We start from the raw sequence: 144,179 nt of genomic DNA, 5'->3' as shown, positions 1-144,179 counted from the left end.
TGAAAAAGGACTAACTAGAAATTAAACATACACTGACTGAAATGAAAAATATTATACAGAGACCCAACAGTAAAAAACACTCTCAACTGGAAAAGAAAAAAGAAAAAAGAATCCAAAAATTTGAAGATAGTGTAAGAAGCCTCTGGGACAACTTCAAGCTTACCAACATCTTCTCTGCCAGAAGAAGAGAGCAAGATACTAAAAATCTATTTGAATAAATAATGAGAGAAAACTTCCCCAACCTGGTAAAATAAATAGACTTACAAGTCCAGGAAGCACACAAAACCCCAAACAAAAGGAATCCAAAGACGACCACACCAAGACACATCATAATTAAAATGCCAAGAGCAAAATACAAAGAGAGAATATTAAAAGCATCAAGAGAAAAACAGTTAATTACCTACAAGGGAGCACCTATATGATTGTCAGATTATTTCTCAACAGAAACTATGCAGGCCAGACAAGAATGGCAAGAAATATTCAAAGTGATGAATAGCAAGAATCTACAACCAAGAATACTCTACCCAGCAAAGTTATCATTCAGAATTGAAGGTCAGATAAAGAGCTTCACAGATAAGAAAAAGCTAAAGGAATTCATCACCACCAAATCAGTATTATATGCAATGCTGGAAGGTATTCTTTAAGAAGAGGAAGAAGAAAAAAGTAAAGATAAAAATTATGAACAACAAATACATATGCATCAACAAGTGAATCTAAAAATCAAGTGAATTAAAAACCTTAGAAACAGAATAAATTGATGAATATAATAGAATCAGGGCCATAGAAAGAGAGTGGATTGACAATTCTCAGGGGGAAAGGAGTGTGGGGGGGTGCGGGAAGAAACTGAACAAAAATCGTACACTTATAGATGAGGACAGTGGAGGTGAGGTAAGGGCAGAGAGTGGGGTAGGAACTGGGTGGAGGGTAGCTAATGGGGGGAAGAGGAACAATTATAATAATCTGAACAATAAAGATTTATTAAATTGGAAAAAAAAAAAACCTTCCCATGTCTCATCAGATAAAAAAGAATAATTCCAGGAGCCTTACAGAGGTAAACATTAATGAAATAAATTACTTTAGGAAAAAACAGGAAGTTATTTTTGTAATTTTGGCATGGTGAAAGACTTCCTTGGCAAGACAAAACCTAGAAGGGATAAAGGAAGCAATGGACAGATTCTTAAAAACTTACAATTTTTGTGTGGAAAAAAATTCCATAACTCAAGTTAAAAAATAAGTTACAGACTGAGAAGAAATATTTGCTACAAATGTATCAGTCAAAGGATTTGTACTAACAATATATCAAGAGTTCCTATAAATCAATAAGAAAATAATAACTCGACTAAAAGAAGCATCTAAGCCATCTCTGTCCTACAGAAATATCATGTGAGCTATCTACATAATTTAAATAATTTCATATTAAAATTATTTAAAACAGCATGTCTATAATATTATTATTTGAACATGTAATCAATATGAAAATGTTAATGAGATGTTTCACTCCTTTTTCTTAGACTAAGTCTTTGAAATTGATTGTTTTGTGCTAACATTATCTCAATTCAGGGTAGCCACATTTCAAATGTCCCATAGCTACATTTGGTTAATGAGTGTCATATTTGACAGCAGAGATCTATCTAAGCAATTCACAAAAGCAATATCAATGGCCAATAGATTAAAATATGCTCTACATAATTAATATTAAGGAATACAAATAAGAGAAGCAGGAAGATATTACATTTCACCCATCACATTGACAAACATTGGAAAAAATTACTAAAAACTAATCTTAGATACAGAGAAGTTTATTATAGGATTATTTGTATAGGAAAAGGGAATGAAGGAAAGGAAGAAAAAAGGAGGGGAGAAGAAATAGCTCTGGTAGCTGACTGGTTCCGGTTAGAGTACATTCATGGAATAGAAGCTATGTAGTGATTAAAAAGAATTATTTGAACTATATTGCTAACCTGGAAAGTGCTCTAAGAATAATAAAAAAGAAATAAATTTGTGGAAAATATGATGTGATGTGATATATATATATATATATATATATATATATATATATTTCCCCCCCCCCCATCTAATAAAAGAGTAACATGCAAATTAATCATCACTCTGCACCCCCAAGCCAGGCCCACCAGCCAATCAGGAGTGAGTATGCAAATTACCCAACCAAGATGGCTGTGGCCACAGAGAGAGTAGGAGGCTTGGGTTTTCCCGGCAATGGAGGAAGCCAAGCTTTCCACACACCCTGGTGGGCCCAGGCCTCCACTCAAGGCTACAAAGTTTCAATTATAGAAGATAAATAAATTCCAGATACCAGGGCCTCTGTTTGGGTCTCTGGGGGGCATGGCCGGCCTACAAACCACCACAGGCCCCTCGCCCACGCCACTGCACTCCCCAAGAAACGCCCCCACCCTGATCTGGAACATCCTTCAGTGCAAACCAGCTGGCCCCCACCCGTGCACCAGGCCTCTATCCTATATAATAAAAGAGTAATATGCAAATTGACCATCAATCCAACACAAGAGATGACTCCCCCCATGTAGTCAAAGATGCTGCCCCTATGTAGACACAAGATGGCTGCCACAAGATGGCCAGCAGGAGAGGGCAGTTGAGAAGGACCAAGCCTACAAGGGAGGGCAGTTTTGGGCTATCAGGCCAGCAGAGGAGGGCAGTGGGAGGGACCAGGCCTGCAGGGGAAGGCAGTTAGGGACAAACAGGCTGGCAGGGGAGCAGTTAGGCATCAATCAGGCTGGCAGGGGAATGGTTAGGGGGTGATCAGTCTGGCAGGCAGAAGCGGTTAGGTGCAATCAGGAAGGCAGGCAGGTGAGCAGTTGGGAGCCAGCAATCCTGGATTTTGAGAGGGATGTCTGACTGCCTGTTTAGGCCTAATCCTATCAGGCCTCTATTCTTTCTAATTCCTACCAGGATCTGGCCTAAACAAGCAGTCTGACATCCCTCGAGGGGTCCCAGATTAGAGAGGGTACAGGCTGGGCTAAGGGACACCCTTCCTCTCCTGTGCACGAATTTCATATTTCATGTATATATATATAAAATATTATATATATAAAACATTAATCATATTCTGGGTTTGTTTGTATGAATACATATGTTTCTAAATGCATTGAAAATTACCTGAAAGGATAAAACTGAAGGACTCTCTGTTCTCTGGTAGAAGTGTGGTGGAGAGACTTGTTGATAGCAGGCAGTGAGAGCTTCATTGTAAACGTGTAAACTTCTGCCTTCAGCAAGTTAGATTTTTAAAAAATATATATTTTTATTATTTATTTCAAAGAGGAAGGAAGAGGGAGAGAGAGATAAAAACATCAATGATGAGAGAGAATCATTGATTGGTTGCCTTCTGTATACCCACTACAGGGAATCAAGCCAATAACCTGGGCATGTGCCCATAACCAGAATAGAACTGGGACCCTTCAGTCCGCAGGCTGATGCTCTATCCACTGAGCCAAACCAGCTACGGCAGCATGTTAGATTTGAAATTGGGAATTGGTTTCTTTTTCCGCCTGGAGACTCAATTAAGAAGTCAAAGTTATCCGGCACCCACATTCCATGGATCTAGTTCTCTCAATTGTTGTAGTCCTTACAAATGTGCTGAGGTCATTCCAGGGAGAGATAGCTTAGGATGTATATTTTTATAGTGCTGCAAATATTGGGGGGTCAGTAGTTATTTTTGATAATTCCAATCAGAACATCTCAACATTGAACATATTTCACTCCAACCACATGTTCTGTCATTCAATGATCACTTCTGAATGTGGATGCAGTGCAAGTCCCCATGGCAGGCATTGGAAGAATACCAATAAAAGGATTCAGAGTCCTGATTTAAGAGGTTTCATCCAACTCTGAGTATCATAATATGGAACATGGAAGTTAACTACTTTTGTTTTCCTAACAGCAGAGTGGTGTTAGAATCATTTTTCAACAGCATGAACTGTTTAAAAAGGTCAGGTTTAGTTGGCATGGACTTTTTGCCCTTCATCCTTCCCCGTTTTATTGAGCCAGGAATAAAGATATGTGACCGCCAAGTAGAGGACAGAAGCCACAGCTAAGGACAGCATTGAAACTCCCCAATTGCCCTGATGACCTTTAATGAACAAATGCTCAGTTCACGGGACTCATGCAGGAGCAACACCACCTTGGCAGGTATTAGCCCTGATTCTTGATAAATAAGCTGTTGTTTAAAGGGAGCCATTTGCTCGGGTGAGCAGACAGGTGCTTCAGCTACACTGTGTGCAGAAATCTCCGGAAGCAGCTGATTCCAGTGTCCCCCTAGGCAAAGTTTTCTAGAACCAACAGCTAAGTCAAGCTTAGTTAGGCACCTCCACACTCAGTGTTGGTTCTCAAATTCTCTGTTTTTTTTAACAAACAGTTAACTGTGTTGTCCCAGTTCTTAGCCCTAATAGCTACACTGTGGATGTAGAACAAGCATGTCAAACTCAAAGGCTAACACGGGCCAAATAAACAAGATAAAGTTTATGTGGGCTGCAAAAAAACCAAAGCTTCAATTTTCATAGAAATGTAGGTTTATTTCTATAGAGACCTGTGAATACAAAGTACTGAAATAAATGAGTAATCATTAACATAAAATAATAGAACATTTAAATAAAAAATTAATACTTTTTCTTGAACATTAACTTATCAGACACTGAATAACTGCACAAATTAATAAGTGTAACACAAATAAATCTATTTTTCTTATTCTCCTAAAGTGAAATATTTCCTGTTGTGCACACCAAACAAGTCAATATAAGACTATGATGTGGCAATTGGCTGCTAAAATATTAGTGGAGAAAAATGATGTGCCTGTACTTAAGACATATAAGGGAAATGAATGCAACACAATTATAGTAATCAGTCATTAGCAAATTTTGTGGTTCATTATTAATAATCCTATATAATAAAGAGCTAATATGCAAATGATCATCACGACCTCATGCCATAATGGTTCAGACACTCAACACTGGGGAGAGAGGATTGGAGACCAGCCAGGCACAAATGAGCTCACGAGAGAGGAATGAGGACCAGTCAGGATGCAGCCCAAGAGAGGGACAAGCTACCCGCCCCAGGGTCCCAGGCGCCAGAGGCTGCGCCTGCACCTAAGCCTTGGAGAGAGACAAGCCACCCGCCCTGTTGTCCTGGGTGCCAGTGCCTGCTCCTGCACCTGCGGCCCCGCCTGGGAGAGCGACAAGCTGCCCACCCTGAAGTCCCAGGTGCCAGCAGCTGTGCCTGCGCCTGTGGCCTGGGAGAGGGACAAGCTGCCCGCCCATGGTCCTCTGAGGCTTTGGCCGGCCCGAGCAAAGCTGGGCCTGATCCTGGGTGCCTATGCTGGCCACAGGTAGAAAAGTCCAGGTGCCTGCAACTGGTCGGAGGAGGGAATCCTGGGTCCCGAGTGCGGGGTGAGGCAGAGGCTGTTAGGGGTGATCAGGCTAACAGAGAGCAGTTAGGGGTGATCAGGCAGGCAGGCAGAGGTGGTTAGGCACAATCAGGCAGGCAGACAGAGGGGTTGGGGCAATCAGGCAGGCATGCAGTTGAGCGATTAGGAGCCAGTGGTTCTGGATTGTGAGAGGTAGTCAGACATCCCCTTGCATGAATTTTGTGCACCAGGCCTCTAGTTATATATATAACAGGATATTGTAAAAATTAAAATACAAAATTTTAATTAAAACGTTTCTTACATGCCGTTATATTGGTTGGGCTGCAAAAATATTCATTGTGGACCTCATGTGGCCCATGGACCTCAAGTTTGACATGCTTCATGTGGTTAAAGTTCCAGTGGTGAGTGGCAGTCTAGAAAAACCTGGCTCTATTAAAGCCTGACAGCTCAGCAAGTTCTGTACTGCCCACTTGCAGATTTTTGTGATGAGGGAAACAATTCATTAAAACCAATGTAATTAGGTGTGTGTTACAGGCAGCAAATTAAATTTCTAATCAATATATCTTGAGGAGGAATAATTGTCATGTGTTAAGGTGGACCAAACTCTTAATGGATTTTTTGAAAAGAGAAGTAAACATAGGCCAAGGATGAAGGGTCTTCTAGGCCATGTTAAGAAGATTGGGTTTTATCTGGGGGGGAAGGGGAGAATTTATCAAAAAATGACATGACCAGAAGTGTGTTTTAGAAAACTCTGGTAGCGTTGTGTAGAATAGATTAGAGCAACAAGCCTGACTACTTAGTCAGGGGCACTGATCTCTTTCCCTTAGATTGTCAAATAGAAAAATGAGGACAGGCAACACAACAATAGCTGTTCGATGTGAATGGATCAAAATCATGCCTATTTTTAATTAGATCGGCCAAAAATACAATATATATTTTGCTGCACCACAGAATTTTAGTGACTAGTTTATGTGTGCCATGAGGTGAAAAAGGTTAAAAATTGCTGGATTAGAGAGAAACAAACTTGGAGTCAAAGAGGCTGATGCCACAACCTAAAACAAATGCTAAGGTTCTGAGCTATGGTGATGGATGGAAAGATTGATTCATTCTCTCCTCCATTCCATAAGTATAGGTTGAATGCCTATTGTTTTCCAGGCACTGTGCTAAGCATTGGAAATTCAGTGGTAAGTAGCCAAAGCAGTCCCTGTAGGCTTAGGATCTAAGAAGTAGCTAGGTCCTACTATATGCCAGATGTTTTTGTTTTTCTTTTTTTCAAAAACAACTTTATTCGTGACACATATTAAAAAAATAAACTCCCACCCCCTGGAAATAAGCTAAAAAAAATACACCTTCCACCTCCCTATGCCCACTTCCTCCCATACCCTCCAAATAAAAGGGAAAAAAGGCAAAGGAAATCACAAAACAAAAAACTCTCCCCAAATTCCCCCAAAACAAGGTAGAAATTGTTTTGGGGAAATTCTCCAAATCGTATAGCAGAAAGATCTCTGTTCTGCTCCCAGCAGCTCCCATGTAAATTCCGGGGGGAAGAGGAATTTACATGGGAGCTGCTGGGAGCAGAACGGGACCTTCCAGCTACAGAAATCTACACAGACACTCAAAACAGAAGAAGAAATCAAAAGGAAATAAAGTAGAGGAGGAGCAGGGAGCCAGCAAATAGGGGTGGAGTGGGTGGGTGGTGGACCTGGCTGGCCAGGAGCAGGCAGGAGGGTACTGAGAAACTGAGGGAGAGGGGTAGGAATGAACAGTTTGGTGTCCTCCCAGAGCCCTGGATAAAATTAATGAATTAATAAAACAAACAAACAAACAAACAAACCCTCCTACCGATAATGCCCACAAAGGGGTGAGGTGCGGGGAGACTGGGGAAGCAGTGTGCACAGCTGAGTGAGTGCTTGGGAATCCCCAGGGTGAGTGAGGAGCCTCCTGCCCCACACCCTGGGCCTTTCCCTACTCCCCTAAGCAGGACCCCCCTCAGCAGTTATGGGAATCTCCCAGCTTCCAAGGTGTGTATATATATTTACCTTCCCCCATGAATGTTACCTTCTGTTTTTCTTTTTAAATTCATTTCCCCCTTCTGTTCTCTCCCTCTCTCTCTCTCTCCTCTCTCTCTCTCTCTCTCTCTCTCTCTCTCTCTCTCTCTCTCTCTCTCTCTCTCTCTCTCTCTCTCCCTCTCTCTTTTTTTCTTCCTTTCTCTCCTAATACACACTTTTTAAAGTAAGGGGACTACCATGAAGTTATTCTAGTCAGGGACCCTGCAGACCTGACCAGGGACTGCTGTTAAATTCACTGTAGAACAGCCCTAGCTGGTTTGGCTCAGCGGGCAGAGTGTTGGCCTGCGGACTGAAGGGTCCCGGCTGTCAAGGGCATGTACCTCGGTTCCCGGCCCTGGTCGGGGTGCATACAGGAGGCAACCAATCCCTGTGTCTCTCTCCACCTATGTTTCTCTCTGTCTTTCCATCTCCTTTCCACTCTCTCTAAATACCAATGAAAAAATATATATCCTCAGGTGAGGATTAACAACAATGACAAAAATAACTGTAGCATGGAGATGGAACTGTTTTAGTTAATGGTTCTAGCACCGAGGCAGGCATGTGGGAAACCCTGGCCTGTGGTGCTGATGCCTGGACTGTTGGGGATCACCCCAAAGATTTGTCTTCCTCTAAATAGGGACTCATCTAGCCGAAACTGGTTTGGCTCAATGGATAAAGCATTGGCTTGGGGACTGAAAGGTCCCTGGTTTGATTCCGGTCAAGGGCATGTACCTTGGTTGCGGGCACATCCCCAGTGGGGGGTGTGCAGGAGGCAGCTGATTGATGACTCTCTCTCATCGATGTTTCTAACTCTCTATCTCTCTCCCTTCCTCTCTGTACAAAATCACTAAAATATATTTTAAAAATTAAAAAATAAATAAATAAATAGGGACTCATCTAAGGCCAAGTCCTCACTGACTGTCTGAGAGCAAAAGAGCAAACCCTTTGGGATGACCACAAAATTTGCCACAGAGTATGGTAACTCAGGGCCTGAACCACAGCCATGAACCTGTGCGTCCAGCTCGTCTGCTCTTGCAGCACAGCCCACATTGCCAACACGGATGGTTGCCTGGAGGTGGGCTTATGCACATCTGCTTCTCCCCTTGTTCTGTAGCTCCTTTAGTTTCTCATCTTCTTCCATCTCACTGACTCATGTTTTGATCGCTTCCAGCTCAGGTCCTCAGTGACACTGTGCCCCCCCACACACACACACCCCTAATCTTTGACCAATCCTGGCTCCTCTCTCCTCCTCCTTCCTCCTGATCCTTTCTCCTCCTTTCTCTTCCTCTTCCTCCCCATCCCTTTCCTTCCTCCTCCTCCCTTCTCCTCCTGGTTGCCTGGGCTCCGAAGCCTGGTCCAGCCCTGGGCTAAGGGGAAGAGAATGGGTAAGGGGCTTTAAGGGGCTTGGGCTCTACTTCCTCAGACTGCAGGCCATTCCATAGACCCCTCGGCCGCTGGGACTCCCTCCCCGCCCTTCCCAATGCCTGCCACCAGGCTCAGCCTTCCCAAATGCTTTATATTCATTATCTCAATTACTCTTCACAAAAACTCTGTGTGTGTGTGTGTGTGTGTGTGTGTGTGTGTGTGTGTGTGTGTGTGAGAGAGAGAGAGAGAGAGAGAGAGAGAGAGAGAGAGAGAGAGGGAGAGGGAGGTGGGTGCTATTATCTTTCTTCACATATGAAAAACCCAGGACATTAAAGAAGTGTATGAATGAGGTTAACCAATTTCATTTCTTCTAACATAAATGGTTGCTGATATATGCTAGAGAGCTTAACTCAGTACACTTTCAACTAATGGTTTCTACAGCATTTCCCCTGTTGGGCAATCAGCAAACACTGACCAGCTTCATTTCCAAACCCAGCCCCAAGCCAATTACACTGCAGCCTTTGTCCCCAAACAAGCAGTTGTTTATGAAGTGAATTAATATGTGATGCTTTGGGGATGAATATCCAGGGAAACTTAATTTTTTTTAATATGTCTACAGTTTCTATATACTCCAGGTAAGGTGTACCAGAAGAATGGCTTATCCCATTTCTACTTACCATAGTTCTTCAAATATACATTCTTTTTTATTTTATTTTATTTTTTTATTGATTTTTTACAGAGAGGAAGGGAGAGCTATAGAGAGCTAGAAACGTCGATGAGAGAGAAACACCAACCAGCTGCCTCTTGCACACCCCCTACCGGGGATGTGCCTGCAACCAATGTACATGCCCCTGACCGGAATCGAACCTGGGACCTTTCAGTCCGCAGACCTATGCTCTACCACGGAGCCAAACCAGTTTCAGCCAAATATACATTCTTTTTCTTTACCCTGGACCTGTTCATTCTCTTACTCAACTGAGGCAACTCAACTTTATTTTAACTGCATAATTAGGAAATCACCAGCAACCATTTCACATCTCAGCAATAAGAAGAGATCAGCCTCTGTCCTTGGCCTGCCCACTGGCATTGTGACAGAGCTCTGCCCGCAGTCTTCCTCTTTTCTTTTGGACACTCCTTAAGTAACAGAGTGCACATTGCCCACTCCTTCCCTTCTTCCCTGGCATGCCTGGCAGTGTGGATCTTAAAAAAAAATGCCTCTTGGAATCCTCATCTTACTACCAAGATTTCTAAAGCTCACCTCTTGGGAGCTCATTAGAAACAACAAATTGTCCTTTGAATAGTCCCATGGTTTGTCCCATTTTTCTTTCTTCTTCTTTTTTTTTAACACCTGTTGAATAATAGAAGCAACCAACACCAGACCTGTGCTATTTCCTCTAACCTCTTCTACACCCTGTTAATGCACTTTCTGCCCCGTTCGTTTCTGCATCATTTCCTCTCTGCCTGGCCCCTTTCCCAGCACTGTTCCGCCCCATTGCATGCCTGTGCCTGCTTTCCCACACTTCACACACTGCTGCCCTCCCCAACCTTCCAGATCTTTCTCCACTAGCCTCCCAATTCCCTTATCGCATGCCCCCCTCTCATTCTTAGTCCTCTCAGAAAACTTTCCTTTCTCAATAGGAAGCAAATTTTACTTTTGTGAAAGTAAAATATAAAAGAATGTGGTCACTATGATTATCACATGATTTCACATTACCTTTTACATAAACCCTTTAAATCATTCTTGCTATTATTTATGAGCCTACAGAATCTAACATAAGAAAATACTTAGAGACATATTTCATATTAGGATAGAGTACAGATAAATACATATAGATCAGGAGATTGTTTTATTATAAGAATTGTTTTTCATAATATAGAAGCCAAGAATTCCCTCCACTTGCTCTGTGAGCTGGAGAACCAGGAAAGTCAGGAACATAATTCAGTCTGAGAACCAGGGAACACCAATGTCCAAGGGCAGATGATGAGTGCCAACTCCAACAGGGAGCAAAGTTGCCTTCTTTTTGTTCCCTTCAGGCCAGCAACAGAGTGGATGATGCCAGCACACACTGGAAAGGGCATCTGCTTTACTCAGTTCACCAACTTAGGTATTGCTCTCTTCCAGAAACTCCCTCGCAGATACACACAGAAATAATGCTTCACCAGCTATCCCAGCACCCTCTAGCCCACTCAAGTTACATGACATGAACCGTCACACCATCAAAGGCAATAATATGTAGGGTTGTATACACACCTGGGCAAAGAGCTACTCAGAGACTGCCATGGAAAAGAGGGAGAACTGCCCTGACTGGTTTGACTCAGTGGACAGAGCCTCGGCCTGCGGACTGAAGAGTCCCAGGTTCAATTTTGGTTAAGGGCATGTACCTTGGTTGCAGGCACATCCCCAGTAGGGAGTGTGCAAGAGGCAGCTGAATCGATGTTTCTAACTCTCTATCCCTCTCCTTTCCTCTCTGTAAAGAATCAATAAGATATATTTAAAAAAAAAAAAAAAAAAAAAGAAAGAAAGAAAAAAAAAGAGGGAGAACTTCCCACTTGGGACAGAATTCCCTACGGGCTAAAGAAGGAGCTGTCCCAGTAAGAGTGCACTGCAACACAATTCATAAAATATTCCAAAAGAAGAATAAAGTAAAACGTGCTGTCTTTTTTTTTAATGTGCTCTTTATTACTGATATCATTGAATCATTAAAGAAAATGAACAATTAGCCAACTTAATGATTATAATTAAGAAAACTTTTTACTTGTTAATTTGAGAGAGAAAGAAACACTGTATTATTCCACATATTTGCACACTCATTGGCTGCTTCTTGTATGTGCCCTGATGAGAGACTGAAATTGAACCCTTGGCATATTGAGGTAATGCCCTCACCAACTGAGCTATCTGGCTAGGCCAAGAATACTTTATAATATAGATATTGCTATAATGACCTATTATACCAGTTATTTTTAAAAACTATAAAAAGATAAAACTAATAAAGAAACCAAAGAGGTAAAATAAAACCTATAATTATGAAGCTATCCTTAATCTTAGCTTTGATTTTTTTAAATAGTACTAAAATCTTTACAAGACAAAAATTCTTTTTTAAAAAATTGTATTTTATTGATTTTTTACAGAGAGGAAGGGAGAGAGATAGAGAGTTAGAAACATCGATGAGAGAGAGTCATCGATCAGCTGCCTCTTGCACACCCCCTATTGGGGATATGCCCGCAACCAAGGTACATGCCCTTGACCGGAATCGAACCCGGGACCTTTCAGTCCCCAAGCCGGTGCTCTATCCATTGAGCCAAACCGGCATCGGCAAGACAAAAATTCTTAAATATTCTTTTTTATAAATATGATAACAGTCTTGGCCAGTGTGGCATGCAGGAGACAGCCATTGATGTTCTGCTCTCACATTGTTTCTCTCTCTCCTTCTCCTTTCCTCTCTCTAGAAATCAATGGAAATATTAAAAAATATATAACAGTGCAATTTTAAAAAATTATAATGTAAAAGGACAGTGTGGAGCTATTAAAAGAGGTTTTAAATATTTTTTGTTGCTACCACATAAACCAGACTCGCTTCATAGGTTGTTTCAACAATAGGTTGTGGGACAGGAAATCCAGACCTTTCTCCCACCCACTAACTACTATAGGGGAGAAAAACTATGGACAAAATAAAGAAATTAAGTAAGGAAGAAAAAAGATAAGGGAGGAGTTGGAGGAGGAAGAAATTAAACAGGGTGAGAAAAATAGAGGAGAAAAAAGTTGGATGTAGGAGAAAAGAGTGATGATAAAATGTAAGAAAGAAACTAAAAAGTAAGCTGCTTATGCAAGTAGGGTTCACATACAATTTGCTTCTCTACAGATGAGAGCATACCATTTACTAGTTTGTTTGTTTTTTAATTTTGCTTTCATTATATCTGGGTTTTTCTTAAAGCTAGGGATTCTTATCATTTTTTTTTCTTTATTTTTCTCCCAGCCTCTTCTCACCCACCCAACAACATTAACCTAGAATTGGGTGGAGCAGAAAAAGGGGAAAGAGAGAAAAACACAGATGGGCATCTGGAAATTTGAAGCTTGTCACTAATGTCCCATACATTCTTACAGAGAGAGAACACTGGGAGAATGTTTGCCTGGAAAAGGTGAGTGGAATGGAATCCCTCTTGTGATATAAGCAGCTGAGAGACCAATGATACAGGTGTGTGGCTTTACTGCACCCCTTGCTTTCTGGGCAGTCATGAGCTCTCTGCTCCTGACAGCGCTTTTCCTTTGAAGAGCCAAACCTTTTGCCAAGTCATCTTTCAGCCAAAAGCCATTTCCCTCTAATTTACAGGAAAAGGAGAAAGACAAAATCCCACCCATCCTTTTCTGAGCTGTTATTTTCCACTTCAAATTAATGAGCTTCTCACAGTGAGGTGAAGTTGCTTTGCTCAGATAATGAAATCATACTTTTGTTCCACATGAGGCAATTCAAACTGATGTGGATCTTAGCTCTTTAGGGACAAAGTCCTTCATATGGCTGAAAAGAAGGACTGCTACTGTTCTATTGAGATAAAATTTATCTCCATATTTCTCTCAGATTTCTTTCCAAATTTCTGTGTCCAACATTGGCAGAAGAATTGACAGTAAAGAGTTTAATGTTCACTTGGGGTATTTCAAATATGAATCTATATTTTAAGAGTCTTCTAGTGGCTGGTAAATGTTTCAGAATATATGCTGAAAACATTAAAAACGTCTAGACCAGGTATCCATCACCATCCCATTTCCACAGAATGCTAATCTCATGGGAAAGCCACACCTCTCTGCGTTACTGTATCCAGGAACACATATAATACTGAGTGGAGAGGTGTGGGCCTGTGCAGCTGGCAGTCATGAGAGACTCACACCTTACAGGGAGTAACTGACAGAAAAAGTAAGTAATGTGACTCTCATTACTAAATTCCTGTTCGAAATCCTACCATCTGGGAGTCCTTAACTTCAGAATTAAAAGTCTAGCTAGAAGTTATTCCTGAGCACAAATAGGAATTACTTTCAGCTAGGAGAATCAGAAAGTGAGATGATTTGTCTACTTGGGTACATATTTAATGAAAGTACACAAACCATAGGTATTAGAATGAGAAGTTTCTTCAAAAAAGAAGGGAGATGGTGAGCTTCTGCATGCTGCCCACCCAAAGAGCTACCCAGCACTGGGCTGGAGGTATGGAGATTATAGTAGAGAGTTCAGAGAAATAGGAATAGGGCCAGCAAAGGAAAATCACATGGGGTTGAGAACAGGGACAAGAATGGCTCTTGCCAAAATATTAACTGAAATTAGAATGAAAACAGAGAGATTCATTTTCAAATGATTAATGTAGAGTGTAAACATTTTTCATTGGTAAGCATGAGTTTGCAATCTCAGAATTTGTAGTTTTGCTGGTGAAGATGAATAATAGGGCAAAAAGTAGAAAATTTACATTCGTCAGTTGTAAACAAAATGCTTCTTTTTATTATATGTTCTAGAAGATGGTGACACCAATACAAAGGGGACCAGAACATATCCTGAAGCAACACTAGTCTCACCTTCACCTCCAAGTAAGGCCAGGTAATAAAATTACACACAAAAGAACCCACAAAATGCCTAAGAATCCTATTGTATAATATTAGAAAACGACATTAATTATTACTAGACCTAATAGAAGACAGGTCTAGCATGAGGAGAAAAGTTTATTCTTTAAATAAGTATTTAACATCTACTATGTGCTTAGACAATGGATGCTGAGGGTGCAGCAGCAAATGAGAAACAATGTACAATGGGCCTTTGTTCCAGTGAGAGAGACAAATAGTAAACAAACAATACGATGTTAATAAGTGAAAAGTTATATAAATAAAATTAAGCTGTGTAAGGGAATAAAGTATGAATAAGGGAAATGAAGTATTATGTAGAATGATCAGTGAAGGAAGGTCTCTCTAATCAGCTGTCCTATATCAGAGGCCTAAATGAAGTAAGGAAGGGAGTCATGTGCATAAAGGAAACAGTGAGTGCAAAGGTCCTAGGGTAGCAGGAATATGCTTGAGACAAGAAGCATATGCAGAATGAAAATACATGTGTTATGTGCAAGAAGGCAAGCAAGCAGGGCTGGAGTAAAGCTAAGGGGAGTTCACTCCTTTGAAGTCTCCCTTTTATAGTAAAGAAATTGAATGGCAAAGAAGTTAATTACCTAATAATTGTAGCTTCTATCCAAAAAGATTACTGGTAACAAACCTGGAGAAGTGAATTGACTTACATGAGTTTGACCCATTGGCCCTTGACAGAACCAGGATACATCTTCTAGGACTGCTGCTAGTTTATTTGGTACCCTTGAGCATATTAGGCAAAGGTGTCTCCAGGCACCTGTACAACACCATACAGTGACCCAGAATCAACAGTTTATTCCCCATACTATAATACCTCCCCACATCTTCAGTTTCATGGTTGAACTCTTAATTTTGATTTTATAGCTCATTTGGCAATAGTTGTGCAGCACATTCCTTTGAATGCCTTGGACTGGGTTGACCAGTGGAAAAGATGAGATAGTTTGACCATAGATGTATCTAATACTTTTGTTGCTCTAACAAATTACCACACCGTAAACTATCTTATGATTCTAGAGGTCAAAAGTCCAAATATCAAGAGTTACCTTCTTCAGTAGCTTCTAGTGAGTAATCTATTTCCTTGCCTTTTCCAGCTTCTGGACACCACCTTCATTCTTGGCTTGTAGCTCCTTCTTCTATTTTCAAAAGTAGCAGCATAGCATCTTCAAATCTCTCTCTCTCTCTCTCTCTCTCTCTCTCTCTCTCTCTCGCTCTCGCTCTCGCTCTCGCTCTCTCTCTCTTCTTCCTTTCCCACTCATCTCTGCTATTGTCACCTTCCTCCTCTGACTGACCCTCCCATCTCCCTCTTACAAGGACCCTCTGATTACAATGGGTGCACCTGGAAATGCCAGGACCATCTCCATCTCATGATCCTAAATTTAACCACATATGCAAAGTCCCTTTGCCATTTTAAATTGAGATGGCAGCTGCTGGGAATTAGGATGAGGACATGTTTAGGAGACATAATTCTTCTATTTACCACAAGGTGTAATAGAAAAGTACACTCACTGAGAAGGCCCCTTGCTCATCACTATTCCTGGCCTTAAATGTCTTTTACAGATTCATTTTTCACTCCTTAAATACTTTTTCATTTTTTTCAGAATTCACTGGTAAAATGTAAATGCTTGCCAAAATGTATAACATGTTAAGCCTATCTGTAGAGATTATAGTGGGAAGATAAATACCCTGGGAAATAATTAAAGAATATAAGGAAAGTGTTTCTCAGTTTTTGCTAAGAGCTAACTTACCTTTTAGAAAGAGCAGGTGATGGGGAATCTCAAATTCTGGTCATTAACTAGTTGTTAACCATAGAAACTGCCTTTAATATCTTTGTGTCTCATTTTCCTCAGCGTGAACTAACAACATTTAAACACCTGTTCCTGGCAGTCCTTTGACAAGTGTAACAAAGTATAGTGCCTAATATTCCTTTAGTGATAAATCTTTGACATGCATCGTCTCCTTTAATGCTCACAATTGCTCTTTGAGGCAGGTGCTATTGTCACCAGAAAGGTGAGACAGGTCTGAGACAGGTCTGCTCTGGCATAGTCTGGAATGAATAGGACTTGACCTTGTGCAGGAAAGATTTCACATTATGAATCAGGTGATTTTGAGAGTATATTTATTAAAGCTGGAGACAGTGAAATGAAGGGTGTAAGATAAAAGAGGCAAGATCATTGCAATAGGAGGGTATAGGCAAAGCTACCTTGGCCCTTTGGAAATGTAAGTAAGAATTGAGTGTAGACAGGGCTGCCTTGGCCCTTTAAAAAAACAGTCACAGAGGCAGAAATGAGCGAGTTGGGCTACATGGACTCAGGAACCGAATTACAGGGGCAAAAGGGGGGCCCTTGGAGAAAGGTTCAAGGGGTTATCCTGGGATGAGCTGCCACAGCCCTTGTGAGGGACTCATAGCTTATGAGAAAGAGAACAAAGATAAGCATCCCAGGAAGGAAGAGAAGGGATGAAGGGAGAAGTCTCAGGCATGGCCAAGAGAGAACATGAATTGGGTCCTTTGTCTTAGGGTTTTTACCTAATTTTTAAAGGTGGGAATTTTCAGGGAGGTCTCAGGAGGATCTCAATAGAATATTTGTCAGCTTTCCAGGTGTGTTCTTTAGTATGCTGATTCATTAAAATGAGTGTATAGAGGAGTCAGAGTCATTCTCTGGTCAGTTTCGCCTAAAGAGAGACTTGGACTGAGGGGATCTGGAATGTGTAAACCATTTGCTCCTAAGTGTTATTGGTGAAAGAAGATAAGACCTGCAATTGTGTAACCCCTTCATTGTCTTTCACCCAGCTCCCCAACCCCTCATCCCTTATAACAACTGTAAAAACAAACAAATATCCTATATAATAAAGAGCTAATATGCAAATGGTAATCACACCCTCACACTGTCATGCCTTAACGGCTCAGACATTCAACACTGGGAAGAGAGGAATGGGAACCAGCCAGGCTGTGGCCCGGGAGAGGGACAAGCTGCATGTACTGCAGTCCCAGGCACCAGGGGCTGGTGCTGCGGCCCAGGAGACGAATAATTACTCCCCTCCTCCACCCCGCCCCCCCATGGTCCTGGATACCAGCAGCTGCACCTGTGCCTGCAGCCCTGGAGAGGGACAAGCCGCCCACCCCGCAGTTTCACACACCAGCGCCTGTGGCTGCACCTGTGCCTATAGCCTAGGAAAGGGACAAGCTGTCCACCCCACAGTCCCAGGTGCCTTTGGCTGGCCCAGGCAAAGCTGGTCTGGGTCCTGGGTGCCTGTGGCCTGGAAGAGGGACAAGCCACGTGCACTGGGTCCCAGGTGCCTGCAACTACCCAGAGGACAGAATCCTGGGTCCCAGGTGCAGGGCAAGGCAGAGGCAGTTAGGGGCAATCAGGCCAGCAGGGAGCAGTTAGGGGCAACCATGCTGGCAGGGGAGCAGTTAGGGTTGATCAGACAGGCAAAGGTAGTTAGGGGCAATTAGGCAGGCGAGCGGTTAGGAGCCAATGGTCCTGGATTGCTACAGGCAGTCGAAATCCCCCAAGGGGTCCCAGATTGGAAAGGGTTCAGGTCGAGCTGAAGGACCCCATGCATGAATTTTGTGCACTGGGACTCTAGTATATATATATTTCTTCCTCCTTCTTTATTTTGTAAATATAGATCTCTTGGCTACTCCCAGTTCCCTTGTCTTATGTAGATGTAACTGTTGCCTCTCCCTCATATTGTATAGAAATAACCGCCCTGGCTTCCTTGTGTTATGGAAATGTGCCTTCTCCCAGTCTGTAGCCCAGTGTTTTTTCATGGACCCCAATTCTAAAAATTCCCTAAGCCTGCCTATATTCCCCTAAAATTCCTGTTTCATATAGACATAGACAGCATTGTGGTGATAGCCAGCAGGAAAGGGTGGGTGGAGGTAAATGGAAATGGGCAAAGTGGGATAAAGGGGGATGGGGAGAGACTTTGCTTTGGGAGATGGGCTCATGATGCTGTGTGCAGATGATGTTTTGTTCAGTTGTACACTTGGAACCCTGTATAGTTTTGTGAACCAATGGCACCCCAATAAATTCAATTTTTAAAAAGACATATCGATCTAGAAATTGATTGGCCATTTAACTATTTGTCTCAGTTTCCTATTCTACATGCCAAGGGATTTTCCTGGCTTCTTACTATCCTGCCTCACTATTATTGCCCCTCACTTAATAAGTGAGAAGACTAAGACTTGGGTCGAAAAACCTGACAAAGGTAATACAGTGAGGAGAAACAAAGCTGGGATGCAAACCCAGAATTCTTAGGCCCAGTGTCTCTGCTTTTTATCACTATAAACTATTCTGTCTGTAAAACATCAATGGGATACTGCAAACCAGCCCAGGGTACAGTATTGGGCATAGCACTTGGTTATAGAAATGAGGTTGAGAAAATAAAACCAGGGTGTTTTTATTTTAAATTATTACAAAGGTAGTAATTTCAGGGTAATTGAGGTTTACAGAGAAAATAATTATAGTTCCAGGGTTGGCTTTCTGAGCCATTTTAAAATCAGGCATCTGGGATGCAAATCAGCAAAGGCTTGCCCTTCCCTCCATCCTCCTCCCTGCCCCAACCCCTACAGTCTGGGGAGACCACAAGCAATGACCAGTTTTAGGAAACCACACAGTTAAATTATTAAGCACTTAACTCAGGACTTTAGAGAAGAAAAATAAATAAATCATGGAGATATCAGAAGGCAGAAAGTAATATGATTTACAAACAAACAAATTAGAAACAGCACATAATTTAAATGAACAAATACATTCAAATGGGACTTCTTTAGTAAGAAAACTTTCCACCAAAATAGACTAATCCTGAAATTTCCGTGAAGCAAAACTCAAAGGAAGAAAAATAATAAGAAAAACCATGGACTAGATTACATGAGACTATTAAAAACAACTTAATATGTTTTCATGTAGACAAATGTAATTTCAAAAAGTTGACAACAGAAGAGATGCAACACTGGAATAGGAATGTATTTCCCTGGCCTGGGTCCCATTAAATCCTCCCATGAACATTCAAGAATGCTCCTCACATCTCTGCAGCCTGAACTCCTACCCCTTGCTTCCTTCTTTCTTTCATCCACCCTGCTTTTCCTGTCCGGATTCCCCTGACACAGCCCTTCCTGTCCCCACTCCTGTCTATCTGCCCCTCCCTAGCCATCTTGTGTCTGGTGGAACTCAGGCTTAGTTCTGAACAAACTTCCCTCCAAGTTAAAGTACTTTTAATTAGCGATTTACTTATTAAATTTTTGTGTTAATCATGAACATAAACAGACCAAAGTCCTTGTTCTCTGATAACTTATATTTTTAGTGGTGGAAGGCTGATTAGTGTTACACCTCCACAGGCGATGAAGGGAATGAAGAAAAATAAAAGGCGTACTGAGACGCCTGGGTGGTGAATGTCTGGTTGCCTGAATTTCCCTCAATAACTGGTAGATGGATTTTTTTTTTTCCTGCCTCCTTCTGTCAATGGGTTCTCTTAAAAGTATCTGAGATACCACATACCTTGGTCTGATTACATAGAATAAAAATAGTCAACATACTGACACAGTAGTGTTTTTAATCCACATTACAAGCTGACCAGGTAAATATTGTCATCATCACATTTCTTACAGATGCAGAAACTGAGATACAGAGGGAATAAGGAACTTTCTTGTCTCACAACTAAGTGGATGAATTGGTATTTGAACCAGAGTGCCTGTCCCAAGAGTCCATGCACTTTAACCTTACAAGTATGTCTATAATTCTGACCAAAGGCATCTTACATGAACTCTTTTCACTGTCCTCCGCCCCACTTCAAAATTTCTATGTACTGCCGAAACCGGTTTGGCTCAATGGATAGAGCGTCGGCTTGGGGACTGAAAGGTCCCGGGTTCGATTCCGGTCAAGGGCATGTACCTTGGTTGCGGGCATATCCCAGTAGGGGGTGTGCAAGAGGCAGCCAATCGATGACTCTCTCTCATAGACGTTTCTAACTCTCTATCTCTCTCTATCTCTCTCCCTTCCTCTCTGTACAAAATCAATAAAATATATTAAAAAAACAAAACAACAACAAAAAAATTTCTATGTACTTATCAGTCCTCTTTTCCAAGCTTTACCCCTGCACCTGCCCCTTTCCCTCCAATTATACACCCTTCTTGTTCCTTTTTTTTTTTTTTTTTTTAAAGGAACAGTGTACTAGTGTGAAATTAACATGCTTTCCTTTTCTCCTGCTCAGTACACAGACCTTTGCCCTAGTTGTTCGGAGGTGACTGTAAACTTGAAAGGAGATTAGGTTTCTTATCACAAGAATGTTAGCAATTCTTAAAAGAGAGGCATAATCATATTTTGACCTGCAATGCTGTAAGAAGGTAGCCTCCTCTAGCAATGCATTTAACCAACTAGCTTCTAGGGATCAGTTCTTTTTTTTTTTTTTTAATATTTTTCATTGATTTCAGGGAGGAAGAGAGAGATAGAAACATCAATGATGAGAGAGAATCATTTATCAGCGACCTCTTGCACATCCCCAACTAGGATGGAGCCCGAAACCCTGGGCCTGTGTTCTGACTGGGAATCAACCATGACCCCCTGGTTCATAGATCCAAGCTCAACCACTGATCCACACCAGCTGGGTGGGATCAGCTCTTAAAGTTCTCTTATTGTGTGTGGAAAACCCTAGTCCACAGAAGTCTACAAGGAAGCAGAGTTAGAGAAGAGGACTGTTAAGAAGAAGGAAGGTTAGAAGAAATAGAGCCAAGCACACCTGTGTCCTAATTGCTCTCTTCTTAGCGTTCCAGCCTGGAGAAGACAATCATGCTAGAGCCATGGTCGGCAAACTGCGGCTCGCGAGCCACATGCGGCTCTTTGGCCCCTTGAGTGTGGCTCTTCCACAAAATACCATGGCCTGGGCATGTCAATTTTGAAGAAGTGGCATTAGAAGAAGTTTAAGTTTAAAAAATTTGGCTCTCAAAAGAAATTTCAATCATTGTACTGTTGATATTTGGTTCTGCTGACTAATGAGTTTGCTGTCCACTGAGCTAGAGGAATGGCTCCTGCCAGCTGCTCATCACGGATCTCAGCCACTTCAAGGAAGATTTGATTTCCATGACAAAACATCATCTTACACTACTTTAGTTCTCCTATGTTTCTTATTTCCTCTTCTATTTTTTCTACCTTTTCTTATACTTTTCCTAGTTTCACTTCTTTCATTCTTGAAATATGAGTGTTTTCCAAAGTTTTGTCCTCAACACTTTTCTTTCCTTATCTCATTTTCCCCCCCTTATCATAGTAACTGTAACCTCTAGGAAGTTTTCCAAATTCACTTATCTGTTCATAACTTCTCTTTTTGAACTTCTATGTTGTATCTCCAAGCCCTTCTAGATATTTCCGCCATTCTTGGTGCCTGTAATTCCAACTCAAAACAATTAAAATCACATCTATTCCTTGCCATTTCCCAAACTGTATTTCTTACTTCTGTATAAATGTTAATGACATGACCATTCTTTGTGAATTTCCCTACTTTCCATTTTGAGCAAAAATCCTCCAAATGTCTCACACATGTTTATAATAGTAAAGTACCTAGCACATTATAATTATATGCCGATGCTAAGGACTTTCCATATGTTAACTCATTTAATCCTCACAACTCTATGAGATTGTTACTACTATTACTACCATTTTATTGTTATGGAAACCTGAAGTACAGAGATTAAAGTCACACAGCTAGTAAATGGCAGATATTGGAAATTGAACCCAGGAAACCTGTTCTAGAGTCTGTATTCTTACCACTACACTATGCCACTTCTCACTAGACAGTGAATGAAAAACTGATACAAAACTGTATGCACAAAATAATCATTAACTATGTGAAATAATCAATCAATGAAACAATCTAAATAATTAGGTATAGAAAAAATCAAAAGAAAATATAATAGTGATTATCCTCGATATAGGAAAGACAGAAAACAAGTTTATTTTCTATCCTCTACTCTTTATTTTCCAAATTTTCTATTATAAGTATAATATTTATAATGAAAAACATAATATACAACATGGAATTAATATATAATACGTTTTATATTTAAATTTTAAATACATTGAATATGGAAAGTACAATGACAACATACTTTCTTCTTCTCAACAACAAAAAAATAACTTAAGCATCTCTTTTACATCTAAATCTACCATTCCATTTCACACCTGTTTCTGGCTATTATTATTTCCCCTGACATTGACTCATATGATTCCTACATGTCAGATTAATCTTTTTAAGAAAACGTTTTTCCTATACCACTTCCCTACTCAATTAAAACTGTTTAGTGTGGCATTAGATTTGTCCTAACCTTCGTTGCAGCCTTTTCTCTCATCCCCTCTCCCCACATATGTTTCCTGTGACCCAATCTGCCTCATTTCATTCCTTTGCCTTACTCTTTCCCAGCTCCATGCAGCTCCCAGGTCCCAAGAGAACCCTGAGAGAAGTGCATTAGTCTTGGCCAGCTTGTGAAGTGGTCTGGGATTGGCTCCTGCTTTCCAGTGTCCAATGTGTGCTGGTCCGGGCAGACCAGGCTCCTGAGCACTGCCCCGCCTGAGACCCTTCAGTGTTGGGGGCCAGGGAGTCTGCAGTGATTTAGCTTTACCAACTCTCCCTCTAGATCAGCTCTTAGCTGAGCATGTGGGCTTGTCCTGCTCTATATTTCTTTCTGTTCCACGTGTTTCCCTGACAGAAACGATGACCTGGTGTTCTGCATAACTCATATTTAAGTTGGATCCTGCCCAGCCCTCCTGACTTCTGCAGAACTAACAGCTAGACTTTCCAGCACAACACTCTGCTCATTGAATTAGACCTTCTTGAATCCCTGGCCCTGCATACGGAGAGAGTATGACTTAATTGTTCACACTGACCCCCATCGTTACTGCCTTCCACCTGCTCATCCAGACCTGCTCCACAGTTACTGCCAGTGCTGCCAAAATGTCACATAAGGGATCTGGGAATCTCTCTGAGGTTGTACAGTTTCTGCCAAAAAATATCCTCCTCAATCTTTTCTGCCCTGTGAGTCTTTGATTACAGTGTTTCTTTAGCTCAGAAACCCTCATGAATGCTTGTAAAATTTCTACCCATATTTTTTGTGTGTATGATAAAATACATATAACATAAAATTTACCATTTTAAGTGTACAATTCAGTGGCATTAGGTACATTATTGGACAACTATAACTAATCCCATTTTCAGAATTTTTCATCATTCCAAACAGAAATGCTATACCCATTAAAAAATAATAACTCTCCATTCTTTCCTCCCAGCCTATAGTGACTATCCTTCCACTTTCTGTCTCTATGAATCTGCCTAGTCTAGATATCTCATATAGTGGAATCATACTTGGCTTGATGCATTGACTATATTGAAGTGAATACAATATCCATTTCAAATGCCACATCCACTACATGTAAGCTTCAGAGAAGGACCATCTTCCTATCCCCATGATAATAAGCACAGTGCCTTTCCCATACTAGGTATCCAGCAAATGTTTAATGTATGAATGCAAGAATGAGAAGTTAATGAGTGAATATAATGATAAACAAATATGCAAGAATCCTTCACTTCTACCTTTTTATTGAAAGTAACTAGATTTCCTTAATAACTTCTACAATTTTATTATTTAAGGAAGCATATGTTTGCTCTCTGTTTATCAGCTTGCCAGAATAATTATCCATTGTAATAATCTGATTATTTAAATATTATGTAACTAGAGGCCTGGTGCATGAAATTCGTGCACAAGGTGTGTGTGTGGGGGCGAGGGGGGGGGGAGTGTCCAGCCTGCACCCTCTCCAATCTGGGATTCCTCGAGAGATGTTAAACTGTCCAGTTTCACCCCGTATGTGCCTGGATCTCCCAGAGTATCACCAAGAACTGGAGTTCAGAGCAAGTGGGTGCTTGTATCTCCCTCCCGGTTTAAAGAGCAGCAAATCCAGGTGCAGCACTTTCTGAGCTTCCACACCTCTTACCAATCTCCATGAGCTTTCTTCACCTCTCTAGTTGTGGAACTTCCATTCAGCCAGCTTTCCTGCAGTTCTGGATTGTAGTTGTTCTGCTGTTTAGTTGTGGTCCTGATGTGGTTGTGAGAGGCAGCAAGTACAGGTGATTATCTATGTACCATCTTGGTTTCTCCTAAGCAAGTAGTACTTTTTGCTGGGAAAAAAAAACTGACCCACAGAAGTGGTTATTTCAAAGTTTTCACTCAAATATGAAATCAGACATCTGATCATTGACTCATTAATCCTTCAGAGAAGCCACACTCTCAGCAAAGTTACTTAATTATGGGAAACTAATTATAAAATATTGTTGCAGAGCTAAATACAATGATTTTTCAGCAATAAAATATTATGGGAAATTAAGAAGCCATATGTTTGCTGCATGGAATTCAAAACCTTGCCTAATGTGAATGTTACCCAACAAAACTTCAGATTTAGCAAAACAAATTCTTCCTCAGTTACACTCAATATACAAGTTAATTTTTTTTTATAGAGCTAATGGTATAGAAGAGGAGAAGAGCAATGCATATTTATTACTAACTAGAAAAGTACATTATTCCAGATATGTCACATAATCTATGACTCAAATTATGTGAACAGTCTTCTGAGCTGAAAATGTAAATGTGAAAAGCAAGCTAAAAAACAGTTCAAAAGCTTTGTACATTGTTAGTGAGAACGTAAATTGGTTCAACCACAAGAGAAAACAATTTGGAGGGGCCTCAAAAAATTAAAACTAAAATTACCATGTGATCCCACAATTCCACTTCTATCTATCTCCTAAAAATCAATCAATCAATCAACCAAAGGATTTGTATGCATGCATATAAGCATAACCAATGGACACAAGACACTGGGGGAGGTGGGGTGAGAGTATGTGCTGGGGCAGGGGGCTAGGGGAGGCCAGGGGAAGATCAATGGGGGGAAAAGGAGACATATGTACTACTATTTGTAATACTTTAAACAATAAAAGAAAGAAAGAAAGAAAGAAAGAAAGAAAGAAAGAAAGAAAGAAAGAAAGAAAGGAAGAAAGAAAGGAAGAAAGAAAGAAATAGAGAAAGAAAACAGCATTTCACAGAGTTACCTGCTCTCTCATGTTCATTGCAGCATTACTCACAATAGCCAAAATATGAAACAACCTAAGTGCCCATTAATGGATGAATGGATAAAGAATATATGATATGCATATATATCATACACACACACACACACACACACACACACACACACACACACACACACATATATATATATATATATATATATATATATATATATATATATATATATAATGAAACATCATTTAGCCATGGGAAAGGGAGCCATCCTGCCATTTTTGACAACCTGATTGGACTTAAGCGAGAGAAGTCAAACAAAGGAAGACAAGTGCTATATGAAATCACATGTCAAATCTAAAAAACAAACAAAGGAACTAAAAAACAGAGAGTAAAATGGTGGTTATCACAGGACAGAGATGGGGAAACAGGTCAGATGTTGTTTAACGGCACAAACTTACAATGAGTAGTAAATACCCCAGAGATCAAATGCACAGTATAGTGAATAAAGACAACACTGGATAATGATCATCAAACTTACTGAGAGACTAGAATTTAATTATTCCAACTACTAAAAAGAAAGTATAATTATGTAACATAATAAGCTTGCTAATTATTGCTACCATGGCAATCATATTATAATACATAAATGTATCTAATTAACATGTACAACCCTGGCCAAGTTTGTTGGAGTATAGTCCCATACACCAGAAGGTTATGGATTCGATTCCCGGTCAGGGCCCGTGCAGGGGCCAACAGATCTCTCTTTCCCTCCCTCCCTCCCTCTCTCTCTCTCTCTCTCTCTCTCTCTCTCTCTCTCTCTCTCTCTCTCTCTTTCTCTCAAAACTCAATAAACATATCTCTGGGTGAGGATTAAAAATATTTGTATTAACATGTACACCTTAAATTTACACAGTGCTATATATTAACTTTATTTCAATAAACGTAAGATTTAAAAAAAAAAAGAGATCTTAAGCAAGTGAAGACAGAGATTGACAGTGCAATATCTACCTCTGCCTTAACTATAATGTCATTACCACACTCCTGGAATTGTTTCATAAACTCCTGCAAAGAGCAAACTTGCCAAGCTGGTATCTTTAACTCCTCTTCTCTGGATCTAGTGGCTGAAACATATCGCACAGAGTATTAGGCTGCCATCTACTGGGAAAGAAACGGTGAAATCCATTGAGCTCTCCCCTACACCCCTCTCTTTTTTTAATAGCTCCCAGATGAGACCATAGTAAACTTAAAGAAGGAAGTGTGGGGCCTTTTATCTTGGTACCTGGCAATATAATTTAGCCTCTGAATTCCAGAAATATTTTTAATACATTTTTATTGGTTTCAGAGGGGAAGGGAGAGGGGGAGAGAGAGATAGAAACATCTATAATGAGAGAATCATTGATCAGCTGCACCCCCAACACTGGGGATCAAGCCCACGACCCAGGCATGAGGCCTGATAGGGAATCAAACCATGACCTCCTGGTTCATAGGTCAATGTTCAACCACTGAATCATGCTGGCCAGGCTCAGAAAAATTCTCCAAGATCAAGAGATTTCAGAAAACAAACAAACTGGGTCTAGTTTCACAGCACTGACATGAAAGTTTCCAGGGAGGGGGGTGTGGGGCTTGGGAAGGATGAGTCAAACCAAAGAAAATTCCTTCACCCTTACTTATATTCAACAGTGTTTTGTCTGCTGCTTTCCTATAACACAGATTCGTGGCAGGGTATAAAGAGATTTTCCAGCTGTAATCTGGAATTTGTCACTGTCAAAAAGGAGTTTTGTGCAGTGAGGGGTCATTGTATGGGATTCGCAGACAGAAGTCAGACCTGCACTGCACAATGCAGTGGCCACCAATCACAGGTGGGTAGTACACATTTGAAATGTAGCCAATATGAATTGAGCGTGGCTGTAATTAGAGAATACTCACTGGATTTCAAAAACTGAAAAATGGAATGTAAAATATCTTGCAAATTATCTATATTGATTATATATTAAAATATTTTCATATATTGAATTAAATAAAATGTTAAAATTGATCTCATATGTTTAATTTTTTAAAGTAATTACTAGAAAATGTTTAAATTACATGTGTGGTGCACATTATTTTGCTTCTCCACAGAGTTTGACAAACAATTGTGGCTAATGGTTATTGAGCACTAAGGGTTACCTGATAGGTATACTGTGATAAGGGTTTTATGCACACTGGTTTTTCACTTAATCCTTATAATAGCACATTAAAATTATATGTTATTATTCTTCCAATTTTACAGGCCACAAAGCTGAGATTCTGACTGACTGAGGAACAAGCCTTTTTAGTTGGTAAGTGGCTGTGTCTGGACTTGAACCCAGATACTTAAAAATTCAAATCCAGGATGATCTCATCCACAATGCACACTCAACTTCCCATCTATTGAGGTGCATTCCTTGTTCCCATTCCCCAACCAGTTCTGTGGCTTTGCCTTCAGCCTTTTCCCCCTCTAAAAGAACACCTTGCTATAAATGCTATCATCAGGTAAAACGGGGTTTCTCCCTTACATATTTTCCATTACAGATTAAAAAACAAATGTGAAAAAAAAATGTGGAGGTGAATGGTATATGTAAGATAGAATTCTTTCTAACTACTCCTAATTTTTGTGCATCTTGGCTTTTGGTGTCTTAAGGAATAAAATTTCTCAAACATCATAAATCCTTGAGAAATTACTCTAAAGATATTTTAGACAAAAACAGATTTTCTAGATTTGCCTGCAGTTTTTTTTCCACTTTTTTTTTCAAAAAAGGAAAATTCTGTTTATAGAAAGAGCCCTAGGCAGAATTTATATAAGCCTCTATTTGTATACATGGAGGACACACACACACACACACACACACACACACACACGCACACGCACGCACGCACATTTGTAATCTTATAAGGAAATTAGGCTTTTGATCTTTTTTACTTTTTATGCAGCAAATCTTAAATTTCTAAAATGAGTAAGAACTGCTATTTCTGGGATAATTTTTCAGGAGTGAATAAATGTAACCTCTCCTCCATGTCCAATCACTGCCTGCTTGGTGTCTAATTCTTTCTGCTTCTCTCCAATTGTGCAGTGCCAGGAAATTGCAGTGTAGAGCAGAGCAAAATCAAAACAAATCCTACATATAACATGGTTTTCTAGTGAAAGCAGAGAAAACAAAGATAGATTTTGGGAGATTTGGCCATCCATCCATCTGTGCACCCACCCATCCATGCCAGACACAAGGATAGAGATTTAATGAAAAACAAAGCAGAACTCAACCCTGACTTCTCAGAGTTTATATTCTTTGAGAAAGGCAGGCAATAAACAAGCAAAGAACCAACTACAAATTGATTTAGTCCTATGAAGAGATAGAGGGCAACCTACTTTAAAACTTTAAAATAAGTGGCCAGGACAGGCTCTAGTTCTCTGAGACTAGTGAAGGGAATGGAGCAGCAGTCCAGGCAGGAGAATTTCAAGAGCTCTTAAGAGCATGCACTCTTGCCCTGGCTGGGTTGCTCAGTTGGTTGGAGCATCATCCCGTACACCAAAAGGTTGTTGATTGGATCTCTGATCAGAGCATGTATGGTAGGCAACCAATTAATATTTCTCTCCTCTCCCCTCCCCTCCCCTCCCCTGCTCTCCCCTCCCCTCTCCTCCCCTTCTCCCTCTCTCTCTCTCTCTCTCTCTCTCTCTCTCTCTCTCTCTCTCTCTCTCTGTCTCTCTCTCTCTCCCCCCCTCCCTCCCTCCTCTTTTTCTCTCTACATAATCAAAAACTTTTTTTCAGGTGTCGGTTTAAAAAAATAAAAGACCATGCAATTTAGAAAGGGATGGTCAATATTGGTGGAATACAGTGAGCAAAGATGAGTGTGTAGGAGGTACATAATGAGAAGCAAGTATGGGAGAGATCCTGCGGGAACTTCAGTTTGAGTTTATTCAAAACTCCAGGGAAAGCTACTGAAAGGTTCAAATCAGTTGGGTAACACATTCGGATTTATGTTTTCTAAATGCTACTCTGGTTGCTGGGTGGGAAGCATATAGAAGAGGCAGGATGTAAAGTTAGAAGTGTTTCCTGACATTGAATAGTATTTCACTTCTTGACATTACTGTTCTCCAGGTTTGCGCTGCTAACAATTGTGTATTCTGCCTAAATTCTCAAATTGCTCATTCTTCTTCTTTAAATTGATTTTAGAAAGATTTTTTGTTCCACTTATGTATGCATTCATTGGTTATTGTTTAATTCTAGTATGTGCTCTGACCCAGGATCAAATCTGCAACCTCGGCATATGGGACAATGCTCTAACCCACATGTGTCAAACACAAGGCCCGCGGGCCAAATCCAGCCCGCCAGGCCTTGCAATGTGGCCCGCACCGCGCTGTCATCACTGCACTCCGCTGTCAGTTTATGACATTGTCAGTTTATGACTGTTCAGTAAACCATTCGGCCCGCGATTTAGGCTGGATTTTAGATTTTGGCCCCTTCTCTGATTGAGTTCGACACCCCTACTCTAACCAACTGAGCTTCCTGGCCAGAGGCTTTGCTTCATTCTTTTTCCAAGTTAAAACCTTTTCATTTTCTATCCTGCTTTTTTTTTTTTTTTTAATTTAGATGAAATTGGCATGTTACATTATATTCTTTTCAGATGTACAACATAATGTTTAAGTATTTTATATATATTGCAAAATGATCACCACAATAAGTGTACTTAACATTGATTACCATACACAATTTTTTGCCTTGTGATGAAAAATTTTAAGAACAACATTATTCAAGAGTAATAACAATAGATAACATTTTTTGAGTAGGTACCATGTAGTAGATGCCAGTCTAAGCACTTTCCATAAAACAACTATTCAATCTTCATAGCACTCACAAGAGATAGGGACTATCTTCATTTTGTAGGTGAGAAAATCTAGACACAGCAAAGTTACATAACTTACCCAGGGTTAGAGAGATAATAAGTGGCAAAAATAAGATGATAATTCCTTCCCTCTGTGCTATCTACAACTTTGTGCTCACTCCTTCCTCTTTTTTAAATTGAGATATACTAGTAATTGACAAAGAACATTATATTAGTTTTAGGTGTACCACATAATGATATATATATATATATATACCAAAGTGATCACCACAATAAGTCTAGTTAACATCCATTGCCACACATAGTTACAATTTTTTTTTCTTGTGATGAGAACTTTTTAAAATTGGTTTTAGAATGAAAGAGAGAGGAAGAGAAATAGAAACATTGATTTTTGTTGTTCCACTTATTTATGCATTCATTGGTTAATTCTTGTATGTGCTCTGACTGGGGATTGAACCACAACCTTGGTATATCTGAACAATGCTCTAATCTAACCAACTGAGTTTCCTAGCCAGGGCCATTGTGATGAGAATTTTTTTTTTTTTTTTTTTTTTTTTATCCTTGGAGTGATGAGAACTTTTAAGATCTCTCTTGGCAACTGTCAAATATACAATACAGTATTACCTAGAGTCATCAGGCCATACATTACATTCCCAGGACTCATTTTGTAGCTGGAAGTTTGTACCTTTTGACCCATTTTACCCATCCTCTATCCCCACCTCTGGCAACCATCAATCTGTTCTTAATATTTATAAGTTACACATTTTTTATTGTTGTTTTTTTAGATTCCACAGTTAAATGAAATCATATAATATTTGTCTTTCTCTGACTTATTTCATTTAACATAATGCCCTCAAGTTCCATCCATGTTGTTGCAAATGGAAAGATTTTATTCTTTTTAGTGACTGGATAATATTTCATTATATATATATTTTCTTCATTCATCCATGATGGATACTTAGGTTGTTTCCATGTCTTGACTATTGTAAATAATGCTGCAATGAACATGGGAGCGCATATATCTTTTTGAGTTAGTATTTTTATTTCTTTTGGAAAAATACTCAGAAGTGGAATTGCTGGATCATATGGTAGTTCTATTTTTAATTTTTGAGGAATTTCCATTCCATTTTCCATAGTAACTGCACCACACTCCTTTCTTTTCTTAATTTCACAAATGGACTCTAACAAATGGGAATATGATTTTTCCAAGATTTGAGGATAGGTTTAATGGTTTTAAATTTCTGAAATCTTTCTTCCTCATAAAAAAAATTACTGTATTAAAAGGCCAATACATTATTTTAGTGACCTGGGGTATTATTTATCAAGGACTGGTCACTTAAACTTCCGTTTGTTTCTGTTTTTTTAACAATGCTTATTGTTTTATTTTATTTATTAGAGGCCTGGTGCATGAAATTTATGCACAGGGTGTGTGTGTGTGTGTGTATATATATATATATATATATATATGTGTGTGTGTGTGTGTGTGTGTGTGTTCCTCAGCCCAGCCTGCACTCTCTCCATTCTGGGATCCCTCTCACAATCCAGGACTGCTGTCTCCCAACCGCTCTCCTGCCTGCCTGATTGACCCTAACTGCCTCTGCCTGCCAGCCTGATCACCCTCTAACCACTCCCCTGCCAGCCTGATCGATGCCTAACTGCTCCCCTGCCATCCTGATTGCCCCCAACTGCTCTCCCCTGCAGGCCTGGTCACTGCTCACCCCCAACTGCCCTCCCCTGCAGGCCTGATCAGACCCAACTGCCCTCCCTTACAGACCTGATTCTCCCAACTGCCCTCCCCTGAAGTTCTGGTTGCCACCAACTGCCCATCCTATTGGCCAGATTGCCTACAACTGCCCTCCCCTGCCGGCCATCTGTAGTGGCCATCTTGTGTCCACATGGGGGCAGCCATCTTCTTTGTTGGGTGATGGTCAATTTGCATATTACCTCTTTATTATATAGGACTTATTCTTACTTTTAAAATCCTCACTTGAGGATATGTTTAGAGAGAGGAAGGGAGAGAGAGAGAAGCACCAATCAGTTGCCTCTCAAACACTCCCTGAACAGGTATATGCTCTGTCCAGACCAAGTTACAATCAACTGAGCCACACTGGCCAGGGTTCATTTGAACTTGCTTAAAGTGTGGCTTTCTGACTTCTATCTTCATCTGCCAGGGCTTCCATTTCTATTAGTGAATTTACCTGCATTCTTCAGGGGAAAGGCCTGAGACAAAATACATCTGATATGTTTCATTCATAGTTTCCTTATTTAACTATATTTATATTTCAGTGTGAGCACACCACTTCATATGTCATATTATTAGCATATCATATTGCTAAAAGTATACACTGACTGGCTTAAGAGATAGCTTAACAAATGTAATATGATCATTGGGATGATGACAATAATGATGATGAATTAGTGAGAAATATTAAATTGCATTAGTTCAGCTTGCCAAGTTTCTTTTCTCTAGCACTCCATCCTCTTGTTTCCTATGATATTTCTAGCAATAAAAATTTTCAAAATATAACTTTTTGTCCTGTGAATTAGTGCCATTCTTTGAATTGCATGGATTATAATTTGTGCAATATATTTTGTACCCTTAATTAAAATAAACTAACATTTACATATATTCTCAACATTTTCTTATACATATTCTATTCTATACATTGAAAATAATTAATGTAGACCATGTTTACTAAACCTACTCCCAAAGAGAAAAGTAGTATCTCTCTGTTGCTTTAATCAAATAGAGCATAAAAAGCATACTGAATTTCTCAGACCTGAAAATTCGAGTATAATAGATTATAGAGAAAAATGATGCATTAAATATACATTGATTTTCTAGTTCATTCTGTCTTTGTGTGCTGGCTTCTTGACTTACTCTGGGTCAGAGACCCTATGACAGAAAATGCCCACTCTCAGCTCTTGAGTTTCTATGGTACAGATATAAGTCACACAAACAGTCTAAACCAATCTCTATTCTCCTTCCTTTTAGCCTCTTCATGTTTCTTCTCTCTCTCTCTCTCTCTCTCTCTCTCTCTCTCTCTCTCTCTTCTCTCTCTTCTCTCTCTTCTCTCTCCCTCTCTTCCCTTCTCTCCATCTCTACCTATCTCTATCTCTTTTTTATATTTATTCTTTATTTATCTCTGTCTCATCCTTCCAATTCAAATTGTCAATAGGAAAAACTCTGACAGGTCCCATTAGATCCAGGTGCCCACTGCATCTAATAATCCATCATGATGCCAGAAGCTCTCCTTGTGAATTGAGGGAGTAGGCAAGTGAGGGGTATTTAATTTGGGGATGGAGCAGACATTCCAGAAACTGTCTGCTATGAGAGCAACGTGACCTAACTAAACTGGATCAAGAAGAGAGCTTTCAAGAGTTTAACTAATAATTATTGCAATGGTCTAATTTCAGGGTCAATGTCTTTTTTGGACAGTTATGCAAAAGGAATACCAAATAATCAACATTTAGTGCAGTTTTACTTATGTCATCATTTGCCACTCATCACACAAGTTGAAACTAAATACTAATACAACAATGAGTTAAATTCCATGTGTTTCCTTAAAAAATACTCAGAATTTTGTATGAACAAAAGTAAGTTTCTTAGTTCTTAGAAAAAAACAATAGCTTCAGAGTTTGTTAGGAAACTTGTAAGATTCTTGGCATTCACATTGCTTTTACAAAGCAATACTGGGATGAATCAAATATAATTGAATGAGGAACATATGGATTAAATTTTCTTAAGTACACATGGGTATAAAAATGAAGGAGAAGAGAACTTGCCAATGTGTTACCAAAACAAAACACTTTCAAAATCAGTTGAGACAGTCTACAGACCCCAAACACAGCTGTGTTCTTTTAGGTCTAAAAATGCCTTTTTCCTCCAAAGTCTTGATATGTTAATTTACGGCCTGTTGAGTGCCACAGCGTATTAGCCACCTCAGAGAGCTCACCACGTCTGATGTAAAGGCTTTCTATTTGGAAACATGGACTCTTATTGAAATGATTAGCATAATTCTCATCCTGGTTTTCCACATTTATTTGAATAACTTTTTTTTTTTAATCTGTGTAGCAATGGACATCATTGTCAGTACTGTTTCTACAATAGATTTTTACAGCCATAACCCAATTATTAGGAGTAAACTTCTTGGAGAAGGCAACCTAGAGAAGCGGTGGATGGCAAGAGAGGCTTACCATGTTAAGAGACAGGTCTCTGGGGAAGAGGATGAGTCAACATCCATTCTTATGGATCCCAAATTTGCTGTGATATTTGTTGCTGTGGCATGGTGATCAGAGTTTAGTTTTTTAGTGTTGCTCTTTACTTTTTGTAATACTAGAGTTTTCTCAGTCCATGTGATTTTGTGAGGGTTAGAATTTCCCCACCATTTCCACATGTCCTTTAACAAAATTAATTACAATTTGGGTCATATCACACGTGAGAACTATCTAGCTCCTCTGTGCCCTACACTGTCGTGATGTGGCCTACCAAGCAGAGATGTGCCTGGTCCAAGCAGCCTTCTGGAAAAGGAGTTTTGTTTACTTGATTTTACTCACTGTGGTCGCCATATTTCTAACCTAAGCCAGTGGATAGGACGTCAATGTCAGGTGGGTTTCAATAGTATCTCAGATGTTCATTAATTCTAGAATTTATAAAGGCAATAAGATAGTTGGCCATAACTGATTCTTACATTAAATTATTTAACAATTGGTGTGATTTTTACTATACAAGAAACAAACTATATCTAGTAGGCAGTGGGACGATGACACACATTTCCAGCTCCCCCTCCTAGGGACCACCAGAAACCCTTAGTATGGCTAAGAGAATAGTTTTTCCTCCAGACAAAAATCCTTTGCCTGCTTTTTCCAATTCCTGCTGATGCTGTGTGCCCATTCCTTGGTGAATCTGTGTGGGGTGTTATTTCTTGGTATCAGAGTCCTTACTAAATGGCCAGGCAGAGACCCAGGACACAGACAGGAATGTTCATGTAGTCACCATGCATCAGGTCCCGCCTACAGCCTTCCAGATCCAGCAACTTATTCTGAGAGTGAAGTCAAACTCAAAACTTGCATAAACCAGAAAAAGAGTTCATTTAGACAGTAGGAGCAAGAGAGGGAAGTAACCAATTCCTTTCTAGAGATAGGAATTCCAGCATCATCTGACTCTTTTTGGATAACTAAATTATCTATAATAATAAAAGCAAAATCTGCAAATTGACTGAACAACCGAACAGCAGAATGACTGTCCGGATGACCATTCTATGAAATGCTGATGACAAATCAGCCAAGGTGAGTGCAATATAATTGGTTGCGGGGCCCTGCCATCACCAAATGATCACCCCAAAGAGGGAGGCCCAGGCCACCCTCTGCACGGCCATCAATCATGGAGCCCCAGCTGGGTGGGCATGGTCTCCCTCTGTGGAGTGATCGATCATGGAGCCCTGCAATCAATCGCCCCCCAGAGGGAGGTCCAGGGCACTGGCCAGCAATGCTGAGGTGGGTGTGCAGGGCCGACCAGGGATCACCCTGCAGAGAGAGGCCAAGGTCAGCCAAGCGATTACATTCCATGCCTGTTACCTGTAGAGGGAGGTGAGTGGTGGTGGGGGAGTGGGGGGAAGCACTGCACAGATGGCAGTTACAGGAGTAGGGCCAGCTGCCTGCAGCCAGGGGAAGGAAAGCTCCAATAGGCCCTGATCATCAGCCAGGCCTTGGGACCCTACCAGAAGTGTCCCTGATCTTGAGAGGGAGCAGGCTAGACTGAGGGACACACCCCTCATGCATGAATTTCATGCACCAGGCCACTAGTTTATTATAAAGTTTATTAGAGCAATAGGAGTAGATTTTATTGTGGGATATTTTATCCAGGACAAGGTGAAGTGAAAGATCTATCCTCATGATGGGTAGCACTTCTAGGCCTGAGCCTTAAACCTCCCACTCCCACAGTGGCTCTTTTTCCTTGTCATCCTGACAGGATGCAGTAATCCTGAGGTGGAACTGTGGTAGGCAGAGCAAGAGGATGGGACAGGTACAGAAGGTCACCAGGTAGAAAGTCCTGGGGCCTAACAAAGGACAGTTATAGGGGGGGCCTTGTCCCCAGGGTAACCTTTCCTCCCCTCACATATTGCTGGTCATGTTGTTTGGACCCCTGACCTTTCCTCCCAGAGATAACATCTACGCCTCAGTTATATTTCAGCTCCAGCCCAGAAAAGCAGCAAAATCAGACAAGCAAACAGGCTGACCTCAAGACCAGCTGCATTGAATAATGATCCTCTACCCTGGTGCCAATCAATTAATCAGTGGAGACCTAGGACCTGAAAGGACACACCAGAAAAGCTGCACAGGGAGCCCTCAGAGCCATGCTCTCTGCCCTTCCTAAGGGGCAGCCGCCCAGCAAACAGAACAAGCCTTCCCGTCAGGCTTCTGAGCCTTTCTCAAGCACCTCTTCATTGCGGATGCTCCACATTCTTTCTCTCCCTGGTCCCCGGCCCCCATTCTTTACTGCCCCCGCTTCTCCGGAGCAGGTGGAAGGCTTCGCACTCACCGCCTAGACATGCTCTGCCATAGGGCAGGGCACCGCGGGCTTGCTTTTGGGTAAAGGTAGGAAGCGTGAAGGCCGCCTGAGCGAGGCCAGCTAGCACTGAATCATGTCAGTCCGGTACCCTGCAGTGCCGCACCCCTCCACTGAGGTGGGACCACCCCTCAACCCCTGCCTCAGGGTATACATGTACAGTCTACTCCTTAAATTTATGATATAACCTAAGTTCATAAATTACAAACCTGAGAAAATTTTAGATTTCAAAAACTAACCCGTAAAACATATATAAAAAAAAGGTCAAGATGGTTTTCCTCCACCTCCACACCTTATCTCCAATCACAGTAATTCAAATTAATCCAATTAAAATGTACATGGCTTCTTTTATCATTTTTATAATTAGTTCAACTGGAATTTTGGCTTTCAAAACAAAAACAAGTAAGAAAAAGCTCACAGGGTCAAAGAAAATAGTTCTAACCATTCATGTTCTTCTTCTGAACAGCCAGCAGAGGGCGAACATGAGAGCAAATAAAACAAATGGAGCATACAAGGCTGGTAAGAGGTGCTGTCCCTACCCTAGTCCAAGTTCACACAGAACCTTAGAAAAAATTATTCCTAGCTCAAGAACTTAGAAAGGGAAAAATATGGTCTTGAAAACTCATTTACTTATTCTTGACATTTCCAAGTTATTTCTATAAAATGATAGTTTGTGATAATTAATTTTTTGCAACCAGGAACCACTCATATCACAACCTCCTAAAGACCAGTTTTAGAAACTGAACTCATAAAATGTACTGAGGATGGTAGAGAATGCTAACATAGTTCTTATTCTAATAATAGGACTTCATATGCTAACTAGAACATAACTTCCCCTGAACATTTTATCTATCTATCTATTTACATTTTATGGTTTTTATAAAGGATTTAAATTTAATCACATACTTTTAAAAAATGAATAAATCCTCTTTCAATTTATTTTTTAAATTTAAATTCTTTATTGTTATAGTATTTACTTTTTAATCCTCACCCGACAACATGCTTAGAGAGAAAAAGGGAGGTAGGAGAGAGAAAAACATTGATCAATTGGTTGCCTTTTATACATCACCCAACTAGGGATTGAGCCCTCTGTCTCTGCTGAATACTAATTAAAATGAAAGGAAACCAGGAGAAGAAATAATTTTTTTCTCATATACACAAGTTCAAAATGAAGGCACATGGAAGCATTTTGATAAAAAAGATAAGAATTTCATAAATCTTGATGTTAGATAAAGATATGTTTTTAAATTTAAAAATATGTAATGCACTAGAGGCCCAGCACATGAAATTTGTGTACTTGGCGGGGGTGGGGGTGGTGGAGGGCTCAGCCAGGCCTGTGCCCCCTCACAGTCCTGGAGCCCTTGGGGAATGTCCAACTGAGCACTGTCATGAAGGCAGGAGAGTCTCCCACCACTGCTGCTGCTCTCGCCAGCTGTAAATCCAGCTTCTAGCTGACTGGTACTCCACCTATGGAAGTGCACTGACCACTCAGGGGGCAGCTCCTTCATTGAGTGTCTGCCTCTGGTGGTCAGTGTGCATCATAGCAACCGGTGGTTTTGTTGTTGGGTTGATTTGCATATTAGCCTTTTATTATGTAGGATGGCCTCTGCCCAGTTTGCTTGCCTTGTGAGTCTTGTAAGCTGAAATCTTCTGCCCATGCACAGTTTGTCTGCAGTGGCTTCAGGAATTCACGGCAGGTTGAGGGGATGCCAGTCTGCCTGCAGCCTGGGGTCCCCTACCTGGTGGTCAGAGCTGGGGTCCAGGATGTGGAGCTCTGAGTTACAAGCTACAAAGCCTGTCTGTCTCCAGGACAAAGTTCAGGTCACTTATGAATTCACAGAAGAGCTTTTAAATTCTCCTTTTCTTAATCTGAAATTCCTTCCTTTTGCTGGCTCTCCTATGTAGATTCAGAAACTATTGCAGCTGAAACTGGTTTGGCTCAGTGGATAGAGCGTCGGCCTGTGGACTAAAACGTCCCAAATTCGATTCTGGTCAAGGGCATGTACATTGGTTGTGGGCACATCCCCAGTAGGAGGCAGCTGGTTGATGTTTCTCTCTCATCAATGTTTCTAGCTCTCTATTCCTCTCCTTTCCTCTCTGTAAAAAAAATCAATAAAATATATATATATATTTTTTAAAAGAAACTATTGCATTTTTTTCAAATGCAGTCTCATCTTGGCCCACTACTTCTAAATCAACGACTTCTGAGAAGTTCACCTCATCTCTGCACACCAGTTTTCTCAAGTTCTGGAGTGACCTACTCTAAATCCATCCTAGGATTTGTCAGCAGCCTATAGAGCAGATGTGTACTTTGACTTCGGTCAGATATGTAATCTGTGATTCCATTTTCTGTAAAATGAGTCAACTTATAGTATCTACAGCATAACAACATGTAAGGCCCTTAGAACAGAGCCTGGTGCACAGAAAGCAGTCAATAATATTTATAATATTACAGTCAATAAATATTACAGTTGTACCTCAGTATTCAAGGAGGATTGGTTCCAGGACCCACCTCAGATACCAAAATCCGTGGATGCTCAAGTACCTTATATAAAATGGCGTACTAAATTGCGTTTAATGTACATATATCCTCCCATATACTTTAAATCATCTCTAGATTACTTATGATGTCTAATACACTGTAAGTAATTGTTATACTGTATTGTATAGGGAATTATGACAGGGAAAAAGTCTGTAGATGTTTAGTACAGACATAATCATCCTAGGCCTGTCTACATAATAGACATCAGCAAAAATGTAACTTTTTTGCTGCATATTTGCAATCTGTGATTGGCCGAATCTGCTGATGTGGAACTCGAAGATATGGAAGGCAGACTGGATTATTATTCTTATTATTAATACTAATACTATTATTATGAACTCCTACATGCAGCCGGATCAGTGAGGTTTGGGTCATACCTCAAACATGCAAAAAATGTAACTTTATTTTTTTCATAAGTTTACTTAGTTTCTATTCTGTGGGCCCATTCCACTGGATTGGAAAAACTTCATTCCCTCTTCATTCATCTCCCTTTCCCCAGGGTTGAGTCTAACTCCTGGGCCTTTGCAGGTGCTAATGATCAGAACGGGCCTCTGTCCCCTGTGTGGTTAAAGTCACCCTAGATGGCCCTCGCCCTACAGCCCCGCCAGTTCCCTGCAGTGGAACTGACTCCCCAGAGAACCCTGTTTAGGTCCAGTTCGTATGCCCTGGGGAGTGTGGTAGCAGAAAACACTTCTAACAAGAAGTCAGCTTTCTTTGTAGGGTGGGAGGGATTACAAGAGGGAGGGGGGATGCGGTAAGGTAAGTGTTTAGAACCCTATACAATGTGTCTTTCATTACTGGTCATTTACTTTTACCCTATGGCCCTTTCCCAAATAGACTGTGAGGCCTCCACTGTACATTCAGGGAAAAATTATTACATCCGAGAAGCAGAGAAAATGCTTTTAGGAGGTTCAAACATCTGGACTTTTCAGTATTAAAAACCAGCCTTGAAAGAGTCAGGGCAATAATTTTATGCCATAACTACTAGATTTGAAAGAATACGATGTGATGATGAAAGTCAGGTTTCCCAAGCCGAAATGAAATGCAGATTCTCTAGGCTGGAGGGGAGGAGAGATGGAAAGGGAGGAGGTATCTTGGACTCTGTGTGGGAGGAGGACCTATAGTTTAATGTGCTGGACGCTGCTGAGAGTGAAAGGGCGCTCTACCACTAATTATGCTGGAAACACAGGCCACACCAGCACTGTCCCAGGCGAACCAGGGATGTATGTTCCCCCTACATGTGGGTCTCACCCCCCACTTGCCACCCTCGGCCAGGATCAGGTGAGGATGAGGATTTAGAATCCGCAGAAATGCCTGGGAAGAGAGGAGAGCTCTGCACCCCTTGCTCAGGAGGAAGCTCCCAGGGCGCCCAGGAGGGGTGAGAGCGGCCCCAAAGTGGGCCGTGCAGAGCGGTGGGCAGGCGGATGCAGATGCCCACACCCCAGCTGGCAGGAGTGCGGCCACATGTGGCTCTGCCCCCGAGAGGTCAGCCAGAGCTGGGAAACAGCCAGGCCTGGCAAGGCCGTGGGGCAGAGGTGGGCACAGCCCCACAGGGGCCAGATGGGAGGGCGGGCACCCCTGCTGGGGCCTAAGGGAGTCAAGGACAGCACGGGAGACCCCGCCTCTGCCCGCCCACTCCCACAGCGCCCCTCTGTATCCCCCACAACCAGCAGCCCGCCCTGGGGGAAGGGGACCCCGAACTAAGCAAGCAACACAGGGACTAGATGGAGAGCCCTCATCTGACTGACTGCGTTTCAGGTGCCGGGAAGATGGGATTGATACAGAAATGAAACGGTTATGAGTCTGATGACATGTTTGCACATCTGCGTTGGTGGCCTGATAACACACTCACTTTACAATGGAACAGAGCGCCCCAAGTTAGAGCTTCAATTTCCAGAGAGAATATTTCTAGGAACTTTTAAACAGAAGTTCCCTCTTTTAAAAATATCGCCTTAGTGTCTAGTCTTCCAGGGCATCCCATCACATATACCTGTGAGTCTACACGCAAAAGGTCTAGACTCTGGGGGAGGAACTTTGAGAGCACCTGCTAAAATGAAAAACAAAAATGCACTTCACCCTCAGCCCGCGTCTTCTCTCTGAGCCTCTGACTTCGAGGAGTGATTGCCCGTAGCCCCCAGTGGGTAAAGACTCCCTTTTCCACTGGAGTGATTCTAACCTTTGCAAATGTTTCACAAGATTCGGCCAATTCCCATCGCTGTTAGAATGGTGCCCAGAAGCAATCCCTGAGATGGTAGAAGTCTGCACCTTGCACATGCGCTCTGGGTATCTCCGGCTGCAGGGACTCGGGGCGCAGGCGCAGTGACGTCGGCTCGGGGCGCGCACGCGCAGTGCTGTGCAGAGGGCTCTGCTGGTTACAATCATTGCAGCTGAGATTTCAAACCGCGGCGCCGCCGGCGATGCTGCGCCCTGAGGCCGCGCACGGCTCCGCGGCCTGAGTGCTGGGCTCCGAGGCGGCGCGCCGAGCTGAGGGGAAGGTGAGGCTCCTCCGGAGCCAGCAGGCGCTCTGCCATGAAGAAGATTTTTGGCTTTGGGAGCAGGAAGGGCGTGTCGCCCTTGGCCGCGGCCTCCAGCCCCGGGAGGAGCCGGGGAGAGAGGCTGACGGGCGGGGGCAGAGGCCCCTCGCAGCCCGGGTACCACGTCCGGGACCGGGACCTGGGCAAGATCCACAGAGCGGCCAGCGCGGGCAGCGTAGCCAAAGTGAAGCAGATTCTGCTGCTCCGGATAAATGGCTTGAATGATAGAGACAAGATGAACAGGTAATAGGGCTACCGGGAGGAGGCGGGCGGACCTGGGCTCAGCAGGGGGGCGCAGCCGGGCTGTCACCCCGCGCTGGGCTGTCTCCCTCCCGCGCCGGGCAGGTTGGTGGTGGACACCTTACCTGGGGTCCAGCGCCCAGGCCGACTTTTCTGAGCAGCAAAAACAAAAACTCAAAGACCCACTCCTCATTCCTCTTACAGAGCACTTACTAACATTTTTAAGTGATTTAGATAGCAATAATAGAAACGAAATAATAAAAATATTAAGTATATTTAGCATTATATATTTGATATCACATTTTTATGTCATAATGCCAAGTGCATAATGAGAGAAGTAATTCCCACAATAGATCAACTTTTGGCCTAAAAACTCCTCAGATATAATCCAGTAACAAATACAAATCAGTGTAAACCTATGTTCTTTATTGAGGGACCTCCAAAGGGATCTTTGAAGTGAAAAAGATAGTTGTGGTCTTGAATAGGAAGATTCATTTTCTCAAAATGTGTGCTCTTTCTATATTTATTAATTTTACATAAACAATAAAATATGGTTTTAAAATTTTGAGTTGCACATGCTGTCTTTATTGTTGTGATGACATTAAGAAAGTTATTGTGTACTTGTAAAGTTTTGCCCTTCTAGATATCAACATGTGCTATAAATTTCCACAAGTTATTTGTCTATCAATAGTTGAAAAGACAGCCAAAACCGGTTTGGCTCAGTGGATAGAGCATCGGCCTGTGGACTGAAAGGTCCCAGGTTCGATTCCCGTTAAGGGCAAGTACATTGGCTGCAGGCACATCCCCAGTAGGAGGTGTGCAAGAGGCAGCTGGTCGATGTTTCTCTCTCTTCTATGTTTCTAGTTCTCTATCTCTCTCCCTTCCTCTCTGTAAAAAATCAATAAAATATATTTTAAAAAATAGTTGAAAAGACAGAAATTATTAGAACAGATTAGAAATGTCTAAACACCCAAATTTATGTAATACTTTAGAACTTCATACTGGTGACATTTCATGTTTGTAGGAAAAGATGAATTACTCATAAATGGTTGAGACATAATTGTTTCGTTTTTGAAGAAAACTAGCTAGATTTTATTTCAGAAAAATAAGTTCCAGATGGAATATAGATTTAAAATTTCAAAAATACAAAATATGAAAATTATCAGAAGAAAACAAATGTCTATATATATATTTTAAGTTGACAGAGACTTTAAAAGCAAGAAAAATAGGATGTTGAGCAATGTAAAAAATTAAAACCCTCTATCAGAAAGTAATATTAAGAAAATGTACTTGCAAAATATTTACTGTGTATGCATATTGGAGAAAAAGTCTGTATTTTACAGAGGAGACTTTGAAATCAACAAGAAAAAACTCTAAATTGAAATCGGACAAAGCATTTTTAGCATATGTACAAGGGAATGATGGACATTGGATAAAATATTTATTGTCACTGGTAAAAAAAGGAGTGAAATACCATTTTTCATCCACAAAGTTTGTGAAGATGACCAGCAATGGTGCTTATACTGCTGCTTAAAGCTTAAGTTGCTTTTGACTTTTCAAATGTACAACTTGTTTATTAGTACCACATTTAAAAATGTATATATTACTTTTGCCCATTAATTATATTTATACTAAAATATCTTTATCAAATAACTAGAGGCCCAATGCATGAAATTCGTGCAAGAGTAGGCCTTTGCAGCCACAGGTGGCTGCCTGGATCCCTCCCTCACAGCCATGGGGGCTGCAGCCCCAGCTTAGTCAGGAAAGACGTCTACTCTAATTAGTGTATTATGTTTTTATTATTATAGATTAGCTAAATTACATAAAATTTGTTTTTCTCAGCACTGCTCATAATAGCAGTGTATTAAGAACTCATATAAATGGATTTTATTTAAAAATTACAGTATATCCGTAGGATGACATAATATATGACCATAGAAGGTGGTATAGATAAGAGGTATATGTTGTCATGCAAAGATGTACTTTGGTAGATCAGAAAGGGAGACAAAAAACAGTTGGATTAGCCATACACACAGACTATGATCTTATATTAGCCAAAAAAGTTTGCAAAATGTGATAAAATTTATTCCTGAACATCTTTATATAATAAAAGGCTAATATGCAAATTGTCTCCTCTACTGGAATTTGACCAGGAGTTCAACTGGGAGTTAGACCAGGGGCGGGGCCTTTGGCCAACTGCCCACAGCCCTTCCACCTGGCTGGCCCCCCCTCCTTCTGATGGGGGGACTGGCCAGCCAGCCAACTGCCTGAGGCCCCTCCCCCTGGTTGGCCTGGCCCGATTGCCCCCAATCGGGGTGGGCTGGCTGGACCCCACCTATGCACAAATTCATGCATCGGGCCTCTAGTTTGTATTATAACTGAACATTTCCAGTTTTAAAAATCTGATTTTTATAATGAACAAGTATAGAAATTATAGTAAAAGTATATTATGATTGAAATAATCCTGGGGGAGAGCAGGGATATGAATCTTACTCAGATAAAAAATCATTCCTCACTTTTTAAAAAAAATGTTTTTGAGGATTGACACCTTCTGACAACTTTTTTTTTTTTATAATATATTTTATTGATTTTTTTACAGAGAGGAAGGGAGAGAGATAGAGAGCTAGAAACGTTGATGAGAGAGAGAAACATCAACCAGCTGCCTCTTGCACACCTCCTACCAGGGATGTGCCCGCAACCAACGTACATGCCCCTGACCGGAATCGAACCTGGGACCCTTCAGTCCGCAGACCGATGCTCTACCACTGAGCCAAACCGGTTTTGGCACCTTCTGACAACTTTTAACCTCTTCAGTAGTAAAAGGAATCTTTTTATCTGTGTTTGTAGAGTATCCTATATAATAAAAGCCTAATATGCTAAGTGTCTGGTCATCTAGTTGGCTATTCAACCAATCAAAGTGTAATATGCTAATGATATGATAAGGCCTCTCAACTGCTCGCTAGGACATGCACTGATCACCAGGAGGCAGACAGTCGACTGGTTGACCAGTTGCTATAGCATGCACTGACCACCAGGGGGCAGATGCTCCAAGCAGTAGGTTAGCTTGCTGCTGGGATCCAGCTGATCGGGACTGAGCAAGACAGACCGGACTCCTCCCGCAGCAACTCCCTTGCTGGCAAACCTCCCACATCCCTCCCTGGCACTAGTCATGCACCAATGGGGTCCCTTAGCCTGGCATGTGCTCTCTTGCAATCCAGGACCCCTTGGAGGATGTCGGAGAGCTGGATTCAGCCTAATGGCAGGATGACTGGTTGCTATAACACACACTGACCACCAGGGCAGATGCTCAATGCAGGAGCTTCCCCCAGTAGTCAATGTGCTCAGCCAGAAGCCAGTCTCATAGCTGGTGAGTGAGCATAAGCCATCATTTGGACATCCCTTGAGGGCTTCCTGACTCTGAGAGGGCACACTCCCAAGTGCATGAATTTCGTGCACTGGGCCTCTAGTATGTATATATCTCATTTTACACATGTTTTTTTTACTTTATTCTAGAGGCCTATTGCACGAAATCGTGCTCCAGTGGGGTCCCTAAGCCTGGCCTGTGAGATGGGGCCGAAACCAGCTCCTTGACATCCCCTGAGGGGTCCCAGATTGTGAGAGGACACAGGCCAGGCTGAGGGACCTTACTTGTACACAATTGGGGTTGGGGAGGGATGTGGGAAGTTGGCCAACCAGGGAGGGACCACGGGAGGGCTCCAGGCTGTGTCCAGCCCAGCTTGCTCACCTCGCTCAGTCCCAATCAGCCAGACCAAAGCTAACCTACCTGTCGGGATGTCTGCTCCCTGGTGGTCAGTGCACATCACAGCAGGTGGTTGAACGGCTTAGCATATCATTAGCATATTTTGCTTTGATTGGTTGAATGGAAGACTGAACATGTAGCATATTAGGCTTTTATTATATAGGATAGCTTTATTACATGCTATAAAAGGGTAATATGCAAATAGACTGAATGGCAGAACAACTGAACAACCAATCAAAACGTAATATGCTAATGATATGCTAAGGCTGCTCAACAGCGTCTATGATATGCACTGCCCACCAGGGCCAGTTATTCCTATCGGTAGGTTAACTTGCTGCTAGGATCCGGCCAATTGGGACTGAGTGAGATGGGCCAGACATGCCCTGGAGCCCTCCTGTGGTCCCTCCCTGGCCTGATCATGCACCAATGGGGTCCCTCAGCATGGCCTGTGCCCTCTCGCAGTCTGGGACCCCTTGGAGAATGTTAGAGAGCCGGTTTCAACCTGATCCTCCAGGCCACTCACTTGGGAGGACGTCAGGTACAGGGCTTATGGCTGGTGAGCACTGCTGTGGCAGTGAGAGTCTTTCCTGTTTAGGACTGATTGGGCACAAGTCTGTGGCAGGCACAGCGGGGCTGGGATGAGCGGGAGTGACAGGTAGGAGCTGCGGGCAGTGTTGAACTGTGGGTTTCAGCCAGATCCCTGCAGGCCACCCAGAGGGACCTCACCTGTGCATGAATTTGTGCACCGGGCCTCTAGTATAATATATAAGTGATTGTCCTATATAATAAAAGCCTAATATGTAAATTGAATGGCGGAATGACCAACAGAATGACTGGTTGCTATGATGCTCACTGATCACCAGGGGGCAGATGCTCAACGCTGGAGTTGCCCACAAGCCCCAGGCCAGCCAAGGGGGGTGCCAGTAGAGGCCCCCAGATTGTCCTGCTGGTCACCCCATGGAGGGAGGTGGCCCACGGTGGGGGAAAGGGTGTGGTAAGCAGGTGGCGCCAGGTCAGCCAAGGCGGGTGTCAGCAGGGGCCCCCCCGATCACCCTTCAGGTTGCCCCACAGATGGAGGTGGTGGGGCAAGGGGGCAGGAGTGACAAGTGGATGGTGCCAGGCTGGCCAAAGTGGGTACCAGTGGGGGACCCCTGATCACCCCGCCAGCCACCCCACAGATCAGCCCTGATTGCTGGCCAAGCCTAGGAACCCTACCTGTGCACAATTTTGTGCACCAGGCCTCTAGTAAATTAATTTAGTTATATTCTTATTACAACAAAAAATAAAACACCAAATACGTTACTAGAAGACCAGTGCATGAAATTTGTTCAAGGGGTAGGGGTGGGGTGTCCCTCAGCCTGGCCTGCACCCTCTCCAATCTGAGACCCCTTGGGGGATGTCCAACTGCCAGTTTACATCCTTCTCACAATCTGGGACCCTGGCTCCTAACTGTTCACCTGCCTGCCTGCCTGATCGCCCTCTAACCGCTTCCCTGCCAACCTGTCTAACTGCTCCCCTGTTGGCCCTCCCCTGCCAGCCTGATTGCCCACAACTGCCCTCCCTTGCTGTGACCTGCCTCTTCTGGGCAAGGTGGCAGAGACAAGGGGACCACCCTCCTCAATGCTGCGTGGAGCCGCGGGACACCCAGGCCTCACCCCTCGGATCAGCTGGCAGGCTTACCTCCGCTGTGCACATGGCCATCTTGTGGCCATCTTGTGATGACATCACATGCAAGGGCCACCTAGGCTTTTATTAGTATAAATTACTATTGCAAAAGTATTGCTTTAGCCGAAACCGGTTTGGCTCAGTGGATAGAGTGTCGGCCTGCGGACTGGGAAGTCCCTGGTTTGATTCCTGTTGAGGGCATGTACCTTGGTTGCGGACACATCCACAGTAGGAGGTGTGCAGGAGGCAGCTGATCGGTGTTTCTCTCTCATTGATGTTTCTAGCTCTCTATCTCTCTCCCTTGCTCTCAGTAAAAAATCAATAAAATATATATTTTTAAAAGTATTGCTTTACTTTTAAAAGTGTTCTTTAAAAATATTGAACTCTCCAACTAAATTTATTCATTCTTTCAATTTATTTATTGATGAAATATAACCTGAATAGCTGTGTAGCAGATATATTCTACTTAGGACCTTTGCAATCTGTCTCACATGAGTCTTAAAAACTGCATGTTGTCCAGTATGATAAAAATGAGAAATTTAAAATGGAAATATTAGGACCTAATCTTAATTGAAGCTTTTTCTTCATCCTTTCAAACCAAAGTATTTCTGAAGGTAGGAAATTCTAAAATATAACCTTTACCTGCTCTTTTTAAAATGTATCATAGTATTAAATACCTATGTTGACCATTGGAAATATCTGATTTTTATAAATCTGTAAATCTAAATATTGATTAAAATGAACCATTCCTGTTCATTTGAATCCTGAGTTTCCTTTGGCTATAAGTTTCTTGAAGACTAAAGCAAAAGTTACTTTTAAAAAATTATTTTCTTGTTTTGATATTTTAGTCCTCTTTTTCTATAATGCTGTTAAGAACTAAAAATGGTTTAAATCCTAACCATTTATCTAGAACTGCAAAAGGTCTGTTGTATTTACCATATTTCACTTAATATAAGACACCATGGATGATAGGATGCCCAATATACCAATAAGAATTAAAAAAAAAATAGTTGCTGCCAATTATAGTTGTAAGACATTCTGAATTATAAATTGCACCCCAAAGTCAGAGATGTTAAAATGTGAAAAAGTAAGCATATTATAATCATTGAAATACAGTGTACTTTTAATTCTTAAAACATCTGTAAAGTAGATATGATTTTACTTAATTGATATGTCTTTGTAAAGTTGTAGCAATAGTAATAATTATAATAATATGATTAACAATTATTGAGATTTTTTTTTCTAGGAACTATAGTAAACATTACTTAGCTTTTTATTTAAGCAAACAATGGTGATCTGTGAGATCACTACTATTTTTTAAAAATTGTTTTTATTCCTTTCAGAGATAAAGGAAGAGAGAGAGAGAGAGAGAGAGAGAGAGAGAGAGAGAGAGAGAGAGAGAGAGAGATTATCAATGATGAGAGAGAATCATTGATTGGCTGACTCCTACATGCCCCACACTGGGGATCAAACCCACAACCAGGGCATATGCCCTGACTGGGAATCAAACCATGACCTGATTCATAGGTCGATGCTCAACTACTGAACCATGCTGGCCGAGTGGATCACTACTGTTTTTATCCCCATGTTGATGAGGAAATTTAGGTTCAGAAAGGCCAAGGGATAGATAGCTAATACATGACAGTTAAAAGAGGATCAGACACAAATTTATCTGAATTCCCAGGTCATCCGCTCCTTCATTAATAAGAACTAATAAATATTGTACTGTTTCCAGAAGAAAATTAAATATTTTAAAGGTATAGAGATAACATGTAATGTCTTCAATTGCGTGAATAATTATGTGTTTTGAGATAGTGCACTCTAAGTTCCTAAGGAGTCCTTTCACTTTCCTAGGACTGCTCTACATTTGGCCTGTGCCAATGGTCATCCAGGAGTGGTGACTCTCCTAGCAGACAGAAAATGCCTGTTGAACCTCTGTGATAATGAAAACAGGACAGCTCTGATTAAGGTATGTAGTAGCCAACTATGTCAACATGAGGTGGATTTGATTCAATTACTTAGGATAAAAACGAATTTATCTCATTTGACTATGTTATTGGTGAAACTTGTGAAATGTTTACTTTAAATTACTAGAATTTATAATCTACTTTTTGGTATAATACTGACAGGCCGTACAATGCCAGGAAGAGGAATGTGCAACTATTCTATTAGACCATGGTGCTGATCCAAACATAATGGACATCCTCGGCAATACTGCTCTCCACTATGCTGTCCTTGGTCAAAATATAGCTATAGTGGAAAAGCTACTTTCATTCAAGGCAAATATTGAAGCGAGAAACAAGGTAACTTTATTTTTAAAATATTTGAAATACATGTTTTTACTTTAGCCAAAAGCATTTTCTTTCTCATATAACATACACTCTCAGACTAACTACTCCAGAGCCCAGTCAAGGAAGGTTGGAGAAAATGTAGTGTCCACGGAAGGAGCAAAGCTCTTTCTCCCTTCCACTCCAGAAGAACTTACTGTAATTCTTGGAGGTGGATGATAGGCTCAGACCCACAAAGGACTGAAGGCCTAGGGGAATGAAGTGGTGGTGGGGGCTGGCTCTTATGCAGTCAGGGGCTTAGGAAATGGGTGCTCTTGGAGATAGGTGGGAGGAGGAGCCCTAGTACTCAGAAGGGGGAGCTGGAGGAGTGCAAGTGGGAAGGGGAGGCAGCAGTCCACAGGCCCTGAACTCTCCAGGACCTCAAGGTCCTAAAGATTGAAGAAAGAGGGTCAGGTCATGTCTTAACATCTGGCAAGGACACCCACTTATGCGTATAGCCACTCTACCAGCCACATGCCACCTTGGGATTTTCCACGTAAACCTCATGTAGCTCCTCAGCAGGGTTGTAGTTGTACATAGAGAGCAGGTGATGGCAAAGCTGTTCACCTGCTTTTTCTTCTGGACATACATTATACACTGAGTGGCCAGATTACTATGATCTCTGAACGTATAATAATCTGGCCACTCAGTGTATAGCCTATATAATAAAAGGCTAATGTGCAAATTGTCCCCTCTACCAGGAGTTTGACCAGCAGGCAGGCCAGCCAACCGCCCATGTACCTTCCCTCTTGCCAGGCTGGCCTGACCCCACCCATGTGCGAATTCATGCACCGGGCCTCTCTCTCTCTCTCTCTCTCTCTCTCTCTCTCTCTCTCTCTATATATATATATATATATATATATATATATATATTAGAGATCATAATAACCTGGCCACTCAGTGTATATCACCACTGGAACCCTGACAGTATGGTCTTGGCTGACACAAATAGGGTCAATTTTACATATTTGGAAGCTCAAGCATTCCCTGCATTGAAATGTTCTGAAATAACTTAATTGTCCAGGATTTCACTTTACATAATGACATTTCTGAAGAAGCAGTAGATATTACAGTTCTCTTTTATGCCCTTATAACAAATTTTCGTGAAAACACAATTTGTCAGAGGCAAAACTCTTTTTAAAAATACTTTTTTTTTCACCTGAGTTTTTTCTAATTAATATGAAACAACACAGGATAGCAAAATTTGCCACAGAAATAGGCTTTATCTTAAGTCTCAAACATAGCAAAGCATTTAAACTGTATTAGAAATTATGCTGCTGAGATGAGACTAAAGTGATGGTACACTGCACTAGTTCTCAGCTAGAATTGTGCTGGTGAATCACAACCACCCGAGGAACTTAAGTTTACAAGCCTCCGCTCTTCCCTGAAGATTTAGATTGAGTAAATCTAATGTATATGTAGAAATATGCATCTAAATGTATATGTAGATATATTTCCTTAAGTTTCTGATACAATTCTTGATTAAGAACTACTGAGTGGATAAGTATAATGTATAAATTCACTGTTCTCACAAACTTAAGAAATCTCTAGAAGAGTTAGAATTTGATAGGTGATACTTCCTTCAACTCTTTCCTTTCCAGGAATATTGGCCTGACTTTCAACTGGTTCTACCTCTTCTCTTGAAAAGTTATAGGGAACATTATTGGTGATATCTAATGAGTTAACACCTTTTTCCTTTCAGCCATCTGTCATTTATTGGCATACTGAGAGTATTTAGAAATTTGCTTATGAGGAGTCTGTTAATAAGTAAAATCTGACCCTTTAAGAATTTTTCATCCTTTCTCATTCAATCCTTAGATCACCAAATGTTTACTGCAAGCAGGATTTTCCGGCAATTTCCTAAGTCCTGTGCCTTCTTTTCAGTTGAAACTGTGTGATAGATTCTCAGTATGTCTGTTAATTTCACAGAATCCTGGCATAATCAGAATGGCGGTTTTAAACATCAAAACATCAAAAAATGCCCTAGCTGGTGTGGCTTAGTTGGTTGTGCATTGTCCCATTCACCAAGAGGTTGCTAGGCTGATGTCCCTATTGGTTGATGCCCCTAGGTTGCCTACTTGATCCTTGTAGGGGGTGTGTTGGAGGCAACTGGCGAATGTTGTGCTCTCACTTTGATATTTCTCTCCTTTTCTCTTTCTCTAAAAATCAATAAATTATTAAGAAGTTGTACATCAAAAACCATGAAATTAGTAACAATAAAAATGAGAATTGCTTTAATAATTTAGTTCCAGCAATTCTATGAGCTAATTATTTATTTGTCCCACATCAACAATCTTGGAGAAATAAATATATGTAATCGATTGTAGTTTAATATGTATTAGCAAGATTTTTTAATAATGGTTATTATCAGTCTAAATAATGATTTTTATTACATGTTGGGGTAAAAAATATTGATAAAACATGATACATATGAAAGGAAAGGTTTTACATACAAATATTTGCTTCATGCATGACCATTTAAAAACATAGCAAATATAAAAACACAAGTGGTCTCCCTATTAAATATGGGCCCTGGATATGTTTACTTTGCCTTCATAAGTTGACTCACCATTAGAATTTCAAGATATTCAAGATCATCTACATTAATTTATAATACATGTCTTATATTAATCTCCAAAAATGAAATTTTTCAAGTTAGAATTTATAGGTTATTATTTTTAAAAACTCTTTTCCTTTATATGTCCTGTAAATAATCATATTCTCATTGGAATTCTATAAGTCTCATGAGGTTAATTATGGTTATAGTTGCATAGGGGATACATATTCTAGACAATAGTATGTCTTTCTCCTCAGCATTGTTCCTCAGAAATGCAAGTGATTTAGTAGTTTTCATTGTGCTAAAAATAATCTATATAGATCAGTGTTCAACTTTTTATTGATGAGCCATTATATTTTTGCTTCTGATTTATATTTTGCCTTAAATATAAAATACTTTTAAGTACAATTAAAATGAAATCAGAATAAAAACAATTTTTAAAAAAAGTATATATTCTACTCTGGCAGGTATGGCTCGGTTGGTTCATCATCCTTCCATACACTGAGGGGTTGCCAGTTTGATTCTCAGTCAGGGCTCATGCCTGGGTTGTGACTTGACCCCTGGTAGGGGCATGCAGGAAGCAGCAGATATGAAAACGAGTTGTTGTGCTCTCACATAGATGTTTCTCTGTCTCCCTCTCCCTTCCTCTCTCTGAAATCAATAAAACATGGGGGGGGGGGGCGGTGGAAGCAAAGCATTTGATTAAGGGGATTTAGTAGTGAACTACTGAGCATAGAAAACAGAGCCCCTTCCTTCTTTTTAAAAAAAAATATATTTTATTGATTTTTTCACAGAGAGGAAGGGAAAGGGATAGAGAGCTAGAAACATCCATGAGAGGGAATCATCGACCAGCTGCCTCCTGCACACCCCCTACCAGGGATGTGCCCGCAACCAAGGTACATGCCCTTGACCGGAATCGAACCTGGGACCCTTCAGTCCGCAGACCGATGCTCTATCCACTTTCGGCGCCCCTTCCTTCTTACCCCTGTGCTGTCACTGGCTGCTCCTTCCCTTTAAAATGCTCTCCACTCCCTTCTTCCAAAGATTCACTGCAACATCCCAAGACTATCAACATAGTTGAGAATTTAGTTTCGTATTGAGCTTTCTAACAGTTAAAATAAAAAGCTATCATGTCATAAAAGAAGAAACCATGGACTACTTAGTAATAAGCAATCAGTTCATTTGAAGCCTGTTAATTTAGTCCATTTTTTTAGGGATCCTTTTGGAGCAGGAGTGACTGATGTTGACATCTGGGTTACTGATAGCATTGGTGGAAGCGTATCAACTGTGTGTAACCTGGAGAAAACCTTCACGTTTGTTGAAAAGTTCTCACAACTGTATACCTGAAACCCTATAATTTTTCAAATGTTAATGTTTGCGACAGAAAACTATTGTCAAATCAGGATTAAGTGAAGTTAAACATTTTTAGTACTAGGCATACAGTGTATAGTTTTATAATATTTCTTAAACACAGATGATCTTTCTGGATCCTTTTTCTATTGGGATAAAGTACTGAACTTCTGGTAAACTATATATTCTTTGAAACATAATTTAAGAAACACTACTCTAGAGCTAATCATTTATGTTATTTATTCAGTAAAAATGCTTAAAGCATTTACTACTATATTTTATAGTTTGGAGACAAAGAGATAAAAAAAATAGGCCCAAGAAGCTCTTGGTTTAGTTGGGGAGCAAGAAAATAACGACACTATAGCACAATAGATACTGTGATAGGAACAAAGATTCTTGGAACCAGTACTGTAAATGTTTGAGGTGAGTTTTAGAGAATGGTGTTGGAGCTAATCTTTTGAAGGAGGGAATGGAGGGCATTTTAAAGGGAAGGAGCAGCCAGTGACAGCACAGGGGTGAGAAGGAGGGAGCTACTTTTTATTTACTTCCTATATTACACTAGAGGTCTGGTGCACGAAATTCATGCACAGGTGTGGTCCCTAGGCCTGGCTGGTGATCAAAGCATGAGTGTCTGGTGTAGAAGGGCAGGTCCCAGCTGACCTCTGAGCCCTGGACAGTACCTGGGACCCCGGGTTCCCACGTGCCTCCTGAGTCACAGTGCCTGAGGCCCCATGCAGAGTGCGGTGAGCTTGGCTGGATGCCATGGGCCAGAGTGTAGCCTAGGCCTGTGGGCTGCCCAGCAGTGCCATTTGGAAGCCATGTGGGCAGCACACATTCTGCTGGCCATCCTCGCAGACTGGTTCCCGTGTGAACCCACAGGAAATCCGACTGGCTCCTGTGGTCCCAGCGGCTGCGGTCCAGCTCTCCCAGAAGAGGCCACAAGAGTGTGGGGTGGGCTCCGCAGGTGCCCAACACCTGAGCATAGGATCTTCTACCAGCACGTGAGCCCTGGCTTCCTGGGAGAGGGTAGTGGGGGAGTGAGAGAGAGCTTGGCGGACACCCCGCATTCTCACCGCACCTCCATCCCCATCACCCCAACTCCCAGGTAGCTGGCAAAAGGTTGTAGCACACTGCTGACGCCCACCATGTTCCGCACCACCCTCTGGTGGTTAGCGCATGTCATAGTGAGTGGTTGAACTCCTGGTCGAATGACTGCCCAAGAGAACAATTTGCATATTAGGCTTTTATTATATAGGATGTTTAAGTCCAGAGGATCTTTTATAAGTTTTAAAATTCAGTTTGGATATATGTAATTTCATAAGTTATAAATTGTTTTTGCTGTTTTACAGGATGACCTCACACCACTTTCTCTTGCTCAAAGTGAAAATAAAGAGCATATGGTGGAATTTTTAGTAAATAGAGGTGCAAGAATACACACAATTGATCAGATGGAAAGGTACAGTTCATTTTTTATAAACCTTAATACTGTTCTAGAGCGGTCACAATCAAGTCAAAAATTAAGTTAATAAGAAATTAACATATCTTTATATAGTGAGAAATACAACACATCAGTTAGGTAGAAAAGCAATTATTCTGACTACTGGGAAACTGGAAAAACAATATTCTGCAGGATTCATATTCATTTATAATATTGACTGATGTCATTTGTAATGTTTTTTTTTGTAATGTATATTTTTTTGTAATGTATATTCTTACATTAAATAGAGGAGTTTCTTATTAATTTTATTATAGGCCCAATGCACAAAATTCATGCAAGAGTAGGCCTTCTTTCCCCTAGCTGCTAGCACCAGCTTCCCTCTGGCTTCCAGTAGGCACCCCGGACCCAGGCTTCCCTTGCAGCCCTGGCTTCATCCTGAAGGATGTCTGGTTTAATTAGCATATTATGCTTTTATTATTATAGATATTACATGGACTCTTAGTTTACTTCATGATAGAACTAGAGGCCCAGTGCATGAAATTTGTACACAGGTAGGATACCTAAGTGGCTGCCAGCTTGGGCTTCCTTCCCTGGTTGCCAGCTGCTGGCCAGAGCCTTCCTTCATTCCATGCCACCTCCTGGTGGTCAGCACATGTCAGATTGAGTGATCGAACTTCCAGTCGGTCGAACTCCTGAGGGAACACTGCATATTAGGCATATAGATAGATAGATAGATAGATAGATAGATAGATAGAGGACTTAGTCTCTCTTGTAGTTTTTTAATTTTTATTTTCACTTTTACTTTGTACATAATTTTCCTTAAAAAATGTGTATTAAGCAAAATAGGAGTTAATTTTGTCTTTTGGAAGACTCTGTTTTAGATTTCTTTCTTTGATGAATACTGATGTTATTAGGTTATCCCTAATGACTATGAATCACTGCTACCAGACACTGTGGGTTCATCAGTTTTTATCCTTTTACATTTCTAGTATATTTTGATTTTTTTAAATTGGTATTTAATTACTTATTATCAAATATGTTCCCTCATATAAAATGGAGAACAGTACTATATTCTTCTAGAGTGATCATGTATAAGGTTATCTAGCATTTAATTTAGTGGCTGGTAGCTGCTTATCAGTGTCATTAACTCTAAGTATGGCTATGATTGTTATAATTATTAACACTAGAGGCCCAATGCACAAAGATTGGTGCAAGAATGGGCCTTCCTTCCCCTGGCTGCTGGTACCACCTTTGCTCTGAGCTGGAGCTGCCTTTCCACCTTTCCACACTTGCCAGAGGCCTGGAGCAGATGGGGTGGTGTGGAACACCCACCCCTGATCGCTCAGAGCACCTGCATATGCAAATTAACCCACCAGCTTTGTTGGGTTAATTTGCATACTCACTCCTAATTGGCTGGTAGGCATCATGAAGGTACAGTCAATTAGCACGTCTCTCTTTTATTAGTGTAGATTATTGTTTTAAGCCTGCCAAATTACTATTCTGACTTCTAGCTCACTTTGAAATATTGTATAATATCAGACTAAGAATGAAGCAGGAAGTTCTATAATACATTTAAATCTTCACCTACTTCAGATTTGTGACCTCAGCATAGTTCCTTATGCGTTTGAGGATTTTAAATTAGCAACTTCTACTATGCAATACCCAAGTAAGACAGGAGGCTTCCTTTTCCTTTATTTTAGCCTTGGAGGTAATTTACAAAGGTGAACACTTCAGCACACAAATGGTCAATTCTAGATAGACAGCAGGGTATTGACTTGGTAAATAATATCAAATTAGCTGTTTAAATAGCATAATTGAAGTTCTTGAGGGTAAAGTGATCTCTGTGTTATATATACAAAACTCATGCTTGCTGTAAATGATGACTCTGGAAATATAGTCAGGCTTCTTTTCCAGCAAGGTACTGATGTCTTTTCTCAAGATAACTGCGGGTGGACTTCAGAAGAATATGCTTTTGTTGTAGTTTTAATTTGTCAATGTTTACATTAAAATGCTAGTAATCACTCAACTGAGGTTTAAAATAACTTCACTGTTACTTTTTCCATAACAGGTGAGATTTCATAGTTTGGTTCAGGCATTTTGGGAATGGCAGTGAGTTAGTTTATGTCATCAGCCAGAAACCTAGCAAAAGGCTTGACTGGTTAGAAGTAGCAATGGGCCAGATTCTTTATCTCAGAACTTTTAGGCATTTATTTTTAGGCATCCTAACATTATTTATTTCGTTCCATGTAGAACTCTTATGCTTGTAGTACAAATAACTGATTTTTCTAACTAGTTATTTGGTGTTTTAAAGTGTTCACTTTAGCAGGAAAAAACCTGTATTTTCTGGGGGCTATCTCCTATATTCTCTCCCTTGAATTTTTCAAGAACCTAAAGAATTACCTAAGTCAAGGAAGACGACCTTCTTTCACAAGTCAGATGGAGAGGTAAAAAAGGAGAGTCTAATCTTTCTGTTGTTCCCATTGATTCTGTAGCTACAGAGTTGCTATTTGAAACTGTTTCTGTAGTCATGATTGACCTTTGCTCCCAGGTTGCCATTGCTGATCCATATTCCTGAGCTTTCATGTTGATTCACACTTGCACTTGAAAATTACAGCTTTTATTAATTTATCTGCAGATGCTTGTATGCTCAGTCACTATTCCAATCACCAGCACCGTGTTCTGGAAGCTGGGCCTCCTAGCTTTAGCCACCCACAGCCTTCCCCCTCCACAAGCCTATGTGGAACTCAATTCTTAGCCCAGACCTTTGTGGACGAGTCACCCTTTGAGTTCCTGTTTGTGTTTTTTTAGGAGCCATTCTAAGTTGTCAGAGAGGTTCAAATAATCCTGCAGGAAAAGAGCAGACTTTCCTTTCTCCCTTGCTACCAGACCTGTACCCCAAGATACTTTATATCCTATAGCATCTTTGTTTAGATAATGGAAGATCCCATAATGCCTTCCCAGAGTAGTAGGTACCAACTTGCCTGAGATTCCATAATTGAGGTTGGCCCCTCAAGTGATCTCTTTGCCATAACAATGAAACTTTCCCAAGTAAATTGAATTTACCTCAGGTTTTAAAATATTTTAAATTGTGCCTCACATGGAAACCAGTCAACAGAAAGTTGTGAATCAAAAGTTATTGATCCTTAGAATTGCTAAGGTCCCATCCATGACTCATCAGTATCTATGTGTAGGATTATATCATCCTAGCCAATTGGGACAGGGAGGTTAAGCATCATTCTCATAAGGATCTGCAGGTTCACAGTTGGAGTACGTAGAAAAGGGATAGTAGTAGTTCAGGCCAAGTCCTGACTTCTATTGGTTTTCTGCATTTGTTACAAAGATAGGATGACCTTTTGTTTTCGGACTTCATGAGGTAATCTATATAAAACCCTAAACAACCGTCACAACCAAATGGACGACCAAACAGGCTGCATGGGACGACCAGGTCGGCAGGCGGGTTAGTGAGGGGCGACCAAACAACCAAGAAGTAGGCTGTGTGGGGCGACCAGGCAGGGGGGCAGTTGGGAGCAACCAGGCCGGTGGGGGTGCAGTTGGGGGAGATCAGGCTGGCAGGTAGAGGCAGTTAAGGGTGATCTGGCTGGCAGGGGGCAGTTGGGGGTGACCAGGTCTGCAGGGGGGCCAGTGAGGGGCTATCAAGCAGGCAGGCAGGTGAGCAGTTAGGAGCCAGTGGTCCAAGATTATGAGAGTGATGTCCGACTGCCAGGATTGGGCCTAAACTAGCAGTCAGACATCCCCCAAGGGGTCCAGGATTAGAGAGGATGCAGGCTGGGCTGAGGGGACCCTCCCCCCCCCCATGTGCATGAATTTTGTGCACAGGGCCTCTAGTATATTTATAAATAAATCTAGTTGCAAGTTATAGAATAGCTGAGATACCCTGAATTATAAACCACAAAGAAAAAATAGCTAATAACTAAAATTAATAATTTCTGAAAACTATAACATTTGAATGTTACAAACTATGAAAAACCAATATTGGGATTTATTTGGGTAGTTTCAACAAATATAGTTCATGAAAAGATTTTTCCTTTGTCTTATTGTTTCTCTGAGCATCACTTTTTGCTATGTTGTCTCATTTAATCATCCTAACAACCTTGTAAAGTAAGATTTTTATCTTGTTGAAGACTTTGAGCCAAAAAAAAGTGACTTGTTTGAGAATAAATAGCTATTCATTGTAGAGCTAGGATGTCTGAGTTCAAGACACTTGCCATTATGTCAAGCTAACATTAATTGAACTATATATACTACCCTCAAATCATGACTGTTTCACGTTACTTTTTAAAAATTATATGCTTAATAAAAAGTTTATAGAATTTAACAAGTTTGAAGTTACTGTATAATTAAAGTTTTAATATTAACATTGATATTACTTGAAATATCCTAAGAATATAATATATTTGGAAAATATTTTTATTTAAGTATTAAGATGTAATATTATTTATCACCTTTTTTTTTATACACAGCAATCAACAAGTAATGTCTGAATATAAAGAAGAAAGGAGAACTAAAAAGTCTTCTGAAAGTAGCAAAAGTTTTGGTAAGACTTCTAATAGTGGATTATTCTTGGTGGTCCCACCATAGATAAAGTAAGAATAAGGAAATTTTGATAATGGAAGAGCACTGAAAAAAAAATGTGTAAATTGCAGGTATTATTTTTTTTCTTAATTTCTTTAAAATAGTTCAATATTCAGAATTATTTAAAAAGTAATTTTAGGTAATTTTAAAAATATGGGGCAATATTGTCTGAAAAGAAATTCATATATATAGTCATTACAGCAGCAGTTCTCAACCTGTGGTCATGACCCACAAGCTGAGAACTGCTAGCAAGGTCACCTAAGATCATCGAAAAACACAGATATTTACGTTACGATTCAAACAGTAGCAAAATTACAGTTATAAAGTAGCAACGAAAATAATTTTATGGTTGGGGGTCACCACAACATGAGGAACTGTATTAAAGGGTCGCAGCATTAGGAAAGTAGAGAACCACTGATCTAAGAGGTTGTTATCATTGCAATTTTTATTATTTGCTATACTTTATTCAGTGCTTACTAGGTGCCAGCACCCAGTAGGAGCTCATAATTATTATTATTGCATAATATGTGCCAGATAGTTTTTTAAAAGTGGGTAGAATTTTCCTTGGACTAGCATCAGTCCATTATGAAGTTGAAATTAAAAAATCAGGAAGCTCAATTTATTTAATTTAAAATGTGGTCTTTTTCTAGGCCTATATGTTATTTATTTGTTTTGCTTTAAAAAATCTATTTATTTAAGAAATAGCAACAATAATTGGTAGTGTTTTGTCCCCCTCCCCCGACCCCACACGCCTCCTCATCTGTTAAGAGCCCATGTTTGACCAGGTCAAAGGAATGGTAAAATAAAGCAGAGACAGAAAATAGGTACAGTTAATATTATTTAGTAATGATTGAATGTAAAAAGTTAATGGGAAAGAGAAATTGATATGATTCATAGGTTTCCAGGTTGTGCACGGCATTTAAATTGGACATGAAGAACAGTACTTTGTCACATGAACAGGGAAGAGCAACAGGTCAACAGGAAAGATCAGCTTTTTTTCCATACATGTTTAGTTTGATGAAATATCCATGGATAACTCATCATATATTTTGGATACAATTTCTTTGACTTATCAACTTGTCTATTATCAATAGCTGCCTTTAATAGGTGAGCTATGTTTTTAGTTTAACAAGAAAATAAGAAAAAATTAGGAACAAATAAAAGACTAATTACTACTATACAATTATACTATATATGGTAATTATTGTTTTTCTGTGGTTATCCCAGTTATTTGATTGATTCACAACTATTATAAAAAGAAATTAAACCCTGCTTAGTTGGAAAAAATTGGCAGTGTGATGTTTTTATTGTATTTTCTTCATAGAAAGTTTCATACCATAGAGTATGTTGCCAACCATTAGAATTCTTTATTCTAATTAAAATAGGATTATTGCTTGTTTCACATTATTTTCTGCCATCATTGTTTCATTTATCCCTTTCATGCCTTTATTCAAATGGATATAGATCTACAAGAATCTCTAAAACAAGTACCAAGAAAAACTAATTTAAGGACAGGTATTCTGTGAAATAACTTTCTGACTGTCATCATGTATCACACATCAGCCTAAATAGTTACTCATCGTTATCACCCAAAGTCCATAGTTTACATTTAGGTTCACTCTTGGTGGTGTACATTGTATGGGTTTTGACAAATGTGTGATGACACATATCCCCCATTACAGGATCATCTCACTGCTCTAAAAATCCTCTGCGCTGTTCTTATTCATCCTTCCCTTCTCCTTGAACCATGGAAACCACTGATCTTTTTACCATTCTCTTAATTTTGCATTTTTCTGAATGTTATATAGTTGGAATCATAGAGAGTATATCTTTTTGAATGTTTAAAAATTTTAAATTTCAAGTTAATTGAACATAGTTATCCAAGATGTTCTTTGATCTTTGGGGTTTGTTGTTGTTATTGTTCATCAGCGTAGGATCTGATGACATATGCCATATAAGCTCAAAAAGCATGATTTCTACAGGCATTTGCCATATAATGGGGAGGTTTGAGAAAAATGACCTCACGCACTACTGCAGAGCACTAACTGTTTGGACCACCCTGCTCTGTGAGGAGGGTCTAGGTAGACTCTAGCAATGGAAGGAGATGATCTCAGGGGGTTATACTTTATACAACTGGAATCAATGTCTTTTATTCGTATCTTGCAATTAGAAATAGGCCCATAAAGAGTCTGTTTTCTATGTTTTGCTGTGCTGTAAATATAGTGCCTGGCAACCAAGCTTTTTTGTGATAGTGTTTCATCCTGAACTGACTAGTCTTCATCGAGGAGCTGGAAAAGTTGTATAGTGCTACAGCAAAATAAGTACATTCTCTTCTAACTGCTCTTAATGGAAGGTGTTGAGGAAAACCATGCTATTTAAGTTTGACAATGTTAGTTTATGATACTGATTCTGCTAATTATACCATTTTCTGTCAATCTGATGGGGTTTGGTTAGGATTATGATCATTGCAAATAGCAGTTTACTTGTAGGTATCAAATTATGATAGATCCCATTCTTTTTTCTTTTGTCTTGCATTTGATATATAAAGGAAAGGAAGTAATATATTAATGGCCTACCAATAGTATTATTAATATTCACTCTAGTATAGTCTTAAGGTGTGATTCTAACAAGGTCTCACAGGGAATCAGTCTGGTACTTTCAAAGTCCTGTGTTTTTCTCTTGTTGTTTTTTAAATGTATTTTATTTTTTTTCTTTAATAGCGGATGAGAGCTCTGAGGAAGACTCTTTAAGGAGGTAGGATTTTTTAAAATTATATATTAGCTAAGGGAATGCAGTGAAAAGCAACTAGCATTTTTGGAGTTTTGTACCCTGGGCTAGACACTATATTATATAATTAACATGTGTTATATAGTCATCACAATAGCTTTGCAAAGTAGCTGTGCTATTGTAGCCTACTTTTTATTAATGAGGCAACTGTGGTTCAGGGAGGTTGATTAATTCCATAATTAGCAAATGACTGACCCATGATTTGACTACCAACCTGCTTGGCTCCCAAATTATTCTATTGTTCCTCAACAAACACTAATAAGTTCCTCTGTAGCACTGGCATCAAGATACAGATGCTAATCAGATAACTCAGAAAGTAAAATCTAATTGTGTGTTAACTCTGATTTAGAGTTTTCCAAGAAGCCCAATTAATCCAAGCATTTGGCTTACTATACTTGACAACTGCAGTGTTAAATAGTACCTCGTTTTACCCATCAAAGATTTTATGGCATATCTAAGTTAGCTAAATGGCCAGAACCAAAGGTTTTACCTACAGAAGCCCTAATCAGGCAAGTGTTTTTAAGTATAATGGTATCTGTTCTTCTTGAAATGAATTATTTTTCTCTAACTGAAGAATGCCTATGTATGGACCATGTTATGTCGATTGTATTTAGCATTAAGAGGATATTTCTAATTTATTTCTCTACTCATTGACTTCCTAGACTGGTTTTCCCTTCAGGCAACTAACTTTGCCTAGTTGTATGAAGTTTTTTCCTAGAGTCCTTTTTTTTTTTTACCCCCCATGACTTTTAAAATTTTCTTCTCTGCTGTTCTTGGTATTTTTCTCGACTTCTGTCAACTATGTGTTCTTCATTTTTCTATAGGCAGAATCAAAAGCATATAGAATTTTAAGAGTTTAAGGAATCTTAGCGATTAATTAATCAAAACACCCTTTAGTATTTTAATCTGTTTTAACATCCTGGCTACCTGGTTGCTTGCATGGAAAATTTGAAACTCAAAGAGATTAAAATGACTTATTTGGATATGGTAAGTGATGGACATGAGATGTAAATTCAGGTTTCTAAGTTTAGTACTCTTTTTTTATCATCCAGTAGGTAATTGTTTTAATACTAGAAAAGTAGGACGTGGGTTTAGTGATTGCAGTGGAAGAAGATAAGAATGAAATTAACAGGTAAATCCAAGTTTCAAGAGGAACAGCAAGTTTCCAGATTTTAGAAAAGAGATGAGAGATCAGATAAGGGAAAAGAGATCAGAATATTGGGGTTTATGACAATTTAAAGATAGGTTACAGCAAGGAAGACCACAGGATGTTAGGAGTTATCTAGGAAGGGAAATTAAAACAAAGGATTCAAAGAACTTACATACTTACACTAGTATACCTAGCCCATGGACATGGGCAATATAATAGTGAAAACCTGGCGACAGGGAAGGGTATGGGTAGAGGTTGGGAGGAGAAGGGTAAAAGGGGAAAAAGGGAGATATCTATAATACTAACAATTAAAGTATATTTACAAATAAAATCAAGGGTTCCAGGGAGTCCTGAAGAAGTTGCTGGTCTTTTATTTCTTTAATTGGAGGAACTAGCAAAAGTCAAGGTTTCTGTAGAAAGATATTAAAATCATTTGAGCCAACTGGAAAGATTCTTCTTATTGTAAATAGGACTGGTATCATCTTCCTGAATTCTGACTTACAGAGTGGGACTTAGGTCCCCTAGAGTCCTAGGGAACTAGAGAGGCTGAACTGCACAGATCTGTGTTCCAAGGCAGGTGTCTTCTCACCTCTGCTTCTTTTCCCATGTGCATGGAGGGTTGGGCAGGAGGACTGGCTATCAAATCAGTAATGGAGTTGGGTAGTTGGTGACACACCTATGTTATGAGCGGATCATTGCAACTCCATGTAGTTTGTTTTCCAGGAGCAGGGGAATAGAGAGCTCCTATTCTTGGTCATTTGAGCCCATCCTTGTTTCAGCAGTCTGTGCCTTCAAGGGCCGAAGATTTAAAGGTTGGAGGCTGCCATGGAGCCTGTGGACGATTAGAAGAGTGATCTGAGAGTGGGAAGGCTAACAAATAAGTTTTTTCTTCAACATTTGGACATTTAACTCCTAAATATTTCAAGGAACTTCCTGTACTGTTTTAGAGTAAAAAGAAGAAATTGAGTTCCCTTATTAGGTGGTTTTCATCCTAAATAACCAAGACTGCCATTTTTGACTGATATAGATTAATCTTTGAACCAAGCACAGGCAATGGAGATGAAACAGTGTATTTTCTACATTGATTTATTAGGTCATCAGATTTTTTTAACTTATGTCAGCCATTATTGGATTTTCAATTCAGACTTCAGGAGAAAACAAGTTAACTTCAGGCTTTGCCAGTATGTTGTTGTCACCCTTTTTTATGGAAACTTAGAGAGTGTGCCTTTATTAAATAGTTCATAGGCTGGAGGAGTGGTGGAGGTAGAAATAGCTAACCAAAAACTATTTAAAAAACAGACCAAAATTTAATTATATCAAGAAACTTCATCTAATACACAGATAGCTGACCTTTCACTCATTTTTTTTGGTTGATCTTTAAAAAAAAATGAACTCACTTATTTTTGATGGTTATTTCCAGCAAACATGACATTGATGATTCATGGCCTACATCAGAGGATGAAGACTTCGATGTTGATACCAAGGTGAAGTGCTCTATCATAAAATTAATTTTCTGCTGCTCTGAATTAAGAATAGTACTTATTCTTAAAATTTAATAGTGGTCTACCTATCATTATTTTATGATTATAATGGAAAATTGGTCAGAGAAAACCATATTTATAGAAATATGATGCACTGCATTTTTTATTTACTTTAGTAAGTATGGAAGGTAGGGGCGGAAAATAATATAGTGATAGAAAATTGATAAAAAAATTATATTTGGGGAAAAGTTTCCCACAATAGAGGAGATATGAAATTTGGTCAAGGATAAGAATTTTTAATGTGACTTTTAAGTCATATCAACATGACTTTTATAATATGCCTAAATGAATTCTTAAATGGATCTAATTTCTTATTGTAATAATCATGAAATCTTTCTGGTGCTTCTCAGTTCCAAACTATCAATATATCATATAATATCTTTTTTTTTTTTCATAGACTATATTTATGTTGGTATCATATAATTCTTAAGAGAGTTATTTTTTTTTTTAACCTGGGTTCCACATTTGAACTGAAATAATATTATAAAATATGTAAACTTACATATTTAAATTCTTTCTTAAAAACTGTATTACAAATGGATTCTACTGTGTTTTAAATCATTCCATTAAGAATCTATTTAACACTATTTATTTAATTGAAAAATACATGTTTTGCCTAAAATAATAACCAGTTCTAGAAGCAGAAGTTCTTTTTAACCATACTAGAGGCCTGATGCATGAACTCATGCACAGGTGGGGGCCTGCCAGCCAGCCCCATCCCCGATCTGGGGTGGAATCTGCCAGAGGGCGGGGCCATGGGTGGTGGGCGGGCTGGCCCCACCCCCAGTCCAAATCCTGGTTGAATTCTTGGACAAACTCTCTGTCAAGGGGACAATTTGCATATTAGCCTTTTATTATATAGGATTAGAGGCCCAATGCATGAAAATTTACACAAGTGTAGACCTTCCTTCCCCCAATTGCTGGCACCAGCTTCCCTCTGGCACCTGGGACCCAGGCTGGCTTCCCTCTGGCCCTGGCTTCATCAGGAAGGACATCCAGAATCATGTCTGGAAGATGTCCGGTCTAATTAGCATATTTACCCTTTTATTATTATAGATGGTAAAATTTCAGATTTCAGTACATGTGTTGTTGGTGTTGATTTTTAAAGTTTTTAATTTCATTTACAATCAACATTCAATATTATATTAGTTTCAGGTATATAGCATGGTGGTTAGATATTCATAGAAATTATGAAGTGATCTCCTGGATAAGGATAGCATCCCTTTGATACCATACAAAGTTATTAAAATATTATTAACTGTATTCACTATGCTGTATTTTACATTTCCATGACTATTTTGTAACTACTAATTTGTGTTTCTTAATCCCTTTACCATTTTACCCAACCTCTGCTTCCATCTGGCTACCATTTGTTCTCTGTGTCTATTATGTCTATTATTTTGTTTCTTTTTTGTTTGTCCCTTTACTTTGTTCTGTATATTTCACATATAAGTAAAATCATATGGTATTTGTCTTCCTCTTTTTGACATGTCACTTAGCACAATGCTCTCTAGGTCCATCCATGTCATCGCAAATGGTAAAATGCCATTCTTTTTTTGGCTAAGTAACATTCCATTGTATGCATGTTTCACATCTTGTTTATCTAATCATCTATCAGTGGACACTATGGTTGCTTACATATCTTGGCTATTTTAAGTGATTCTGCAATGAACATAGGGATGTATATGTCTTTTCGAGTTAGTGTTTTGGCTTTCTTAGCATAAATTCTTAGAAGTTGAGGTTGCTGGATCATATGATAGTTCTATTTTCAATTTTTTTGAGAACCTTCTTATTGTTTTCCATAGTGACTGTAGCAATTTGCAATCCCACCAACAGTATATGAGGATTCCCATTCCTCCACATCCTCACCAGCACTTGTTTGTTGATTTATTGATGATATACATTCTGGCAGGAATGAGGTAATATCTCAAATTGATTTTAATTTTTTATCACTCTGATGATTAGTGGCATTGAGCATCTATAAGCCCTCTTTGGAGAAATGCTTATTCAGGTCTTCTGCCCATATTTTAATTGGATTGTTTGTCTTTTTGGTGCTATGTTTTATGAGTTCCTTATATATTTTGGATATTAACCCCTAGTGGGTGTGTCATTGGCAAAAATCTTCTCCCATTTATTAATTACCTCTTTCTTTCCTTCCTTCCTTCTTTCTTTCTATTTCTTTCTCTCCCTCCCTCCCTCCCTCCTTTCTTTCTTTCCTTCTTTCTTTCCTTCCTTCCTTCTTTCTTTCTATTTCTTTCTCTCCCTCCCTCCCTCCCTCCTTTCTTTCTTTCTTTCTTTCTTTCCTTTCTTCTTGATGGTTTTTTGGTTTTTATGCCAAAACTTTTTAGTTTGATGTCATATGAATGGGTCTTGTTTTCTGATTTATTCAGCAATCCTCTCTTCTTTGATTGGAGTATTCATTTACATTTAAAATAATTATTGATAGTTATGTAGTTATTACTTTTTCATTATTCTTTCTTTTTTAAGAAGTCCCTGTAACATTTACAGTAATACTGGTTTGGTGATGATGAACTCTTCATTTTTTGTGTGTGTGTCTTTATCTCTTCTTTGATTCTAAATGATATCCTTGATGAGGATAGTAATCTTGGTTATAGGTCCTTGCTTTTCATTACTTTGAATGTATAGTATCAATCCCTCTGGCTGGCAAAGTTTCTGTTGAGAGATCACTGACAGTCTTTCATGGGAGCTCCCTTATATACAACTAACTGATTTTTTTTATGCTGCTTTTAAGATGTGGTTCTCTTTGGGTTCATCTTTTTTGGGCTCTCCACGCTTCTTAGACTTGTGTTCTTCTTTGCTTTGCCAGGAAAGAGAGGTTTTAGTTATTATTTTCTCAAATAGGTTTTCAATTCTTTGCTCTCTCATCCTTCTTATACCCATATGATGCTATTGTTCTTATGCTTAATGTCATCCCAGAGGTCCCTTATACTAGCGTCGCCATCCAGTGGTCCGCAGACCACTTGTAGTCCATGAGGTCTGAAAGGTGGCGACCGCTGGTTTAAGGAAACCTTTGGAGTAGCAGTTGCCAAATGATGGTTTGCGAGATCTGAAAGGTTGGTGACCGCTGCCTTAAACTATCCTCATTTTTATTTGATGTTCTTTTTTTCTGTTTTGCCTGGGTATTTTCCTCTACCTTTTCTTTCAAAAAACTGAATTGATCCTCTGCATCATTTAATCACCTGTTGATTTTATATAATGTATTCTTCATTGCAATTATTGTATTCTTCAGTTTTATCTATTTTTTTTATGGTTTCTATGTCTTTTTTTGTGTGTTTACTATCTTTTTTGAAGTTCTCACTAGGTTTATCTGTTCTTCTTTTAAATCAATTGAGCATCTTTATAACCAGTGTTTTAAGCTCTCTATTTAGTAAATTGTTTGCTTCCATTTTGTTTATTTCTTTTTCTGAAATGTTTCTCCTGTTCTTTCATTTGAGGTGTTTCTTTGTCTCCTTATTTTGACTGCCTGTCTGTTGTTGTTTTTTTCCTATGTATTAGGCAGAGTTTCTAAGTCTCCAAGTCTTGACAGGGTAACCTTATGTAGTTGGTGTTCTGTGGGGCCCAGTGGGATAGCATAGTCTCCCTGATCTCCTTTAGGGATGCTTTAGAGGTGTTCCTTATGTGGGTTGTTCCTTATGTGCCTTAATGTTGCACTTGAGCCTTGGTTGCTATTGCCACATCAGTGGGTGAAACTGGACCTCAGGTTGACCTTCTGTGATAACAGGTCCTGACTTATAGTTGATGAGCTGTTGTGTTGGAGGATCTACCTCATGGAGTAAAATTTACTGCTGTGGGCTCTGGTGCCTGTTGAGTCTATACTTTGGGTTTGTGGAGCTAATTGGGTGGTGCTCTAGTGTGGTCTGAAGCTTGTCACTGGATGTATCAGTTCTGGGGCCTCTTGGAAGAGTTCCAGTGCAGTACCTTGTCAGCTCCTGCTTATTGCTTGCTGGGGATCCCTGGTAGGAGCTTCAAAGTGATCTGTGGTTGGAGGCTCCTGGGAGAAGCTATATTGTGATCAAAATCTGGCTGCCACTGTTGGGACTAAGGGCTGGTTTGCAAGAGTTACAGGGCATGCCATGGTCTGGACCTTTGTGAGATTTTAGGGAAATCCACAGCATGGGCCGAGGCCAGCAGCTTGTGAATAAGAGCCACAGAGAGAAATTCTGGTTTGTGCATGAATTGGCTGTGGTGGGTTCTCAGGAAATCACCAGGGTGTGGGGAATTTGATGGAGACTCCAGATTGGGGGTTCACCTACACCTGCCAGTTTTTTTTGTGTGTGGGGAGGTGTAAATAAAAGAACAAAATGGTGGAGAGAGCTTGTCCTCCACTCCTGCCCTGAAATCAGACCATTCAGTTCCTACTCCTATGTCCCTGATGCATTTCAAGCCGCTGTCCAGCTCTGGAGCTCGAAGTGAGTGTGTCAGTGAGTGAGTAAGTGAGTTTGTGTGTGGACCCTAAGAGAAACGCCAGGGACTCTAGCCCCTTCTACCAGCCCTCGGTCTCACAGGATGGAATTCTCATTGATATTCGAAGTCAGATGCTGTGGGGACTCCTCTTCCCAACACTGCTACTCTGGGCTCAATCATTGAGAGACCAATGAAGCTGAGCTCTCTCCCCCAGTTCTTAACTGGCAAACATGGGTGTAGGGCCAGTCCATTTTACATCTTGCCCCTCCTACCAGTCTTACCTTGGATTCTTCTTGATATTCTTAGTTATAAGAATTCTGCTCAGCGAGTCTTCAGGTGGATCTCAAGGGTGGTGGTTTTACAATTTAATTGTTATTTTGATGTAGTTGTGGAGCAGTTGAGCACAACATTATCTACTCTACCATCTTGACCAGGAGACAAGAATATAAAATTGTGTATTATATTTAAAAAAAAAATAGTTACCCAAAGTCTTGTATCACCTTTTAAAAGTTCAAGTTTCAGATTTTTATTATTATAGTTATTTAAATATTCATTTTAAATTCCCTGCATCTCTATAAGGTACTAGGAAATATAATTGTGCATATTCTGGAGCACCTATAAGATCTTTATTTAAGAAGCATTTTTTAAATATTTTTAAATGTATATAAATGAATAGACAAATGGAGATCTGTGTAATGAAATGTTGCAAGTAATATATTAGACATCAAAAATCTTAATTAAATTAATTGAATTTCTAGAAATATGGCTTAACCATAATAGCCCTTTTTAATGTTTAGGATGTATAAGTTCTATTTGAGTTATCCTGAAGAAATATGTTGTAAATAAGGACATGAGAACTTTGTGATATGTAGATACTGGGTTATAGTATTTTTTTGTATCCTTCAATTTATGATTTTAGACTAAAATGTTTTAACCTTTTCTTAGCCCCATCTCATCTTCCATTAAATATGTCTTTTTAAGCCATTCATTTCTCCTTTAAATCAGTTTATTAGGGTTATACTCTGAACAAAAACCTCTATTTTATGTATTTTTTATATTTATATATTTTATATGTATTATGTAATATATTTATTTTATAAAATTTATATACTTTATGTAATATTTTTATATATAATATATTTATATAGTTTTATAAAATTTTGTGTACTTTAATGTAATATAATGAAATATAAAAAAGGCTTTTGTTCGTAGTATGTTCCTAATAACACTAATTAATGTATTACTCAGAGATTATAAAGATATTCATATGTACTGAAATTCTATGTATTTTTCTCTGCATATTATATTGTATTTATGCTTTTTTTTTCTTGTCTTAAGCTTCTACAACTTGATTAACTGATTATATATAACTTTTTTCCTTTCTCTTCTCCCCCCTTTTTATTTTTTTTCTTCTCATTTACCACCAGCTACAAGAAAAAAATTGTAGAAAACATTTCTTCAGAGTCTGTGTTTTCAGTCCATCTCTGTCTCCATTGTCAACATATTTGGACATGGCTTTCTATTTACTATTCTCAGTCATGAGTCACTGCTCCACCGATTTAATCTTTTCCATTCTCTTTCTTGGAGGGAGTTGAAATTAAACAATCATTTCTTCTTAGCTTTTTGATAAACAGAATAGAAGAAACAGCTTTATACTGTTTGCAGTTCCAACCTATTTAAACATGATATTACTAAAAACTAAACTCTCATATTTTCCCCACAAGAGATAATTCATATCAATATAAATCATGCAAATACGTTACAAAATACAACAAATAATTTACATTTCTTAATACTAGTTTTTTGCAACAGTCCTATAAACTACCTAGGGGTAAATTTTATAATCTAATTGATATCAAAGTATTTGGATAATTTTTATTTACAGGTAAAAATGGTAACATTTTGGGGCTTGGTATGTCATCTCATAATCCTAACCCCATGAGAAGATGTAGGTTAGTAAATGGCAGAACTGGAATACAATTCTATATTTGAATGATTCCATATTTGTGTGAGATCATTATTGTTATCAAATTTTAATATTGTGAATATTAACATTGTTATCAAATTTGATACTAAAAGATATGATTTTCCCCCCCCTAGAATGTCATGAAGCCAAGCTTAGCAAAGCTAAAGACTGCTATTCAACAATCCCAGAAAAACAGTAAGCTATTTGAAGACTGACTGTTCTTGTGTTATTCACTGATTTGAAGATACAGATTTTTTTTTATGTATTCTTTACTTTGTTTTACTGTAGTAGAAGCAAAATATGCCACTGTGAGATCAGAAAATAGGACCTCCTATGAGGACAATAATTTTCATAGTGAAAATGAAGGTGTGGTTGAAACCTTTCCCAAAACATCAGAAAAAATCCAGGGCTTTTCTCAACCTGCCTTTTCATCACTTGAACCTCTTCTAAAAGCTCCTCCTATGTCTTCAGCAGTCATTGGTTTTACAAAGGTAAGTTGTTTTATTTGTTTTTTAAAGTTTTTTTCTTTATAATTTTAACATTACAGTTGGCAATTTGTGTTATTTAATATCTATTTCAAATGTACAGCATATCCCTGTCCAGTGTGACTAAGTGGTTAGAGTATTGGCCCTTGGTCCCAAGTGTTGCAGGTTGGATTCCCAGACAAGGGCAGGTACCTGGGTTGTGGGTTTGCTCCCTGTCCCCAGTTGGGGCACGTGTGGGAGGCAACCAGTTGATGTGTTTCTTTCACATCAGTGTTTCTCTCTCTGCCTCTCTCTTCCCCTACCTTCCACTCTCTTTGAAAAACAATGGAAAAAATGTCCTGAGGTGAGGATTAACAACAACAGCAAAATGGATAGCATAGTGGTTTGACAGTTATATAATCTATAAAGTTATCCCCCTTGTAATACTAGTGCCTATGCTGTACTTTACATCCCCTTAACTATGTTTTGTAAATTTCTGTTCCCTTTACTTCTTTCACTTATCCCCTCCACTCCATTCCCATTTGGCAACCCTTTAGTGTTTGTTCACTATATATGAATCTGTTTCTGATTTTTTTGTTTCTTTATTTTATTTTTTAAATTCCACATATTAATGAAGTCGTATGGTGTTTATCTTTGACTAATTTCATTTAGCATAACTCCCTATAGGTTTATCCATTTCACAAATGGTAATATTTTATTCTTTTTTTATGGCAGAGTAATATTCCACTGTAAATATTTACTAAATCTTTTTAATCCAATAGTCTGTTGATGGGTACTTGAATTGCTTTCATATCTTGGCTATTGTAAAAAACATTGCACTGAACAGAGGGGTGCAATGCATATATTTTTTCAAATTAGTGTTTTGGATTTCTCAAATATATTCGTAGTAATGGAATTGATAGTCATATAGTAGTTCTATTTTTAATTTTTTTGAGAAAACTCCATACTGCTTTCCATGTGGGCTGTACCAATTTGCAATCTCTACAACAGGGTGATGAGGGTCTCTTTCTTCACATCCTCACCAACAGTTGTTGTTTGTTGATTAATTAATTATGGCCATTCTGAAAGGTATGAGGTTATTTCTCACTGTGGTCTTTATTTGCATTTCTCTGATGATTAGTGACATTGAGCATTTTCTTATATGTCTGTTTGCCATTTGTATTTACTCTTTGGAGAAAGTCTCTTCAGGTTTTCTGCCTATTTTTAATTAGATTATTTGTGGTGGTGTTGAGTTATATAGATAATTTATAAATTTTGGATATTAACACCAGAGTGACTGCTCTAAAATATATTTGTGATGATGTAGCTTCTTACTTAGTGTCTCTCCATTACTTAAGGGTAAAATTCATATGCAAGCATGATACTTCCCTTTTTTGATTAGGCTCTGATTCTCCAGTTTTCTCTCTTCATTCCATTTCACCATTCCAGTTTTATCACATTACTTTGGTACCCTCACTTACTGAGTTGTCTCAGACCTTATACTTTTACTCATGCTGCTCTTTCTAGAATGTCCTTCATGCCTTCCTACCGCACTTAGTATATCTTTCAAGATGGATTCCTATCATTTCCTGAGCTTCCCAGGTGCAACCCACTGTTATCTCCTCTGTGCCCTTACTGTAGTTTATTCATTTCAGCTGTAGAACTAGCAATGATACTTTCTCTTTATTGTTTCCATGTATCTCTACCCTTGTTAGCATATAGGACAAAATCTTTTATATTTATTGCTTCTGGGTTAGTGCCTATGATTGATAGATACAGTAAATGTTTGTTGTCTTACCAAGTGACTGAGCAAGTGAATGAATATGACACTTTTTAAAGTTGGTTTTTTGTTCATTTTTATAGGAAGACACAACAAAGCTGGCAATTAAAAAAAAAGAAAATGGTATTGATACTATTGAAAGTGCTCCAAAGAGCCAAACAAATAATGACAATTTGACCTATGTTTATGGAGAACACAAAAATAGTAGTAGTGGTAAGTTAGTGACTATGAATTGTTTCCTATTCTTAAATGTTGATATAAACAAATCTAATTTGAATAGATCCAAGTGTTATTCATTTTTAAAAGAATTTTTTTGCTATCTTTATTCAAAAATATCCCAACTGCTATCATATTTTTCTTCCTAAAAATGCTTCGTTCCTCTGAAAGTCTTTTCTGCTATTTTTTTATTTTATTGAAATATTCATAAATAGAGATAGACATTTATATATATACATATATATATATGTTTAAAATTCATAGCAAAAATGTTAACATTAATGTATCTGTGACTATGTTTTATAGATAAAATGTCAGCATTAGGATTAGAAGAAGACGAAGAAATAGAATCACCTTGGGATTCTGAGGTACTACCATTATTATTATCAGTGCATGAATTTTGTGCACCAGGCCTCTGGTGTAGTAATATAGATATAAAAACATGATAAGCTGATCTATCATTTTAAATATCAGCATTGATGCTATTAAAACATAAAAGGGATGCTTTAACTTTATTTCTTACCTCTACATTTGCTCATAAAAATTATTTTCTTATGTTTTCTAACTATCTATATATATAAAAGCCTAAGTAACTGAATGAACAGTCGACCAGTCAAGTAGATCTGCAAGGAACATTTCCAGAGAAAGAAAAGCATAGTGAAAAGTAATACATGTAGGATTATAATAACAATTTGGTTTAGTGGTGTTTTGGTAAGCAACAGTTGTTTTGCATGGTTAAGACAGCATGCACTGAGTGCTTTTATAACAGTTATACATCCTATATAATAAACCCTAATGTGCTAAGTGTTCAGTCATCCAGTTGTCACTCAACCAATCAAAGCATAATATGCTAATGATATGCTAAGACCACTCAACTGCCCCCTATGATATGCACTGACCACAAGGGGGCAGACACTCAATGCAGGTGCTGCCCCCTGGTGGTCAGTGCACTCCCACAGCGGGGAGCGCTGCTCAGCCAGAATCTGGACTCACAGCTGGCAAGCACAGCTGCAATGGTGGGAGTTTCTCCCACCTCTGTGGCAACACTAAGGATGTCCGATTGCCAGCTTACAGGGAACTGGCCTAAGCTATAAACTAGACATCCCCCGAGGTCTCCCAGACTGCGAGAGGGTGCAGGCCGGGTTAAGAAACCCCCATCCCCGGAGTGCATGAATTTTGTGCACCAGGCCTCTGGTGTAGTAATATAGATATAAAAACATGATAAGCTGATCTAAGGTGACAGCTGTGATCTCTTGGATATATGCATCTGTTGCCTAATAGTACAAACACTAAGGTCATGGAACAGTCTTTGACTAGCTATGGATCTTGGAAAACCTGTTGGAATGTTGGTGGACTGTAGTACCATTATTATTATTCATAATAATGGTACTACAGTCAAACCTCATTTCTTGAATCTCTCCCATCTGGAACAATTTGGTTCTTGACCAGTCTCAGAAAAAATGTTTCCATTGTCAACCAAAACTTCATTTTTTGACCTGACAGCCCTTTCCTGCTGATACCTCAGCATGACAAAAAGCACCTCTCACACAACAAACAAAGAATGCTTTTGTTGCTGGCAAAATCAAGGATTAGCACAATTTAAAAACATAGAGAGGCCATCAAGAGTGCCAGGGTTGCCAGCAGTGTGAAAGTACTCACAAAATAATAATTACAGGCAACTGAATTGTTAGAAAAACTGTTGTTGATTGGATAAATGAAAAAGCAGTTAACCAGTGATAGCATTTCAGAGCCAGTGATGTATGAAAAATTTCTTTAAGGCTAGGAGGGGGTGGTTTGATAAATTTTAAAAAATAAGTGTTTATCTGTGGATTAAATAGTACATTAGACATGTACTGTATATAAGAAAGGTTAAAGCAGGGAATGATTTGGAATGGATTAGTTCAATTCACATTATTTCTAATGGGAAAAAATGAGTCGGTTTTTTAACAAATCACTTCTTGAACAATCTTCTGGAACAAATTAGGTTCGAGAACTGAGATACCACTGTGGTATCTACCTTTCGTGTATGTGTGATGAACAAATGTGGTAACAATATGAAAACATTTTGTAAACTGTAAAGGGTGCTATGGAAATGTAAGATCACAGTGGTATACAGTGACTTACTAAATACTAAGGGCACTTTTTATAAGCCTGAAGGGCAATAAAATGGCAGTGGTATCAAGAAAAAAAATGGGAAAGTTTGGGTATGAGGATTTCTAATTTGGGGGATACATTTTTTAGACTATTAATGGAGCTATCCTCCATTATAGTATAGGTGTGTACTGCTTTGGTACTTGAGGCCTTCTTAATGAGATCTTGCATGTTTTGACCTTAAGTAAATTTCTGTTATTGAATAACAGCTATGTGCTGGGCAGTTAGACACTGAATATATTGGTTGAGAGATTAGGCTATCGTGACTGGGAAGAGTAGAAAAATAAGTAAGCAAAAGTTCATTATAAGTCACTATAAGTACTTCATATAAAGAAAATGGAGAATGTTAGGTTAGAGAATATGGGGGGAGTTTATCATTAGAATGGGAGTGGGAATGGAATTTAGGTGGTAAGAAAAGATCTTCCTAAGAGTGACTAAGTTTGCCAAGTAAATGAGCCAGTCATGTAAAGATCTAGGGAAGGACATACTGGACAGAGAGAACAATAGATCACATCTGATTATCATTTTACTCTAACATCTTGGAATGAACAGGAATCAGGAAGCAGGTTAACCATCGTCATGCCATTTTTATTATCATTGTGCGTAGAAAAGAAACAAAATGTGCATAATAAGTGTCTAGTACACTTTAGGTGGTTAATGAATAAATGTTCTTATTCTTCTGTTATAAAGCTTACTATAATTTTTTGAAGAGTTGCATAATAGTAAATACAGTTTTTTGCAATTATTTAAACATAATTAAAAAAAGTTTTTCTTACTACTTTGACATTTTATTCAATCATTTTTTCTATCAAAAAAACTTATCAAATAATAACTTTATTCTAAACCTTAGTGTACCTAAATGAAGCAAGTTCTACAGTCTTCTGTTTATATTCAATATAACAAACTCCAATGTTTCCTATCATGAAGTATCTTTTTCTCTTTTTCTTTTTTTTATTTTAGAGAAGATGGGGGAGAGAGAGAGAGAGAGAGAGAGAGAGAGAGAGAGAGAGGGAGGAAGGATGAGAGAGAGAGAGGGAGGGTGTGAGGGAGGGAGAGAGAGACAGAGAGAAGGGGGGGAGGGAGGGAGGGAGGGAGGGAGGGAGGGAGGGAGGCAGGGAGAGAGAGAGAGAGAGGGGGAGAGAGAGAGAGAGAGAAACATCAGTGGTGAGAGAGAATCATTGATTGGTTGCCTCCCACATGCCCCCTACAGGGGATCTAGCCCGAAACCTGGGCATGTACCCTGATCAGGAATCAAACCATGACTTCCTGCTTCATAGGTCAATGCTCAACCACTGAACCACACTGACCAGGCTCAAGAATCTTTTGTTAACACTAAAAAAAGTTTTGTCATTAATATGTCATTTTAAATTTATAGCAAGTGTACTTATTAAATAATTTCTTTAAAAGGACATTTTTTCAAAATGTCCTCTTATTTTGATGGGGAATGCAATATAGAATTAGGTGTTATGAAGTTAGCTCTGTTGAAATGTGGATAGATATCAGATTTTGTCTGTTGAAGCATTTTCTCTAGCTTTCCATGCTCAATATACAGTCAATAGCCAAATGAAGATAAATGAAAACTTGATACAGAGAGCATATATGAGGTTTTCTATTTAAATGTTTTGGTCAACACATGCTTATCTTATTTTGAACTCTATTTGCTTTTAAAGTAAGAAATTTAGATATTTTTTTTAGAAAGGGCTTCAGAAATCATTATGTAACTCATTATTGATATAAATTTTTACAGAGTCTTTCTACAAGTCTTCCACAGAAGTATGTGGATCACTTATCTGAAGCTGCAGATCAAAGAGGAAAATATATACTAAATGAACAAGTAGAAGGTAAGAATGTATTTTATAAAAAGGTCTTTTGACAGAATGTTGATTTAAAACATGAATATTTATATATTCTAATAGCCAAAGAAAATCATCTGTTAGATGCATAGTAAGTGAGAAGTGAAAAGGCGAAAAGTTGAATATCGTATTAGATTGAGAGTGCCACTGTAGGAGCTAACTTATTTGTTCCATTTCAAGATACTCTAAGACCTGAGGAAAGTCAGGAAATAAGGAAGAGGAGAAGAATCAAATAGGGAGTGAAGAATGAGAAAGGCAGAAATGACCAGGAGTAAATGAAGGGAAAAGGAGCAGGTATATATAGTGGGAGGTAAGTTACCGGATCATGTAGAGCTGTATTTTATCTACATGGATGAGCATAAGTATCTATTGTCAGCTATAGGCATTTATATATTTTATGACTTTTGAAGTCATAAAATTTTGCTACCTCATAGGTTAGTGTTATGTAGTACAAAATAAGAGCATTGGAAAGAAGGAGAGAGCAGGGTCAGTTATGGGGAGATCAAGGAAGCTATAGCCTGATAAAAAATCCAGTAGAAAGTTTATGACTTTGAAGAAATGATGGCAGCAGGCTTGCTATTTTGCATTTCTCAAAGCTCTCAGGTGATGCCAACATGGCTGGTCCTCAGACCATGTGTGTCCCAGTCGAAGGCATGAGTCTTCTCTTCAGAGAAATTTGGAAGAAGAGTCTTTGAATAGGTAGTTTAAGACATGAAAGGATTCATGAAAAGCATTATTTTGTGTTCATTTCTGAGCATGTCTACAGCCAAAGGGAAGCAAAGAGATGAAGAAGTAGAAATTATAGATGTAAGATACTACTGCTAAGTAGGAAAGAAGTGGGAATAATTCACAAAAGAATGGAAATAGGATAAGAATTACTTTTGAAGAGGAAAGGGGGATAGTGAAGAGAAGGGGGAGGAAAGAAAGGCATTAGCTAAGGTAATTTTAGAGTTGAGGAAAATTAAGAGGCCTTACTTTAGATGGCTTTAGGATATTGGCAGTGAAACAGAAGATTAGATAATTGCTGTTCCAGAAAATACTGGAAGCAGCAGGGAATGCTGTAATTGGGGTAAACTGTAGCTCCTCATTTATCTTCCTCATGAGTATCAGGCATCAAAGGTATATGTTACATCAGTATTTGTTATTCCAGTGAGAGTGATTTGAATATAGAAGCACTGGCTGTTTTTTTATGGTAACTCAGGTTTTTAAAGGATTGCTGTTTTATAAAACTCATTTAAAGACTAGCATAATATACCAAACTGATTTTGGAAAGAAAATAAAGTAGAGTATATTCCCTAAGTGCTGCAATTGTTATTTTCAATATATATTACACAGATTTAGAAATAAAAATTTTAACATCTAATATTTCTGTGGCAATTAAATTATTTTAATTTTTATTAACCATATTTCAAAATTGAAAGCTTATTTTACATTATTTCTTAGATGTGCTTTATATACCTTCTTGTATGAGTGGATCAAGAAGCTTTAAGATGGCTAAAGTAGAGGATACAAGAAATATAGGCATACCAGTAGCCTGCATTGGTATGAAAAATATGAATATTTTTATTAACTAATTCTATTAATATATATCCAAGCTGATCAACTCATAACACTTTCTCTATTGATAAATGGATTATGCATGCAACTGAACTGTCATCACAGTTGTGTACTTCCTAAATTACAGGACAGATTGAAGAACATGATAAATACCTGTAGCATAATGGTATAAGTGATTCTGATATATTGCATTAAAGATACGCTGTTGCATTCTGTTTCACATTTATCCTGTCAAGGTCATGATTTGTTCCTCTGATTAAAGATCACTTTTCTCTCATCAAGCATTATGTTCACATTGGCATATCCACACTTCTACTTTAGTTATAGTCTTTTGAAACATAATCTTACTTTTGAAATCTCAACCGCATGTTTTGCTAAACCTATATTTTTGTTTTTTTTTCTGTAGTATTTATGGTAGATTCATATTTCTGCATAGTTGTTGTCTTAATCTGCCTGCCCACTGGGGGGAAAAAAAAGACAACACACAAAGAAGTCCCACTAACACCCAATGTAATCATGTCCAAAGTTAAGCATGGGATTCAACTCCATACTAACTCCGCATGAATGTATAATTGGCTTCCATATTTTCATGTAATTGAGTATATGTCTCTTGCTCTTAGATTCTCCTGGAAAATATTCTCACTTGAAGGTAATAACTTTTATATTTTTACATTTAAGTATTAACTACAGATCGTATGAAAAGTACATTATTTAGTAATCATCTTATTTCAAACCCATTCAGCCTACCCTTGTAGTGACAGATCCTGTTCCCAACAAAGCAGAAGGAATGAAGGATGTACAAGCATTCAAATCAGGTGAATTCTGTCATATTTAACTCCAGAAAGGAATCAGGAAAATACTTGACATGCTCATAGTCTTTTTATTCCTAATCCCTTTTTTTAAAAAAATGTATGCTTTTTATTGATTTCAGAGAGGAAGGGAAAGGGAGAGAGAGATAGAAACATCAATGATGAAAGAGAATCATTGATCAACTGCCTCCTGCACACCTCCCTACTGGGGACTGAGCCCGTGAGCCCGAAATCTGGGCATATGCCCTGAACTGGAACCGAATCATGACCTCCTGGTTCATAGGTCGACACTCATCCACTGAGCCACATCGGCTGGGCCCTAATTCTTTTTTTTGCTTTGCAAGTTTAATTGTAGGTTTTGACATAAGTAATGTAAATGTCATTGTTGGTATCTATGTTTGAAAAAGAGAAATTTAAAAGAAAAAAAATTTTTTTAATGTAAGCTTTAAGGAAGATGTTTTTATATTTGTTTTGGTAACCTAAATTTCTAAGTTTAGAATCCCTACACTTATTAGGGATTTCCAGAAGTTAATTTTTGACTGTAAGATTTTCGCATTGTTATAAGGTACTTATTTGAATTCTGACCTTTATCTAGAGTAAAGCTTCATTTACTAACATGTTAATTGTGTTGTTGTTTTTTTAAAATATATTTTATTGTTTTTTTACAGAGAGGAAGAGAGAGGGAGAGAGAGTTAGAGACATCGATGAGAGAGAACCATTGATCAGCTGCCTCTCGCACACATCCTATTGGGGATGTGCCCGCAATCAAGGTACATACCCTTGACTGGAATCAAACCTGGGACCTTTCAGTCCACAGACCGAGGCTCTATCCACTGAGCCAAACCGGTTTTGGCTCAATAGTATTTTAGCTTTATTTTATCTCAGAGTTGTACTCAGGATCTTTAACCAACCAGATGTTCTGATTAGCAGACTCAGTGTGTATGGGTGTGTGTGTGTGTGTGTGTGTGTGTGTGTGTGTGTATGTGTGTTTATGGTATCTTTGAGTATTAAAAATGGGGGAAGTAGTTAATCATAGTGAATATTTGGTAGACACAATCTTTTTAAACAGTAATTCTGGAACTTTGTGTCCATGGGATTCTTTTATACTATTAAAAATTATTGAGAATTCCAAAGAATTTTTTTTAAGTAGGAAGTACCTATTGAACTGAAAACTTTAAAATACAATTATAAATTATATTAATCATTAGAGCTATGACCCATTAACCATTAGAGCTATGATGTTGTCACATATCATGTCTGTGGAAAGCTCTACTGTATATTTACAAGAAAATGAAAATGAAAACGGCAAATATTTAGTATTACTGTGAAAATAGCCTTGATCCCTTGGAGCCCCTGAACCAAGGTGTTTAAGGACTCAAGGAATGTAATGTTTTAAATTATATATGAGGTTCATGGATGTCAAATGATAAAGGGACCCTTGTGATGAAACAATTTTAAAGCTTTATTTATAATTTGTTGCCTTTTGCTTTCACTTGTTTTTAAAAGTTTAAATCTGACATAAAAGGAAAATATTTTTGTTATATTCATTTCCTGTGTCAATGTACTGTTTACTCATTGGATGTAGTGTGGACCTAGACTGATTGTATTTTTGCACGAAAACAATGAGGTTACTTAAGGATCTCATTTCTCCTTTGAATTTATCTAGGGCTTAAGAATGAATTCTGAAAATACTCATGCACATAGAAAAAACCATTGTGTTGTAATTATATAATTTCTTTCTTTTGTTTGTTTTTATTTTTTAATATTCACATGAGGATATTTTTTCATTGATTTTTAGAGAGAGTAGACCAGAAAAGGGAAGACATAGAGAAACATGGATGTAAAAGAAACACCTCAATTGGTTGCCTCCTATAGGAGCGCTGACCAGGACCCAGGCCAGGGAAGAGTCTGCAACCAAGAAATGTGCCCTTGACCAGAATAGAATCCAGGACCTTCGGTTTGCAGGCTGAAGCTCTATCAGTGAGCCAAACTGGCTTAGGGCTGTAATTTATTTTTTGAAGTAGTACCATTCATTAAAAGGTTTTTTAAACCCATGTTTTGTCATGCATATTTAAAATAAGTTGTTAGACATAAAATTTTATAATAACAAAAATTGTATGCCCTAAAGAATCTTAACTATTGACAAAAAATAAATAGCTTTTATGGAAAACAGAATATACAATAGAAATTGCTGAGTGAATTAAAAATAAGTAATATTTTAAAAAAAACCTCAATTGATAAAATGTATTTTTCATTTTAAAATAATGATTATAGCTTTTATTTAACTGGTTTAAGTAGTTCATTTTAACTAATATATAGATTTGTTAGCAGAGCTAGTCTTAGAAATGACATCACAGGAAGAACAAGAAAGGCTTAATGGAAGTGAAAATAACCACCCACAGGTATGTAAAAATTTAAACTTCTAGTATAATATTGTTTTCTATGTTTTAAAAATGTAATGTAGGCCAGCTGAAATTACCTTTCAAGCTAGGCTTTTGGAGTCAATAGACCAGAGTTGAATATTCAGTTTTTAAAAGTTTTGAACTAGTTATGAGACTTAAATAGTGTTAGAATCTATAGTAACTGCTAAACTTTATTTTCGTAGTTGAGACCAAACAATCCTAAATAAAAAATATTACTTCCCTACATGATAAAGAAGGTAACAACTATTGAATCATATGATTAAATACTAATTGAAATTATGAACAATATAACTGATAGCCACTGAGTTGGATTCATGTGAAAAGATAATCATGGTCATTGATTCAGAATTTGCAGTGTCATATTGCTAATCACTAATGCCAAGGTTAAAGCTATATTCTGCTTTGAGATCTCTCGGTAATTGACTTCAGGGACTACATTCAGGTGGAGAATGGGGTCATAAAATAAACTCATTGCCTATTAGTGGAATCACACCTTTCTGGATCAAACCTTTTGCTGTTAGGGAACAAACAATAACTTTTAAATTTATTTCATTTCAGTGTAGAAAATCAGTAAAATATTATTAAATTTTTTATGCATTCTCATTAGTGAATATTAGAACATACCAGAGTTGGATGCACCAAATATCCATATCAATGCATATATTATCATAGTATATCATTTGAATTAAAATTTAGGAATTTGCTTGATTAATTTTAATGATTTTGGCTCCTAATTTAAAGTTTTCCTCTTCTCCATTTATTTTTCTTTATTATTTTTAAATTTTTTATTCTTTTTTCTATTTTATGCTTCAATTATAGTTTACATTCATTATTATTTTGTATTAGTTTCAGGTATGCAACATAGTGGTTAGATAATCATAAAAATACTCATAGACACATAACATAAAAAAATGAAAAAAATTGTATCATCTCTTTTGGTACCATAAAATGTTAGGTAAGTAATCTTTAGGAACTTTGGGCAGATTATTTAACCTTTCTTTGTTTTGTTCACATTATCAGCAAATATTGCTAAAGTAGATAATTACTTCTATACCCATGCCCTCTAGCTATAACATTTTATGATTATTCAGTGTGAAATTTGGGGAGCATTACTCATTTTCCAGGGTTCTATATTATCTAACAATTCATCACATTTGCTCTGCTCCTGTGATGTGGTAAACTTTGGTTCATATATTTTATGAATACCATCATGTTTTGATAACCCCAGGATCTAAAAACAAAAAGAATTGTAAAGGGCAATGAGGAAAAGATTAGCTTCATGCAAAAGACAAAAGTTTCCTGTTTGTTACTGAAGCACAATGTCACATCTTCTAAATCTGGCTGTGTAATGCAAAACCCAGGTGGGAAAGACAGAAGAGGACAAATTTTGTGTCTTTGTCTTTTTATTTCTCTGTCTCTCCTAGACAAATGCAAGGAGAATAGGGGGGCTATTAGTTAGTAAAAAGTATATGTGAGTAAGAGCACAAAGTTAAGAAAGCCCTTTTGAAATCTTGGAAATTTTGCTTCTTTACTGAAACAGAAATAAAGCAGAATTTATAAAAATTTCAAAGACCTATAATGATAAAATTAAAATAAGCAAAAAAATATGTTTATTAATAAGTTATGGCAGTTAAACTAAGACAAATAATAAATTAATGAAAACACAAATTTTGAAAGGAATAAAGTGATAACAATTGTCCTTAATATCCAACTTTCATTAAAGGTTGAAAAAGAACAAAAGATGCACAGAAGTTATGTAATGGACGTTACAGAAAACTTATATAATGCTGACGCTGATGACAATGATGGATTGATTCAACAAAGAAAGAGTGGAAAAACTGATAACCAGCAATTTCCTACTATGGAGAATGAAGATACTGATTGGTAAGACTATAGCAATATTTAAAAGTAGGTAATTATTTCCCTATAAAACAAATCCTAATTTGAGCTAATATTCATGATCAATAAATTATGTATTTCTACTAGGGATATTCAACCTTGCCTGGTAATCAGAAAAATTCAAATTAACAATGACCTACCATTTTTCAAAGTCATAATATATATATATATATATATATATATATATATATATATGTGTGTGTGTGTGTGTGTGTGTGTGTGTGTGTGTGTGTGTATGTATATATATGTGTGTGTATGTATATATATATATATATATATATATATATATATATATATATATATAAAAACAACCATGTTTGGCAAATGAAAGAAAAAAGGCATTCTCACACACTGTTGGTAGATGAAATTGGTACATATTTCATGAAGGGAAATTTAGCAGCATGTTTCAAAATTTCAAATGTGTCATCCCTTTATCCCAACAGCTTCACTTCTAGAACTAGATTCTACAGGAAAACATGTCTTATATAAACATACACACACATTCTAAGGACATTTTTTATATATTATAGGCCCCGTGCATGAAATTCATGCATGGGAGGGTGTCCCTCAACCCATGCTGCACCCTCTCCAATCTGGGACCCCTCGGGGGCAGTCCCTCTCACAATCCAGGACTGCTGGCTCCCAACCTCTCACCTGCCTGCCTCCATGATTGCCCCTAACCACTTCTGCCTGCCAGCCTGGTCACCCCCTAACCACTCCCCTGCCAGTCTGATTGATGCCTAACTGCTCCCCTGCCAGCCTGTTTGCCCTAACTGCCCTCCCCTGCAGGCCTGCTCACCCCTAACTGCCCCTGCCTACAGGCCTCGTTTCCCCCCCCCCCTCCCCCAAACTGCTCTCCCCTGCAGGCCTGGGTCCCTCCCAATTACCCTTTCCTGCAGGCCTGGTTACCCCCAACTTCCCTCCTCTGCCGGCTTGGTCACCCCTAACTGCCCTCCCCTGCTGGCCTGATCACCCATAACTGCCCTCCCTTGCAGCCCTGGTCCCTCCCAACTGCCCTCCTCTACTGGCCATCTTGTGGTTGCCTTATTGTGTCCACATGGGGGCAGGATCTTTGACAATATGGGTGCAGCCATCTTGCGTGTTGGAGTGATGGTCAATCTGCACATTACTCTTTTGTTAGATAGGATAGAGGCCGGATGCATGGGTGGGGGCTGACTGGTTTGCCCTGAAGGGTGTCCCGGATCAGGGTGGTGGTTCCCTTGGGACGTGGGGTGGCCTGGGTGAGGGGCCTATGGTGATTTGCATGCTGGCCACGCCCCCTAGCCACCCAAGTGGAGACCCTGGTATCTGGAGTTTATATATTCTACAATTGAAACTTTGTAGCCTGTAGTGGAGCCAAGCCTTCTGCTTGCTCTGTGGTGGCAGCCATTTCTGTTGGGATTTATTTATCTTCTATAATTGAAACTTTGTAGCTTTGAGTGGAGGCCTAGAGAGAATAGAAGAGAGAGGGAAAGACAGAGAAACATCAATGTGAGAGAAACACATTGATTGGTTGCCTCCTGCACAAACCTGACGAGGGCCGAGGTCAGGGAAGAGCCTGCAACCAAGGTTTGTGCCCTTGATAGGAATTGAACCCAGGGCCCTTCAGTCCATAGGCCAATGCTCTATCCACTGAGCTAAACTGGCTAGGTCAAAAAATTGCTTTTTATATAAGACTAGAGACCCGGTGCATAAAATTTGAGCATGGGTAGGAGGGTTCCCTCAGCTCATCTAGGACCCCTCTGGGGATGTCCCAGGCATCAGGCCTAAACTGGCGGTCGGACATCCTTTTCACAATCCTGAATTGCTGGCTCCTAATCTCTCACCTGGCTGCCTGCCTGGTTGCCTCTAACTGCCCCCCCCCCCCCCACCAGCCTGATCGTCCCTCACTGCCTCTGTGTGTCAACCTGTTCATCCCTAACTGCCCTCTGCTACCAGCCAAGTAGCCCCCAATTGCCCCCTCCCTGCTGGCCTGGTCATTCCTAAAGGCCCCTCTAACACCAGCCTGGTCACCCCTAACTGCCTCCTCCCACCAGCCTGATTGCCTCTTACTGCCCCTCCTGCCAGCCTGGTTGTCCCAAATGCCCCCCTCTGCCAACCTTTACTAGTAACAATCTATCACTTTGGGATTATAAAGTTCTAAAATATAAAAACCATGCTTTCTATAACTATCATTAACACATACTATGTTCTCAATAAGTGTATGTCCAATACATATATAAATTGTTGATTGGATGAATGAATGCCTGATGGTGAATTTGTTTGACCAGCTGGTGTGGCTCAGTGGTTGAACATTGACCCATGAACCAAGAGGTTACTGGTTTAATTCCAGGTCAGACCATATACCTTGGTTGTGGGTTCAATCTTAAGTAGGGGGTATGCAGAAGGCAGTCAATGGATGATATTTCTCTCTCTCTATTCCTCTCTCTTCCTCTCTCTCTCAAAATCAATTTTTAAAAAATCTTTAATTTATTGAAAAGCTATCTTCAATATTGCTCAGATATAAATTCCTTTTTATTTAAAAATATGTATAATATTTAGAAATTATTTATAATTGTAGCTATTAATTGAATAATTATAATTGTAGCTAGTATTAATTGAATAATAATATAAACTCATTTGCCATCATAGTACCCTATTTTTCCTTATATAAAGTGATATATTTTCCTAAAATTGTTACACTGAAAATTGAGGGGCATCTTATACACAGAAGTCAGGCAAGGAGAGCGCCATCCGGTGCGTAGCTGCCCATACCTTGTCAAATAGGCTTCCTCCTGTTTGCAATCACAAGCCTTATCATTACTGACATTAGCTGATGCCCTAATTGAGGTAGAGGTGAAGAGGGTGCAGATGCAATAGGGATCAGAGGGTTTTGGGCCCATAAAGATGTAAAAAAAAATAAAAAGATAAATACTGGTAAGCGATTGTTTTACTCTGCAAAATTCAAGCAGAATGTAATCAGCTATGCAAGAGAGTATGGAATTAGAAATTCAGAAATACAATTTGGACCTCCTTCCACTGTGTGTATGATCAGACATTGGAAAAAACAGGAAGAACAACTCCTTAAGATGCCAAAAAAAGAAGAAGGCCTTAAGAGGAAAATCAGCAAAATGTTTAAAATATTGATTTTTTAATTTTGGATTAGAAAAGTGGGGTGCATTTTATACAAGGGGACATCTTATATATGGAAAAATATAGTACTTAAGCACACTTAAAAATAAGTATCACTTTCAAAGCATATTGTGAAGCACATGTTTTTAACCCAGATTTTGTGGGTTTGAATTCTGGTTCTATTATTGACTATATTTGTAGACTCTGGCAAGTTACTTAGCCTTTCTGTGCCTCAATTTCTTCCTCTGTAAAATATCTAACATATTGCTTACCTCCCATAGTTTTTTTGAGGATTGAAATGTTCATAAGACATGTAAAATGCTCATAGTAATGCATAAGTCCTCAAGAAGCTGATATCATGACTAGTATAAAAGGGTTTCCTTCACATAAGAACTTAAGTTATACTTTCCAAATAGGTCTCAGGACCAGTAAAAACTTGTTCTTATTGAACATGACAATAAAAACCATGGTATATTATTAATAAACATTATGTTTTTCCTTTTGCTCTGATTTTCATCTTGATCTAATTTTAATACATTGTGTTAATATTATTAATATATCTACTTTGTCCCTTAATGTTATTCTTTTTATTTATTGTTTAATCCCCCTTATATAAATTAATTACAAATTCAAAGATTTTATATATAAGAAATAATAGGTTAGCTATTCCTTGTATTTTAAGTATTTAATATTTGTCTGAAAAGAAATGTTTATTTTTTTTAGGTCAGCAAAGCAAACATCTAGTGAAGAGGAAATATATAGTGAAAAGAACAAGGTATTTTAAAAATGAAATTATCAAAAATATTATTGATATCTGTAGTAAAAATGCATTATAAAAATATAATGAAAAATAGAAAATCTTCTTTGTTGTAGACATTTATTTTAAAAGTAATTTAAAAATACTAGTTATTGATAAAGGTACGTATTTGATAACAATCAGTTCTTTTAAGATTACCTATGTGTTGGCTTTTATAAAGAGGTGGATATTTATCCATACAGTATGCACTTAGTATATTTTATCAACATTTTGAAAAGAGTTTTATTTATTTGTAGATTAAAGAGAAAATTGATTCCGTGGATGACCACAATGACTTATCTCAGTCATCTGAAACAATTTCAGAACATTACGAGTTGCCTTACTCCAATTATAAGAATTCCATGTTGCTAATTGAACAACTTAGCATGGATTGTAAAGGTAACATCATTGTATAAATGTAACACCTTTTTCTGTATAATGTAGAAATATATGCACAACTTGTCTAGTTCTGCACCACAGAGGATATATTGTTGAGGTATTTATCTGGGAAATATGTCATTTATATGTGGAATCTAATGAACAAAATAGAACCAGAAGTATGGACACATCAAACAGACTGACATCGGTTAGGGTAGGTCAGGTGGGGGAGATTGGATGAAAGAAAGTAAAGAAATTAGCCAAAGAACATACATGCATAGCCCATGCACACAAACAGTGGCCACAGGGAAGGGGTATGGAGGCTAGGTGGAGGGCAGTACCATGGTGGATCAAATTGGGATCATCTGTAATAGTGTTAACAATAAATAATTTTTTTTAGAATCTCAGAAGATAATTGTGAATTTTTCTATTTTTCTTTGAGTTGTATCCATTTGTACTTCATTTATTTTGAAACTGTTATTAAGTGCATGATCATTTAGGATTGTTATGCTGCTTATTAATATATCATTATGCAGTGACCTTGCTAATTTCTGATATTATTTTTTGCTCTGAAATCTACTTTAATGTTAAGATAGTCACTTACCTCATCCTTCTTTTATCAGGTGTTAGTGTTATCTTATTTCTATGCTTTTAAAAAAATTGTGTCTTTATGTTTAAATTTAAAGTGCATTTCTGACAAGTATCATGTAGTTGGGTCTTGTTTTTTTATACAGTTGGACAATCTGTCTGTTAATGGAGGTTTTTAGACAGTTTTCATTTAATGTGGTTGTTAATATATAGGTTTTAATCTGTCATTCATGTCTTTGATTTTTTGGGTTATATCTTTTTCTTGTTTTTATATTTTTCTGTCTTTTATAGTCATCAAGTAATTTTTATTATTTAATAGTATTTCTTTTGGCTTATTAGCTATAACTGTTGCTATTTTAATGGTAGGTGTAGGACTGGTTTATGGTAAATGATTATAAGTTATCACATTCTACAATTAATATTATAGCATATCATCCTCTCTAATAAAAAGGGAATATGCTAATTGACCCTCATGCCATCACAAAGATGGTGGCATCCACAGCCAATAAGGAGGGAATATGCTAATAGACTGCCACGCCCTCAAATATGGCAGTGCCCACAGCCACAAGATAGCAGTACCTAGTCCTTCAGCCCCCCAGCCATCCAGGCCAGCCCAAGGTGCAGGCAAGCCTCAGATGGTGGTTACCCAGCTGCCCAGGGCTACCCAAGGCTCAGGTAACCAGGGCCGGCCTAGGAGCAGCAGAGGTATAATGGGGGCATTGTCTTCTCCTGATTGCCAGTCTCCTCCTGCCCCTGAGGGCTCCCGGACTGTGAGAGGGGGGCAGGCCAGGCTGAGGGATCTTCCTCTAGTGTAGGGGTGTCGAACTCAATCAGAGAAGGGGCCAAAATCTAAAATCCAGCCTAAATCGCAGGCCGAATGGTTTACTGAACAGTCATAAACTGACAATGTCATAAACTGACAGAGGAGTGCAGTGATGACAGCGCGGTGCGGGCCACATTGCAAGGCCTGGCGGGCTGGATTTGGCCCGCGGGCCTTGTGTTTGACACATGTGCAGTGCATGAATTTTCATACACCAAGCCTCTAATAAGTAATATAATAAAATTACAGTAATTTATTTTTATTTTTTCTCTGCTACCCAGACTTGTCCTGGATCTGTGAGATTATATTTTTCATTAAGTTTAGAAAGCTTTTGGTCATTGTTTCTTTAAATATTTTCTGTCCCTTCCTTTTGCTTCTTTATGCTACACTAGCTATTTATGGTTTCTCACAATTCACTCATGTGAAAATTACTATTCTTTTATTTCATGATTTCTAAAATGCATTTATTCCTACCCAGCTTATTTTTCATATCAGACATTATTATTTGCATCTCTATAAGTGCTCTTTGAGTTTTAGAATATAGGTTTCATGCCTCTACCTATATATATTATTTTTAGCTTGTTTTAGTATATAGTTGAGTTACTTAAAAAGTTTGATCCTTTTTGGTCTTGCTCTTATGATTTGTTAGGTGAAATCAGAGCAATGCTTGGCTAAGCACTAATTATTCCCCACTACTAAGGAGAGACCTTCCTGCCTACTCTATGCTTGTCCTGTGAGTTGTGAGTTTTTCAGCCTGGCTAATGGGAATAGACACTATTCCTGGTGCTGAGTGAGCTCTAGGCACTGTTTCCTCTACTCTTCACATGTTTGTTTTCCCCAGTCTCAAGTGATTTCCTCACAAGTCTGCACTATGCATTATGCAGCTGAGTACCCTCTGCAGATGTCAAGGGTTTTTCTGTTCTATTCACTCCTCCCCAGGGTCCAGACCTGTCATCTCCTTTGTTTTACCACACCCTCAGCTTCGTCATCTAAGTCAAGGAGTCTGGTGGACTCTACCTCAGTTCCTTCTCCCTGCGTTGTGGCCTGGAAATTCTCTCAAGGCAGTGAGCTGGGACATTCATTAGGCTCACTTCATTTGTTTCAGGAATCATTGCCTTCATTACTTGAAGTCCATTGTCTTGAAAATAAGTTTTTGATGTGTTTTATTTGCTTTGTTTTGGCTTGTTTCAGGTAGGAAGGTAAATCACTACCTGTTGCTCCATCTTGCTAGAAGCAGATTGCATAGAGCTTTTGCAGGTGCTGTAGAGTGTCTAGAATGCTCTCCTTCCTCCTTTGTCTGATTGCTTCCTGCTCATCCTGCCTTTGTCAGTGTAGCCATCCCCTCGTGGGGAAATCTTCCCTGGGCCCAGTCTAGATCAAGTTCTGTTATGTGACCATAGAACTCTGTTTTCTATGCATATATCTGATTTATGATAATCATTTTATTTGTCTTTCTCCACTGCTAGACTTTAAGCTAAATAAGAGCCAGGGATTTTGTCTGTTTTATCTGCAGAGCTTGTCTTCCACATTATAGGTACCCTTCAATGTATGAATGAATGTGAATATGCACAGTTCTTTATATACAAAACTAATTCACATATTTTTCTATATTTTTGTTTTCTTTCTTATGCAGATTCTATTAGCTTATTGAAAATCCAGGATGCAATTCTTTCATATGAAAGATTAATAGAACTTAGAAAAAATCACTGTGAACTGCTTACTGGGAAAATTAAAAAAATGGAAAAGAGGATTAGTGAACTACAGAAGGAGCTATCAGAAACAAAAGAAATGAAATCACAATTAGAGCATCAAAAAGTGGAATGGGAACAAGAACTCTGCAATTTGAGGTATTGAATAATTTGGTTTTAAAGAAATATTTGAATATTTACTTTTATTCTACATATATGTAGGAAAAGTTTTGTAACTGCCTTCTTAACTTCTAAGATTTTATAGGCAAGAATAGTTCTTTAGTAGTATGGAGTATGACATTTTTGTAAATAATATAGCAATATTTAATAGTGCATACTTCTAGTAATAAGTTCATGTATATTTTTATATATCATTTGAATGACCATATAAAAGTTCACCAAATGGAAACTTCATTATTTATTTAATAAATTAAACATTGGTTGTTTTTCATTATTGTGTATTATAATTAATGCTTCCAGGAGTGTCTCATATATGTTTATTTCTACATTTTTTATTATATACTCTGAATAAATTACTTAATAGAGTATTATTATTTGGTTACATATAAGAACTTTTAAAAAGGATTTTTATTCATATTAAAAATTGTTATCAAGGTAGTTCATACCAACAGAGTTATTAAATGACCATTTTTATCAAGACAGAAAATTAAAAAAAAACTAATGCAGTTTTAGTTTTAATATATGCATGAAATGAAAAGTAAAATAGAAAATGATGACTGATTAGTTTATTCAGCATCTTATACATAAAGTTAATTAAAAGGTCCATACCGAAAGGTCCATACTCTTTATTGTTGACTTAATATGAATTCTATTTTGTCCTAATAAGGATTTTAAAATGAACTATAAAGTAAACAATGACTGACAAGAGAAGGTGTGGCTCAGTTAATTGGAGCATTGTCCCATACACCTAAAGGTTGTGGGTTCAATTCCTGGTCAAGGCACATACCTAGGTTGTGGGTTTGATCCCTGGTCAGGGCAACCAATCAATGTTCTTTTTCACAATGATGTTTCTCTCTCTCTCTCTCTCCCTCCATCCCTCCCTCCCTTTCTCCCTCCTCTTTTTCAAATCAGTAAGTATATCCTTGATGAAGAAGAAAGTCTTCCAAAAAAAAGAAACAAAAAGTATAGAGTAACAGATAAAGACTCCCTAGACTAGTCTTAGAGGACAGTAGTCAGTGGATATGTCTTCTGTAAAAGACATTTGCAGATGCTGACTTTCACTGTAAATCATTTTAGGGGTACATATATATTTTGTCAAGCTGAAATTTTATTTTTAGTGAATTTATAAACTTGTTTGTAAACAACTGCTCTTTCTAGTTAGTAACTAAGTTATTTTTCCTAATAGAAGAGTAATTATGAATGTGGAAATAGGATAATTTCAACTTTACCTTCACTGAATAATTTCAAATTTTCTTTCCTATATTATTTACCAGAGTTACTATTGACTGAACCTTACTAAGTAGAAGTATGTTTTCTCATAGCTGCCTTTCAGGCATATATAACTTTTGGAAGAGATTTAAGTGAGAAATAAAATTATGAGACCTGGGCAAGGAAAAAAATGCAAGAACATAGGAATTTAATTAGGATCATAAACCAACATATGTACAACCATATTATAAAATGAACATTTTATTTTCTAATAAAATTAATTTTAAGATAAGTGTATTTAACTGCAGATTTACCTTAAAAGAAGAAAAAGAGAAGAGAAGAAATTCTGATTTGTTGTATGACAAAATTAGGGAGCAGTTAAGAAATAAAGAAGAGCAATATATTAAAGAAGTTGAAGTGAACCAACAACTTGAAACAACTCTTAGAACACTTGAGATGGAATTGAAAATTGTAAGAAAGAATTTAAATCAGGTGAATTTATCTTTAGTAAAATTTCTTATTTCTTATAGTATTTCATCAATATTTATAATATCCCTTTGGTTTTATTTATATTATTTAAGTTTAAAACAATTCAAAAATGTTTTCTCACTCAAAATATGAACTATAACACATAATTAAAACTATCAATTTATTGCCACTCTTGACATCTAACAAATGCTATGTTTATCCTTTCTAAATGAAGAAATGGAAGGTAGATTGAGTTTAACCATTAACATAAATATTAATTTTGGCTTTTTAAATGTTTAACATGCAGATTAAGTTCCCTTGAGACTGTGATAAAAGTCAAATGTTTCATAAAGACATTTCATAGTACTGGTGGGTTTTTTTTTTTTTTTTTTTTTTTTTTTTTTTTTTTGTGTGTGTGTGTGTGTGTGTGTGTGTGTGTTGTTGTTTTTTTGTTTTTCTCTCTTTAACAAGTTAGCTGTGATTTAAGTGAAGATTTGAGATTTTTTTCATGGAAGTTAAGATCCTTGTGTTTAAAAAGGTTATCTTCTTTTAAGTTTTTTAAAGGTTCTGCTCTTCAGCTTATAACTTCTTAATGGTAGTTAAGTGCAAAAAACTAATGAAATGTGTCTCTAGGTTGTAGAAGAGCGAAATGACATTCAGAGGCAACTATCTCGAGAACAGAATGCCAGAATATTACAAGATGGAATTCTGACCAATCACCTATGCAAAGAAAAGGAGATAGAAATGGCTCATAAGAAAATGAATTCTGAGGTATTTTGTTCAATAATTTTCAAATGCTCTTATTCATGAGTTTGTGTGCATATATTTAAAAAAACAATACTGTATCTAATGGAAAGTATAGAGGGTTTTTAAAGCTTATCTCTGTGTTTGTGCACAATACACAAAATCCTAAATTTGCTTGTTTTTTTAACTTCTCCATTCAAGATTGTCTATAAATGAATGAGTTCAGTGATAGATGTACAAGTGCTTAGGACAATGCCTAGATGATCAGTTATTATGTAATTCTTATAACTGACTATGAAAATATTAGAAAAGAAGTATATCTATGGGATATTCTCAGGAAAAAAAGAATTATAGAAAATTTAATCTGTCCTAATAAATGCAGGGTTAATATTCTTATTGTGGGATAGCTGTATATTCAGTGTATAGTCAATTTCATTTTTATTTTATTTTAAAGATTTCCACCTGCTAATATAAATCCTATGAATCTTTTCTTTCTGTTTCTTGTTTGTTTAAGTTTTTAAAATAGGTTTTAGAGAGAGAATAAGGAAGAAAGAGAGAGAGAGAGAAACATAAATGTGAAGAGAAACATCGATTGGTTGTTTCCTGGACAAGGCCTGACTGGAGATCAAACCTGAGACCCTTTGGTCCATGGTATGATGCTCCAACCAACTGAGCCACACTGCCAGGGCTGAGACCGTACACTCAATTTTTAAATGTGATCAGATTTACTAATCTTTCATTTTATGCCTTCTGCATTTGTGATAATTCAGAGAAAGGCCTTTCTAATTTTGAGACTCTTAAAAATTCTCTTATGATTCCTTTTTCACTTTCATGGATTCATCATTTTATATTAAGTTTTAATATAAGGACTTTAGAGAATTGTATAAATTTGAAGGTTTGGATCCAACTCCATTTTTTTCTAGTGGGATATCTTTTATTGCCACCTTTTTTATTATATAAACATATAGATTATCCTTTAATTTCAGAAGATATCATGATATGTCATTTCAATGAGTGTTAGTTAAAGTCTTCTTTGTTTTACTTAGGTTTCCAATAGTTATGAAAAAGAAAAAACTTTGTTGCATGAAAATCACATGTTTCAGGATGAAATTACCAAGCTAAGACTGGAAATAGACACGGTAAAAAATCAAAACCAGGAAATGGAAAAGAAATATTTTGAGGACATTGCAATTGTCAATGAAAAGAATGACCATCTTCAAAAGACAATAAAACTGAATGAGGAAACATTAACAAAAACAATATTTCAACATAATGAACAGCTTGATGTTCTGACAGCTGAGAATAAAATGCTAAACTCTAAACTGGAGAATGAAAAACAAAACAGAGAAAGACTGGAAGCAGAAGTTGAATCATACCGGTCTAGACTGGCTACTGCTATACAGGATTATGAGCACTGTCAGACATCTAAAAGAGACCTACAATTTGCTTTCCAGCGAGAAAGAGATGAATGGTTTTGTTTACGGGACAAAATGAATTTTGATATATCTAACCTAAAAGATAGCAATGAAGTTCTTTCTCAACAACTTTCTAAAGCAGAAAGTAAATTCAATAGCCTAGAAATTGAGCTTCATCACACAAGAGATGCTCTCAGAGAAAGAACATTGGTTTTAGAAGGTGTACAAAGAGACCTAAGCCAAACACAGAGTCAAAAGAAGGAAATTGAACACATGTATCAAAAGGAACAAGGTAAAGTGAATAAATATGTTGGAAAGCAGGGATCCTTAGAGGAGAGGTTATCTCACCTACAGAGTGAAAATATGTTGCTTCGACAGCAACTGGATGATGCTCACAACAAAGCTGACAGTAAAGAAAAGACAGTCATTAATATCCAAGATCAGTTTCAGGATATCATAAAAATATTTCAAGCTGAAAGTGAAAAGCAAGGTCTTCTGCTGAATGAAAGAAATAAGGAGTTAATCAATGAATGTAACCATTTAAAAGAAAGAATGTGTCAGTATGAAAATGATAAAGTGGAAAGAGAAGTAAGTATCCTGAAAGATAAACATTTTTCAAATTTCCTAAAAAAAAAAAATTCAAAGTAATATTTGATGATGGCTAATTGTTGAATCTAGCTGAATATTAAAAATGTTATAAATATTAAAAATTTCCCAGATGAACTGAAGTGTAGATGTTGTATCTCATAGTATCTTTCCTTCAGTGGCTTCTTATACATTTTAGTAGTTATAATGTTATTTATATTCATGTCAATTTGAATGAAATTTAGTAGTGTTTTAGTCTCAAGTAATATATTCTTATGACCTCTCAATTCTTTAGAAGCATCTACTTAATTAAATCATATTTTGGGTCGAGTATGATGAGTTTTAGCAAAACTATACTTGAATCAATCTTTCCACTACTATTTGCAATTTTCTTTGAATATTTTTATAAGTAATTTACTCATATTTCTCATTTCAAGGCCAAATTACTATTGTTTGGAGATAAGTTTCTCCAAAGAGAAAAATGCAGCTTTCTGTGATTCATTGATTTGGCATTGCTTCTCTATTCAGACTAGTGAGGGGTGGCAGGACTTATGTGTAGCAGGGAGGGAGGCCAAGGCCATTGGAATGGCTTCACTTTTCTTCTAAGATAGGAAACGAGAAGAATTTGAGCAGGAGATTGAACATGCAAAAACTCTAAAGTTACTTGAATACTTGAAGCCTCTGATAAAAGAAAAAAGAGAATGTTCTGCAATATTGAATTTCCTACCACTCAATTCACCTATGTACCCATTTTTCTTTCAGACATCAGTAGATTGTAAAGCTTTGAGATACATGAGGGGGGAATTAAGAGGGGAGTTGAATCAATTGTCTAAGTAACCTAATATTGATTAGGCAAGAGGATTACATTTTCTTTGTCTTTAATCTGATTGAGCAAATAGGAATGTGTCCATATGAGAAAAAGAAGGCAAATGGATGTATTGTAGGTGGTGATATTTTTTCAGTTATACATTAAACTAATAATATATGATTCTAACAAAGTACAAACAGAATTGGGCAAAGGTAGGTTTATAGTTATTCAGACAGAGAATAAAACAATAATTAATAAAATAACAAGAATAAACTCTGTGTTTCAGGTATTCACAACCAAATCTTCTTTTGCTTCATCCTGTATGTGAAGTTATTTATTATTAACATAACTTAATAATAACGTAATTTATAAAATCAGACATATCTTACCTAGGCAGTTGTGAGACAACTTCAACAAGAACTGGCTGACACACTGAAAAAACAGTCTATGTCAGAGGCTTCACTGGAGGTCACATCACGTTATCGTGTGAATTTAGAAGAAGAGAAACAAGAGTTAAAGAAGGAACTAGATCAAAGCAGAAGTCAGGTATGTATGAAATTTAGCCTGTCTATAGCTGGTTGAATAATAAAGTGTTTTAGGCTGCTACTTTTCATATGCAGCTTTCTTTTGTATTTTTATTGTAATTAATTATAATTTTATTGTCTTTATAATGTGCTTATTTCTGAGACCCTGGCTTTAATTCTGCCACTTATATTTTAAATTTTTTTTCTTAATAATATTTACCCTTAGGAAAGTTGAGAAAAAAATGCATCATTCTCCATAGAAGTCAAGAGAGTTTTTTCTACTAAAAAAAATAACTTTAGTGATATCTCCATTAGCATGATGAGACAGCCAGGTGAAATCAGAGGATAATATTTAATGGGATATTGCAGAAAATTGTTTTATTTCTTATCTTCACTTTGGTGAATGGATATAGAATCTATATCACAGATTTCAGAATAACTTATATAGGAAGTTCATTATACAAAACAGTTGAAGTAGGCATAGCCTTCATTTCTCTCCCTTAGAAATATTATAAAAACATGGAACTATTTAGATCATTATAGTGTATACATCCACAACAGACAATTAAGAAAATGAAAATTAGATCCACCATTGGATTAAAAAACACACTTGTATTTATATAATCCATATATCATATAATTTGCTCATTTAAATTGTACATTTCAACATTTTTGACATATTTAGAGAGTCGTCTACATATCACCTCAGTCAATTATAGAATATTTGTATTATTCCAAAATAACAAACTCCAAACAGTTTAGCTGTCACTACCAGCTTTTCATCTCACCCTGCGCCAGGCAACCACCAGTCTACTTTCTGTCTCTCTAGATTTGCCTATTCTGTGTATCTCATATATGTGCAATTTCACAAATTGCAGCCCTTTGTGGCTGGCTTCTTTTATTTACTGTCACATTTTAAAGGTTCATCCATGTTATGTCACATCACTATTTTATGTATTTCTTTTTTTCTCAGAATGATACCTCATTGTGTGGCTCAACCACTTATCCATTCATCAGTTGATGGAACTTTGTATTATTCTCACTTTTTAGCTGTTAATAATTCTACTGTGTACAATAGGGTACAAGTTATTATGTGAGCATGTTTTTCTTTTGGATTTTCTCCTCTGAGAGAACTGGGCTGATTTCAACATCTCTTGGCCTTTACTCATGTTATCCACTCTGTCTTTTCAGTTTCTATTCTTCTTGCTTAATCCTGCATGTATTCATACCTGGCTCCCAATCTCTCCTTCTCCATGAAGCCTGCTCTGACTGTTCAAACACTCACTGACCTCATTCTTTTCAACACTTGTCATCTTGTCTGTCCAGAACAATTTGGCCCTCAGTTTTACCTTTTTAAAAATTATTTTCATGAAAGATAATCTTGTCTTTCTAAGTATAAGTTTGTCTTTGGGGCATATTATTAGATATGATGATGCCTATCCTTGTGTAACTTGAAAATATTTTAGCTTAACTATTGTTAGGATAAAATTAAATACTTTTTAAAAAATACATTTTATTGACTTTTTAAAGAGAGGAAGAGAGAGGGATAGAGAGTTAGAAACATTGATGAGAGAGAATTACCCATCAGCCGCCTCCTGCACACCCCCCCACTGGGGATGTGCCTGCAACCAAGGTACATGCCCTTGACCGGAATCGAACCTGGGACCTTCCAGTCTGCAGACCGATGCTCTATCCACTGAGCCAAACCGGTTTCGGCTAAAATTAAATACTTTATACTACACCATACTTTCTTCTTGTAGATGTTGACATAATTAATCATTTATTTTTAATGTATTTTAAGCAATTAAATATAAGTATAATAGAAAATTATTTAATCAGAAGCTCATCATTTTTACCCTCATTGTAAGAAAAAATATATATATAAACCAGCCTTCCTTGACTATACAGCCAGATTTACAGATTTATAGCAGTTTGCAAACTCTGGAATGGCTTTTCTGGTATGCTATACCATATTATCTTAATGTACTCATCAGAGTACTTACTAAAGCAGCCCAACATAAACAGTTCCTGGAAATGAATGGATTTGAGAACTTGGTTTTAGCAATAAAAAACACACCTTATTTATATAATTATCTCCATGTTAGCGGTTTCTCCTGTAAGTCATGTACTCAGTCCAGGAGGTACTGTGTGCATTGTAGCTTGAGATGATTGCCCACTGATAAGTGCAGAGAAGAAGTATGTTATAAATCATTATAAGCAGAAAAGTACTGTTGGCTAGTAGAATTGGTGAAAACTCTTTGAAGTACTGGGCCTCCTGCTCCCCATTGGCTGCCACAATCAAAGTTATAAAGAATGATTTCAGAGTAACTTTTACAAGAGATCACTTCCATTGGCATACTACTTGCCTAATTATAAAATTTTATTAGAACATAAAATATAGCAACAATAATAATAATGCTAATTACAGATCCACATTATCCACAAAACACAACTAGAAAAATGGCCTAATTGGCAAATCATCTACTTAGCATATGCCATGGGCCACATATTCTTCCAAGTATTTTACGTATGTTCTAAGTTTAATCTTTCCAATATCCTAGTAAGGTAAATGCCATTATTATCTTTATTTTACAGATGAAGAAACTGACACAGGAAACTTAAGTAATTTGCTCAAGTTCACATAGCTAATAACTGGGGGACTTGGGATGCAAACACAGGCATTCTGGCTCCTGTTTAGAATCTGCCTCTCAAGCTATTTCATGAAGCTTCTAGGTATCAATGAAAGCAGCATGTTAAGTCTCATAAGCACTGGAATAGCCGTGGCCTTTCACAGTTGTGAATATTTAAAATTATAGTTGATGTGGTACTTGGAATACAAAATATAAACGTTTATCATAGGGTAATTTTCTAATTTAACCCATTTGACCAATTTATAAATTTGTATATTTATTTGATACATATAATTTTAAAACCTGACTGTTTTTGTTTTAGTACTAGAGGAGAGGTTGTGAACTTTTCTGGAAAGGGCAAGGTAGTAAATATTTTAGTCTTTGTGGGTCATGAGGTCTCTGTTGTCACAACTCAGCATCACTGTTTGGCACAAAGTAGCCATAAAAAATGCACATGAAAGAGTGTGACTGTGTTGCAATAAAATTTTAATTACAAAAACTGGTAGATTTGTACTACACTATCAGTAGTTAAAAGTACTTTTTTATTTTTTTTTTATTTTAGTTGCAAGAAGCACAAGATCGATGTACTGCGGCCGTAAGAAGTGCTGAGGAGACGCAAGATCACATGCAAAAGTATAATTTAAAACAGCACAGAAAATATTTATAAAGCAGATGAGCAGTATCATATGAGAATTAGATCAATTATTGTAGGAAAAACATCTGTGTTAAGCTGGATAAATATTTCAGCTTTGAGCTATTTTGAAATGCATAGTTTGTGTACATTACCTCTAAATTTTGCACATTATCCACAAAACACAACTAGAAAAATGGCCTAATTGCCAAATCATCTACTTATCAAATTTTAACATTTTATGTAATTGCACCTTCAGAAGTCTTTTTCAGAAGTTATTTGGTATTTTTTATAACTATGTGTGAGAATAACTATTGTAAAATATACATTTTAGGCTTGAAATTGAAAATGCCAAGTTAAAAGTTACAATAAAAAAGCAAGAACACAAAATTGAACAGCTTCAGACAAGCCTGTCAGGAAACAATTCGGTAAGTCAATCTCTTAATTTCCACATACTAAAAATGAATTTTTATTTCTCTAGTAGTAGTATATAAGATATTTTGGACATCATGGAAGTCTCACTGATTAAAGTATTTATTGTATTCATATGGTAATACTTGCTTCTAGTAATGTAATTCCTCTTTATAGAGGAAATTTACTGAGTTCATAAAATTAATGGTTTTTATAGTAAGATTTTAATAAAACGATTGTGATAGTCTAGAAGCAATATTTGATATATATCACATTTTCTTTATCTATTCATTTGTCCAACATGGGTTTTTCCAGTTTCTGGCTATTGTTAATAATACTGATATAGACATTACAAATATTTATTTGAGTCCAGAAATTTGAATAATGATTTAACCTACAATTCTGAATTTTTCTTGTAATATAAGCCCTGCGGTGAGGTTTTGTAAATGAATTACTTTTAATGTTGTAATTTGTTCTCTTCATCAAGAATGAATATTAGGTCATTATGCAAATGCTTTTTGAAAGGAGTATATTTTTTCCCTTTGCTGGATTTTTCCAGTTTTTAAAAAAATATATATTTTTATTGATTTCAGAGAGGAAGGGAGAGGGAGAGAGCAATAGAAACATCAATAATGAGAGAGAATCATTGATTGGCTGTTTCATGCATGCCCCACACTGAGGATCAAGCTTGCAACCCGGGCATGTGCCTTGGACTGCGATCTCATGGTTCACAGGTAGACACTCAACCACTGAGCCACACTAGCTGGGCCCTTTGCTGGATTTTAAAAAAGAAAAGAGATGCCAATGAAAAGTAGGAAAGGCTGCTCAATCAGGGCCATACATAGCAACATATTACTTCTAGCACTGCAAATTTGCAGATTATTTATTTTCTATTCACTTGTGCTAATCAGCCTTTCAGAGATTTAACAATCCAATCTCAGAAAAGATGGGTGTATAATCCAGTACTTTAATTTTTTAATGAATGGTGAAAACTACATAACTCACTACCCAGCACAACAGGTTTCTTCTGCCATTCATACTTTCATCTGTAGGAGAGCCTACCTATAATTTAAGATCAGAAGATTGTACTGTGAACCCGAAGTCGGAGCAGCCAAGTAGATGCACCTACCAGCTAGTTTCTTTCAGTCTCAATAGCTAGGTTCATGCAGTTTCATTATACAAGATATACCTATCAGGGGAACTAGAACATTGTGTTTACTGGTCCTTCTAATGGCTGAAGAAACATTTAAAATTATTTTTTCTAGACTTTATGTGAATAAGTCATATTATATTAGCATACTTTTCATACAAGTGAAATGATATATTAATAAGGAGTTTTCTGTGAATTAGAGTGCCAGGAGTTATTACTTTAAAATTTCATACAAAAATCTCTTAAGGTATCAAAAATTGAAAAATTTGTAAGAATACTCAAAATTGATTAAGCTTATACAAAAATAATGAGAGATTTTTTTTGGTAGATTCCAGTTAGGTTTATGACATGGAATTATTAGCCACCTTAAGGCCTACCCTGTGAATAAAAATTAAAAAAAAAATGTTTTTTAAATATATCTTATTGATTTCTTGCAGAGGAAGAGAGAGGGATAGAGAGTTAGAAACATCAATGAGAGAGAATCATCGATCAGCTGCCTCTTGCACACCCCATACTGGGGATGTGCCAGCAACCATGGTACATACCTTTGACCAAAATCGAACCTGGGATCTTTCAGTCCGCAGGCTGACACTCTGTCCACTGAACCAAACTGGTTTTGGCAGTGAATAAAAAATTTATAGAGTCAACATTTCAACCAATTTAATCAATAGACCTAACTTTTTTAAAGGTTCTCACCTCATCTCATGAATCCCCATGCCAGAGACTACCTGGGTTAGGATATTTGACCAATACCATATTGAGGTGAAGAGTCTGAATTGGCAAGAAGATAGCTCTAGTTTTCTCAAACCTTCAAACCATATAGTTGATTATGCATGTGAAAAGAACTTCAGAAAACTTCCATAGATCAGATCTCTATAGAATAGGAAATTATCCTATTCTAGAGGTCCAGTGCACGAATGTGTGCACCAGTGGGGTCCCTCGGCCTAGCCTGTGGGATCAGGCCGAAACCGGCTCTTCAACATCCCTCAAGGAGTCCTGGATTGAGAGAGGGTACAGGCCAGGCAAGGGACCCCACCAGTGAATGGTTGGGCCAGGGAGGGATGTGGGAGGTTGGACAGCTGGGAAGGGACAGTGGGAGGGCTCCAGGGCATGGCTGGCCCATCTTGCTGTCCTGATTGGCTGGACCCCAGCAGCAAGCTAACCTTCTGGTTGAAGCATCTGCCTCCTTGTGGTCAATACACATCATAGCTAGTGGTTGAGTCACCTTAGGATATCATTAGCATTTTGATTGGTTGAACGGATGACCGAATGACCGGACAGTTAGTTAGCATATTAGGCTTTTATTATATACTAGATTTGTGCACCAGTGGGGTCCCTCAGCCTAGCCTGCACCCTCTCACAACCCAGAACCCTTCAGGGGATGTCGGGAGATCAAGCTGAAACCAGCAGTCCTACATCCCCCAAGGGATGTAGTAGTGTGCCAAGTGGCAGGCGGCTGGGGAGCAGCTCGAGCTGGCCTGGGCACCGTGCCACTCCTACTCATCCAGGACCCGTTGCGCCTGCTGCTGCCACCATTTGGTAAGCTTGCTGAGTGGCACTTCCACTGTCGGAGTACACTGACCACCAGGGGGCAGCTCCTGCATTGAGTGTCTGCACCCTAGTGGTCAGTATGCATCATAGCAACCAGTCAAATGGTCAACCAGTCAAACGGTTGACCAGTCAAACGGTTGACCAGTCACTTAGGGTTTTATATATATAGATCCTATATAATAAAGAGCTAATATGCAAATGATCGTCACGCTATCACACCATAATGGCTCAGATACTCGACATTGGGGAGGGAGAAATGGGGACCAGCCAGGCACAAATGAGCTTGTGAGAGAGTAATGGGACCAGTCAGGCTGCAGCCTGGGAGAATGCCTGTGGTCCTGGGCACCAGTGGCTGCAGCTGCAACCCGGGTGAAACCACCTCCCTACTGGGCTGCAGCTGGCCCAGGCGAAGCCAGCGCATGTCCTGGGTGCCTGTGGTTGGCCAGAGAGAGGGAGGCCCAGGTCCTAGGTGCCTGCAACAGGTTGGAGGAGGGAATCCTGGGTCCCATGTGCAGGGCAAGGCAGAGGCAGTTAAGGGCAATCAGACTAGCAGGGGAGTAGTTAGGGGTGATCAGGCAGGGAGGCAGAGATAGTTAGGGGCAATCAGGCAGGCAGGCAGGTGAGCAATTAGGAGCCAGGAGTCCCTGATTGTGAGAGGAATTCGGACATCCCTAGATGGATCCTGGATTGGAGAGGGTGCAGGCCGGGCTGAGGGATTCCCCTTCACCCCCATGCACAAATTTCATGTGCTGGGCCTCTAGAGGAATAATAAAAAGCTAATATGCAAATTGTCTCCACGACCAGGAGTGCAACTGGGAATTCAATCAGGTGGTGGGACCTCCCTGCCAACTGCCTATGGCCCCTTCCCAAGCTGGCCCTGGCCCTTATCACCCCCCTACTTCCCCACCCCCCACCCCCGACCATGATTGAGGGTCAGCTGGCACCTTCAGTGCCTACCCTTTTCTGGCCCTGCCCTCGATCTGCCCCTCCGCCCCTATTAGGGAATATGGTTTGAAGTGTTGTGGTTTAAGAACTCAGAGAGAACTTTTAAAAAAGTATTAGAGTTAAGACCTATATACATCAGGGTTACAGTTGAGAAACAAATTGGGGTTAGAGAAGTAGAGAGAGGGTGTGTGTAATCATTGTTATCAATTACTCCTGAGAAGTAAGGCAGAATACAGGAGTAAAGAAAAAGATGACCCTTAAATTTTTTAGTGCAATTATGGGATTGAAAATCGTATTCTTATGTAAAAGAAGAGAATAAGTATTAAAAATATGAATATGCAGCCGAAACCGGTTTGGCTCAGTGGATAGAGCGTCAGCCTGTGGACTGAAAGGTCCCAGGTTTGATTCCAGTCAAGGGCATGTACCTTGGTTGTGGGCACATCCCCAGTAGAGGGTGTATAAGAGGCAGCTGATCTATGACTCTCTCTCATCGATGTTTCTAACTCTCTATCCCTCTCTCTTCCTCTCTGTAAAAAATCAATAAAAATTAAAAAAATATATGAAGCTTGCATTATATATTTTAACATTCTATAATGCAAGATGGAGCTTGCATTATAGAATATTAGAGTTTAAGGAAAAGGGAGAACAGGATGGTAGAAAAAGCTACAAGAATCAAGTAAAAGTAATGTTTTTGTAAAATATAGACAAGACAAACTTTATTTAAAGAGAAATGTGTTTAATAGAAAAGGAGAAATTGAAACCTCTGGAAGAAAGTTTACAGAAAATGAGAGTCTTTAGCTCATCCTAAAGTCAGATTGTCATTATAAAGAAATGGAAACTGCATGGGAATTTTTCAAAGATTGTCTTAGTAAGATGGGACTTAATAGAACCTAGAATATCTTGAACTATTGATGTAAATGTTTCTAAGCATCTTTAGAAACTAAAAGGTCAAATCTTTTTTAAGACTTAGTATTTTATATGTAAAAACATCTGTTTTAACAAATACTGGCAATTTAAATTCCAGAAAAAAAGTAATGAAAATATGAAGTCAATATATATATATATATATATATATATATATAGAGAGAGAGAGAGAGAGAGAGAGAGAGAGAGAGAGAGACAGAGAGAGAGAGAGAGAGAGTTTTAAGTGTACCTTATTGGCATCAGGTTTATAAACCTGTTTATACATATTATTCATGAACTCATGAGAAATCGTATTTTTAAGAAAGAAGAGTGAGTATCTAGATTTAAAAAAGTTAATTTTCTTCAAAAATGTTTTTCCAAGTCTCAGGATGAAAAGGAACAGTTAAAGAAACATATTGAGTTAAAACAGTCTTTGGAATATAGCTTGGATCAAGAAATGAAGAAAAATTATCAATTAGAAAAAGAGATTACCAGGTAAGATTTTAATATTTCAGAACATTCCTACCATTCATTAATATTCAACTGTCATTTTACTATTAAATCCAAAATACAAATTTATATTCTCTCTGTAATTTTTATGATTAAACAAATTACCCTATTTAAAAATTTACTTAAGAAACTCAGAGCACAATCTGAAATTTTTTTTTTATATATATATTTTATTGATTTTTCACAGAGAGGAAGAGAGAGGGATAGAGAGTTAGAAACATCGATGAGAGAGAATCATCGATCAGTTGCCTCTTGCACACCCCCTACTGGGGATGTGCCCGCAACCAAGGTACATGCCCTTGCCCGGAATCGAACCCGGGACCTTTCAGTCCACAGACCGACGCTTTATCCACTGAGCCAAACCGGTCCCGGCCTGAAATTGTTTTGAGTGCCAAAATATTGTATTTAGTCTTTACTGATTCCTAAAGGTAATGAGGATACCTTTTGCATATCCTATCAATCGCACTTTTCAAGTCTACCTTGAATTTTTATTTCTGCAAGATATCTTTGCTTTCTGTGGTAATCTTTCCTTTGTTTAGGAGTGTGCTTTCCTTCAGCATTCAAATAATTTAATATCTAAAAAACTATCTCTGTCATTGCTTAACAACATCAAACATCCTGATTTGGCTTACGTTTCTCCATTTTTAGTGGTAAAATATATCACATATACAAAAATGTATATATGACTTTTAAAAGTTGCATAATCATGTTTTTATCACTCATAAAAAAAGAAAAATAGGCCCTGGCCAGGTGCTCAGTTAGTAGGAGCTTTGTCCCATGCACCAAAAGGTTACAGGTTAGATTGTGGGTCAGGACACATGCCTAGATTGCGGGTTTAATTCCCAGTCAGGATATAAATAGGAGGCAACTAATGGATGTTTCTCTTGCTTGTTTTTCCTCTTTCTCTGTAAAAATCAATAAAAACATCCTTGAGTGAAGATTAAATTAATAATAATAGCAATAATAATAATAATAATGGTTTTTCCCAGTGTCTGGGAAGTCCCCACATGGCTTCCTTCCTGTTTATTTGCTGAGCAATTTACTCTCATTCTCATCAGAGTTTTTCCTCTTTTAACTGTCTTTCTGTACAGTTGTTTTGTATATCTTTTATTTTGTTAAGATTTTGCTAGCAAGTATCTCTTCCTAAATCAGTCTTGAGCCTGGCCGGTATTGCTCAGTGATTGAGCCTCGACCTTTGAACCAGGAGGTCATGGTTTGATGGCATGTTCAATCCCCAGTGTGGGGTGTGCAGAAAGCAGCCAATCAATGATTCTTTCTCATCATTGATGTTTCTATCTCTATCTCCCTCTCCCTCCCTTTTTGAAATCAATAACATATATATATATATATATATATATATATATATATATATATATGAAAAAGTTGATGGCTTTTAAAATCTTTATTTAAAAAAAGTCTGTTGAAGAGACTGTTACATATTATCTCTGATTTCCTTTCTTCTAAAGCCCTGCCCCTTTCCAAATTTCCCTTCAACTCAGACTTCAAATATTTTTCTTTCCTGCTTCTCTTTTTTATTTTGAATGACCTTGATGTTTTTTGTTGGTACTTTTCTTCATTTCTTCTTGTTGTTAGTAGATATCAAAAGGTATTTTCATGTCTTTTCAAACATTCATATGTAATTATGCTTTTCTATTTCACCTTGGATAGTGATTTCTGGTTTCTAGTTGATATTTAATAATAGGTTAATGTTTTATTTAATATACTAAAATTAATATTAATAACTTATTTATAAGAATGCTATGTAGTTACAATATTAACTCTTTATCATATGTCATGATTTTTTTTTCATGTTATTTATGTAATAATATAATTTAGTAGTATAGTTTCAAACAATATTAGATTGGAACAAATGAAAGAACATAATTTATAGATTTATATGACAGAACATAATATCTGTTTAAATAATTATTAAATATGTATCCTTAAAGAATTTGACTTACTCATTTTGTACATTTCTGCAGATTTAAGAAACTCTTAAAAATTACAAAAAGGAAGTTAAATGAATATGAAAATGAAGAGCTTAGTTTCCCTGGAGATTTAAAACCAAATCAAATTGAAATGGATATTCAGATTAATATATTAAAACATAAGGTAATTTTTAATCAGTTTTGGGGCCACAAATCAACTAAGTTGGGGAAATATTTATCACTTGTTGCTTTGAGCAGTGAAATATAGATTTTCCTATTAATTTTATAGACTTGATATCAGTGAAAAAGCAGCTTTTTTTCCTGATCACTTTACTATAAAAAGGACATACTGTTAATTCTCCTATCTTGAAACCTGATAAGAAGTATACCATTTCATTACAGGTCCCCAGGCACCAACACCAAATAAATAAAAAAATTTGGGGGGGCGGGGTAACAGCTTTATTGAGATATAATGCACATACCATGCAGTTCACTCATTTAAAATGTACAATGTAGTGGCTTTTTCTATATTCAAAGAGTTATACAATGATCATCACAATCAATATTAGAACATTTTCATCACCCTAAAAAGTAACGCTTTGCCCTTTAGCAACCACCCTGTGCAGGGTGTCTGTCCACTTTCTCCTCTTCCGAGCCCTAGGGAATCACTACTGTACTTTTAGTCTCTATAGATTTGTCTATTCTGCACATTTCCTGTCAATGAGATCACACAATATGTGGTCCTTCCTGACTGCCTCTTTTATTTAGCATAATGTTTTTAAGATACATCTATTTTATAACATGTATTATCAGTACTTCATTTCTGTTTATTGCTGAAGTGACCACATTTTTCTGTGTATTCATCATTTGATGGATCTTTTTGTTACCACTTTTTGGCATTGTTAATAATGCTGCTATAAACATCCATGCCCAAGATTTTATGTGAACATATATTTTCATTCTCTTAGGAATATAATTATAAATGGAATTGCCGGATCATATCTTTAACCTTTTGAGGCACAGCCACTTTGTTTTTCAAAGTGGCTGACCATTTTACATTTTCATATGCAGTGTATGAGAGTTCCAATTCCTCCACATTCTTGCCAACACTGTCATTGCCTGTCTTGATTGTTGCCATCCTGGTGGGTGTGAAGTGGCATCTTCTTATGGTTTTGATTTGTAATTTTCTAGTGGCTAATAATAATGCTGACCATTTTTTTCTTGTGCTTATTATCATATATCTTCTTTGAAGAACTGTCTATTCAATTCCTTTGCCTGATTTTAATTGGATTTTTTATTATTAAATTGTAGGAGTTCTTCATATATCCTAGATACAAATTCCTTGTTAGATAAAGGATTTTCAAATATTCCTTCCATTCAGTAGCTCATCTTTTCACTTTCTTGATGGTATTTATTAAAGCACAGAAGTTTTTGATTTTGAAGTCCAGTTAATCTATTTTTGTCTTTTGGTTTCACAACTAAGGAAGACATCCAAATCCAGTTATGAAGATATACACCTATGTTTCCTTCTGAGAGTTTTGTAGTTTTAGCATTTACATTTTGAGTTCATTTTTATGTATGATGGTATGAGTTAGATGTCTAATTTTATTATTTAGCTTGTGAATATCCAGTTGTCCCAGTACAATTTGTTAAAAAGACTATTCATGTCTTATTTACTTGTTTGGCACCCTTGTTGAAAAAGCACTAGGTGATAATGTGAGGGTTAATTTTTGAATTATCCCTTCTAATTCATTGATGTATAAGTCTGTCATTTTGCACATTACCAGTTGTTTTATCTATAATAATAAAAGCATGATATGCTAATTACACTAGATCTTCTGGGGTGGTGGTGGGGGCAAAGGCAGCCTCCATGGCAGCGGGGGCTGAGCCCCTTGCATGAATTTCGTGCATCAGGCTTCTAGTATAATAATAAAAAGTCAGTGTAGTGGAATGTTTTTAACTCTACTTTTGTGAAGATTTTTTTCTTCTTGAAAAAGCCTGTGGCCAACTTATGTTTTGCTGACTCTGTGATGTGATGAAAAAGTAGGCTTACAAAGATAATATCCATTTCTTTTTTCTCCATGCAAAAGTTTAATCTCTAACCCAGTGCCTCCCACTTCACTCCCATTTCCATTAAAATCCTGGTAACAGGATCTTCTGACTGGATGGAAAGGGGCCACAAGCTAACCTGACTAGCTCAAGAAAGGCCTGCATGGTGGCCTTGTAAACTCAGAAAGCTAAAGTAACTACAAACAATAGTCTGAAATTAAAACCTTTTAATTAAAAGTCTATGCTGGGTAGTCATATCTTAGGCTGGTATCTTTCCTGACAAGGATCAATTTTGATCTTAACTGAGCCCAATTTCTCTTTGCATCTAAATAACGTATCTTTGATATGTCAGGGTAACTTGTAACTTCCCTTGTGGTGGAGACCACAAATTATCTCATTATTATTGTTATTGTGTTAATTGTTGTCTGTTAACTGTCCTGTATGCACCTATGTAAAAGAAGCTTGTGTCTGTTATTTTACTTTTTACCCAATCCCAGAGGTCCTCCCCACTCTTTGATTTCTTCTGCCACCCTATTCTATCTTCAATGGATTACATGTAATCCAGTTATGTCTCCAACTTTTATGGTAATTTATAAAAATAGGTGAAAACTTACCATTCTCAGGAGCATTGTCTCAATGGGTTGAGATTCTGCTTCCTGGCAGTTGTCAACAGTTTGGCTCAAACAAATTCACAAAAAATATTTACAGGTTTGAATGTTTCTTATGTTAATATGACTTAGTCATTTATTTCACTACTAGGGGCCCAGGGCACAAACCCGTGCACCTTGAACGAAACTGTGGGCTGCGAGACTGCGGTGGGCACAGGGGCAGGTTTCAGCCCATCTTCTGTGCTTCTGCCTGGCCCCTCCTGCCACAGCCCCCGGTCTCCTGTCTGCCCGCAGCTCCGCTCTCACTGCCGCTTCTCCCATGCACTGACGGCACCGGCCATGCTCACACCCACTGATGGCATGGAGGGATTGGGGCTGGTGCCAGCAGTGGGTGCATGTGGTGGCTGCTGCCCCGATCGCCCCTCAGGAGCAGGGAAAGGTGAAGAAGCCCTCAGGGGCAATGGGGGCCAGTAGCCACCACTCATATCTACTTATAGCACCAAGTGATCGGGACTGGCGCCAGGCATTGGCAGTGGGTGTGAGCAGTGACTCCAGTGCCAGCTGCAGATACCAGCAGGGCCGGCGCCGGCAGCAGGTGCAAGCGGCAGCTGCTGGTCCTGATTGCCCCTTAGGAGCAGGGGGAGGTAGAGAAGTTCTAAGGGGCAATGGGGGCCGGCAGCCACTGCTCACACCCACTGATGGCCCAAGCCATTAGGGCCGATGCCAGGTGCCGGCAACAGGGGTGAGCAGGACCAGCACTGGCAGCAGGTGTGAACACTGAGTAGGACCATGGTGCACAAGAGTGAAGAATTTTCAGTAACCATCAGAGGCTCACCCCAATGATAGCAGCCAGCACCCCACCTTGGTCTGCCTGCTGCTAATGCCTGTCATGTTCCATGTGCACCCTCTGGTGGTCACTGCATGCCATAGCGACAGGTTCAGTTGTTCTGCCATTTGTTCTATTTGCATATTAACTTTTTATTATATAGGATGTTTAATTCTTTATCAGTAGACTCATTGATAGATTTTACCACCTAGGGAGGAGAAGATTAAAATCTGGACTGTTACCTTTCCTCTTTGGAAATCTCTCAATTTGAAATGTCAAAATTTTAAAGCAAATTTGTGTCCCGTAACATAAAGATGAGGTGTTCTTACCTTCCAATACAGATAAGCTTAAAGTACGGTAGAGAAGAAATTGTATTTAAATGGTGCCAAAAACCACTGCATTTGTTTTACTACTGAGATTTAAAATGATTTCATAATGTTGTCTGTTTCCTCACTGAGGAGAGGAAAACTTAGCCCTGAACATAGAGTGATTCTCCGTGGGCCGTGGCTGTTCTCTCTGAGCTCTTTGTTCTGTCCTTTTCATAAGAAGTGACCTGTGCTTGCAGCTCTTTTCTAAGCCTGCTTCCTCCCTGTGGAACATCTAACTCCCACAATCTGTCTTTATAATCTTGGTCTCTATTAGTCCAAGCTAGCAAGCAGGGTTTTGCTACTACCGTTCTCTTAGAAGCTTTGAGTTTCCTGTGAATTTTATTGGGGTTCATGCCATTAGAAAGGCCACTCTCACAAATGGTTTTCAGATGTGTTGAGCTTCCTGGAGGACAGTGCCTTTAAAATTCTTACGTTCTGAAAATCCTTAGAGGAATTTGAGGCACCATGTAAATCTCTCTGAGATCTTAGGGTTTTATAGTCTTGCTTAGTTATCCTTAGATTGTTTTCCAGGAAGTACCCTGGATTTGATGTTAGCCCAGAAGCCATTTGTTTATTTTAAAATTATTTGACAATTGGACATGTGGAAGAACCTATAAATGGGAAGTGGATATTTGAAACCGTAAGTCCTGGTTCTTTTATATTTAACTACGGTAGTAGCCCTGCGCACGAATCCGTGAGCCAGTAGCTCTCGGCTGCCCTCCTGTAACTCTCCCCACCCCTTTGTTCTCCCCACCCTCCCTCATAGTTTGCTGCCCTGCACCCTCCTGTAGCTTTTCCTTTCCACTTGTAGTTTGCTGCCCCACCCTCCTGCAGATCCATGATCTGGTCATTACTCGTTGGTTGTTACGCCTCAAGGAATAATGGATAATTAGCATATTTCTCTCTTATTATATAGGATAGTCTTTCTTTAGCTTATTTTTCTCATTGATTTCTCTGTCAGCTGCTTCATGGTGAGAATCCCTATCATCCTTGTTTCAATGTCATTTTGTTCACTTGCCTAGAAGCCCCTGCTGTCAGCCTCTTCAGGGGCCATCAGGCCTCCACTCGCCGTTTCTTGGAGGCCCTTTGGTTTTCATTCTCATGCTTCTCTCCATCATCTCAGGTTCCACCCACCTCCTGTTCCAAGGGACTCCCACATGTGTGTGGTGTTTTTTTTTTATCTTTTAGTGTTAACACTCTATTTTTAATGTCAGTATCAGTGCCAGTTATTGATTGCTGCTAAATAAAACACCTCCAAAGCTAGTAGCTCAAAACAGCATTAATTTTGTTCACAAATCTGCAGTGAGGCCAGGTTCAGTAAGGCCAGCTCATTTCCTTTCCACTTGCCATCAGCTGGGATGACTTGAAGCTGGGAACTGGAATCATTAAGGCTTGTTTATTCACCGGTCTGTCAGGTGCAATAGGCTTCTTGCTGGGACATTTGCTTGGGCAGGCTCAGCTGGACACCTATACGAGGACTGGCTATGTGGCCTGGGCTGCTTCGTGCTTGACAGCACAAAGGGTGAGCTTCCCTAAAAAGAGAGAGTCAGTTGGAAGCTGTATCACCAGACATAGCAGTCACACAGCAGTAGCCACCCTATTCTGTTCACTAGAAACTGTTAGTACAAAAGCCAGCACCTATTTCATGGATTAGTGCCAAAGAATTTGTAGATGTGTTTTAGAAACTCCACAACATTCACCTTGTCTGATTAAATAATCACCATAGCTAAAGGAAGTAGTTTTCCTTTAATTTCCAGCAAGTTTTTGTTGTTGTTTAGTGTGTTCTCTTATTTTGTAGAAAATAACAATTTCAAGATAGCACTACTAAACTAAGCCTTTTTGTTGTTATTTTTCTTAAAAATGTATGTTCATCTCACTAAACTTTTATAGTGGAAGATGTGATTTCTGTTTAAACCTGGTAATCATTTCTTCTTGGAATGCAATTTAAATTAGCATCAAACATATATAATAACTTAATCAGTAAAGAAATTAAAATAAATTAATTATCATCAAACATTGGTAATTCAGTCCATGATATTAGAATCTATATTTATGAGATTCATTAATTATAGTCTTATTTTGAAAGTCTTATTTGGGGAGGCATTTATTTATTCACATTTAAATATCTCAATATGATGTCCCTAAAACTTCTTTAAAAAGTATGGATAATTAATATTGGGGAAGAGATAAAAGGCTTTCTACTAAGAGGTGACTTATAGTCATTATGGGGAGGAAAGACATGAAACAGTCATAGAAAAAAGAGTATAAATTCAAGTGTACACATTGTGTGGCAGAAATGACAGTAATTATATTTTTGTGACTCCTGATGGTTTTAACTTTGGTCTTGATCCTGAATAATTCAGAATTCCACATTTTAAGACTCTATTACAGTACAGATAACATTTGATTGCAACTGAATTTATTTCAAAATTTGATACTGGTGTTGAGTTAGACTATTCTTAGTCTACACCTTCATAACCAAACTATATTATTTTATTCATGCAGAATGATGATCTTACAGCAAAACTGGAAAGTGCATCTTCAAAGTGTATACGTCTGGATGAAAAAAATAAATTTCTTCAACAGGAGTTATTATCTATGAAAGCAATACAAAAAAAATGTGAAAAGCTAGAGAATGAAAAAAAGAAGTGGAAACAAGAAGTACTAAACCTCAATAGACTTATGGAAATGAATGTTGTAGAATTTGGTGAAGTAGAACAGTATAAACGGAAGATTGAAGAAAGAGCAAGACAGGATGTAGTAGAAAAATTAAAAGAAGTCAATCTATTTTTACAGGTTAATTTATTGATCTTAATATGCTTTAATTCATTTCACTGTAAATTACATTGTATGTATTTTCCTACTTCCCTTAATAGCAGTTTGTTTTGTAGATTTCTGGAAGGAAGGTGGCTTTTGTTTCTCCTTCCAATATTTCCATTTTTATCATTATCACCAAATCAGTTTTTCAGAATGATTTTTATTAAAGGATCATTTTATTTTTAAGACCAATGAATGTAAAATAAGACTATTAGGAAGAAAATTTTTAAAAAGTAATTTAAAAATTATAGCATTTTCTATATCATAAAAGCCTAAGCGACCATTATGGCAGAACAACCAGAATGACCAGTCGCTATGATGCGAACTGATCACCAGGGGGCAGATGCTCAACACAGGAGCTGCCACCGGTGGTCAGTGTGCTCCCACAGGGGGAGTGCCACTCAGCCAGAAGCCAGGCTCATGACTGGCGAGCACAGTAGTAGTGGCAGGAACCTCTCCCGCCTCTGCCACTGAGCTAAAGAGCAGCGAGCTGAGCAGTAAGGAGCAGCGAGAAAGCAGGTAGTAAGGAGCAAGGGGGTCCCAGACTGCAGGAGGGATGTCTGCCAATGGGTTCTAGACTGAGAGAGAGCGTAGGCCAGGCTGAAGGGACTCCCCGCTCCAGCGCACTAATTTCATGCACTAGGCCTCTAGTTATATTGTTCAATTTTTAAAATTTTAAATTGATTCTATTAGTCTTGAATTATTTAAATGTATGAGTATTATTTAAAGAGAGGTAAGACTTTATTTTTATAATGTAGATTTAGCTTTGTTAACATTGATAATAAATTTTTTAAACTTCAGCTTTTTTTTCATGTTTAAAGATGCTCCCTTAATCATTGACTCAAAATGAAAGGAAACAAATATAACTATTCAGATTATATTTCTTTTATAAATATATATTCTTCTTATTGCTCTAGACACAAGCAGCATCTCAAGAAAATCTAGAGCAGTTAAGAGAGAATCATAATACTTCAATAAGAAGTCAGTTGGAACTCAGAATTAAAGATCTGGAATATGAACTCTTCAAAATGAAAACGTCTCAAGATTCTAAAGAAATAGATTTGGGAAAATATAAGCAACTGTACCTAGAAGAATTAGAAGGTAGAAAATCATTGGCAAATCAACTAAACAAGTAAGTCAAAACACAGGTGTGAAAGACAAAGGACAGATCAGAGAATATAAATTTACCTCAATTAGTTTCTAAAGCATAATTTTTATCAAACCAGGTTCATGAGATTAGTAGAATGTGGAAACTAATTAAGTAATATAATTTTGGAAAATGTTACTGAATGAACTTATCCTTCAAATCTTTGATCAGAACAGTTTGCATCTCTCCATCATTTTTTATATGTTTTTTCCCCTTAATATTTTCATGTAACTAACCTGATCTACTAGTCTTTAAGCTAAGTGCTTTGAAGGTTTTATAATTTAGACAGCAATATTATTATAAAATTGTCAGAATTCCCCTAAATAGAAATATTAACAAGTTTAACTATATTTTTTAAGTTAATAACTTAAACCCAAACGGTTAAGTACCAGACACATTCTGGCACTTGGTAAATTTACTTTCTTGATTGTGATCTTTGTTATTATCACTAAAGGGCACCTTGAGAAAACTATCCTTACTTAGAGATATATGTGATAAAAGGGAAAGATTAGCATAGGGGTGAAGGGCAGTATAATTGACAAAGGCTAAAAGTATTAAGGTGGTCTTGTCTGAGGGGGATGTGGAAGACAAAGGGCAAATCCCACCTCTAATGCCTTGATAACGGTGTTATAAGCTGCTTGCCCCCAAAGCTGTTTTCATTCATTGTGATCACCAGCTAGGCCAGTGGTTCCCAACTGTTTTGGAGCCATGTCCCACCTAAGCATCTCTGAAATCCCCCCTCCCACTGTGACATATAATTCTTATTATTCAAAATTTTAACTCGTATTCACGTAGAGGAAGCCTAAAAGGCTATTAATTTGATCCAAACAAGCTTCCAAAGAACATGGCATCCATGAAAGAAAAATAAAAGAATGAAAGGACATTTTTTAAGTATTGAGGAAGAAATCACTAAGAAATTGTTAAAAATAATAATATGAAGTGATATGAAAAAATAGCAAATAAAGTTTTAAAATATACAAGTAGAGAACTGAAATGCATACATATGTCAATGTATAATTATTTACTACATATGAGGCCCCTGGAACCCTAAGAAATGCAAAAATTCACTGTTAATAATTCATTCTCGAATTGCCCCCCTAGGGGCATGTGCCCCAGGTTGGGAACCACTGAGCTTGGCTATCTTGTTCTGCCTTAGAGGTTGTTGCTCTAAATCACATGTGTCAAACACAAGGCCCGCGGGCCAAATCCAGCCCGCCAGGCCTTGCAATGTGGCCCGCACCGCGCTGTCATCACTGCACTCCGCTGTCAGTTTATGACATTGTCAGTTTATGACTGTTCAGTAAACCATTCGGCCCGCGATTTAGGCTGGATTTTAGATTTTGGCCCCTTCTCTGATTGAGTTCGACACCCCTACTCTAAATTATGCCTTGGCAAAATGGTTAAAATCTCCAAGATAATGAGTGTATTGTACAAGGGTGATGAAAGCAAATGCTTGACAGTGTCTTAGAGAGGGGTGTTTTTTAAATCTCTAAATTGGTTCACTAACTATGTCCAAGGACATCTTTGAGAATCTTCTGAGTATAGCCCTTCCAAAAGGCAGCATGTATTATTTGATAAGCCATTTACATCACTAACAGTAATTTCTCCTCTGCACTTTAGATTACTTGTTAGTTAGAAACTCCCATTCCATACAGATACTTCTTTAGAACAATTTAGAACCTATACTTACTTATAGTAGGTCTGCTCTGACACATTTTCAGTGTTAAAATCTTGTTTCATGGGAAATTCCATTTACTGTTGTGGCAACTTAAAAAAATATAAGTCACTTAGGGGAAAGGTGAGTACTAAGCATTTGTTTTCAATGTTCACAGGACTAACGAGAGGCTAGCGGAGATCAGCACTGAACTTCTCCTGCAGAAACAGCAGAACAGGTTTTTAGTCAGTGTTCCTAATATAAGGCCAGTCCTGGAGACACCTGGTGTTGGAAACTTTAATAATAGTTTTGTACTCTATGGTCATTCTACTCCTAGAGAAAGCGTGGTGATTCCTACCTCAAGTCCACGGATTTCAAACAACAGCATAGAGGCTTACTTGATCAAGGTTTGTTATTTATCTTTTTTCCTTTGGGTTTCAGATTTTTGATACAATTCTTACATTTAATTTGGTGAAATTCTGAGTTGTTTAATTGACTAATGCATACTAAGTCAAAGTCTTCATTATTTTGCTTACGTAGAAAGGAGACAAAAATTTTACTAATTTTTTTAAGTCCCTAGGGCTCTCATTTTCAAGAAATACCTATAGTTAACTGTAATGAATAAATGTGACTAAAGTGATACATTTTAAATTTCTTGAAAAGCTGCATTAAAGTTTTATTTTAGAAATTAAATAGTATTGCCTAATGATGCTTTAACTTACTTTCTAATGGGTTTTATTTTGGTGATGGTTCTTAACAATTATTAAAGTTTTGCTGCATCCTGGTTTTTTCACCCCTAAGCATAAGTGAATGATTGACATCCAAGCACTTATCCATATATGGATGTAGTTATTTAAGAAACTGAGATAAATCCTCTTATGAATTAAATAAACTTATAACTCTGAAAGGATTGATTTCTATTATTAATTGAAAAATTTTGTCATCTAAGGGAGAAAACATTCTTAATTGCCATTTTACTTAGGGCATTTTTATTTCAATTTCTATCAAATGTGTTGCTGAGCAGTTGTACGTTTTCTATATAGTTAAATTAAAATATTTGAATGTTAAATTTTTTAAATTTATTTTTTATCTGTGAATTTTTAAAATGAAGTTTACTTATGTCTGAATACCTTGCTAACCCTTGAATGACTGATGATTAAGATGGCAGTGATAGGGAGTCTTGAAATAGCAACTAGTTTTCATTGTGTGTCGTAGTTATTAATATATCCATTCTTCATCTCATTTGTTGATTTCTTTAGCTCCAGAATTTGTTTTGTTAGAGGCACCTCGCACAGATACCAGAGAGGGGTTACTGGACAGCCCCGAGCCAGTGGGAGAGGACTGTCCGCAGCCTCAATCCCTGTCTTCTCATATAAGTTAATTAATACGAGAGACCTTGATTGCATTGTGTAAAGCCACTTTATTAAAATAATTAAAACATGCAAAGCAAATTAAAGAAGCAAAGCAAACAAGCTTATACATCTGTCTTATGAAGTGCAGATGGGTTCTCCGATAATCAAAGAGTGAGTTGGGTGGGGGTCTGAGGTGTTATATACCCTCCTGTCTATAGATTTAAAAATTCCTTTGCTGAATATTTTGCAACAGGTTTATTCTCAATGTCCCATTTTACTTTGTTGTGGCCTTCCCGGAACCCATGAGAAGAACTTTATCTTGCCAAGCCTTGAGACTGCTGGCTTTTCTGCTTAGGGAATAGAGCTGCCCTCTTTTCCTTCCTCCTTCCCCCTCCCGCCTTTTCTGCATTCTCTCCTTAGGGAGGTTTTAAAAAATTTGCTCTCAAGTGTCCTTGGCTAGAGAAGATAATGGCTTGTTATTTACAAGCTGGCTGCACATTGCCCTCAATGTTTGGCCTTGTTTTAACTTTCCTTTCTCAGTTTCCATATTCCTCCTGCCTTGGAATGCTGTAACAGTTTGATTCTTTTGGTAGTTTTCATCTCTTTGGGAAAGTACTTGTGTTCATTAATTTTATTTCTGAGCTCATTAAACTACCTTTTGAATTTGTTTGTATCTCGTTGAGTTTCTTCATGACTGCTATTTTGCTTTCTTGTTCATTTGTATCACAAAAAACCATCATTTTGAGTTTCCTTCCGGAGAGTTGTCATTTTTTTTCTTTGTTAGTGTTACCTTGTTGGTGAGTCAAAGTATAAGAGGTTTAGCCTTGGTTGCAGGTGCCAGCAGCAGGTGTGAGTATCAGGTGGGACCCTGGTGTTCAGGAGCAAAGAATTTTCAGTAACCACCAGAGGCTCGCCCCGATGACAGCGACTGGCACTCTACCTGGGTCTGGTGCCCCCACTCACCTACTCCATCATCCTGCTGCGGCCGATGCCCACCATATTCCACATTCTGCCGCCTGCTGCTGATGCCCGCCATGTTCTGCGCGTCTCCCCTGGTGGTCAGCGCACGTCAATAGCGACTGGCTATTTGGTTGTTCTACCATTTGGTTTCTTTGCATATTAGGGTGTGTGTGTGTATATATATATATAGACTAGAGGCCCAGTGCACAAAATCCCTGCACGGCGGGGTGTGTGTGTGTGTGTGTGTGTGTGTGTGTGTGTGTGTGTGTCCCTCAGCCCAGCCTGCACCCTCTCCAATCTGGGACCCCTTAGGGTTGTCCAATCATCCATTTAGGCCCAATCCCACTGGGTTGGGCCTAAATGGCTGGTCAGACATCCCTCTCACAATCCAGGATTGCTCACAACTGCCCTCCCCTGCTTGTTCACTTACTTTGTTTTCTAGATTCAATTGTTGATAGCTATGTATTTATTGCCATTATTTGTTCATATTTTTTTCTTCTCTTAAAAGAGACCCTTTAACATTTCATGGGTCTTTGCTTTTTATCACTTTGAATATTTTTGTGTCAGTCCCTTCTGACTTACAAAGTTTCTGTTGAGAAATTAACTGATAGTCTTGTGGGAGCTCTCCCTTGTAGGTATTACTGCTTTTCCCATGCTGCTGTTAAGATTCTGTATTTGACTTTAAACTTTTTCATTTTAATTATGATGTATCTTGCTCTGGGCCTCTTTGGGTTCATCTGTTTTGGGCGTCTGTGCTCTTCCTGGATTTCTATGTTTAGTTCCTTCACCAAGTTAGAGTTTTTTTAATTACTTTTTCAAATAGGTTTCAATTTCTTGCTCTGTCTCTTCTCTTCCCAGCACCCCCATTATGTGAATGTTTGTAGGCTTGAAGTTGTTTCAGAGGCTCCTTACACTATCCTCATTTATTTTTTAATTTCTTTTCTGTTCTAATTGTATGTTTTTTGCTTCCTTGTACATAAACTTTCTGATTTATTCTTGGCTTCATCTATTCTACTGTTCGTTTCCCTATAAATTATTATTCTTCATTTCAGTTAGTGTATTGTTTGTGGGGTGTTTTTTTTTGTTTTTGTTTTTTTTGTTTCCAGGTATTATGCTATTGATGTTTTTCCTAAGGTCATTGAACAACCTTATAACCTGTGTTTTTAATTCTGCATCTAGTAGATAGCTCATCTTCATTTTGTTTAGTTCTTTTTCTGGAGTTTTATTCTATTCTTTCATTTGGGATTTTTTTCTCCTCACTTTGGTGGCCTCCTTTTGTTTGTGTCTATGTACTAGATAGAGCTGCTACATCGCCCAAGCTTCGTAGAGTGGCCTAATGTAGTGGGTGATCTGTAGGGCCCAACTGCATAGCCTCCTCAATCCCACAAGCTGGGCACTCCAGGTGCACCGCCCCCCTTCCTTTTGCGGGCTATGTGTAGTCTCCTGTTATAGTTGGCCTTTGATTGCTATAAGTGGGAGCGATTTACCCCCTGGCCTATCAGCTGCAAGGAATGGCTGTGACCACCAACCACCACGAAGGATTAGCTGGGTAGGGGCCCACCCTACTGGGCAGGTCTAACTTCCTCAGGGCTCTGGTGCCAGCTGAGTCCACCTCTTGTGGAGGTGGTTGGGTGGTGCTTCGATATGGTCTGAAGCTGTCCACTGGTTTTTCTGGTTCTGGGGCCTTATTGGAGGTGCTGGCTAAGGTTAGCTGCCACCCATGTCCTACCTGGGACAACACAGCATGAGTTACAAAGCAATCTGCAGATGGCTGGGTTTGGAGGTGCCCAGGCTGCAAACTAATACTGATTGCTGCTAGTACTGTGTCTGGGGGTCACTTAACAAAGAGGTACATGGAACACTGAAGCTAGATGCTGCTTGTTTGAAAGATTTTAGGAAAAATTTGTAGCATAAACCAAGACACGGTATTCATATGGAAAAGCCACTGGGAACAGCTTGGGTGGCGCCACATGTTGGTTTTGGGGGAGTTTCAGTGGATCACCAGGGCACACAAACGGTGCAAGCCTGGTTGATGGAGCCTCAGATATAATGCCTGCCCTCTCTGTCCAGTGTGGGGGAAAGGGATGTCTTAGAATAGGAACAATGGCCTCTGCCAGCAGTTTTGTCTGGCAGAAAGCTGTGCTCTTGCCCTGATGCCAGAAAATTCAGTTCCTCCTCATATGGAGCTGCTGCCACAGCACTAGAGTTCAGAGGCTGTGAGTCCAGAGTAAGTCTGTGCATGATCCCTTTAAGAGGAACTGCCTGGGACTCCCAGCAGCCCTCAGTCTCCCTCAGCCACAATCCCTGCTGGTTGTTATAGCCAGACGTTATGGGGACTTTTCTTCCTGGAATTTGAACCCTGGGCTGAGGTACCTGGTGTGGGGCTGGGATACCTCACTCCTCAGGGGGACCTTGGCAGCCAAGATATCTCTGATGATTTTTATCCTCACATGTGGGTGTGGGACCAACCTCTTTCCACTGTTCTCCCCTCCTACCAGTCTCAGTGTGCCTTCTTGTTTAAATCCCTAGTTGGAGAATTTTCATTCAGATAGATTTCAGGCAGTTCTGAATGATGGTTGTTCTGTAATTTTTTTTTTGTAGTTTTGATGTGGTTGTAAGAGGGTTCGAGTACCACATTTACCTACACTGCCATCTTGCCAGGAAGTCTCTGATTAAATTTTTATAAAGGGAAGTTTTTCTAAGAATTTCAAAATCATGCATTATGTGTAAAATATGGCTCGACATGTTTAAACTTCTTTGTACTAGTGAGATCATGTTTATTCAATAGATAATTATTAATTATACTTTTTATCAGATTAATATAAATAGCATTACTAGTACACATTCCTGTTTTCCATTATCTAAAATTATAATAAGAATTTATTTTATTTTAGTTATGTGATTATTTTTCTATTTATATAATCCCCAAGTTAGGTCTGGTCTCTAAAGGATACTTTTCATAAGCTATTTATCATTCCTATAATAATGTATCATGTTTTACTTAAATACAACAAATATTTGACTTATTTCAGATGCAGCAGGACTTTGAAAAAACTCTAACTAAAGAACTAAAAGAAGGTATGTTGCCAAAATTTAATTAAATTAGATAGCATTGATTTCTGAAATAAACTGTAAATAGTAAGTGGCATTTGTTTCCATGTTTGGGTAACATATACTGCATTAAATGTTTTCTTATACATAATGAAAATGTAAAAGCACAAATATTCATAAGGAAGAATACACTTATTCTGCATTTATTTATCACATTCCATAGATTTTTAAAAATCTCAGAAGTCCATGTATCTCTTTTCATTTCTGGCTCTTCCCTTCCTTTCCTCTGCCATCCGTGTGGAACTATCAACCTACACACTGAAACTGTCAGATAACTGGGCTTCATCCACTTCTCATGTTTTCGCTAGTGATGTGATACTTAGTCAAGCAGTTACAGTTCATATAGCTATAACCGAGGGGCGACATTTAGATCTCCAGTCATTGACTTTGTCATTGGTTTACCTTTTATCCTCAGGAAAATCCCCAGATTCCTTTGCATGGAGTAAAAATACCACAATCTATTTAGTTCTTGCCACATAATTCAGTCTTATTTTTAGAAGCTGCTTACCCTACTCTGCCCTTTACTCTTGCATCTAGGCAAACTGGACTACTTATAATTCTACAGTGATCTTCCTCACCTCTAATCTTGGCATCTGCATTTCTCTTTCTGGCAGTTTTTCCTTATCCTTCAGGTGTGAACTTACAAATCCCTCTACCAAAAAACCAACAAGAATGACACAAACCTGGGATGTCCCTTCTGTGTGCTCCAATGGTGCCCTGTCGCCGGAGCCAGCCGGCGATGTACCACACCTAAATGAGGGGGTGAGGATGAGAAAAAACAGACAAGAACAAAGCTGGGAACAGGAGGACGGAGTCTGGGTTGACTGCCGTCCCGAGTTTATTTCTTAGCTCGTTTTTATACAGCAAAAGCAGGGAGGTACAAGATACAGGCCAGCAGATAAATATCTACTGACCTTTAGGCTAAGTATTTACCCAGCACCACATCTTTGTTTCTGTACATAAGCAGAGAATTGTTTCCTAATCTACACGCAAGCAGCAGGTTAAACGGTATATGTTATTCTTTACAAAGGTCAGTAGTATTTTTACACTAACAAGCTGCAAAACAAGCTGACAGCACATTCTCATGAGAGCTATGACTTTTGTCCTACCAGAGCTGTGTCCACCAAGAGACCCCTGCTTTCAGGGCAGCTCCGAGGAAAAAGTCCCCTGTTTTCAGGGAAGCTCCCAACACCCTGTTTGTTTTTTTTTCGGTACATTTTGACTCTGAATGGAAACTGCCTACTTAAATGTCTTTTCAGTTTGACTCTGTCATCTTTGTCTTGTAACTTCAGCACCTGTCATATTACCTTAGTGCATAGTGTTGAATAAATGAATGAAAGACAAGCAAACTAGAAACTTTCATAGCCACAATATCAACCAATTCAGTGTGCTACCATTGGAAAATTATATTTCATAGTAATCTTGTGTTATGTACTATAGTCATATATAGATGTTTTTATTCTTCTTAACACTTTTACTTAGTTATAGTTTAGGTAAAGAATATAATTCTTTCTTTTTTTCCAGATGCTGCTGAATTTGAATCTGAATCCTATAGAGCTTATCCTGTAGGATCAGTTGATCAGTCAAATTCATATCAAGACTTACTTTTGAAAACGTCACGAGAATATGTACAGATTTTGAAGAAAAATTATATGATCTGAAACATAAATAGTAAAAATGTATTTACTGGACTATTTACAAAGCATTTTTATTATTTTCCATTAAACACATATGAAATCTTTATTAAAGAAAAATATTTTTGGATCACATTTGTGTGATGAAAATTTATATAATATTTTAAACTCTATTTCTTGGCATCTAATTAACTTTTAAGCAGGCTTTGTAGGTTAAAGCCAGCATTGTTGAGTTTTACATACTCAAACTATCAGAATGCCAACTCTTTGAACAACACTCAAACAACCAAGTTGTCATTCATACTCTAGCTATATAATTGACAGCTTTTGTGAATTGTGAATTTTTCAATTTTATCTCTATATTTGGTCCTAAAGATTTAGACAGACATTTTTATATGTGCTGCTATGGCTACCATCAAAGTTTGGATATATTACCATTATTATAGACTTATCAAATATCCTACCTAATAAAAGAGTAATATGTAAATTAACCATCACTCTGCTCCAGCCATGCCCACCAGCCATGCCCACAAGCCAATCAGAGCGAGTATGCAAATAAACCCAACCAAGATGGCTACAGCATAGAGAGCAGGAGGGAGGCATTTCCCTGGCAACAGAGGAAGCCAAGGTTTTTGCCTGCACTTGCTGGCCTAAACCTTCACTCAAGGCTACAAAGTTTCAATGATAGAAGGTAAACAAATCCAAACAGAAACCGCTGCCACCATGGAGCAAGCAGGAGGCTTGGCTCTGCCCCAGGCTACAAAGTTTCAAATGTAGAAAGTAAATATATCCCAGATACCAGGGTCTCCGCTTAGGTCACTGGGGGGGATGACTAGCCTGCAAACCACCACAGGCCCCTCGCTAAGGCCACCCCATGCCCCAAGGGAACCCCTACCCTGATCCGGGACACCTTTCAGGGCAAACCAACTGTCCCCCACCTGTGCACCAGGCCTCTATCCTATCTAATAAAAGAGTAATATGAAGATTGACCATCACTCCAACATCACTTCCTCCATGTGGTCAAAGATCCTGCCCCTATGTGGACACAAGATGGCCAGCAGGAGAGGGCGGTTGGGAGGGACCAGACCTGCAAGGGAGAGCATTTGTGGGTGATCAGGCAAGTAGGAGAGGGCACTTGGGAGGCACCAGTCCTGCAAGGGAGGGAAGTTGAGAGGGACCAGGCCTGCAAGGGAGGGCAGTTGAAGGCGATCCATCCTGCAGGGGAGGGCAGTTAGGGGTGACCAGGTTGGTAGAGGAGAGAAGTTGGGGGCAAATGGGCTGGCCGGGGAGCAGTTAGACATCAATCAGGCTGGCATGGAAGTGGTTAGGGTGTAATCAGGCTGGCAGGCAGAAGCAGTTAGGAGCAATCAGGAAGGAAGGCAGTTAGGAGCAATCAGGGAGTCAGCAGTCCTAGATTGTGAGAGGGATTCCAGATTGGAGGGGGTGCAGGCTGGGCTGAGGGACAATCCCCCTCCTTCCCCCTTGCACGAAATTCTAGTGCAATAATATTATCATTTATGTGAATCAACTTTTTGGTCTCTAGTGCAATAATATCATTTATGTGAATCAACTTTCTGGTCTTGATAAAAATCACTTAAATATTTGACAGTTATCATTTCCTAATACTAATATTAGGAAAAAATTCAAATTAAGTATTTAGTAATGTCTTTTGAGGGAATTAATGAATTTTTAAAGTCATCATATAAAAAAACTATATATATAAAAGCCTAAGCAACAGAACTAAAGAACAACTGGTTGTTATGACACATGCTGACCACCAGGGGGCAGAGGCTCAACACAGTAACTGCCCTCTGTTGGTCAATGTGTTTCCACAGCCAACCTCCCATGGTTGGCCAACCTCCTACAGTCCCTCCCATCAGCCAGCCAGCCCTCCCATCAGCCTCGTTCAGGGAGAGGGTTGGCTGGTCAGCCTCCCCCAGTCCTTCCTTCCCTTGGCTGGCCAACCTCCTGCAGACCCTCCCCTGGCCAGCCAACCTCCTGCAGTCCTTCCTCTCAGCTGGCCGGCCTTCTCATTGGCTTCAATAGGGGGGCTTGCTGGTCAACTTCCCACAGTCACTTCCCATGGCCAGACGCTCTCCCACCACCAACCGGTCCTGATCACCATGCACAAATTTCTGCACCAGGCCTCTAGTTATTATATAACAGGTCTTATTCTCCAATCATATGATGCTTGCTTCATGTAATATTTGAGAATATGCTGCTTATATATCTCACACTTGTTTAGGGCATTGTTACAGGGCTTTGGGAATGGTTGCCTTTGTTTATGTATTAAAGAATTCATTAGAAAAACGTTTTTAAAAATCATCTTCACCTGTAAAGTGATTAACATTGAGTATAGATAATGCCCTTCTGTTCTTATGTAAAAAAGTCATTTTGTTTAAATATTAATATTCTTACTTTCTGTGAAAAGTAACCATTTAATTCATTTTGTGTAAATGAGCTAAACATGTTGATTATAGTGCTATGATAATTATCAGAACAATGCACTTATTACCTATTTTATTAATAACTAAACATATATTCCCAGCTTATCCAAAACATGACATAGAAGCATAATATTAAGCAATTCCCAAATATGTTTGAAATGTAGCTATCTGAGGAATCATATCTAGACTACTCAATGGACATTTGTACAAAAATTAAAATTATTTTGGGTTTTGTTTCCTAGTGTTTATTCAATTAAGAAAGAATTGACAAATTCCTGACTGTAAAAAAATCTGAAAAAGTATAAAGGAATCTGTTTTTTTGTTTTGTTTTTCACATCATGTAGTTACATAATCTGCTCTAGTGAGGGATTATGCAACTGAGAAACCAAGCACTTCTGTCAAAACCAGAAAATTAAAATGAAATTCATGTTTCAGAACTTTCCTACCCAAATGCATTTAGTGTAGTAAGAGAAAGGTGGCTTGTGAATATGCATTTTTATATAATTCTTTTTTCTAACATTGCTAAATTTATCATTATTTGAAGCATTTCAGTGGTTTAAAGTACTTGAAAATTTGTGACATTGAAATATAAAAGTATTTTAATGTTAAAAATTCATATTAAATAATGAATATTTGAGTTCTACAAGGTATTTAATTTTACTTATTTTAACCTCAAGAATATTTTGGAAAAGAAAAAAAAGGATATTACTCAGAGTAATACCACTGTTTCAATTTTCCACATCACCTTCCAGACTTCTACTTATATACATGCATTTTTATAAATCTTCCTTTACATGTTCTTATAATTGACTTCTGAGTTCTTTTCCATGATGTTGATATAGCAGAGTTCTCTATTGTTATTTCCATTAGTTGTACAACAAACTTTTTACATTACAGAAGATTTTGCATTTTAATTTTCTACAAATTGATTTATATAGTTCCTACAGAAGTTAAAATTCTGTAACTTACAAATGATGTAATTTGGTGTATTTAGATTTCTTTTTCATCTCTCTTTCATGCTTTACTTACATTAGCTATACCACTTATTACATGGTTTGTGATTACTATCAGTTACTAAGTATTCTTTGTAGACTATATTGAGGCAAAGGCTACAAGGAGTTTTACTTATTCTTTCTATACCTGAGACTATAAGTAGAAGCTTAGTAAATATTTGATATAGTTTGAAAGCTTATATTAAGTAAAAGCTTAGTAAATATTTGATATAGTCCACTTATGGTATCAGAATATAAATCTGATCATCAGATTTAAATCTAAAATACTGAACATCAGAATATAAATCTAAAATACAGTGTGTAGCCCCAGCCAGTTTTATGCAGTGGATAGAGCATTGGCCCACAAACCAGTCAAAGGCACAAACCTCAGTTGCAGGCTCTATCCCTGGCTCTGGTCAGGGAGTGTGTGGGAGGCAACTTATCCATATGTCTCTCCCTCTCCCTTCCATTCTTCCTAAAAATCAATGGACACATACTCTCAGGTGAAAATTAACCAAAAATAAAATACAGTGTGTAACTTAATTTAGTTTTTGGGATTATTGGCATACCACTTGTAGTTTGCATATACTGTGGTGAAAAGTCATGTCTCTCTTGTCTCTCTCACCTCAGATCTTTCTGGGTACTAAGTGTTCTCTAAGGAAGCCACTGTGCCCACAGGGAGCAGTTAATCCCACCAATGTAACATCTGTCCGTTTTTATTGGGGAAAATGAACTAGTTAATTCTTCCAATAACAAAATTTAACTGATATGAGCACTTACTAAGTATATTTATATTTTTATCTCCACAACTGAACATTTCCCCAAATTTAAACTTTTATCTCCCATAGAATGTATCAAAAGTTTTTCTGCCACAGGTCCCTTGGTTGTCACAAACTGCCTTTAAAAACTAAGAGTACAGCTATTAATCTGCTTTTTGTCTAAAGCAAACTGGATGCCTACATGAACCCTCATTTCTCTGTTTAAAAAAACTTTTTTTTATTGATTTCAGAGAGGAAGGGAGAAGGAGAAAGAGAGAGAGAGACAGAGAGAGAGAGAGAGAGAGAGAGAGAGAGAGAGAGAGAGAGAGAGAGAGAGAGAGAAATATCAATGATGAGAGAGAATCATTGATCGGCTGCCTCCTGCACACCCTCTACTCAGTATTGAGCCCACAATCCAGCCATGTGCCCTTGACCAGAATCAAACCTGGGACCTTTCAGTCTGCAGGCCAGTGCTCTATCCATTAAGCCAAACCGGCTTAGGTGATATTAAAATTATTTTAAAATTATCTATAAAGTTTGGGAAGATTAGTGGTATTTATCTTTAATTTCCTTAATGGTTAATAATTACTTTGAACATCAATGGTCTAAATGCACCAACTAGAAGACAAATTGTCAGACTAGGTCAAAAGAAACTCAACTATATGTTGTTTATAAGAAATTCTATTTAGTATGGATTAAGGGAAAAAGATAAAAATTACACCAGGCTAACATTAATCAAAAGAAAGCAGAAGTAGTGTTTCATTTTTTTTTTATATATTAACAGTTCTCTACTATGGAAGATGAGGATACCTTTCTCCCAATATATATACTTTCTCTTCCCAACCTCCTAAAGTTTAACCCATTTTGGTTAAATTTAGGTAAATATTAAACACAGTTGTGGCTGACACTTGTTTTCCAACGTACTAGCCATTCCTTCTTCCTCTGTGCTATCCCAGATTTCCTCATTTTGTTAGGTGGCAGTGAGCAGGCCCCAGGATAGACACCATGACTACTCTATGGCTTCCCCAGTGTCCATACTGGTGGGCATCGGACCCAGTTCTGGCCAAATGAGATGTAGAGAGAAGTTGGCTGGGTTTTGAGATGGATTTTCAACTTCAATGGAGACAGTCTGCTGCAGGAGGCCTCGTTTGACTCCACACCCTCCCTTCCTGCTTGGGGCACGGCTGTTTGAGGGTGTAGGTCCATCTCGGCCTTCTTCCAGGGTTTTGTCACCATCTCATTTAAGCTGTGCAGTTTGGGCAAGTTATGTTTCTGTTCTGTCTGTTTGCATGAATGGATGCTCCATTCCGATTCTGGAAGCAGCCTTAGTTAAATACAATTTATGATGGGGACATTATGGAAGTAGAGTTAACTACTAACTTGTATGTTATCCATGTTACAATGGACATTTTCTAGGTTCTTGGTCAGCAAACTGCGGCTTGAGAGTCACATGCGGTTCTTTGGCCCCTTGAGTGTGGCTCTTCCACAAAATATCAGGGCCTGGGCGAGTCTATTTTGAAGAAGTGGCGGTAGAAGAAGTTTAAGTTTTTAAAATTTGGCTCTCAAAAGAAATTTCAATCCTTGTACTGTTGATATTTGGCTCTGTTGACTAATGAATCTGCCACCCACTGCTAGGTGGTTTTATTTTAAGTTATACAGTTTTTTTTAAGTGTGCATAGCTTAATTATTCATGAATCAATTATCATTTAAACTAAGCTACTTAGCTTTGGACGAGGCCCTTAGACAGGAATGAGGCCCTTGTTTCTGTACTTACCATCTTGACAAGCATAATTCTGGGCCTCATGCATTGGTCTTCTTGTTCTCTGACATTTGAAGAATCACTAGTTTTTTAAATCAACAGGTGGAAACTTTTTTTCCTCTTCTACATCAAAGGGATTTGTTTTTACTCTCATGTTTGCTAGTAATGTCAGCATCAAAAACATGCTGGCTCAAGGTATTAGATTTATCTTAATGTCTGGTCATCAAGAGATAAAGAAAATTTATAAATATCTAATGCTAACCATAGATCTAAACGTTTATATTTGTTCTGAAATTCAGATATGAAGATTAAAGTAAAACACGCACATTTAAAAAACAAAATAGAAAAAGAAAAATCTAACAGAAGTGCATAAAATGAAAAATGAAATGTCAGTAGATCACTGCTGTTGCTGGTTATAGTGCTTTTATTGGTTACTGCTGTTGCTATAATATACATATACCACAATTTCTCAATTTCTTAACATTAGATAATACCACTGACTCCCTGTTATGAAAGATGAGGAATCCAGGAACTTTTACTACTTTCTATAATACTTCATTTCCCTTACCTTCTGTTTATCACTTTTGTAAAATTGTGTTATCATTTTGGTTTTTCTGGGTAGTTACCTTTAAAACTCTAAATAATGTAGTTAAACCTCTGTGTCTCAATCTGTCAATTGCAGCTCCCTTCGACATAAGATTATACTATCCACCTGTCTTACCTGTCCTTTGCTGGTAGGGTCAACTTTCCATTATGTTGAGGTCTATAACATTTACATACCTTTACTATAATCACTTCGATTATTATTTAACTAGTGGCCCAGTGCATGAATTCATGCGCATTGAAAGGAAATTAATTAGAAGAAATATTTTAATATTGCTATTCACCCTTTCTCTGTAATAAAAGTGTCAAACAAATTCACAATGGACAATGACAGATCGAAATACATGTGCAATTGGCACCAGCAAGAGCTTTATATGTATTGTGCATATGCAAACAACTTAGCATTTTACAGATACAGAATAAACTTGCTTAATTAATCTGCTTTTTTACTTAGCTAAACTTTTTCCAGCCCAGTGAAGTACCCCAACTTCTCTTTCAGTTGTCAGCAACAGAGCAGTAAATATCAACACAAAGCAGATTATTATTGTAGATCATGCAGGGAGAACAAAGGTTAAAATATTTAACTGCAACAGTGTTTGACTATATTCTGCTCAGTGAGAAAACCTGAAGTCATTTTCAAGGTCCACCATTTCTTACTTTTTTTCAGGGTCAAGTTTCTAAGCTTTCTAAATGTCCGTTTTCTGGCTAATGAGAAGAAAAAAGGATTCCATCGAGTCTCCCACCTACCTTCTCCAGGACTTCTGTGAAGATCAAATGAGATGAGGCATGGGAAAATGCTTCACAGACACTTGGCTAAAGTGTAAAATGTTTCCACCTGGCTATGAAGCAAGCCATGTCCCTGGGCTGAAGAAACTCCAAGGAGGCTAGTCACTAGGGAGAGGAAGCCAGGCGTTGCTATGTGATGTCATTACTTGGAGGGACACCTAGCATATTAGCTCGTTGCTCCTTACTGCTCATCTCACTACTCTTTAAAGATGCCACAGAGGTGGGAGAGGCTCCTGCCACCGCTGCTGCACTTGCCAGCTGTGAGGTTGGCTTCTGGATGAGCAGAGCTCCCCCTGTGGGGGGACACTAACCACCAAGGGGCAACTCTTGCATTGAGCATCATAGCGACCTGGACCCCATGTGGGGGCAGGGCCAGCGGCCCACTGCCCCTCCCCATGGCTGGCCCCACCTCTGATCAGCCCCCACCACCCCAATCGGTGAACAGTCCATCCCCCCAGTCAGCTCTGCCCCTGATTGCCCCACACACACACGCACCAATAGAGAGTGGGCTGCTGGCCAATCACCCACAGACCCTCCCACTAGCCAGCCCGGCCCTGCTTGGCCCTGATCAGGGGTGGGCCAGCTGGCTAACCTCCCACCATCTCCTCCTCCCAACAGGCCCCACCCGTGCACAAATTCGTGCTCTTGGCCTCTAGTAGTTTTACAATGTTACAAATAAAAGGAAGCTGGTAAAGATCAGGCAAAGCAAAGTCATGACCAGATGTTCTTCCTTTAAACTTTTTTTATTTCCTTTTTTCCCCCTTCCATTCTTCCTTACTTTCCTTCCTTCTTTTCTTCATTCCCTTCCTTCTTCCTTTTGTTTTTCTCTGGTACTATTATTCTTTCTGGCTGGCAACACAGCAGAAAATTATATTGATATAGTAAAGCCATTATCTTACACACAACTTTTTCAAGTTTCAGTAGCAAACAATACATTATTTTAAGTATAGGGAAATTGGTTAGAACTACAGCATATTGCAGCTTGTCCACAGAACCACTTGGTAAGATTATTTTTGTTTGCTTTTTACATATATGTCTATTTTTCACCTTGAACTGTATTAGGGAGATGCCTAGAACTGTGCCTGGTACAAAGCAAGTAGAGCAAGTATAAGTAAAGTTTTATAAAATAACTTTAATGTAAACACATAGAAAAGTACTTTCTATAGAACCACATCAACTTTCAATGCTGTTACATGCACACAGTGTTCCATCTGTCCTCTATAATCAGATGTATTTTTCCCATGTCTTCTCTTTTGAAGCCATTTTCTTGCTTTCTTTGCAAATGATAAGCCTTTTTTTTCTCTAAAAAGTGTTGTTTCTAAGACATTAAATAAAACATATTGGTTAGCATTAACTTGTTATTTAGAAATGCAAAACAAATATTTGTAATATGACAATATATTGGAAATGAATAGTCATTCCTGTCTTGTGACTTATAAGGTTCTCTGAGTATAAATTTGGGAGGGTAGTAAGTAAGGGATTTCCGCTTGTCATCAAGTAGGATGAATATACATATTTAACACATAGATGCAATTTACCTCATTGCACATATTTAGGGAACTTCGTAGCTGTCCTAGGAAGTGTGGGAATTTCTAAATCTTTTTCAATTGGAGGATGACTGAGTGACTTAATCACAGACATGCAGGCCCATCATAGGTAAACATGATATAATACATGAAATGTGACTTTCCTTTGTGAATCCCAGTACTAATATTGATCCTCGATGTACCAAAAAGGATATCATTGCACAGAGTAAGAACCCCAGATTTCCTCAGAGGGTTCCCCAACATATTCAGCAAGAGAATGGATCAGTACTTGCATGTGAAAAACTACCCAAGGCCGCAGAAAGGTCCATCCTAAAGGATTAGAGAGAACAGAACCCCTCACCCACCTCTCATGTCTATTCTCAACTATTCTGGAAAAATTTTAGTCACTGTGCATTGAGTAGAGTATTAAAATGGGAATAACTAGTCCCAGATTAAACATGGTCTGGCTCCACCTAACAAATGTTAAAAAGCAAGACCTATAATAAACCGCTTCTAATGAATTACCCATATCTAAGGAAATAGCTAAAACATTTAAAAGCACATAAAAATACTCAGCACATGCTGAAACCGGTTTGGCTCAGTGGATAGAGCATTGGTTTGTGGACTGAAAGGTCTCAGGTTTGATTCTGGTCAAGGGCATGTACATTGGTTGCGGGCATTTCCCCAGTAGGGGGTGTGCAAGTGGCAGCTGGTCGATGTTTCTCATTGATGTTTCTAGCTCTCTATCTCTCTCCCTTTCTCTCTGTAAAAAAATCAATAAAATATATTAGAAAAAAATACTCATGCATGGTATCTGGCATACAATCAAATACTACTAAGCATATAAAGAAGCGGGTAAATATGGCCCATTAAATGACTAAATCAAATATAGTACATGGACCAAAATCCAAATAGTCAATGTATGAAAAATGGAAAATGTTCAAAGGGATATCCAAACTTAATGCTGGGCTCAACCATTAAAGATGGATCATAAAAAGCATGTGCTAAAAGATTCCTGCCTCCATTTCTAATTACAGGAAGGATTTTGGATCTGATTTTGATCTGATTCTTTCTTTAGTTATCAGTTTGTATTACCTCTTAGACTCCTAGAAAGCCTGTCATTCCTGGTGGAAATTGCTCTTCCTTTTCTTGCAACCCAAGTTCCCGATTTCTGTACCTCTTGGTCTATCCCTTCCTCTCTATACTGAGGGCGGTAGTAGAGTTAGTGTCTAGTACTTTTAAAAAATTGCTAAAACCCAGAAGATGGCGGCATAGGTAAACACTCCTAAACGGCTGCTGGGCATAACAAGTTAAAAACAAACAAACTGTAAAACAAACGTCTATCTCCCAAAAAACAAACGAAAGCTGGCTGAAAGGAAGCCCTACAACTTAACTGAAATGAAAGAGGAGAACCCAGGGCACAAGCTCTGAAAAACTGAGGTAGGGGAGCGAGGACGCGATAAGGGCTGGCAGTGGATCCAGGCTGGCGGAGCGAGGTGCTTTCTTCAACCCGAAGAGAGACAAGCTCCCGATCTCTCTGAAATCCAGTTTCTGGAGAGAGGCTAGACTGTCTGCCATCCGGTCAGAAAGTGAGGCTGGCTTGCTTGCAGAGCTGAGATTGTTTGCTGTGCTGTAGTGTGAGATGCGGGGAGACACTGGACACCATTGAAGAGGCAGCAGATGGCAGCCATCGCTGTTGGCCACGCCCCAGCCTAGTGATGCCCTGAGACTCTGCCCTAAGACTCCACCCCTCACAGCACATCTAAGCTCCAAGCATCGGCTTTTGCATATGAATGGCCCTCTCTGTTGCAATTTAGCAAAACTGCAACCTGGGGCAAACAGATGCAAGGAGGACAGGACTGTGGTTCACACTGTAGCTTCTGTGACAGTACTGGCCTCAGACAGTAGCTGAACTGCACCTCATTGAGACCCAGAAACCAGAGTTCTAGTCCTCAGTTTCAATCTCTCACACCCATAGGTGACACATTTGGTAGACAGTCTCAGTAAGCACCAAAGCCCCACTGAAACAAGGTGTGTCGCCAGCACAGCAGTTCTTCCTTTATAGACACAATAGGTCCTCACAGACAATTGGCCTGGAGGTCAATTCCTCCCAGTGTACCAACAGCAATCAAGGCTTAATTACACCAAGACTTTGCACTAAGCCCACAAAGAGATATACCAAAAGCAACCACCTCAGATGATTGGGGAAACTGAGCTACTGACCCCTATAGGTCACCGACCACACAAAGCCACTCGATCAACACAGGAAGGCAGCCAAAATGAGGACACACAGAAGCATGACATGAATGGGAGAAATGGAGGAAAGTAAACTGCTGGATGATTCAGAGTTCAAAATCACATTTATAAGATTACTCAAGAATCTTCTAAAAATCTTTGAGAAACTTGATGAGACCTCCAAGAACCTTGGTGAGACTTTCAAGGACCTTAATGAGAATACAAAAAAAAAAAAAAAAAAAAAAAAAGGAAAAGGACCAGTCAGAAAATAAGCATATACAGTCTGAAATAAAGAATATAGAGAAACTCAACTATAGAGCAATGTGCCCCAAGAGTCAAAACAAAGATCTGGAATATAAGGAAGCAAAAATCACCCAACCAGAGAGGCAAAAAGAAAGAAGAATCCAAAAGTGTGAGGATAGTGTAAGGAGCCTCCAAGACGGCTTAAAGCGTACCAACATCCGGATTTTTGGGGTGCCAGAAGAAGAGAGCGAGAATATTGAAGGCTTAATGGAAGAAATAATGACAGAAAACTTTCCCTACCTGGTGAAAGAAATAGACCTACAAGTTCAGGAAGTGCACAGGACCCCAAACAAGAGGAATCCAAAGAGAAACACACCAAGACACATCATAATTAAAATGCCAAGGGCAAAAGACAAAGAGAAAACCTTACAAGCAGCAAGAGAAAAACAACTAGTTACCTACAAGGGAGTACCCATACGACTGTTAGCTGATTTCTCAACAGAAACTATGCAGGCCAGAAAAGAGTGTCAAGAAATATTCAAAATGATGAACAACAAGAACCTACAACCAAGATTACTCTACCCAGCAAAGCTATCATTCAGAATTGAAGGTCAGATAAAGAGCTTCACAGACAAGAAAAAGTTAAAGGAGTTCATCACCACCAAACCAGGATTACATGAAATGCTGAGGGATATTCTTTAAGAAGAGGAGGAAGAAGAAAAGGGTAAAGGTAAAAAATTATGAACAACAAAAAGGCATCAAATACATACCTACCAACAAGCAAATCTAAAAATCAAGAGAATAAAAAAAAAATCTGAAGAACAAAATGGACTGGTGAATATAATAGAAATGGACATAGAAAGAGATTGGACTAACAACTCACAGGGGAAAAGAGGTGTAGGAAGAGAGTAGAAAAAAATCTTACACCTATGGATGAAGACAGTGGTGGGGGTAAGGGCGTGGGGCGTGGGGTGGGGTTAGGAATCAGGTGGAGGGGAGCTAAAGGAGTGGGGGGGGGCGCGGAGAGAGGAACACCTGTAATAATCTGAACAATAAAGATTTATTTAAAAAATAAAAAATAAAATAAAATAAATTGCTAACTCCAATACTTTCTTGAACTTTTCCAATGTATTTGAGTTCAAAATCTATACATAAAATATGCACTAACTTCTATTTTACCTGGGCCTGATTAATTGCTCCTGGTCCTTGAAAGATTGGGTGTCTTCCCATAACAACCAATTTTGGAACTGCACAGCATCAGAAAATCCAGGTAGCTGATTGCTTTGCAAGCATTTTCTATTTTTTAAAAATATGTATATCATGTATATGCATATATCTGTATATGTGTATATATAAATATGAAGTGTTTTTAAAATTTACAGAAATAAACTATTCTTTAATACAGCGTTTTTCAACCGCTGTTCTGCGGCACACTAGTGTGCCGAGAGATGTTGCCTGGTGTGCCGTGGGTGCAGACAAGACAAGAATTTTATAATTTTTCACTATTTTGTTTACTTAATATTTCATAATAAAGTAATTATAAAATACTTTCTTTGTGTTTATTTGATTCCTATTCAAGAGAATTACTTTATATATAGTCAATATAGGCACAGAGTTAAATTTTTTAACATTTTCTAATGGTGGTGTGCCTCGTGATTTTTTTCATGAAACAAGTGTGCCTTTGCCCAAAAAAGGTTGAAAAACACTGCTTTAATATGCCTTTTTATATTTAGTGTTTAATAAAATTCCTGTACTTTCTAAATAATTCTGTTTAACTGCATTTAAATCTTTTTTTTTTTTTTAATCCATTACAGACATGGGTAACTGAACAAAAGTAAAAATTTCTCTCTGAAGATGAAAGATAAATATCTCACCATACATTTCCATCCATTCTAAAAATTTTTAATGAAAATATGGAAGAAGGACAGAAACTCTATATGGAGGGAAAAATGGGGGATTATATAGAACACTTAAAGATATAGGAAAATTATTCTCATTTCTATACTACTCTCTTACCTTAGACATACATTTGTAAAAGTACACATGTGCATACTTTTCTAATTTTTATTTAACCCTCTAGATCCTAGGATTCACTAACTTTGAGTCAAAAGTTGAAAGGAACCTGGACAATGTGAGTCAGTTGGTTGTGTGTTGTCCCATGCACTGAGAGGTTGGTGGTTTAATTCTCTGTCAGGGCACCTGCCTGGCTGTGGGTTTTAACTCCATTAGGGGGCATGCAGGAGGCAGCTGATCCATGTGATGCTGAGCCCTCCCATCAATCTTTCTCTCTTCTCCCTCACTCTCTAAAAAATTCAATAAAACTTTTAAAATAATCATAAAAAAATAAAATGATGTCACTATTTATACCTGCTCATTCTATATCTAATCATTCCACTTTAACTTTATCATATAATTTTTTAGTGGCTGAAGATAATTGCAGGTGTGGGTGCACACACGCAGTGTGCATGTTCTTGAGTCACCCGTAGGACATTATAACTGTGCTCACTGTTCCTCCCTGTCACTCAGGCTGGTTTTGGTTTCAGTTTAAGAATTGTGCTATCACAATAGACTCTTCCTATTGGCCCCAACTCAGATAGAAGGAACACATTGGGTAGCAATTGAATTATTAAATTATGCCCTCTACTACTAACATATTAATATATGACCTGATCCCCTTCCTTTCCTTGGCCCAATAAAGCAACCTCAAATTATTCTTTATTCCTGTTCTAAATTTTTATTTGGAAAATATATTTAATTAGTCTGTCAAAATTAAAGGTAAAAGTATTTTTTAAGAAAGTACTTTTCATACAAGTAAACCTTTCTTCCAAACCCTATGTAAGAAAACAAATTAAGTATTTAACTTACATGTTCTTTTATGTAGTTTTTTTTTTTTTGAAGTTTTACTTTAGACTTAAGATATTGCCTATACCTATTAAATGCTCTCAAGTTACATACAACCTAAAAAATAAAACAATAACAAAAAATATAAATACAAACATTTAAAAATCATAGCAAACACTTTCAGGAGGAAAAATAGTAATAATGTAAAATTTGATAACATTTTGGTTATCAAATTACTAATAATTTTGTAAGTGGTATCTCTCTATAATTGTTGAACAACAGGAAATTTCTATCCAAATTCATTACTTTTAAAAAATATAGCTTATAAAATTAGCACACACAATTGAAGTTATTAGAATAAAATACCAATGTAATAATAATATCTAATACAAATTAGGATATAAACTATTCTTATGTTCTATTAATATTCTAGCACCTGACTGGTGTTGTTCAATAGTGAATGTCAATCCATGAACCAAGAGGTCATGGTTTGGTTCCTGGTCAGGGCACATGCCTGAGTTGTAGGCTTGATCCCCAGTGGGGGGGATGTGGGAGGCAGCTGATTGATTATTCTCTCTCATCATTAATGTTTCTATTTCTCTCCCTTTCCCTTTCTTCCTGAAATCAATAAAAAAATAAAACAAATATAACCTAGATTATATATTTAAAAAGCTTCTATCAGGCTAATTTTTCCTCAAATTTAAAAAAAAAATTCATAGGATATAATCCTTGACAAGCATACAGAACCATTGGAAACATAGAAAGAGAACTATGATACAGTTGGGAAATTATCTTTATATTTTCAAATTATTTTATTATCTTTTGATATTACAAATAAAAAAAAGATGGAAGAAGTAGCATCATTTAAAAACAACTGTCTTCTCATTTCCCTTGACCCAAAATACTAAGTAATTTATAGTATTTCCCATTAAGTATCTCTCATGACCAAGTTAAAGGTGAAACCCATCCCTACCCCAGTGAGGTATAAGAGCAAGCTTATTATCAAGTCTTCAGTGATTAAAACGAAGTAATCTTCAACCCACTTCATTACCGCTGGTGGTGTAGCCTCCTTCCTTTAATCTCTTCCGGATATCTTTGTGTGAATGGTATGCTCTTAAATGTGGATCATGGAGACTATTATATTGGTTTTCCAAAAGTTGACAATAAGGATCAGATTGAAACCATAAGGCTGAAAAGGCTGCAAATACAGATTTTAAAATATGAAAAATGTGAAATTAATTTTATTTTTAAATATCAAACTATTAAAATGACTAGAATGTTCACTGAAAATATAGCATGAAAGAACAAGAAGTAGGAAAGACTGTCAACAGAAAGATTTGTATTTAGTAATGTTAACTGCTTATGCCTACTTTCCCCCCACTGACCTGAGTTATTCTAAACACCCACCCTCACTCAATTCCTCCACTGGCCTCCATCAGTCCCTGGCCCTGAGCTGAGAAGAAAGGAAGAGAGGAAAGGAAAGTGAAGAGGTTAAAATTTGTTTTAATGTGTAAAGTTAATGCCAAGTTTCTTCATTTTCCTCCTCCCTCTTTCAGGTCAAGGCACTATATTCAAAGTATAAAGAGATAATATCTACACTAATAAAAGAGAAACATGCAAATTTACCATCACTCTGCTACACACACACTGGCCAATCAAGAGTGAGTATGCAAATTAACCCAACAAAGATGGAGACGGCCACAGAGCTGGAGTGAGCAAGGGGGCTTAGTTTGACCCTGATGACAGAGAAAGCCACGCTTCCTGCCTGCCCTACCCACAGCTGAAGGAGAGGCTGGGAGCGAAGACTGCAGGCTCCAGCAGGGAGCAAAGGCCTAGGTCTCAGGTGTCAAAGGAAAACCAGTGCTGGCAGCCAGGGAAAGGAAGGCCTATTTCATGAATGTTCATGCAACAGGCCTCTAGTTAACAATTATGACTATTATGTCTCAACTAGAGGCCTGGTGCACAAAATTTGTGCATGGGGGTGTGTATCCCTCAGCCCAGCCTGCACCCTCTCCAATCTGGTTCCCCTCAAAAGATGTCCAACTGCCTGTTTAGGCCCAATCCCATTCCTCTCACAATCCAGAACTGCTGTTTCCCAACCACTCGCTGACCTACCTGCCTGATTGCCCCTAATTGCTTCTGCCTGCCAGCCTGATCACCCCCTAACCACTCCCCTGCTAGCCTGATCAATGCCTAACTGCTCCCCTGCCAGCCTGATTGCCCCTAACTGTCCTCCCCTGCTGGCCTAGTCACCCCTAATTGCCCTCCCCTGCTAGCAGTGTCTATTCAGGTCCTTAGCCCATTTTCCCCCCCCAACATGAAACAACCAATTTATTCAAATAAAACAAGGACCTATTCAAATCAATTCCTGCCCCCAGGAATTTCAACTGTACATGAATGTCATGTCAGCAGGTGAATTTTTTAGTTGCTGTTTTTACTAAATTGCAAAAATATAGGCTGACAGTCTAGAATATATTTCTTCAATTGTTTCCACTGAGCTCTGATAATGAGGTGGGCAGCTCTCCGTTCCCCAGTCCTTTTATATTTATCTCTGCATATCTATGTTGCTTCATCTCTCTTGTATATTTGCCCCTGTGCTCTCAGAGGACAAACAATCCATCTTTCTCTAAAGTGTATCCTTTCCTATGAGCTTTGTGTTACTTCGTCCCTGTATATATGAGGGAGGAAAAGAGAATCAATAAATTTATGGATTAATTGACCTTGATTCCAGACTACACCTCTTTCTTTACCATCTCCAATAACAACATCGATCCTTATTTGATACCTTCTTAGCCCATTTTTTAATTGGATGGTTTGTCTTCCCGGTATATGAGTACTTTATATATTTTGGAATGCATCCTCGGTGAATATGTTCTCCTATTCAGTGGGTTCTCTCTTCAGTCTCCAGCAGGATAGCTGATACTTCTCATGTAACTGTAAATGAGCAGCTCATAATGTTACAACCCCTCTTCTCTCCCTTAAGAGCAAAAATAATAACTGCTAGCTTTTGAGCAAAAGAGGTGATATTTCTCCAGTTTTTGTTTTTGTAGATGGAAGGCTCCTAATGATACAATCCTAATTTTTCTTTCAAGACAGGAAACACTTACCTTCTGGGTTTTGAGTAGAAGTGATATTTATACAGTCCTTATACTTGCAGATGAGGGCCTCATGATAATACAGCCCCTCATTTTATCACTGAGTGCAAATAAGCCCTGGCTGGTGTAGGTAAGGTGGTTTTTGAACAGGAGCAGTTGGGTGTCATCCTGTTCAGTGAAGGGTTGCAGGTTTGATTCCCAGTTGGGGCACCTGCCCAGGCTGTGTGCTGGATCCCTGGTAGGGGGTGTGCAGGAGACAGCTGATAGATGTTTCACTACTCTCACATCGATGTTCTCTTTCTCTCCCTTCCTTCCTCTCTAAAAATCACTTTAAATAATAGATTTGTTGGTTTTTGAGCAATAAGTTGATATTTTTTCAGTTCTTTTTGTAGATGAGGGGCTCATGATATTACAATACCTCATTGCTTTCTTAAGAGAGAAAATGTTTGCTGGGTTTTGAGCAGGAGCAGTGACATTTCTTCAGTCCATGCCCGTGCTCTTTCTTTTCGAAGAGGAGCAAACACAACAGGCAGTCTGTGGTCACTGGCTAAGGACCGAAGATCAAAATAGTATTTGGCATAGACACTGGCAGAAACATTAAGACAAAACTGGAGTAGATATAAATATTGCCTTTCCAAGTCATTTCTAGGGAAGAAGGAAAACACAAAAGCAACACGGGACAATTTTCGTCAACGAGGTGATCTTCAAAATTACCCTTCTGAGCTACCAGGATGGTTGTAAGTTTTGTTTTGAAACAAATAAAGGTTACCTGACAGTACTAATACACCCTGTGGAGAATTCAGCTACCGGGGCCCAGGGTGTGGAGGTCTAGCGGATTCAGGGTATGTCAGAGACTGGGTTCTGTGGCTCTAGGCAGGGGCCAATTTTCTCTTGCACACCCGACTGGTGCAGAGACATCCCTTCACATGGCCAACTCTTGGTCTGTTCAGCCTAAGCTTTGCTGTTTGATCCCAAGATGATTCCCTGTGACCCCAGCACATCATAAAGGCCTGTGGGCACCCAGCATTTGGCAGCTGGCCTTGGTGCACCCTGAGAATTTTTTCTGAGTGGCCTGAGACTCAGCACTGGAACCAAATCTGAATATGTATCAGTCCAGTGAACACCACTCATCTATACCTGATGACTCACTTAGTTCCCTCCTGACCCAACTTGGTACCGCCAGAGGCTCTTTCAGTGACTGAGCCTAACAGGCAGCCTACCGGTAGAAGCAGGAGAAAGCAGATTTCAAAGTGGCCTTCTTCTGCCTTTTGAGCCTTTGCTGACCTGCACCAAAACTCGGTGGAAGGTATTCTTGGTGTATTACTTACAATAACCAAGCTATGGAAGCAACCCAAGTGCCAACCAATAAATGAAAGGATTAAAAGTGGCGGTATATTACTCAGCCACAAAAAATAAATCTTGCAATTTGTGACAACACAGATGGAGCTACAGGGTATTATGCTAAGTGAAC

The 144,179-nt window shown here is 38.3% G+C and overlaps 1 protein-coding gene across 10 annotated transcripts; it reads left to right on the top strand.

The window, feature by feature from the left end:
* Positions 1-41,780: 41,780 nt before the first annotated feature.
* On the top strand, positions 41,781-133,204 carry LOC311618171 (ankyrin repeat domain-containing protein 26-like). 10 transcript variants are annotated; one of them, XM_084875509.1, is made up of 33 exons: positions 41,781-42,216; positions 49,493-49,607; positions 49,768-49,941; positions 55,222-55,328; positions 59,792-59,865; positions 62,624-62,657; positions 65,261-65,324; positions 71,907-71,967; positions 72,061-72,263; positions 74,100-74,229; positions 74,539-74,600; positions 78,131-78,224; positions 79,680-79,778; positions 80,414-80,442; positions 80,536-80,608; positions 82,922-83,004; positions 84,749-84,909; positions 88,759-88,810; positions 89,089-89,230; positions 92,251-92,464; positions 94,003-94,186; positions 94,796-94,933; positions 95,953-96,909; positions 98,108-98,260; positions 101,431-101,501; positions 101,834-101,927; positions 106,842-106,954; positions 108,952-109,081; positions 115,254-115,544; positions 116,483-116,697; positions 118,545-118,773; positions 123,711-123,756; positions 132,650-133,204. In XM_084875509.1, exons 1-33 carry the CDS (start codon positions 41,969-41,971, stop codon positions 132,661-132,663), a joined length of 4,854 nt encoding a protein of 1,617 aa, XP_084731635.1. In that variant the 5' UTR covers positions 41,781-41,968; the 3' UTR covers positions 132,664-133,204. The 10 variants fall into 10 exon arrangements, 9 of the variants coding, with proteins under 9 accessions (XP_084731635.1, XP_084731631.1, XP_084731630.1 ...); XM_084875505.1 differs by lacking the exon at positions 132,650-133,204 and adding an exon at positions 125,314-125,554 and having other exon boundaries at positions 82,934-83,004; XM_084875504.1 differs by lacking the exon at positions 132,650-133,204 and adding an exon at positions 125,314-125,554 and having other exon boundaries at positions 82,931-83,004.
* Positions 133,205-144,179: the final 10,975 nt, after the last annotated feature.

This window comes from Pipistrellus hanaki (genome assembly GCF_964339955.1).
Source record: "Pipistrellus hanaki genome assembly, chromosome: 1".
In the NCBI taxonomy this organism is placed as follows: domain Eukaryota; kingdom Metazoa; phylum Chordata; class Mammalia; order Chiroptera; family Vespertilionidae; genus Pipistrellus; species Pipistrellus hanaki.
Note: the sequence above shows the minus strand (reverse complement) of the source record. Positions and strands in the feature narration are given on the sequence as shown.

What these genes read in the sequence shown, in the direction of transcription:
- LOC311618171 (XM_084875503.1), top strand. Translation starts at nt 41,969, where the DNA reads ATGAAGAAGATTTTTGGCTTTGGGAGCAGGAAGGGCGTGTCGCCCTTG. An exon ending in ACGCAAGATCACATGCAAAA is followed by an intron (nt 101,502 to 101,833) that starts GTATAATTTAAA and finishes TATACATTTTAG; the next exon opens with GCTTGAAATTGAAAATGCCA. An exon ending in TAGAGGCTTACTTGATCAAG is followed by an intron (nt 118,774 to 123,710) that starts GTTTGTTATTTA and finishes GACTTATTTCAG; the next exon opens with ATGCAGCAGGACTTTGAAAA.